General features: G+C 44.3%; 4 protein-coding genes across 8 annotated transcripts in view; 3 read left to right on the top strand and 1 right to left on the bottom strand.

The window, feature by feature from the left end:
• The window catches only part of RAB37 (RAB37, member RAS oncogene family), a 24106-nt gene extending 23663 nt beyond the window's left edge, over positions 1 to 443 (top strand). The window contains exon 8 of the mRNA XM_015410765.1: positions 22 to 443. Within this exon, the coding sequence (XP_015266251.1) occupies positions 22 to 127 (106 nt within the window). The 3' untranslated portion in view covers positions 128 to 443. The remainder of the gene's footprint in view (positions 1 to 21) is intronic.
• Positions 444 to 22114: 21671 nt separating this feature from the next.
• SLC9A3R1 (solute carrier family 9, subfamily A (NHE3, cation proton antiporter 3), member 3 regulator 1) lies at positions 22115 to 87357 on the top strand. Its single transcript, XM_015410730.1, has 6 exons — positions 22115 to 22806; positions 68176 to 68337; positions 72308 to 72461; positions 81117 to 81157; positions 83635 to 83733; positions 86064 to 87357. The coding sequence occupies exons 1-6, from the start codon at positions 22351 to 22353 to the stop codon at positions 86229 to 86231; spliced, it is 1080 nt and encodes a 359-aa protein (XP_015266216.1). The 5' UTR covers positions 22115 to 22350; the 3' UTR covers positions 86232 to 87357.
• Positions 87358 to 118224: 30867 nt separating this feature from the next.
• NAT9 (N-acetyltransferase 9 (GCN5-related, putative)) lies at positions 118225 to 133492 on the bottom strand. 5 transcript variants are annotated; one of them, XM_015410748.1, is made up of 8 exons: positions 132340 to 132359; positions 126981 to 127077; positions 126240 to 126326; positions 124451 to 124560; positions 123070 to 123210; positions 119636 to 119695; positions 118800 to 118894; positions 118225 to 118709 (listed from the first exon to the last, which is right to left on the bottom strand). In XM_015410748.1, exons 3-8 carry the CDS (start codon positions 126314 to 126316, stop codon positions 118563 to 118565), a joined length of 630 nt encoding a protein of 209 aa, XP_015266234.1. In that variant the 5' UTR covers positions 126317 to 126326; positions 126981 to 127077; positions 132340 to 132359; the 3' UTR covers positions 118225 to 118562. The 5 variants fall into 5 exon arrangements, with proteins under 5 accessions (XP_015266234.1, XP_015266237.1, XP_015266236.1 ...); XM_015410751.1 differs by lacking the exons at positions 126981 to 127077; positions 132340 to 132359 and adding an exon at positions 133486 to 133492; XM_015410750.1 differs by lacking the exons at positions 126981 to 127077; positions 132340 to 132359 and adding an exon at positions 133395 to 133453.
• Positions 133493 to 134982: 1490 nt separating this feature from the next.
• The window catches only part of TMEM104 (transmembrane protein 104), a 128154-nt gene continuing 126615 nt past the window's right edge, over positions 134983 to 136521 (top strand). Inside the window, exons 1-2 of the mRNA XM_015410733.1 lie at positions 134983 to 135061; positions 136126 to 136237. Coding sequence (XP_015266219.1) covers positions 136193 to 136237 — 45 coding nt within the window. The 5' untranslated portion in view covers positions 134983 to 135061; positions 136126 to 136192. The remainder of the gene's footprint in view (positions 135062 to 136125; positions 136238 to 136521) is intronic.

Raw genomic sequence — 136521 nt, 5'->3', positions numbered from 1 at the left:
TTTTCACCCCTGTGCTTCCAGAGAGCTCAAGCAGCGAGCTGTGCAGCAGCCAGAGGAGCCGAGGTTCCAGATCCACGACTACATAGAGTCACAGAAGAAGAGGACCAGTTGCTGTGCCTTCCTTTGAGGGAGCAGACTGCCAAGTCAGTCTACTCTAGAGAACCTATTGCCCAAAAAAGAGGTCACAAAACAGACTGGCACAGTGGGGGTGCAGAGAGGAAGCTGTGCTGGCGATCCTCTCCAAAGACACTGGGACTGGGCTAGGTTGGTTTCAGCCGCAGAAGAGAGGTCTACACAATCTCCTTTGGCAAAAACCCAGGGAAACTTTTTGCATAAGGTCTGAGCAGTCTGAAGGGTTAATTAAATAACATGACTGGGGTGGAAAAAAACAATAACCCTTTTGCTTGTTCTTAAAAGTAAAGTTTTATGTGATGAATGAAATTAGCAGGAATATTCAGTAAAGAAATAGAAGATGTATATCTTTTTGACCTCTGGCTCCTTCCTGCTTCCCACACCCAAAGATCCTGCAGTCAGAGCTGCCATCCTTCTCCTCCCTTCCTCCTCCTGCTCCAAAGAAAGGACAGGGGGACTCCCAAATATTATTCTGTATGCCTGTGCCATCAGGGGAATGCTGCTGACTGTATTTAGTTTGGAGAGAGATCACTGTATGTTTTTCTGACTGTAAAAAGAGAGAAGTTTTAGAAAAGTTGACTCTTAAAAAAAATGATGTCAGACCAAGTCCTTCTCAGAAAGGAAAGCCCAGAGTGAGCAAGCTAGGAAGAAAAGCTAGTCCTTGTTATTTCCTTATGAAAGCAGGGTGCCCCTCCTTCAGTCTTTCTTACAAACAGTATTGAAGGTTCTGGTGAAGAAGCCAGTGAGGCTGCATAAGTTAGCCACCACCCAAACAGCATGGCTGGAAAATAAGCATTTATTTGGACCGTTGGTGTATTTGCCCAAATAACAATTTCCTATGAATTTAAGGACATAAGAACATAAGAGACGCCAATGTTGGATCAGGCTAAAGGCCCATCCAGTCCAACACTCTGTCACACAGTGGCCAAAAATACCAGGTGCCATCAGGAGGTCCACCAGTGGGGCCAGGATATTAGAAGCCCTCCCACTGTTGACCCCCCCCCCAGCACCAAGAAGACAGGGCATCTTAGCATCAGATGGAGCTGTGGTGGCTCAGAGGTTAAGATGCTGAGCTGCAAACTGGAAGGTCTGTAATTTGGCAGTTCAAGACCCTAGTGCCGCATGATGGAGTGAGCTCCTGTCTTTGGCCCAACTCCTGCCAACATAGCCGTTCAAAAGCAAGAAATTGCAAGTAGATAAATAGGTACCGCTTCAGTGGGAAGGTAACAGCATTCTGTGTGCTTTGGCGTTTAGTCATGCCGGCCACATGACCACAGAACCATCTTTGGACAGTGCTGGCTCTTCAGCTTGGAAGCGGAGATGAGCACTGCCCCCTACAGTTGGATTTGACTAGCTTTTGAGCAAGGGAAACCTTTACCTTTTTAATGAATTTATATCTTACTGTGTAAGATGTATAGAGGCAAACTGGAGTGTTAGAGGTTTTTTCTGAGGGGCATGTGCAGGGAATCCCACCACAATAGGTCTTTTATATAACAACTAAGTTTGTTGATTCCAGTTCTGACTGGTAGAGATGGTGAATCCATTCAAAGCCATGAGTGCAGTCAGAGACAGTTCTGCACACTCGTGGTCTGTTTCCATACATGTTTAATCAGAACCAGCTCTTACTGAATTCAGTGAGATATACTCTCAGGCAAGTGGATTGTAGAACTGATTTCAAGAGGGCTTGCGTATGCTTAGCTTTCCCTGGATGGCACCTGGTGGCAGTTTTGCCATCAGCTATGCCACTGCATTCATCATGGTCTATTTTCCTGCCTTAGATTCCTGGAAACATATGGATGGCAGACTCTGATTGATGCATCACGACTTGTGCAGGCATGTGCTTGGATCCACTGGAAGCCTTCTGCATGCTCTAGGGTTCTTGTACAAGCAGAAGTGTAAATAACTAGCAGACGTGCTAGTCCCTTGTGATAGGTTAAACATAGTGTATCCTGAACTGTTTTTTTGTTTGTACAAGATGTTATGCAAGAAGTTTCTAGGCACTAAGATATATGGAGGGAAATTTTAGGGATTGAACATGGTCTTGCACAAGGGGAACTGTACCATCTATGTTTCTGCTTGCATATCGCTGGACCGAGGCCAGAGTCTATGCACACTCAGAACGATGCCTCCATTGCAATACCCACATCTCTCCTTATATATAATTGAATAGTGGGTGCCAAAGTTCTAATTCTAAAATGCACTCCCTTAGTGTATGGCTGATGACACTGCTCCTCAGCATATATCGCCACGAATCAGAAGGCAAAGCCCAGGTCCCACCCACACCACAACTGCTGCGACAACCTGGTCTTTTGCATTTGGAAGCTGATTGGACTTCACTCCATTCCACACCTCAAACTCTCCCCCCCCCCGCAAGGCAGTTGGAATGTCAGTTGCATATGGAATCTGCTGTATTCTGGTGGTGTGCAGGTCCCAGATTCATGTTTTAAAAGCAGACTGACACTGTTTGCCCAAAGCCAGAGCACTCTCCCAGAGCCTCTTTCTAGATCCCGTTGTATTTATTTCCACAACGGGCCTTATTTCTAGTAACTATATAAACCCTTTTTTCTGGCACTGATGTTTTTTTTAAAAAATGGGGTGCCACTTAGTTTGGTCCTGGATTTCCTTTATCAAGATCCTGTCTTCTTAAACTCAGAGTTCATTCTCACTGATGTTAAAGCATGGCTGTAGACAGGATGAAGCCAGTGGATTCATGGCCCCACCTGGAGCACTGATTCACACTAAAAATTATTTATTTTTTAAAAGCCCTTTAATTTGTGATGGGGACAACTTCCCCTCAAAACATATGACCCTTTGTTTAGAATAGGGGAATTTCTGATGGCTGATTGTCTTCCCCTTACCCCAAGTGGTAGCAGAAGACTGCTAGAAGGGCATTAAAAGGAGCTGATGATTTGGTGAAGGCGAAGGGTCATTTCACATAAAATGTTGATCCTTGAACTCCGGGTATTCCCCGGGGCAGGCAAGGATTGTCTCTAACCAGCCATGCTTGCTACCTACTGGTGGACATGGATGCAGTCAGCACTGTTGCGATGTATGAGAAAGCCTCTTCCCAGCAAATCACCCTTATTAATTGGCATGGTGTGAAGTACATCCCTCCCCAGCAGTACTACTAAGAACAACAGTTCCAGGATTCAGCCCCATTCCCTTGGGTTGTGTATCAACAGAGGCTTGTCCACACCCAATAGTTGTGCTCATTATCTTCAGTCACAGGAGATTCAAAGGGACCCTCAGTAGTCCCCTTCATCTGGAAGAGAGAGGGTCAAGCAGCTCTCTCACCCTGCCTCCCGATGCCTTGGTGCTGTGTGCAGATGGTGCTGTCGTTGGGGCAGTCAGCCATATGCCAGGCTTGCTGCCCTGTCCAATCTGGAAGCAACCTCCCTGCCCACTGGAGTGGGCCTTTAATCTACATCTGTGGGTGGCCAACTGGATTTTGGACTGAAATGCTTCCAAGTAGCAAAAATTATATATGTGCCAAAGACAAAGCACAACCTTCGCAATAAAGGCATTGTTTATCCATTTTAGGGCTGCTCGTCCATTACATTTTGTTCCATGCCAGAGATGACTCTCTATTCCTAATGTGAGTAAGACATTGTGAGCGTCTATTTAGCTCTGTGTACTCTGACCAGAGTGCAACAGATCCCTGGCCAGTGGATACTAGGCCAGCAGAATTTAAGAACCCAAATGCAGCCCACCAGCTCTCTTTTGTGGCTGCCAGGAGCTTGATAAGGCAGCAGGGGAAAAGCCCAGTAAATTTATCAAGCCCATGCTAGGCTGCATATGGCACCTGTTGTATTCACAGCCAAAAAAAGCACACCTCCATTGCAACGTGCCTGTTACAGTAGAAACCTGTTTTCCAACACAAATATCCCCCTGTCATTTTTAAACAATGAGTGATACCCCTTAGTTTGCTGCAGAATTTCCCTCCGTGGGCTTCTGCCCTTAGGATCTTCATTAAGAACATCTCGGCCATCCTTACTGGTCAGCCTAAAGGCACCACAGCCATGAGGAAAGCTGGGCAACTGCATAATCAGTGATGGGTGGGGAGGAGCAGCGAGCCTCTCTCCCTGCCTAGCCTGGATTTTTCCTGGATTATCCAGGAATGGAGAAAAGCCCCCTTTTAAAGCATGCTGTATCTTTTTAAAATGTCACATCATGTTGTTTCATAGAGGGTGAACCACACTGTACGGGACTGGGGAGACATCACCTCACAGCCCTTTCCTTTGTAGTTCAGTCCCAGTTTATCAGCGGAGGCTTGCCAATACCCAGTGAGTGTAACAGGTCTTATCTTTCTGCCTCAATCACAACCCTCCAAATGTAATATAGCTGCTTCCCTTTCTATCAGGGAAAGGGCCACAGTTCAATGGTAGAGTACATGCAGGAGGTCCCAGGTTCAAACCTCTTAACAGCTCCAGTTAAGAGGATCTTGGATATCAAGGCTTGGAAAATGTTTGCCAAATACCTCCGAGGAGTTCTGCCAAGTGGCATTTCCAGTGCTGGACTAAATTGACCAATGCTCTGACTTTAGCTTCAAATGTTCATAACAGCTTGGTCATTTATTTATTTAAAAAGACATGTTTCTGTTCTGGAATAACAGGCATTTTCCACTGCTTTGCATAAATGGAGAAAACTATGGCCTATTATAAACAGCTTTTCTGAGTAGTCAAGTCCTTGAGTTTGACTTTGGATTCTGTGCCTGCATTATGCACGATTCTTTATTCTGCAGTTACAAAAAAAAACAACAACACACTTTTCTTGATTGAAGCGGGAATGTCACTTGTGTGGTGTCGGGGGTGCTCAACATTTTTTTAAAAAAATTTACACAATTGTCCTACCGCAGCTGCACAGTAGTGTCAAAGTAAGGGCCTTCCATTTAAATCCCCCTGGTTCAGTGTTGTGCATGCCTTTTCGCATTAGTTCCTTGAATGAAAGGAAACACTAATTTAAAAAAACCCTATTGAAACTCACCAGACTATTCTGATATTGACAAGTGTAGCTGTGAAACCCCATTTTCCTCATTGCCAAGCAGAAGTGGATTCTCTGCTGTGCTATTGGCCACTGGGGAAAATGGGAAAGTCATACAGTCTCATAAAGCACAGTCACAACATCCCCAAGCAAGCATGGGGTGGTGGTGGTTTGGAAGCTCTGTTGGAGAAAATGGAAAAGGAACACAGGAACCCAAGCAAAGGGGGGGGGGGACCCTCTTGAAACTGACCAGAGTTTATAACAGACAGCACAGCAGCAAAGCCTTTTAAAAAGCCTGAAGGATTGGCTGTGGGGCCCGAGGGATCTTGGGGGGGGGGGTTGCTCTTCTGCTCCCAAGGTGTCATTGGTGTGTGTCCTAAAATAGCCTAGCACCTCCCCATCTTTGCAGAAGGAATGCACAATGCAGTATTTTTTTTAAATTACCATTGCACAGATATTATTTCCAGCAGAGAGCAATTGCCACTGACTGGTGATTTATTTCTAAAGGTTAAAAAAAAAAGGTCCCTACTTCAGAGCAATGTGAATGGTCCCTCACCATGATTTTTGTTATTGATGATGATGTCCAGCCAGGAAAGGGAGAGAAAGAAGTTGTTGGGGGGTTTTTTGGGTGATGATTAAGTGTGAAGGAGAAAGGGGAGGATTCTGAGTGAATGTTGCCCTTTGCTACTGGTCTCTGAGCATCTGAATGAGCCTGGAGGAGGTGGAGAAGGAGGGCAGCTGGAGCCAGCCTCTCTGTGCTGCAGCTTGCTGCTGGGAGAGAGGAAGAAATGAAAGGCACAGAGAGGACAGTCCTGGGAAGCCTGAGTTCCGATTGTTTCTGAAAAAATGCACACCCCTCAGAATGCAATCTGAGCAGCAGTGGGGGATAAACATATTTAAAATGGATCATCAGCCCTGGCCCCAAAAGCTCCTTGTATGGCTGGGCTTTTGGGAGGAAGGTTCCTTGTAGAAGAGATTGAAGAAAAGATTGGATTTATACCCACCCTTCACTACCCAAAGGAGTCTCAGAGCAGCTTACAATCCCTTTCTTTCCCCCTCCCCACAACAGACACCCTGTGAGGTAGGTGGGGTGAGAGAGCTCTCCCTAGAACTGCTCTTGGGAGAACAGCTCTGGAAGAACTTGTGACTGACTCAAGGTCACACCAGCAGCTACATGTGGAGGAGTAGGGAATCAAGCCCGGTTCTTCCAGATAGGTGTCTGTGCTCCTAACCACCACACCAAACTGGCTCTCTTGTGAAGACTTTTGGCCGGGGGGGGGGGGGGCCATTCGGCCTAGGAGATGCAGAGAGCACTGAACTCACCCCCTGGGGGGGGCAGATGAGAGAGGGCTATTACACTGGCATCCAATCCCTAATTTTTTATGGCAAAACAAAAACAAATGGGTACTGGAGATATATACTCTTGATTTAATGTTCAAGCGCTAGTCTCATGGGGCCAATTTTTTTTTAAAAAAAATAAAGAATGGTGGTTGTACAGCGATGAAGGAGGGGGGATGGCTGAAGGTGGGTGAGTGCATGGAACAACTTTGATGTGGGTGGGGAAGCAGGCATCAAGGGAGCAGGGAAATCTGATTACATCATTCTCCTCTAAAAATCACTTGGACTTGGAATTGAACTTTTTAAGAAGTTGCCACAATAGCGCTCTCAGAAAACATAGGGGGAAAGCAGATTGCTTTGAGTTTTGGTTGCATTACCGGTACCTATACCTTTAATGCAAATCCTTCTTCCTGCTCCATATCAAGTGTCACCTGCTTTCCAAAGAACTAAAGCTGTAAACAAAGGATATGTAAGAGAGAATTTGACTGTGCAATATGCTCAGTGCCATGGCCTGACCTTGTAAAGCGGATGAGCATTTTGATATCAGGGAATTTTCCTGATCATATAGATAATATATTTATGTAACTTCATTTGATTTGCACAATCCTATGTTGCAGAACTTAATTTTCGTACAGAAATTTAGACCAGGAATTTATCTCATATACATTCAGATGAGTAACATATTAAGTACATACTTAAGTGATTGACTTGATGAAGATAGTGTTCTGCACATGTGGCAGGTTCAAATTGTAACTGTTTATTGAAGTGTCTGTTACTTGATCACATTTCAGTGGAAATCTACAAAGGTTGTGCTGCTGGCTTGTATTCTCACTAGTGATGACAGTCCCCACAGTCCTTTTGGCTTAATGAAACATAGTTGTGTAACTGTGGCAGCAGTCCTAAGATTATTTTCCAAAGAGTAAGCTCCATTGAGTAAAATGGCTTTGCTTCCCATTAGACCCATTTAGGGGCTCGTTCCCTGCATCTAGGCTCGCCAACCTCCAGGTGGGGCCTGGATATGTCCTGCTTTTGTAATTGGTTGTCTGATGACCGAGATCAGTTCCCCTGGAGGAAATGGCTGCTTTGGAGGGTGGACCCAGCAGAGGTCCCTCCCTTCCCCTAACCCTGCCCTCCCTAGGCTCCACCCCTCAAATCTCCAGGTATTTCCCCACTCAGAGCTGGCAACCCTACCTGCTTCTCCATGCAGGTTTATTAAAACTCCACTACACAAATGCACACGTGAAACATTGCTACAGATAATTCACCTTCAGAAACTTTATGGTGACACATAAAAGTGTAGCAAGCTATAACCTGTCTATGGAGTGATAGCTTATTATCTTGACTCCAGTCAGAACCACAGTACTGGCTGAGTCAATCCACATTTCAGTGCTCTAAAAGGAATGTGTCAGTTGGCCTGTAGCTCTCTGCAAAGGCTTCACGTGTTAATCTAGGACTTCTAAAATGTTCCATCTAACCATAAGCCAAAATATTACATATGTTTCAATGCTACATTTATTGCTTTTATATTTAATTATAGCTTACTGCTATTGAAGCAATTGCTCAGCCTCCCATAATTCCTATAAGAGTTTCTATTTTACATGCAGCTGCACCAAATTTTCACCCACAAAAGGGGTGGGACATAAGGAGGGAGTTTCACAACCCCTCCTCCTTCTCTTCTTCCTTCTCCACCACCAATTAGCAGCTGCAGCACTATGCTTTTTAATATGGGGGTCTTTCTAAGGCAATCAGGTAGGCAATGTAACAACATCATGGAATCATGCAGCCAATCATATTTGCCTGCCAGATGATATCAAAGAGCCAAATCAGAGTAAGGACAATTTTCACCACAGCCAGAATGGGCAAACATTTTTGCTGTGTTTCACAGATCCCCTGAGCCTCAATATTGTGTATACAAAGGGGGTACATTTTATTACCTTTCCCTCCTCACCACTTTAGCTGTTCATTATTACTCATTGATTTGTGTTTTCCATTTTACAGCTGACTAATTAAAACTAAGACAATGACATTTCCTATGGCCACCCAATGACTCAGCCCATCCCTGCACATGCTTATTTGAAGGTAAATCCACTGAGTTTGCTGTGCACAGGATTGCAGCCTGTGGCCAAGATTAAACTGAACACACACACAACTCTCCCCCAACAGTTTGATATGCCATCTATTACACACTTCCGTATTTTTTCCTTTCCAGTTACATCTCTGGTCTCACTATTGTAGACAGTAGAACTTCTATCACCACATTAAATCAGGGCATCAGATCCTTGTGAGCAATCAAGACTGCTCTGCCCTCTCATGTTATCACAGTAAGCAGCAATAAGCAGCCAGAAAATGATCTCATGTGCTTTTGCTGATTAATTCCTTTCTTAAAGAGTTCCAGAATTGTTGCCAGCCTCTCATGGGCTGACTGTGCTCTCAGACCAGTTCTTCAGGTCTCTATACAGGGCTTACTCTTGCAGCAGTATTTGCCTCCGGAGTAGTTCTCATTCTTATGCATTTTAGTTGTGTCATAGAGTGGCATTTTTTTTTGGTCACCACTGCTGTTTGTGGGTTTCTGGTTGCAGGTTTAAAGAAATAAACCTTGGTATGCTAGAGAACAAGTCTGTCTGATTCTTCAGTGGAGCAGTGGGGAGCTTTTGGCTGCAATCCTAAACAAATTAACTGGGGATTAACAGCTTGATCCCATTGTGCGTTTACTCAGCAGTGTTCCATGAAGTTCTGTGGAGTTTACTTCTGTGTAAATGTACATAAGATTTCAGCCAAAGAGGTATATCACACTGAACTCAACAGGGCTTGTTTCCAAGTCACTATGTCAAGCAGTACGTCTCCCAAAACTCTGCGTACCAGCATAGCATAGCGGTTTGACTGTCGGGAGTAGGATCTGGGATCCTCACTCTGCCATGGAAGCTTGCTGGGTGCCCTTGGGCCACTGTCTCTCAGCCTGACCTATCTCACAGGACTGGAGGAGCAGAAAATGATGTTGTAAGCCCCTTTGGGCACCTACTGGGGGGTGGGGATGAGGCACATAAATATCTAAAAATAAAAAGGCTTACTTTCCAATCAGCACGTGTAGAATTGCACTGTTAAGGGAGAGGCTGCTCCTGAATGGAATTTATATTGCGGTATTCAGCAGACGTGGGAGAACTGGGTGCTCCAGGCATCTCCTAATAAGCACTCAGGGTAATTTTCAGGACATGGTTCACAGTCCAAAGGTGATGGGGGAAAGAGTAAACATGATCTGTTAAATTAAAACCCTCCTCTTCCTCCTCCTCCTGCTGTTCTTATGTTGTGGAGTTCAGCATTCTCCAAATACCTTTATCATCCCACCAACCGAATGGCTGCTGCCACTGGACTGCTGCTTGGGAGAGAAAATACATTGTGATTCTTTAAAAAAACCTATCATACATCTAAAGTATTGATCCTTCTTACAGCAGCTATACAAGGTTCCCAGTTCAGGAAACACCACAAAAAGTATAAATGTTACACTGGATGTATTACTGTGGATCTTTCCCCATTATTCCAGGGTTTTCTCAGCTGCTGGCAGAAACACATGAAATCTCACTCCTTTTTGCTGCATTGTTATTTGCTTGCGGAAAGTGGCAAGGGTTTCTAATCTGAACTAAAAACGTTCACTTTTTTTCAAGGGTTTGGGGTGCTACAAGCGATTAATTTTCACCCAGCACATATGCGTTTGCTGCACATGATGTAGGTAAATCAAGTACCCATTCAAAGTAATTCATTGAGAGAGGCACTGGGACTCAAGCCACATCCCCTGCCTAGAAACTTCGCCAGTTTGGTGTAGTGGTTAAGTGCGCTGACTCTAATCTGGGAGAACCGGGTTTGATTCCCCACTCCTCCACTTGCACCTGGCTGGATGACCTTGGGCAAGCCATAACTCTGGCACAGCTGTTCTTGAAAAAAGAGCAGTTTCTGTCAAGAGCTCTCTCAGCCTCACCATCCTCACAGGATGTCTGTTGTGGGGAGGGGAAGGGAAGGGAAAGGAGTTTGTAAGCCACTCTGAGACACCTTTGGGTAGTGAAGGGCGGGGTATAAATCCGATCTCCTCCTCTTCTTTAATTGCAGGTGATGGAGGCTGATTGTGCTTGCATAAGGATGAGTCAGCGCAGCATAGTGGGTCAGCATGTAGAGCCAGAACTAGAAAGCTGGCACAAATAATCTCCACTCAGCCAACATGCTTCCTGAGTGATCTGAGCCAGTCATTTTCTCTCAGTCTGCGCTACCTTCTGGGGTTGTTGTGAGGATAAATGAAGGGGGGTGGCATTCACATTGCCCAGAGCTCATTGGGGAAAGGGTGGAATGAATAGTCTCTTGCCTGGCCACTGGTGGGGGATGGGGGTTATTATAGGGTTGCCAGTTCCAGGTTGGGAAATGCCTGGAGATTTGGAGGTGGAGCCTGGGGAGGACAGGGACTTCAGTGGGGCACAATGCCATACACCCCACCCTCCAAAGCATCCGTTTTCTCCAGGAGAACTGATCTCTGTAGCTTGGAAATGAGCTGTAATTTCAGGGGATCCCCAGGCCCCACCTGGAGGCTGGCATTCCTATTTGCTGGAGTCCAGTTGCTGGTAAATCACTGGAAGAGATGGCAACCCTAGAAGTGTGTCTCCAATATTTATTTAGAAAATGAAAATATGCCTTTAAAGACCCATTTGCAACATTACAGTTTTATAGGTACACATAAAAATTATGTTTTGCATGTATTTCCAGCAAGAAATTCAAAGTGGTTTTGGGAAAAAAATCACAGAAACTTGTAGAAAGATGTTTCTTCACAGTACACATTTTATGTATGTATTTGTTTACATCATTTATAGTTTGCCTTTCTCTCTGAGACTCAAGGTGGATTACACATGCTAACTCAGAAGTAAATTCCTCCATGCCCAGCAGATGTTGCTTTTAGTGGAAATAATTTGAATGGTTGTGAGGGGAGGGGGTGACCCATTTCCCCTGAACTTTTAGACATACTACTAATTAACGTTTTAAAACAAGCAAAGGCCACAAGACAGATTCCATTAGAGGCTCATAATCGGCTCACCATACTTCTTGCCAGATGCTTTTTCCTCCACTACCCATACCTTTCAGCAGGTGCAGCCTTTCTCCCTGCTGTATGACCAGCCGCACCTGCCACAGCTTCCTTTCCTTCCACACATATGCAGATGTTCCAGAATATTTTCTATCTGGTTCTTGGTCAGACATGTTTCCTCTTGTGTGGCAGAGAAGGGGAAAAGGCCTTCTCTAAAGGAAGGGCTGCCCTTCCATGCTTTTGTATATACCTTCATTCAAACTGTTTTTAAAAACCTGCGGCTGATTTAATTGGGGCACCTTTTTGATCCATTATGAATCAGTGCTGATACAGGAGATCCAGCTTTGCCTCATTGCCCATCCCCATATGGAAAAGGTTGCCATCTGTGGGTTGGGAAAAACCTGGAGATTTGGGGTGTGGTGCCTGGGGCAGGCAGGTTTTTGGGAGTTCATTGGTATATAACACCATTGAGTCCACCCTCCAAAGCAGCGATTTTCTCCAAGGGAACTGATTTCGGTCACCTGGGGAATCAGCTGTAATATCAGAAGATCTCCAGGCAACATCTGGAGGTTGGCAACCCTACATGTGAGGGATGTCTGGTCTCACTTTACAATAGGGTTGCCAAACCCCCCAGTTTGCCAGTGGTCCCCCGTTTTGGGGGGGGGGGTTTCTACCCGCCCCCAACACCCACAGCCACCCCTCTCCCTTCTCTCTTGAGAGAGAGGGGTGGCTGCCTTTAAGTTCATGGAACCCTTGTTTCCTCCCAAGCCCGATCTCTGCTTGAGATCAGGCTTGCAGGGAAATGCCAGCTCCTGCACTTAAAAGGAAACACCGGCTCCTTTAAGTGCAGGAAACTGACGTTTCTGGAAATCGGGCGTGCGGGCGGGGGGGGGATGTCCCCAACATGATGTCATCATGTCAGTGATGCCCCGCCCCCTCCACGAATGCCCCCAAAGTCCCCCGCTGGGGGCGGAAGATGGACTTGGCAACCCTACTTTACAACATTAGAGTGTCCACGACACATGGTGCTGGGAGTTTTCTGAATGGAGGGCCCAGCAATTTCTCACCCTTGAAAAGTCAAGTCTGGGCAGCTTCAGGTTGGAAAAATAGCGCTGAGGGGAAATTTTACCCCTTCCCCTTGCCCTGCCATCCGAATCCAAACTGAAGCCCTCTGTGCTTGATTTTTCATGCCACTCCTAGTATCATACATAGCTGATCCTTTGGAAGACCCTGGTTCAAACCTGCGCAGCCATGTAACTGATTGCACTAGTCACACTCTCTGTCATTTTAACCTACCACACAGGGTTGTTGTGAGAATAAAATGGAGGGGAGAGCCATGCATGTTGCCTTGAGTTTCTCAGAAGAAGAGTGGGATAAAAATATGACACAGATCCTGTGGCATTCTCTGGAATGTCACCACTGCTAAAGACTTACATTTCCTTGTTTACAGTTTCCTTGGGCTGAGCTGCAAATTGCTGCAGGCATTTGTTCAGTCTCTCTCTTTTTCCCTGCCCCTCCCCCACTCCGTACAAACATACTTGCCTTTTGCGAATGCTTAGTCAGCTTAAAAATGCCATGTGCTGTTGCAAACACTCTTACCTTCTAGAAACTACCCTGCACTCCACAAGATAGCAAAGTGAGAGATTTACAAGGCTTATCAAGAGCACTGGCAGTTTCAAAACAAAATGCCTGGTGAAAACACAACTCTGGTTGAAAATATTAGCACCTGGTTGGCCAAGATGCTTCAAATGGAAGAAGGCAACCTTTCCATAATAAATTAAGCTCACAGAGTTGGAGCCTTAAACAAGCCAGATAGATGCTTTCCCAGAGACATCCTTGTGACTTTTGTGGATATTCAGACAAAGAGAAAAATCCAAGCTATAGCAAGAGAGCATGGCTCTCCAAGCTATAGAGAGCATGGCTATCTACAATACCAAGAAACGCAGATCTTGTTTTTTTCAGATTTACCCAGTGAAGCTTTGCAAATAAGTCAACAACTTAAACCTACCACAAAAAAAAAAAAAACTCCAAGAAGAAACTATCAACTATTGTTGGATCTCCCCAGGCAGAATGAGAATATCTCATCTAGGTAAAAACCATGTAGCTTATGACGAAAATAGTGGACACCAGCTACTCCAGACTTGACAAGGAAGACAGCCAAAAGAAAATTGGATTTGATGCTGACACCTCAAAAAGGGACAAAAAAGGGGACACTACACCTCTATGGTTTGAGAATACAGAAATAAAGATTCTCAAGGAAATTCCATGGAGAGTCAGAGAGAAAAGGAAGAAATACATGGAGCTGACATATATTTTGAGGAAAAATAAAATCACATACAGATGTCTGCTCCTGAAAGGCATTTTTTTTCAATTTTAAAGGGAAAAGGTTTAAAATCAATTTGATGTTTAAAGCAGAAGATTTCTTAAAAGTACATAGGATGGAGTTAGACCTCGAGGAAGAAAAAACAGAGTGAAGAAGATGAGGACCAAGATAAAGATAAAAATGTACCAGGAGCTTCGGTAAAAACTAAGAGACAAAAGAGAACTAAACAAAAGATTTTGGCATCTCAGATAGTCACAAGACTTAAAAGAGTAAAGATGATGCAACTACACAATCACAACCACAAAATGGACAGGAAGAAACTTAAAATTATTTTTATCAACGTCAATAAATTAAATGCACCACAAAAGAGAAGAAGGATATTTCAGCAATTGAAGAAGATGCAACTAGATGTGATTTGTCTACAACAAACACATATAAAACAGTCAGATCAAAAATATTTGGAATTTTAAAAAATTGGAAAAACCTTCATTTCCTCTGATAAAGAAAAGAAGAAAAGAGGGCTTGTCACATTCATAAAAGGAACAGTTACAACCTAAGATGATTTATAGTTTGAAAGATGGCAGAGTTCTTCTAACTCAAATTCAAAGACAAGGTAAGATAACCCTGATTGCCAACATATATGTGCCAAATCAAAATCATGAAAAATGTTATAGTCTTTTACATACACATATCCAAACAGAATTTTGATCAGATCTCTGTGTTGGGAGACTATAATGCAGTTTCTGATAGTCTTGTAGACTGAAAAACAGTAACTACAAAACAAAAGAGAAAAGGAAATGAATCTCCTAACTCCTTTCTACAGTTAGCAGAAGAATATAATTTGATTGATGCGTGAAGAGTAAGAAACCCAAACAAAAAAGACCTCATCTTTCATTCAACAAGACATTACTCATGGTCAAGGATTGACATGAATCGGATATCAACATCAATGATAAATGATATACTGGAAGTGGAAATATTACCAGTAACTTTTGCGGCCCACAACCCTGTGCTTCTCATGCTGCAAGATGTTAAAAAAAATAATAGATGCACTCTAAACACAATTTTATTGACAAAGATGGAAAAGGAGTTTCAGATGTTTTTTGAACAAAATATTCAACCAGATATGCCTACTAGTACTGTCTGGGATGCATTTAAGGCCTATGCTAGAGGTTGGGCCATCAGCGAAGGAAAAAAAGGGGGGGAAAAGATGAGAGATTTATACAAATTAAGAAACAAATTGAGACATGTGAACAAGGAATGAAAAAAGACTCATCAACTCAAAGTCTGAAACTGAAGTTGAAAATTCTACATCACCAAATGAACTGTTTGTTGACACAAGAAATAGCCCAAAAGATTACATTTGCGAAGCACAATTATTTTGAAAGTGTCAACAAACCAACAAGATGGCTGGCTTATAAACTAAGGAAAGAAAAATAAAAGAGAACTATTACAATTCTGAAAGATGACCATGGGAATGTGAAAAATGTGTCAGGAATTAAAAGACATTGTTGAAACCTATCAAAAATTATATCAAAAGAGAGAAGCCAGTCAAGAAGAGGTTAAAAAATTTCTACAAAAATATCATTTGAAAGCTTTTACAGAGGAACATAAGAAAAATTTAAAATGATCCAATAACCTTTTCAGAAATGACTAAGGCATTGAAAAAACAGAAAAAAGGGAAGACTCCAGGTTCAGATGGTTTTCTGGCAGAATTTTATCAAGCTTTTCAAGATCAACTGTTGTTACCTTTAAAATTGGTTATACAAGATATACTGACAGAAGGTAAAATACCAGACACTTGGAATGAAGCATTAATAACTTTGATACATAAACAGAAGATGGACCCGAAAGAAATTAAGTATTACAGGCCAATTTAATTACTTAATGTGGATTACAAAATATATGCCTCTATCCTGGATACAAGACTGAAAAGAGTTTTGATAAAAATAAGACATCAAGACCAAACAGGATTTTTACCCAAAAGGCAGTTAAGAAATAATGTAAGAACTATATACTAAATGTAATTGAATACTTCGAAGTGCATCCAGAAAAACAGATGGCTTTGTTCTTAGATCCTGAAAGAGCTTTTGATAATGTCAACTTGAACTTTATGGTTGAACAACTACTAAATTCACAATGTGGTAAAGAATTTTTCACAGTGGTAAAAGTGATTTATACCAGACAGCAAGCGAGAATTCTTGTCAATGGAGACTTAACAAGAAGTATTGAAATACAAAAAGGAGCCAGACAAAGTTGCCCACTATCACCATTATTATTTATATTTGCACTTGAAATATTAAACATGATTAGAAATGATATTAATATTAGAGGCCTTAAAGTTAGAGGAGAAGAATATAAATTGCACGCATTTGCCGATGATCTAGTTTTTATATTGGAGAATCCAATGGAATCCATTACGCAGCTTTTAAATTCTCTACAAAAGTATGGGCAAATCGCTGGACTGAGAATAAAATTTAATAAGACAAAAATGCTAACAAAAATATTACTAAAGAGCAAAGTTTACAGATTCAGCTACTTTCAGGCTTGGAAATTAAGAATAAATTGAAATATCTAGGAATAAATATAACAAACAGATTCAACTCTTTGATAGAAGACAATTATATGCAACTTATTCCAGAAATTAAGAAAGACCTTGAAAGATGGGAAAAACCTATAGATATCCTTGATGGGTAGAATTGCAACAATAAAAATGAACTCTCCCTAGGTTAATTTTTTTTTTATTTCAAACGATTCCTGTTCTTCAAAACCAGAAATACTTTGTGGAATTAGACAAACTGGTGAAACATTTTATATGGCAGGGAAAGAAACCAAGAGTAAAATGGAAAGCTCTACAAGACGCAAGAGAAAGAGCTGGTTTTGCATTACCAAACTGGTCTTTATATTTTAAAGCAGCAACATTGACATGGTTAAGATAATGGATTATGGTAGAAAACCCTAGAATTTTATCTCTGGAGGGACATGACATTGCTTGGATGGCATGTGTTTGTTTGGTATGAGAAAGCGGAGACCCATAAATATTTTAAACAACATATTATTACGAAAGCCTTATTAAAGGTATGGGAAGAAGTTAAAAATCCTTTTCATACTAAGATTCCAAAATGGGTCTCCCCATTGGAAGCCTTTACAAATCCAAACTTGGCTGTTAAGACTTTTATGCTAAAATCTGATGAACTTTTGAACAATAAAAATGAGCTAAAATTAGCGGAAAACATCAAAAATTTAAATCCCGATCTTAGCTGGTGGGAGGTTGTACAAATTCAATCAAGATATATTAAAGATAAACCAACAGGCTTTTGTTCCAAAGTAACTGAAAAAGATAAAATCTTGTTATATTCTGAGGAAAAACTGATGTTAAAAACTGTATGCATTAATGTTGGAACATAAAACATAAGGTGAAATAGTTAAAAACTGTATGATTAAATGGGCACAAAATCTTGGACATAATATACACCTAGATCAATGGTCTCAGGTATGGAAAATGAATGTAAAAATATCTATACAATGTTTTATAGAGGGTATATGACACCAGATATGTTAGCAAAATTTTATTCTGGTTTATCAAATGCTTGTTGGAAATGTAAAAAAGTTCCTGGGACCTTTTTCCATATGTGGTGGATGTGTGATAAGAGTTAAAAAATATTGGGCCTGGATTCATGAAATATTACAAAAAATGTTGAATTGTACCTTTTACCCCTGAATTATTTTTATTGACTGTAAGACCAGAAAATTGTAAAAAGGATGATTTTTATCTTATTATACATGTATTAACCACTGCGAGAATATTGTATGCCAAGTATTGGAGAAAAGATGAAATACCTTTAAAAGAAGAAATTATAAGTAAAATGTTACGTTCATGTGAAGGGGGAGCCTGCCAACTGCACATATCAGGAGCACACAGTCCCTACAATGCACCTGATAGATGAGCCTGCCTTATTGACCACCTCCATACTAGGAGAAATACATGAATGGGAAACTTATGCACTGCCCAGTTCACACAATATAGTGATCACACATATGGGGTGCATAGGAGGACCAATACTCATTGTTGGTGGGAGCCCAATGAACATGAAGTTTGCACAGACCTGCTCAGTATTCTGGTTCTTCACTAAGAGACTAACTAGGCCAAAGCACTTCTGCCATGGCACCTCTCACCTTTGTTGAAAACATTGGTAGATCTGGAGAGTGTAAACAAAACAAATCAGAGCTAGAGATCATGCTCAGCCAGACACACATCCACAGAGATACAGGATGTCTGGCATGGAGGCTGGGGGGGGGGGGGGTTTTTTTTTTAGGACAACCTTCTAACCAGTGTTCCCTCTAAGCTGAGTTAGTGTGAGTTAGCTCACAGTTTTTTAGCCTCCAGCTCACAGATTTTTGTCTTCGCTCAGGAAGGATGGCTCCAGAGCAAACTGATTTATGCAGTAGCCAAATCGCTCGCTCACAACTTTAATGCCAGTAGAATTTTTGCTCACAAGACTCCACAGCTTAGAGGGAACGTTGCTTCTAACAGTCAAAATTCTCAAAGTCCAGGTTATTCTGGGGACCTGGGAAACCAGGCAGCCCACCTATCTCCCTTTGCTCTCTTGAAAGCAATGCAAAAGCTGACATGATGCCATAAATATAAATATAAATAACTTCTTATTGGGGCTTCAGCAAGAGCCAGACGTTTCCATGTTGTTGTTGTTCAGTCGCACAGTCGAGTCCAACTCTTCACGACCCCATGGACCAGATCACACCAGGCCTTCCGGTCTTCCGCCGTCCTCTGAAGTTTGCTCAACTTCATGTTCGTTGCATCTATGACATAACCATCTCATCCTTTGCCGTCCCCGTCTTCTTTGACCTTCAATCTTTCCATTGGAATCTAAAATTGCTCACTGTAACCTATTGTGTGTGTGTGTGTGTGTGTGTAAAGTGCTGTGAACTCAGAGCCAACTTATGTCTCAGTGGGCAAGACTGGAAAAAAAAAACATGAAGAGGGCTTATGGCCAACTTAGGGCAACCCCATAGTGCTTTCAATGCAGCAGACTAACAAAGGTTGTTTGCCATTGCCTTCCTCTGCATAGAGACCCTGGACTTCTTGGTGGTCTCCCATTCAAGGAGTAACCACAGCCAACCCTACTTAGCTTCTCACGATCTGATAAGATCAAGCTAGCCTGGGCCATTGCTTGACCTGAAATCTTAACATAATATATACAGGGAACACGATGGTAAGTTCAAACAATAACAAAACCACATCATGTAAAAACTGGCTACATGTTTCGTAGAAAATCAATAACGTGCAAAACTAGTAACTTACAAAATCCTCAGTACAATCATTGCATATACATACCGTTGCCAAGCATCCGCTTTTTAAAGCATTTCTAAAGACTCTTAAATATGACTGCAAAGCTGGACTGTGAAATAAGTCAGTCAGGGCCATGGGCAGAAAGTAGCCGTGAGACTGTGCCATTGTACTGGACTGAAAACATGTGCCATAGCCAAGGGGAACCTTGCACTGGAGCAGTGTGCCTAACCAGATGTGGACCCATGGACTACAAAATGCCTCTCGCTCCTGCACCTCTACAGCAATACCAGCATTAGAAGGCAAGCCAGCTACCCTGACTTCTCCACACATGGAACCAGCAACAGATCATTGAAGGAAGCCATGCCATGTGCTTCCTCTGCAGACGCCATGTAGAGTTCCCTTCTTCATCACGCAGGCATCCCCCCCCCCTGCATGTTAACATCACCAGGTGAAGCACGTATTCCTCTTCAGCCTAAACAAAAGGATATACTCCATGATGGGATTGATGGGCCATCACGTCCTCCATCCACCCATCAAGATAGCACACCGTTGGGTCGTTAAGATCAACTACTGGCAATGTAGCAAGAACATTACTCTTTTCTCTCTTTTGTCTCTACCCATCCTCCTGAGAGGTGTCACTATTAGGCAAAGCATTATTTCAGTTGCCCAGTGATTAATCCCTTTTTCTGACCCATTTACAGTTTAAGTTTTTTCTACTATTTCTTGGGGACTATGTGACCAACAAGGCATCAGCCTCAAGTCACAAGTCAGGTATAAAAGAAGAGCATCACCCCACTACTCTCTCTCTTGCCTGCACTCTCTCCTAACCCCACCCTATCTTGCTGGTTCCATTCCTAGCGCTGTTTGGAACCTTCCATGCATGTTGCTGGCCAACACACGACCCCCTTTCCATAGTTTTTATCTCTTTTCACTGCCGAGTCGCTTCGTCTCATCAGACAGGTAAAGTATCACCCAGCCAACGATATTTCCTGCAACCGTCTCTGTACCTTTCTATCTGAACTCCCAGGTCTGTATTGCTTGTGTGTATGCTTGCTTTTATATTGTATGTGTGAGAATCTTTAGAAAAGAAATTACTGCCTTAGTACATCTAGCATCAGTGTCTGGGCTCTGGAAAAATCGGACTCCCATATACATAGGTCATTGGTCCCACAATGCTATTGCCCTTTAATACTCATAATTCCCCACATTTATTAAGAAATAAAGCAATTTGGCTAACAATACACAACTTGTTTAGGACCTTTAGTATTTCTCTACCATGCAAAATGTAAATTCATGAATTCGTTCCCCACTATTGCCTGGGGTTTTTTTTTACACCTCACTCTGTAAATGGAACTCCCACTCATGATTCTATGGATAGCTGAGTATCTATATCCGTACTGGAATGATTTGAAGCTTCACATGATATTTTGGAGATTTGCATTCTGTTGAACTGCCGATTTGAATCTTTGGCCCCGGTCACACGGAAAGTTTTGGCCCGGGAGAGGGACGGATCGGGGGCGCAGCAAACGGGCGCGATCTCACCACAACATCTGGGAAGTGGCACACACCCGTCCCCGATCCGTCCCCACAGTAAAAAAGAACCATCCCCAGAGGAGGACTTACCGGGACCGCCGCATCAAGCGCGGCCGTGGGATCGCCAGCGCGCACGTCGTCCGGAGCAATCTAGGCTCCCGGCCGAACTGCGCATGCGCACACATGCGCAGTTCAGCTGCCTCGCTCCCCTTTCAGTGGCTTCCCCCCGGCATCTGATCGTGCCGGGTAGGAAGTGCGCGGTGGCTCAGGGGAGCTATGTGATCCCGCCGCTGCATGTCTCTTTTGGTGCGGCTTTAAAAAGCTGCACTTTGCCCCTGCTTTTCCCCCCATGTGGCAGGGGCCTTTGTCTGCTGTAAAGTCGTGTTCTGACTAGAGACAGCCTAAGAAAAGCATTTTGTATGACTTGAAGACTAAAGAAGGGAAGAGCAATTCTTGAAAAAGAACTTTTGAAATGGATAGACAATAGGCTATCCTTGGAATCACAAGTATCTGAGGATTTTGTAAATTACTCGTTTTGTGTGTGATTGATTTTCTAAGATTTTCTACAATATATGTAGCCAGATTTTACACAGTGTGGTTTTGTTATTGTCTGAAATCCTAGAAACCACTGTTCTGCAGCAAGAAAGCACTTACTGTGTTTTCAAGTTAAAGGAATGGTTAAAATGAGAGAATTCCTTGAGAGGTTCCCCCCTCCCTTAAGCATTGGTGTGAACGCCTTTCTCTTCATTCATTTTTGTACTTTTCTCACTGTTTCTACACCTCCTTTTCCTTTTAAATTTTCATTTTTTAAAACATTGGGTGGTGGTGGTGGTAATCTTTGAATACCAGTAGTGACTGTCAGCAGCCTTGGCTAACTGGGCCTATCATAAGGAGGTGAGGATTTCTCTGTAAAATAAAACGTAGATTTTTAAACTACTGGAGGGAAAAGGATTTTGAAGAGGGGGAAAAACAAGCACAGCAGCAATAATAATCAATGCTGTGGTTATTGCCCCCCCTTGAAACTCTTGCTTGAAGTTAGAAATCTACATTTTTAAATCTTTTGGCTATGTGCCAATTACGATTTTCCTGGCAAATAGATTTTCTTCCTAACAAGCGAATTTGTGCCTTCTCAACGTAATGATCGCGGGGAAGAGGGGGGGAGGGAGACATACAAACTAGAAGGGAGCAGTTGAAGTTTCTCTTCACAGGGGTTTCACTTTTGATACTTCCTAAGATTGCGCGCTGCGCACGTGGGTGTGTGTAGGATCAAGACAACCAATGGAGGAGGAGGAGGAGGGGCTATACATCATCCCTTCCTCCGATTCAACTGTTGCTATTGTGGAGCACGTTCGGTGCCCCTCTCTACTCCTCCCTCCGTGCAACTTCCCTTTGCCCCATTGGTCTAAGTAGGTCCTCTGGGAATTGCGCCCGCCCCCTTGATAAGGTGTCGTTGACAGCCTCTGGAACGCTCAGACCCCGAGAAAAGCCGCGATAGGTGGAGTGGCGACTGCTTGTTGTATCTGCAAGCAGCGTCCTGTTGCTCTTGGATTAGTCTGGGCCGGGCCGGGCACACCTGCTGCTGCGAAGCCCGGTAGCCGGCGCTCTCCAGGCCGCGTCTCGGCATCCACTGAAGCCACTTCTAACTTCTCGAGCGACTTTTGGCCGGCTCCAAGGAGGGACATGAACAACGGGGTAGGGAGCGACTCCCAGCACTTGCCCCGGCTGTGCTGCCCGGAGAAGGGGCCGAACGGCTATGGCTTCCACCTGCACGGGGAAAAGGGCAAGGTGGGCCAATTCATCCGTTTGGTAGAGCCGGATTCCCCGGCGGAAAAGTCCGGGCTGCGGGCCGGCGACCGATTGGTGGAGGTGAACGGCGAGAACGTGGAGAAGGAGAGCCACCAGCAAGTCGTGACTCGCATCCGAAACTCGCCGGGCTTGGTGCGCTTGCTGGTGGTGGACGCCGCGACCGACGAGCGGCTGCAGAAGCTGGGCCTGGAGTGCAGCGAAGAGCTGGTCCACGCGCTGCCCGCCGAGAAGGCGGAGGGGCAGAGTGGCGACCAGCAGCCGCGGGAGGCTGCCTCACCGCAGGAACCGGAGCGAAGGGACGACAAGGAACAAGACCACGTTGTCCAGCGGGTAAAAATCTAGGTCACTCCCGGGGTGGGGGGTGGGGACGGAGGGCGCGCACCGCAGGGGGCTGAGGGGGGGGGTGTTGTGAGGAGGCGGAAGCCAGGAAGCCACGAGGACGATTAAAAAGAGAGTAATCTCTCGTAGGCCTACTTGGAGGCACGTCCCGTTTGAGCCAGTGGGGCTTACTCTCAGGAAGGCGTCCTTAGGCTTGCGGGCCGATCCTTGGAGGAGGCTTTGCAGCTCTAATGAAGGAGTGAGGGGCGGCAGTTCCACAGCGAAGATCTCCCCAAGTCTTCCATCCTCTTGTCGGTCAAGAAGTTACGCCGGACGCTTTTCTGCCAGACGGGGCCACCTGCCAGGGAAGTGGCCGGCAATCGCTGTGAGCTGATCGGCTGCCTGCCGCGCCACTCATGTCTTTGCAAGAGCTTGGATTTGAAGAAATCCTAATCCGCGAGGACCCGGGTGGGTTAGAAATATTGACGTGCCCCTTCGTCGCGCTGGGTTTGGGGCTCGAGGGTAACCCGGCGGAAAGTCAAGCAATGTGGCTGCTGCGTGCAGATCTAGCTAGGAGCAGTGGCGGATACTTGCTGCATATTTATAAGGAAGTATATCTTAATTAGGAGCGCTCTTCCCTCCCCTTAATCCTACAGTTTCCCGCGGCTTTTTCTGGAGCGAGTCAGTCAAAGAGGTTCTCCCCCTCCCCTTCTCTTTCTGGTGCGGATGAATAATCCAACTCCCCCCTCCCTCCCTCCCTCCCTCCCTCTCTGTCTCTCTCATTATGAAACCTAACCTCTTCTTGAAAAGCGGGTTGCTTCTGCTATGTGTAAACTGAATGCAGCCCCTCTGGCACCCACATGAGCGGGCAGGGATGCGGAGTCTCAGCTTGCAGAGAGAGCAAAATAGATAGCTGGGGGGAGATCAGGAGGGGCTCTTTGTGGCTCCCCCCCCAACTGCAGTCAGTTCCGTGCCAGGGCCTCCAGTGTGATTCTGGTATCCCAACTGGGTGCAGGAGCAAACTGGAAGGTAAAGATCAGGGTGTTCTTTAAGAGGCAGAGACAGGTTGGTGTTAGGTTTCATCTTGTTCTGTTCCAGCATTAGATCACCCAAGCGGAAAGAACCATTCAGTTATTTGGTGCTTCTTGACATGAATTGCTTTTTGGTACCTACCTGGTCTTGAAAGAAGACAGTAATTTGTGAAACTTCTGCTGTGCAGTAGGTGCCAAAAGCAGACAAAACAAACAGTTCATACTGTTAATCTAGTCCCACTAGGCTAAATATAGATGGAACAAAAAAATGTTCTTTTGCAAAATCTTCCTAGAGAAAATGAGATGGTGCCCTATCTTTAATTTAATCTACCTGCCCAATCTTTTATATTCCCTGTCTCCCTCCTCCAAGCTCTGAAAAAGGAATTTGATAGTTCTGGCCTCTTAAAAGATTTTTTTTGGTAGATTTTGTACATTATTGAACTATAAATGGCAATAGTGTGATACAGGCAACAAACTCATTACAGTTTGGTGTAGTGGTTAAGTGTGCGAACTCTAATCTGGGAGAACCAGGTTTGATTCCCCACTCCTCCACTTGCACCTGCTAGTGTGACCTTGGGCAAACCATAGTTCTGGCACAGCTGTTCTAGAAAAAGAGCAGTTTCTGTCAAGAGCTCTCTCAGCCCCACCTACCTCACAGGGTGTCTGTTGTGGGGAGGGGAAGGGAAAGGAGTTTGTAAGCCTCTCTGAGACTTCTTTGGGCAGTGAAGGGTGGGGTATAAATCCAATCTCTTCTTCTTCTTCTTCTGCAGTACCTCCCAAACCTTCAAGGTAGGATTGGATAAAAAGACAAGGGAAATAAACCCAATCAAGTGATAGATATCAATGCTATCTTCCCCAATGGCTCTAAAAAACTCTCTAAAATCTGTCTAAAATAGTGCACTTTATGTTACTTAGGAAATTTCTGTGCTGTGTCTCCAGGATACCTGTCGAGATGGCTTATGAAATAAAATTATTAAAATCCACCATTCAGATACAGCAGAAGGTAAAACAACATAAAACATGAAGCATCTTAAAACTGGTTTTAAATGTATCTCTGGCTAAAAACAGACTATAGATGTTTAAAAGGCCAGCCCCTTAGTTAAAAGCCTGGGGGGTAACCAGAGGCCGTTTGGCCTGGCACTTGAAAAGAGAGCATTGTAGGCTCCAGGTGGGCCTCCAGACAACAGGCATTCCCCAGGCAAGGTACCACCACTGAAAAAGCCCTGTCTCTGATTACTACTTGCCCCACCTCGGACGGTGGGAGCATGCAGAACAGGGCTTATGAGGAAGATCCTAGCTGGCAGGCTGACCAGCATGGGTGGAGGTAGCCCTTCAAGTACCCTGGGCCCAAGCAATTTGCCGTTTTAATGGTAGAAAGTGGAAAAAACATTGAGTCAATGAGGACAAAATTCTTTGGTTGTATTAGTGAACCAAACAATGTTGTGAGCCTCTAGTAAGATTTGATACAAGCTGAGAAAGAGAGGATCTCTGCTGAGTTTTCCAAGGTCTTTACCCCTTGTTCCTTCTTGGATGCTTGGCTTTTGTCTTTACATTTTGGATTACAATCCTTTGGAAATATAGCCCACTTTTCCTTAAATGCACATGAAGACTTTCACAGTTCTTTAATATCTAAATAGAGGTGCTAAGACTCTGACATGTGCATGTACCCTGCCATCTGTTGTAGAATTAAGGAAAGGACAATTTTCATGCTTTGAAGTATGCATTTATTTCCTACCTTTTACTATGTACTAGACCTTGCAAACTAGCCTGCGAAATCAAATAGCACCCACTAAAACAGGAATCCCCAATCTCATTGAGCCTGCAGGCACTTTGGGAATTTTGAGAGGGTACTGGGGACTGCCAGAAAATGAATGCTTGCCATTGAGTGTGTTCAGTCATGAAAAGCCTGGGAGGCTCCAAGCCAAGTGTTGACCTGCAACAGAGGTACCTACTTCTGTATGAAGTAAGAGCTAGCATGAGTTTCTCAAGAACAAGTCATGTCAGACTAACCTTATCTCTTTTTTTAAAAAAAAGTGACTACCTTGCTGGATCAGGGCAATGCTGTAAACATAGTTAATCTTGATTTCAGTAAGGCTTTTGATAAGGTTCCACATAATAATCTTGTTGACAAATTGGAAAAATATGGTTTGGATCCTGTGGCTGTTAGGTGGATCTGTAACTGGTTGACAGATCACACCCAAAGAGTACTTGTGAATGATTCCTCATCTTCTTGGAGAGTAGTGACAAGTGGAGTGCCTCAAGGATCTGTCCTGGGACCTGTTTTGTTCACCATCTTTATCAGTGATTTGGATGAAAGGATAGAGAGAATGCTTATTAAATTTGCAGATGATACTAAATTGGGTGGGGTAGCAAATATGGTAGAAGACGAAGTCAGGATACAGAATGATCTTGACAGGCTGGAAAACTGGGGATAAATGTAAAGTTCTTCATTTAGGCAGGAAAAATCAAATGCATAATTGTAGGTTGGGGGAGACTTGTCTTGGCAGTAGTATGTGCGAAAGGGATCTTGGGGTCTTAGTAGACCATATACCGAACATGAGTCAGCAGTGTGATGCAGTTGCTAAAAAGGCAAATGGGATTTTGGGCTGTATCAAAAGATGTATAGTGTCCAGATCACGCAAAGTGATGGTACCACTTTACTCTGCTCTGGTTAGACCTCACCTAGAGTATTGTGTTCAAGTTTTGGGCACCATAATTTAAGAAAGATATAGACACGCTGGAGCATGTCCAGAAGAGAGCAACAAAGATGGTGAGGGGTCTGGAGAGGAAAGGCTGAATGAGCTAGGTATGTTTAGCCTGGAGAGGAGATGACTGAGAGGTGATATTATAACCATCTTCAAGTACTTGAAGGGCTGTCATATAGCGGATGGTATGGAGTGGTTTTCTGTTGCCCCAGAAGGTCAGACCAGAACCAACAGGTTGAAATTAAATCAGAAGAGTTTTTGGCTAAACATTAGGAAAACTGCCTGACAGAGCGGTTAAGCGGTTCCTCAGTGGAACAGGCATCCTTGGGAGGTGGTGGGCTCTCCACCTTCTTTGGAGGTTTTCAAACAGAGGCTACATGGTCATCTGATAGCTATGTGGATTGTGTGAACTTAGGCCGATCATGGGAGGGAGGTCAGGAAGGGTTGCCTCAGTGCTTACTGCTTAGTTCATGTGCTTTCTTACACACCCAGGGAAATGCTGATCGCCACTTTGGAATCAGGAAGCAATTTTTCTCCAGGCCAATCTGGCCTGGGGTCCTGGAGGTTTTTTGTCATCTTCTGGGCATGGAACAGTGGTCACTGCGGGTGTGAAGGGGGAGGTATTTCTGAATTTCCTGCCTTGTTCAGAGGGTTGGACTAGATGACCCTGGAGGTCCCTTCCAACTCTGATTCTATGACTCTATGAATGAGTGTTCTCCCCAGATGCAAAGGAGATAACCTCCTGGTCTCTCTAAGCATCTCCTGCTCCAATGATATAGGGGGAAGCTGAAAGCAGCTCTTTGCTTTTGCAGAGAAATGCTGTTTGGTGTCAGTTTCCAGTCAAAGAGAAGGGTTTGCTCTCTTTATGGCCACTGAAAGGTTTCCAGGACTAGGGACATGAGAAAATTTTTGTCTGTAGCCTAACCAAGGACACACAGCTGTAACACATCTGCTCAGGACAAGCTCAGTACTTTGCAGGTTGTCCTGTAGTAGGGAATAGCCTGAAGCTCCCTGGGTTTTCTGTATTATTCAAGACCATCTGGAGGATTTCCCTCCTAGGTTCAAGAAGCAAGTGGGTGTCAAGAAACATATTATTGGTGCTGTGGCATCTTTATGTGCCATGCAGGGATCAATGCACTAAAACATCCCTCAATATAATAATGAATCTATACAAAACAACTATAAACGACTGGGCCTGCCAGGGCTACAATGGAGGGTTCTGCAAGCCCAAGGTTGCAAAAAAGGCCTGAGCTTTTTTTTATTTAAAGAAACTAATTTGGCCGTACAGTCCCACCAAGATAGCAAAATGTGCACCTGTGCAGATGTTCCCAGGGGGAAAATGGATTTGGATGGCAATGGATGAAACCAGGCAAGAGTAGGTGAAGAAGGTAAGATTGAACCAGTTGTTTGCTGTCTTTGCCTTGTTTGCCCACTTCTCTGCCTGTCGCTGCACTGGGGTGGGGAAAGAGAAGGCTAAGCAGCCATTTGGGAAGTGAGCCAGGTGGGGATGAGTGGCGGGTCATAGTAACTGATTACCTCTGTTAGAATGGACCTTGTAGTTTTGAATCTAAACTTACTATTTTGCTTAAACTCATTGCTCAAAGTCTTTGCTCTTTCTGCTTTCCCTAATCAGACTGAGCAATTACCCTGTCTCCTATTTTGCTGTCGCTTTTCCTTATAAGTGAGAATCTAGTGCTTTGTAGTAGTATGGTCCCCTAAAACAGGGGAGAAAAGATGTCAGGTGCTGAATGTAAATTTCGTGGGTTACCTCCATTTAGGGGCTGGATATGGTAGTCATACCGACTGTCCTCCATGAGGTTGGTTTTTTTTTAAAAAAATGCTGATGGCCATCATAATACCTAGTGGGGATGGGTTCCATGGGTACTTAATTTTGTTTGCCCTAACAAAATGACTCTGAGGGAAGAACTGTTTATTACCGCTGTCGATGGGTATTCTGGAATGAAGTTATATGAATGGAAAGATGGGGTGGTATTTGCAATAAGATCAAGTATCATGTGGGTGATTAACCCTTCATTATAAAAGCTCCCTCAATGCTTTTTATTCCAGGCAGGCTTATTTTTGGTTGAAGAGCCTATTGAGGAAAAAAGGGGTTAAGAACTATCATAGGGCATTCACAGGGCTGAGCAGATGGCTGAGGTTATTTGCCTCCCACTCATCAGTTGAGTCTCCCTGTAAATGTGCCCCCCCCCCCCAGCATGAGAGCTGAGGCAAATATAAGGTCAGGACACCTGTGTTCAGCTCATGAAAATGTTGGTCTGTCCTGAATTCCAGTAGGTTGAGAGAAGAGACCATAATTCTGTTACTTTTCCTTAGGTTCTTGACACTAAATACAGAATCTAAGGCAGAAGTGTTGAACTGATTTGTTACGAGGACCAGATCTGACATAAATGTCACTTTGTCAGGCCAGGCCATGTGTGTCATAAATGTAACACAAGCACCAGAGATACAAACTTTATAAAGATGATTTCAGATGCCGAATGGCAATAGCAGGTATGACTGTATTAGGTGTGATATGCAGAGGGGTGGGTATATCAGCATTGGTGTGATATACAGAGGCATGGAGATATCAGCATTGGTAATGAGACAGGAAACCTAGGTCTCAATTTGGTACAGGAGGGTTTAGTCTGGAGGAGGATGCAGAGAATAAATGGAAATAAGTCTGAAGAAGTGAGCAGTGACATACAAAAGCACATACCCTACCACAATTTTGTTAATCTTTAAAGGTGCTACTGGACTCTTACTCTTTCTACCATTATTAGAAACCACAAGATTCAAAAACCAGTGGGGGAACATTTTAACCTTCCAGGGCATTCAGTTGCTGACCTAAGAGTAGCAGTTCTCTTACAAAGGAATTTCAAAGGGAGATTAGAAAAAGAGACTGCTGAATTGCAGCACAAACTCCTGGACTGAATTGAGACCTAGGTTTCTTCTCTCATTTCCAATGCCTGCTATTGTCTTTTGGTATCTGAAATCACTTCATTCTCCAAGATATAAGGACAGATGGACTCACATTCGAGTTGTATGTGAAGAAGTGAGCAGTGACTCATGAAAGCTCATTCCCTGCCATTTTGTTAGTCGTTAAGGTGCTGCTGCACTCTTGCTCCCTTTCACTAATAAGGAATACAAGCTGTGTTGTTAGGTCTCTTCCAACCCCTCTGTTAGAAATGGAAAGAGAGATCTCTCCAAGGTCCATGGGATGGTCTCTCTCTCTCTCCCCCCCCCCCCCCCCCCCTCATATATATACCTGGAATCATTTTTGGGGTCTTAAACAAAGGGCCCCCCCCCCAATACCTAGAATAAAACAATTTGAGATCTTAAACAAAGGATTCTTCCCCCCCCCCAATACCTGGAATAAAAACGTTTTGGGGTTTTAAGCATAGGACTCTCCCCCCCATACCTGGAATAAAAACGTTTTGCGGTCTTAAACCAAGGACTCCCCCCCCCATACCTGGAATAAAAACATTTGGGGTCTTAAACAAAGGACTCTCTCTTTTTCTGGGGTGCTCCCTCCCTCCCTCTGAAGAAAAGGTGTGCTTCTACCTGGAATAAAGTATTGCTGGTCTTAGAAGTCCCACAAGATGCCATTTTCTCACCTCTCTCTGACTTTTCCTCCCCCTTCCTCCCTGGAGAGGGATGGGGGAAGAGCCCTCAGCCAATCAAGGGAAGGCTTTCTTTTTCTCTTATGAAGCAGGAACTAGGAGAACATGGCCAGAAGGAGCTGCGATGATAGATACAGGAAGTGGGAAGCAGCACAGAGTCAGCTGCTCTCGGGCCGATTTGCAGGCCTGCGTGGGCCTAGTCTGGCCCGCGGGCTGCACGTTTGACACCCTTGATCTAAGGTATATTCAACGTTGTGATTTGGAGTTATATGGAATGTTATTTACAGTGGTAGGCAAAATAGTGTTAATGACTGATCCTCTCTCCCACCTGCCTGTGTATTATTTGAGGATCCCAAACTGCTGTTCTAAATTCAACTCCCCCAAATGTTCTTAAATGACATCCTGTAAGTGCTACATTTTTTATCAGTACTGCGCTAATGATGTTGATATAACTGCTATGCTGGTTGTGTGTAAATATCTGTAACCCTTTGGCCCTATGTCTCACATGCTGCTTAAAGTTACCCTTTACCCATTGATTCCAATGCCAAGAAGTAATTGCTGTATTTACTTTGCTGAAACTGGAGTCCACCCCATTGGGTGAGGCAAGAGATAATTCATTAACGTTCAAGTGTAAACTACTAAGGGGTAAGAGCAGCATGCAGTTAACCTTTTCATAGAGATACAAGTGGAAGACTAAATTGGTGTAAACAGCTTGGAATAAGTAAACATGAGCCGTGGCTGGTGATGGTCTCCTTGGGCTAAGGTTCTACTGTAGTAGCCAGTATGGGTTGTCCAATATGTGGGATTGTTTTAAAATGCCTTGGTCAATGACATTCAGCTACCTTTGTAAGACAACGTGTATGGCCACGTTCATATGTCATGCTGAAGAAGCACACTCAGTGTTGGTGGCATATGCTAGCCATAAATTTCTAAATGTAATAACTAAATGAGGAAACTTGCTCTTTATCTTTTATAGTACTTTTATGATGGATGATGCCATCTCATTATCTTAAAAGGGTGGGGTGGTAACCTGCTATGAAAACTATATAGCTAGTTAATTATTCAGTACATTTATATGCCACCTCCAGGGACTTGCTTAAAGTGGCTTACAAATAAAAATAATACAGCCAAAAAGAGCAAGCCAAAAAGATCAATATAAAAATAAGCCATAGGCATAAAAACATTAAGCGGCCTAAGATGATTTCTGTGAACAGTTCTTAGGGTGGAGGGAGGCCACAAAACAGGGGGGGAAAGGTGGAATTGTGTTTGCGGCTAAAAATCTGGGATACTTTGTCAGGGCAGGCAAAGAAAACCTTGTCAGGAAGAGTGCTTGGCTCTTTGAAACTTGAAGACTTTATTGCACCATGACTGCATGGACACTTCCCTAAATAGCCCATTAGCTGAATCCAAGGTTCATTCAGGTCTTCTTTTGTAGATTAAAATACTTGTTAATATGTAGGAGAAAAGCAGTTCACAAATCCCCTTCCAGGAGTGGGTGACAACATGAGCCGTGATCTGGAAGGCCTCTGGTTCAAACTTTCCTTCTCTGCGGAGCGCACTAGGCAGCTTTAGGCAAGCTACCTTTTTACAGTCCTGCAGATACTAAAAGCTCTATAATAGTAACTGTAAGTAACTCCTTACAGTAACAATGCAGTCCTATGCAGAATTGATTCCAGTAGACTTAGTCTATAATGACTTTGCATAGGATTGTGCTGTCAAATTAAACTATATATAATGGAATGGTTAAAGCAGGGGTGTCAAAGCAGGGGGCCGGAACCGGCCCATCCAGGGCTCTTATGCAGCCCGCAAGCAACTGGTGCAAGCAAGGGAGTGATGGGGGGAGTGGGCGGAGCCACTCCATTGTGGCTTCAGCACAGCGGAACAACCTTATCTGCAGCAGTAAAGCATTGTGGGAGCATCTACCCATTGCTGCTTTGCTGCCTCTCCAGTCTGCCTATGTGGGTTCTCCTTTGCACCCCCAGCCCAGCCCAAGGAAACTTGCAGTGAGGATACACCAACTCGGAGCTTACCAGCTGCTGTCCTTTATACAGTTTGTATCTTTGGTACCTGGCATTATGTTTTATGTCACTCATGGCCCGGCCTGACAAAATGACATTTATGTCAGATCTGGCCCTCTAACAAATGAGTTTGACATCTCTAGGTTAAAAGGTAGACTTTGCTTTCCCCCCCAAACTGACTAATAATTGGTTGCCCTTATGATGTTCCATGCAAACCAGGTTTGCCTTTAAATTGCACCTTCTGTCAATGTGTGCACAGCGCTGGTACAATACCTGCCAGCACCATGGATCTCACAAGTGTAGCAGTTGAAGGACTGACATAAATGTAAAACGAGCCACATAGAAGACCATATGGGTAACAGTATCAGCCCCACCCAGGTTTGCCTTTAAGTAGCACCCCAGCAGTTTTGATGCTGAATGGTTTAGTGCTGATTTTAAACTGGCAGTTGTGAAACACTCTGTTAATCAGGAATAAACCAGGATTAATACAAGACCTAAAACACGCCTCCTAACTGGCTCTGAAATAGGGAAAGGAAATCCACCTTCACACTGTGTGCTTGGTAATAACTGTCTGACCTAGCTAAGTGACCTTGCAGCGAGCTTGTATTAATGTGAAATACTTTTTGTACTTGCCTTCCAAGTAAGCCATTGCATTGTGCCTTTGATGCTAATCTGATACCATAGTGGGGGTATATTCTTTCAGTCTAGCTGATTTCATAAAAGCGGAGAGTAACAAGTTCATTAATCCAAGAGCCTTGTATGACACCATTGTAAGATGGGGATCTTAAGCTATTCATGCCAGTCTAGCCAGCCTTCTCTGAGACTTCACCTTGCGTTACAGCATTGGAGACAAGCAAGTGGGAGTTGGGGGTCTGCCAGGACTTGTGGGGAGGAAACTTATTTGCCCCATTCCACTATTTTCTCTTTTCCCTTCTTTGAAGGTCCCCGTAGTCTGTCCCCTTTTCCAGATTCCTTCTCTCCTTCCCACCCACCAGCCAAACTGTCTTTATCTCCCCCCCCCACCTCTGAATGTGTATCTGGCCCAAAGTCAACCAGTGAACTTCTGTGGCAGAGTGGGGATTTGAACTTGGGCCCCCCATACCTTAGTTCAAAACTCTCATTAATTCTTCAGTTCCGCTGCTTACTCCCAATCCTATACTGCCTAAACATAATTCCATGTTGCTCCTCTCCTGACCTACTCACTGAGGAAAAGGATGTGTCCTGAGAAGGATACTCTTCAGATTCTAACCTCTCAGACTTTTATAACTGCTGAGGCTATAGGAAAGATTTATGATAAAATCAATGCCTTGTACCCCAAGCCCTTTCTATCAAGTTCGGGGGTCATACTTTATCTCAGGTTCTATCTGGAAACCCATTCCTGTACCCAAAACAATATACAAAGAAGTTATGAAATACCACCTAGGACACCTACAGGAACCTCTCTAATGCTAGAACCTTGTAAAATATCACTTTCCATATGCACCTTTCGAGGGAGAATTATTGATTGGACTGGGAAATGGCACATTAAGGAGCATTTGGCTTATCTCCTTGATTGCTCTCCCAGATATGTTGATCTGAAATGTTTTGTGGTTCTTCCTAGCTCTATTAGAGAAAACCAGCATACGCATATGTTCTATTCCGCTTGTGTTCCTGCATTGATTATAAACAAACAGTGGTGGTTCGCTTCACATGGAATTATCCCTAAACGATGTTTCCGTTCTTCTGTACCAACACCATCCTTCCTTCAAACCCTTCCTTCAAAAACCTGAGGCAAATCTCCTACAGCCAACAAACAGGAATAAATAATAATAAGCATTTGGTTTATTGCTCCCTCAGAGATGTTGATCTGAAATTTTTTTTAGATTCTTCATGTCCCTGTTAGAGAAAACAAGCTTACACTTAACGTACTATTCTCCTGGTGTTCCTGCTTTAATTATTAAGAAATAGCGGTGGTTCGTTTCACATGAATTATCCCTAAAAGATGTTTTCATTCTTCTGCTCCAACACCACTTTCCCCTATGAAACCCTACTTTCAAAAACCTGCGGGCTGTGGCAAAGCTCCTACAACCAACAAAGTGGAATAAAATCACCTCTAGGCATCATACACAACCTTTAATTGATCTTTCCCCAGTAAAAAAAAAATGATTCATGTCCAAGCTTCATCCCAACAACTCGGAATTCTGGCATGAATAATAAGAATCTGCCTGTGACCCTAAAAAACCCTTGCACATTTTCAAACTTATTAAAGGATGAGCCATGGGATAAGACACACTCCAGCCTAATGCAGTCTTTTTGTGTCTTGCCAAAAGTGGGGAGAGGGGATAGCAGGGAAGATTCAATCTGTGCACTAATGGGTCCTTGGATCCATTGGTTTTATGTGATTATGTTCTTGCTCTTTAAGTTACTTATTAAACTTTTTTTGCTTAAACAATTCCATGAGATGATACATTAGATGAGTGCCAAACCAGCTTGGTTTCAGGTTCAAAGGTTTTAGCTAGGAGTGCAGTCCTATGCATTTCACTGAATCAGGGGGATGTTTGAATAAGTATGTATAGGATCAGACTGTATGCTTCAAGAGATATATGCATAGAGTGATGGGATTAGTTCATTGCTACTAATATAGTGATGCAGCAGGATCCTCAGAAGAGACTGCCTGTTGCATCTCTGCATGAATCACAGTTCTGGATTGGCATTCTTCCATTGAGGGAACTCACTTGAAAAGACAGGAATGGGCTTTTCTGATGTCAAATAACTCTTATCCTACATAGTCTATATAGGTAAGAGTGAAATGTTTCCAGCTTTGAGTGTGGGGAGAGTTGGAGAAAAGAGAGGTAATGAGTCTGCTATTGGAAGTCTGTACTTGTGGCCAAAGCTTTCAAGTGTGGCTAGCAGTTGTCTTGTGATTTAATGCTAGGGCATTGTAGGGGAATAGGAAACTTTATACTTGAAGTTGGTGTAGTCTGCCTGCATGCCCCAGCTGTGTTGGATGTGATCAGGGAAGGAGTGGGAGGGTGTCTTTGAGGTTTGCTAGAAAGAAGTCAGACTTTGCTGTCAGTGCTGAGCCATCACTGGTTCTGCTCATGATTGTATATAGTTCTGTTAATAGTTCTCCTTGTTGTTCTTTAACCAAAGAATGTTAATGGCCCCTTACTTTTGGTCCTCTTGACTTAGGGTAGGTGTGACAGAAACAGTTTTCTTGGTGGGATTTGTCAGCTGTTGGTTAGTGGAAGATGCCCCTGGCAAAAGTTCATATTTAAAGGCTGGTGTGTGGAAGGGTGTTGCATCTAGCCTACTCATTCTAGACCATTTTCTTGAGTTCTGTCTGAGAACTCTCTTCTTCAGTAGTTGATTCCTAACTTTTTTTCTTTTTTTAAAAGGGAAGTTTTGTCTGAGCTGACACTCCTTCTGTTTGGAGCATGTCTAGTTTGAACAGCTATGCTATGTTGTGACAACAGAAATAAGAACATCATGGGGAGGTCGAATACTGGAGAACCAGCAGCAGATACTGCAGTACAGACTGTTGCCTGTCAAAGGTCATTAAAAGCTATCCTCAGAATAAAAGGAGAAACTGCAAATATTGTGCAGGAAAACACAAATGCTGTTGTTAGGGATGGGCACAAAACAAACCACGAAGCAAAATGGCATCATGAATTTTGCCCAGTTAATGCTTTGTGAACTGAAATTTGTGACAGGTCTACTGTCATGAAGGTCCATGAATTTTTGAAGCAGTTTGTAGCAGTTCAGAAAGCAAGGGTTTTAAAGGACTTGGAGTCCCTTTAAACCCCTGCTTTCTGTTCCCTGCAAAAGCTGCAAAAACAGCAGAGCAGCGGGAAGCATGTTGATCCCTGCTGCTCAGCTGTTTTTCAGGCTTTCTGCAAAACCCATTGAAAAGGACTGTGGTTTCTTTTAATGAAGTTTGCAGGGCCATGAACTAGTTAGTTTGTGAACAAACCTCTCTGTTTGATTCAGTTTGTAGTTTGGCCACTAACTGATACAAACTACATTTTTTCCAGTTCATGTCCATCGCTAGCTGTAGTCTAATCGTTAGAGACTGCCCTGCCACACATAGATCCTGGGGCCAGCTTCTCCTGCAGTACGGTATAAACCACACTGCAGGTGAAGTGAAGCCAGCCCCAGGGTTAGGCTGGCTTTAAAAAAGAACAGTATTCCCCCCCCCCCCTAAACCACACTGCAGGTGAAGTGAAGCCAGCCCCAGGGTTAGGCTGGCTTTAAAAAAGAACCCCCCCGATCTATTGGACCCAGAAAATTCAGGATTTCCTGAAAATCCTGGATTAGAATACCATACCAGTATTGGGATCCAGGATTTTTCGGAAATACTGGATTTTTTGGGGTCCAGTAGATCCAAATCGAAATATACTGGGAGTATTTTTGCACACCCCTAGTTGGCTCTGTGACCAACTGTTCCAGAGCAGTCATTTATGATACCTAGGAATCTTATTTCTACAGCGTTACTTGAGCATGTTTTTACCAAGTCAATGTGAAGGTAGTGGAAATCTCCCAGTGTAATACCATTATCTGCTTTAGTCACTTTATTTCCTTCTCCATTTCAAGAGCAGGCTCAAGGGTTTGATCAGGTGGGTGATAGTACACCCCCCACTTTTTAGTAACCCTTAGAGTCCAGTATTTCCACCTATCTTGCTTATGTTGGGAAGTTAATGCCCCTGATGTTTTCTAACTTATTTGATTCTATGTCCTCTTTGGTGTACAATGCAACACCTCCTCCAGCCTATCCCTCCCCATCCTGCCCATAGAGCAGATACCCAGGAATGACTGTATCCCACAGATTTTCCCCATTCCACCATGGTTCTGAGATACCTACTATATCTAAATTATCATTGAACACCAAGTACTCCAGCTCCCCCATCTTGACTCACAGACTTATAGCATTGGCATATAGGCACCTATAATGCAACTCCCTCTCTAGTAACCCTTGCCTCCATTGGCCCCTTAGTCGCCACACATGGCCATCAGTCACCATCATGCCCTCACTCCCAAGTTCTAGTACACTCCTATCAATATTACCCTGAGTTATTATGGAATTGTACCTTTGGACTGACTTCTCCTGAACTGGAGGCTTTCCCCCCAGAATTAGTTTTAAACCTGCTCTGACACTTTCTTGATATTAGTCACCAATAGCCTGGTTCCCTTTTGGTTCAAGTGAAGCCGGTCTCTTTTGTCCACGTTCAACTTGTCCCAGAAAGTTCTCCAGGGCCTAACTAATATGCGGATGACACCCAGTGCTATCTGCTCTTGGGCAGCTGGTCCGACTCTAGCCATGGCTAGTTGGCTTAGACTGAGTCAATTGAAATTGAATCCAATGAAGATGGAGGTTCTATACCTGAGTGGAAGCGGTCCAGGGGTAGGGATCCCACTCCTGACCTTTGATGGGGTGCTGTTGGTGCCAGTGCCAGAGGTTAGGAGCTTGGGAGTGCTCCTAGATGCCTCCTTAATGATGGAGGCCCAGGTAGCAGCCACTGTGAAGTCAGCCTTTTACCACCTTTGGATGATTAAGCAGTTGGTTCCCTTCCTCGAACGCAATGACCTGGCAACAGTGATCCACGCAATGGTCACCTTGAGACTGGATTACTGTATTGCTCTCTACATGGGGTTGCCCTTCTCCCAAATTCGGAAGCTGCAGTTGGTGCAGAATGCGGCGGCCGGGCTGTTGTTGGGTCTCCCTGTGCGGGACCACATCCAGCCTGCGCTAAAAGCACTGCACTGGCTGCCTATAGCATACTGAATTCGGTTCAAGGTGCTGGTTCTTACCTTTAAAGCCCTATATGGTCAGGGGCCTACATACCTAGGGGACCACCTTTCCCCACAATCGGGGTCCCAAAACCATCTGGCCCTTCCAGGCCCCAAGGACGAGGGCCAGGGCCTTCTCTGTGGTGACTCCATACTGGTGGAATAAGCTCCCAGAGGACATCAGGGCCCAGCGGGACCTTTTACAGTTCTGCAGGGCCTGCAAGATGGAGCTCTTTCACCAGGCCTTCGATTAGGGAGCCTTAGAGGGAGGCCCTGGCCCCAACACCAACATCAATAGTAACATCAGTATCAATATTATACCATCAACAGCCTGACACAACCCAGACTATCATGACTGCATACTGTGATTGCTGCAAATGTCGCCCATCATTATATTAGTTGTACTAGCACTTTATAATTTATTATATTTAGGATTGTATTGTTGCGATTTTATTAATCTTCTTGTTTTAGTGTTTTATACGGTTTTGTAAGCCACCCTGAGACTGCTTTGTAGGGAGGGCAGGATATAAGTCAAATAAACAAATAAATAATCTAAACCCTTCCTCCCAACACCACTTTCTCATCCATGCATTGAGACCCTGATCTGTGCCTGTCAAGCTGGCAATGTGCGTGGAACCAGCAGCACTTCTGAGAATGCCACCTCTGAGGTCCTGGCCTTTAACGTTCTGCCTAGTAATCTAAAATTTTCCTCCAGGGCCACACAACTACATTTCCTAATGTCATTGGTGCCAATGTGCATCATGACTGCTGACTTCTCCCCAGTGCTATCAATCTGTCTAGAGAGCACGTGATGGTTACAACAACCAGGCATGGAAGTCACCATGTGGTCAAAACACCTGTCACAGACCCCACTCTTTATATTTCTAATGATTGAATTACCCACTACCGGAAGCCCACCTCCTGCCAGCCCACCAGGGGTACCCTTAGTATGAGAGGATATTGGTATGTTGCCCAAGGAAGGGGTCCCTTCTGAGGGATCCCTTCTCCTGAGACTGATGCCCTCCAAACTAGAGACTCTCACTCTAGAGACTCTCACTCATCACGGCCGAAGAACTGTCTGCACAGGAGTTGGACTGTTCTGGTAAGTCCCTGAGGGTCTCTTCCCCAAACCTCTCTCTTTGCCTCTACTTCTCCTGGTCGGCAACCCTAGCCTCAAGGGAATATATCTGCTCCCTGAGAGCCACAAGCTCCATGCAGTGAGCCCACACCCATGATTTCTACCCAGTGGGCAGATAATTGTACATGTGGCACTCTCTGCAAAACACTGGATAGCCCCTGCTGGCTTTCTACCTTCTTAACTGCTTAGTGGTTTAAAGGTATATTGAATGATTCAGGGTCCCCAGGCCAAGAGCCACAAGCTAAGAGCCCTTTGACTTTTGCCCTTCGGCTTGTGCCTCTGCCTAGGTAGAAGCCTTACAGTTCAGAGGCCCACAGCCCCCACTTCCCGGCAGCAACAGCAGAGGGTAGGGCCTGCAATCAGCCCCAGGCAAACGGACCTTGCTCAATGAGCAACAGACCTGACAAAGACCCAAACAGACCCAGACAAAAACACCCCTCTCCAGAAGGCTATAAGCATCCACTCACCCTCAAACTCTGTCCTCTCACAAAGCAACATTAATTAATTATTCCCTGTAATTTAGCAGTTCAGGAAAGGCAAAAACATACCTTCCCAGCAGCTCTCTCCTGGGTTCTGTCTCCCAGCCCAGCTCGTTCAGTTTACAACTGAGATATAATTGTTAGGCACATAGAGGGACAAAGCTTGCTGAGGGAAGTCCTGCCTCACCAACATTTTCAAGTTCTTAGAGAAAGTGAGCAAGCCTGTAGACAATGGTGATCCAGTAGACATTATGGACTTTCCAAAGGCTTTTGACAAGGTACTTCACCAAGGACTCCTGAGCAAACTTAGCAGTCATGGGATAAGACGACAGGTTCTCTTATGGATTAAAAATGGGTTAAATGACAGAAAGCAAATAGTAGGAATCAGTGGGCAGTTCTCACAATGGAGCGAAATAAGCAGTGGGGTCCCATTAGGATTGGTATTGGGGGCGGGGCTGATTTATTCATTTAATTTATTCATAAATGATCTGAACTGGGGGTGAGTAGTGTAGTTACCAAGTTTGCAGATGTCACAAATTTATTCAAAATAGTAAAAACAAAGGCTGACTGAAAAGCTCCAAGAGGACCTCCATAAACTGGGTGTGTGGGTGATAATGTGGCAAATGAAGCTCAGTGTTGGTAAGGATATGGTGATCCATATTGGGGGTGGGGAAATCCCAGCTTCAGGTATAGGCTAATGAGGTCTGAACTTGCTGAGAATGATACGGAAAAGGATTTTGAGGTTGCAGTGGATAGCTCAATGAAACTATGTCAATCCATTGTGCTGCAGCAGTAAAAAGGGCAAGCTGTAAATTAGGGAATATTTGGAACGGGATTGAGAAAAAAAATGGCCATTGTAATGCCCCTGCAAAGGGAAGTCCTGCCTCACCAACCTTTTGGAGTTCTTTGGGAAAGTAAACAAATGTGGACATACTATGTACAGTTCTGGTCACCGTATCTCCAAAAGGACGTTGTAGAACTCGAGAAAGTACAGAGGAGGGCAACTAAGATGACTAGGTGGGGTGGAGCTCCTTCCCTATGAGGAAAGGCTGAAGAGTTCTGGGACTTTTCAGTTTAGAAAAGAGATGACTAAGGGAGGACATGATAGAGGTTTATAAAATTATTCATGGAGTGGAGAGAGTTGACGAAGAGAAATTATTTTCCCTCTTCCAAAATACTAGAACTTGAGGGCATCCAATGAAACTGATGAACAGTAGCTTCAGGGCAGACAAAAGGTAATCACACCAGAGAGTGTGATTAAAATGTGGAATTAAGTGCCAGAGGATGTAGTGATGGCCACAGGAATAAACATCTTTAAAAAGGGATTAGATAGATTAATGGAGGATAAGTCTATCAATGTCTACTAGTGATGGTGACTGAGGGGGAACCTCCACATTTAGAGGTGCTAAATCTCCGAATCCCAGAGCAAGGAGGCAACATCAGGGAAGGCTTCGGCCTCTATGCCTTGTTTTTGGCTGTCCAGAGGAACTGGCTGGCTGTCCAGTGTGAGACAGGTTGCTGGACTAGATGGACCATTGGTCTGATCCAGCAGGGCTCTTCTTATGTTCTAGACATGAATTGGGAGGGAGCCATGTCCCTTGAGTCATGATGATAATTCTAGGTGGTTGCAACAAAGATAAGCAGCCTGATTATAGCTTGCGTGTAATGGGCCCTTGCTAGGCAGACATAAATGTATGAGATTGCAAAGAGGAGAAAAAGTTGTAAATGGCAAGATCCAAGGGTTATGAAATGCATGGAAGTACTGGGTCAGATGTGATTATGCAAAATTCATATAATTAAGACAAGTACAGAGTGCATTCACAATAAAATCACTCTAGTTTTGCTAAGCTACTTAACTCTGGCAGTGGCTATAATGCAAGGACACGTGTGTTGGATCCTGCTTGTTATGCAGTTCTGTAGAAAGGAACTAAATCTAGGGTCCCATCTAAACAGGAAGAGAATGAGATGCTCATATGGGCTGGCTAAGGTGGAGTTCCTTGAAATGTTTAGGACTAGGAGCCAAGACCAGATGAGTTTATTGTCTTGTAATAGTGTTAAAGGGCCGGAAAATGCGGGGGGGAAGTGTGGCTGTTTGCCCCGGGGCAAAATAATGCACGGTTGCACGAGCAGATGTCCCATTGAGGCCCCGTGGTTAGGGGGGAGGTGCTGATCACAGGACAATCCTGCGGCGCTGCAAAGAAGTGGGGCTGCGAGGCAAATGGGGTTGTGGGGGTTTTTTATATAGACTAAAGTGTGCGCATGCTCCGTTGAGTGCTTGTGCGCATCCGTGGAGACTTAGGAAAAAACCCACCTTTTTGCGAGGGGACATGGGCGGGCGCCGGAACTACCACCGGAAACGCGGTCAGACGCCTGCCCATGCCCCGCGGTTTCCGGAAACTAGTACCTTGGAGGTACTAGTTTTTTACAGCGCATCTTCGGAGTGAAGCCTTGGGTGAGCCACGGGAGCTCTACGCTTCCCAGATGTGGCGGTGAGATCGCGCCTGGGAAATTCGCCTATCTTCCGTCTCTCTAGCGTGCCTAATGCTCCGTGTGACCGCAACCTATGCTTATCTTTATGTAAGCCATGCTGCATTTTTTTTTTTTTGCAATGGTTGCAAAGATGGTGTATAATTTTAAAAAGTAATACTGCCAAATAACCACACATAGGATTCCACACTGTGTAATGACCTGTGCTGAGGAGCAGGAGGCATAACTGAACACAGCATCCTCCCCTCCACCCAGCCAGCAGGTACCCCAACAAAATGGCTGTCATGGGGAGATCAATGTAGATGGTTCCTATATGGCCCAGGGTTTGTCACATATCACTGTGAGGTTCCACAAAATGTTAGGGGGTTCTAAGCTAAGCATCCTTCTGTGATGGAGTGTCGTGATCTTGGGCCTCTAGTAGTGTGGCCTACAGAATCTAAAGAGGCCTTGTGGCTCCAGGGAAGCCTGTATTAGGGGGTTTTACAGGGCCTACGTTTCCCAGGTCACCCTTTGGGCCTTGTGATTGGCTAACAGGGGATTTGGAGGGAAAACGTACCCCAGTGGAATAGTAGAGGGTGGTGCCTGGGAAGAAGGAATAAAAAGCCTTGCCCAAAGTGGGAGGTGGTTCACTCCCAGTGAGCAGAGCTGGAAAGGCTGCTGCAGAAGGAGGGGCCCCTCACCCAAAAGGGGTGAGTCGATCTGAGACCAAATACCTAGAGAAGGCTCGGGATGGTATAGTCAGATACATTAAGGTTTCTTATTTTGCTGGTTTACCTACCTTTATTGTGCTCATTTTCCCTACACATTATTGAATTATAGCTGTTAAAACTCTTTAATAAAAATAGTTTGTTACTCTGCCTGGGTCCTTACGCCTCATTCGGTCACTTATAAGGGGAATAGATGCTGTGAAGAGAAGTCGAGTGGGTACTAGGAAACACATTGGCAGGAGGCATTTATCTGCTTACTTTATACCCTGCCTTTCTCCCCAGTGGGGAGCAGTTTAAATCATTCTTTGTCTCTTCCATTTTATCCTCACAGTTACAACAACCCTGTTAAGTAGCGAGAGCGACTGGCCCAGGGACACTCAGCAAGCTTCTGAGTCTCCTTTTTCTTCTTCAGGTCCCTATCTGACTCCCTAACAACTACACCACACTGGCTCTCATGCCTACACTGGACCCATGGGCATCACATTGGGCATCAGTGCAGCAGAACATTGACTTGGGTGGAACTCTGGGAATATTTCTCCTTCTGCCTGATAGGGATGAATAATCATTGTTGTTTTAAGGTTGGCTAGTGGAAGGATGGTCTAGATTTTGCACTAATGTTGGTGTTCAGCTTTACCACTAGATAGCTCTCTACTAAGAAAAGCATCCTTTCTCCAGTGCTATTTTGTCCGTTCCAGGTACGTCTGCCCATTATTCGAATGTCTTGGTTTTATTTATTTTCAGTGAGCCTTTACAAACACTAATTGCCACCACCCACGATGTAGCTGTAAAGCAACTGCTTTCTTGAAACTGGAACTGTCAGTGTTAAGGCAGCCGAGTATGTGGTGCTAGTTCCTGTCCTTCCCACAAACAGGAAGGACATGCCTGAGGCAAGATATGCACTAGCCCACCACATCTCTCATTTGGTTTGTGGCTCTGGGTTCATGATACCAACTTTGCGACTGTCAAATGAGAGCCCTTTGTTTTGCAGGTTGCTATGTGAATTTCACTTCTGAGGACTTGAAACCAAGTGTGGTGAAAATTCAAAAGTATGGCAGCCTTTCAAATTTGACTACCATCTCAGAAGTGAAGTTTGAAAATCTATAAAATGCAGGCATAATGATAATATGATTTAATTTCTTTTATGTATGTGGCCTTATTGCTTCAAGTTATTGCTTGAATTCTTGTGAGCAAAAACCAAAATGAAACTTGATTTTTTTAATATGCAGAGTGCTTTTTAGTTCTGGTTGGATTTGTAGTGTGGGATCAAGTGAGGGATCTTCCTTGGGTTGGTGTCTCTTGATTTATCATCCTTTTTGTGTGGAGAGTGCCTCCTATAAGCACTCTGATGAAACCTCTGGGTGTAGAAGAAGACTGGTATGAATTTCACAATCATGTCTTGAGACTGATTTTACTTGTTAGTTTCAATTGTAGCAGGGAGGTTAGGAAAGCAGAGCAATCTGCCCTTAATTTTATATGCAGGGCAGAATTTGCCTTCCTAAAGCGTGTCTGCTCTAGACGTTATAAAAGCAAAACTAGCTTACATTTAGAAATGTCTGTGTAATGCGTCTTGTGGTCAGTAGGCTCATCCCTTGACTTTCTCCATGGCTCTTCATCATTTTATGACTTCTTCATAATCAGTGCTTCATATTAATGTATAACCTTACTCCTTGATCAAAAGATCTATATTCTACAGACAGCCTCCACTGTTAGAACCAAAATAGCTTATGGAAACATGGCAATATGGAAGGAGGGATTTAAGCATTGTTACAAGTTGGTGAGAGATATGAAACTGCTGTCAGTGATGGATGGTGCATTACCATGGTAGGTGTCTGTAATACTGATACCTGAAATGCTGTATAACTGATGTTCTTTATAGGTAACAGTGAAATTGTGAATCCATAATTCTCTCAGATACTGAATCTCCCTGGAAATACGTGGAGCTTCTCATGTACTTGCATATGGTTGGCATCTCCTGAAGAAGCTGAGTTGCCTGCTCAGATCCTCTGAGTTCATTTGTAGACTGTCTCCATATTAATGTACTGCATTCTCTGGTGGTCCAGGAGTGGGACAGTCCTTCCTCTTGGGATTAAGCTCCTCCTCCTAAAGCAGGGTTGGCCTCGATGATTGATCCACCTGGGGGAAGGGCCTATCCCCTGGGGCTGTCCCAGTCTTACTGGCCCTGCTGTGCAAGCAGGATGGAAGTCTGTGCTCTGAAAGCAAAATGATCCAACACAACAGAAGATTGAGAAGGACTTCTGGGAGGCCTTTTGGGCTGCAAACTGCAGCAAACAGCCAGCCGCTGGGAGACCCTTTGTATCGGGCCGCGATCGGCTGTGTACAGAGGCAGGCTGGCGGCACTGGGAGATCCCCAGTAGTTGTGGTTCTACCGCAGACTCCCACAGGACTCTTCCTCCTTTGGGCTGGAGAGTCCTTCTCCCCTCCACAACAGGACTCTGGGAGCGGGGAGCCTGCAGAGGTGCCCGGGGCCGAGCCAAGGATGCAGCACAGTCTCTGGGTGCAGAGAACCTGATGCTGCAAAGAGAAAACATGGCTGGGAACTTAACCCCACTGAACTGCGGTAGGCACCCGATGGTTACTGAAGGCAATGGGCAGCGTAGGCAGGGAGACCACCCCCTCCACCACATGGAAACCCTTTGGGAACTGTTAGCTGGGCCTATGGGATGGATGCCTCCTCTCCTGGACCAAGCAGAAGCGCCCTTGGCCTCCTCTGAACCCCTGGTGTCCGAGGCCCTGAAATCCCTATGGATAGTCCTTGGACAGTTTGGTGTAGTCATTGTGTACAGACTCTAATCTGGGAGAACTGGGTTTGATTCCCCACTCCTTCACTTGCAGCTGTTGGATGACTTTGGGCAAGCCATAGTTCTGTCAGAGCTGCTCTCTTTTTTTTTTGTATTTTATTTTTATTCATTTTGCAGTATCATACAATTACTGCTATATCATAACATAAATATAATATTATGTTATCATAAATATAATACAGTATGTTATATATCAACAATACGGTGAGTGACAAAGTCAAAACTAGTTTCGTAATACATAGCTTATCAACAAATAAGACCCTCTTATGGTGGCTAATATTGGGTGTAAAGGATATTGCTATTGAAGATAGCGGATTGGAGACTATTTGTGTGCTTTCTGTAGTTTGTGTCAGAAAAGAGCAGTTCTCTCAGAGCTCTCTGATAGAGACCTTCTCCCCTGAATTAAGCAATAATGTCCTGGGGTCCATCCAAGCAGAAACGGACAGAGGCAGATCACCCGTGGGTTTTTTCCTGAGGCCCTGCAATCCCCATTGCTGGTCCTGGGATGGCAACCCCGTAGTATAGGGCAGACAAAGCTACAAATGGAGAAAGAGATGGGGTGGGGGAATAATGGTAGCAGCCATTTTATTAGTTCCACTCCTCATAGCAAGTTTCTCTTTCACTTTACCCCAGATTACCAGTATCTCAAAATGGAAGATAGACCTGGCCCATCTAGCTCTCAGAGGCAGGGGTGCCAGGTCAGTGACTTTGTATTCCCAGACATTCAGTCTCTTTGTCCACCCAAGAGTCTTCAGACATGGACTTAATAGGGGGAGGATGCTAAATCCAACCTCCTGCCGTGGTTGAAACTGGAGATGAGGAAGGAATTTAGGGAGATGATACAGGAAGCTAAAGAGTCGGACTCTACAAGGCCAGCCCTAATCAGAGGCAGACAGCCTAAAAAATCTCATGCAAAAAAGAGAGAAGCATCTAGCAGTGCCTCTTGTTCACCTCCCAGATCAAAAAAGGATAAACCATTATTTGATGAGGGAATACAGTCCTCTACTGGGCATCCAGTGGGGAGACTCTGAATCCTCAATGATGTCATCTGACGAGGAGGGAGAACTGTCTGAGGAAGAAGTGGGTGACCACCGCACAAACTGGACTCTTCACACAAGAGCTTTATGCATGCCTTCTCCCTAAGGTTTTGAGAACCTTAAAACTAACTCTAAAGTCTAAGGAGAAGGATGACTCAGATCCAGAATTCCATTCAGAATCAGGAAAACTAATGCCCGAATTCTCAGTGGCACAATCCAGTCTCCCACTCCCTGCAGCTTTTTACTGCATCATGAAAACAGAATGGGAACACGCCATGAGACCCAAGGCTAATAACAAAGTTTTTTCCAAGTTTTACTCTATTATTCCAGAAGCCACCAAGAGAATCAAGCTACTGGTAGTGGATGATCCAGTCACTAGCTTGGCCTCTAATTCTGTTGTTCCCATGGAAGCAGACGATCTGCTCAAGGATCAATGTGATAGGCATATAGAACAGGTGCTGTGCAGGGACTTCAAAGCCTTCTCTTGCTCGCTGAGGGCATCCACAGCTGGTTCTATGTTTGCAAGGGCCGCTTATGCATGGGCATCTGACCTGGCTTCTGCAGAAAGTACTATTCCTAAGGATTTTAAAAATGAGCTGAAGAAGATAGCTCTAGTAACAGTATTTGCAGCGGATGCCACCCTCAGTGCCCTACAATATTCCGCAAGGGCCATGGCATGCAGTGTAGCAGCTAGAAGGCATAACTGGCTTAGAAACTGGGATGTGGACTCATCGGCTCAGACCAGGGTGGCAGCGGTCCCATTCAAAGGCATCAACCTCTTCAGAGAAGGTCTAGACAAATAGTAGACAAAACAAGGATAGAAAAGAAGGTCTTGCCTTCAAAAAAGTATTTTAAAACCCAAAAAAGGTTTCAGTCCTTTCGTGACCCCAAGAGAGCAAATCGTCCAAGCTATGCCAGATCATCTAAGGGGAGATGGCAGGGCAGAGCCCGTGACAGCAAACCCTCCTTGTCCCATAAAAGTGACCAAGGGACCAGAAACAACAAGAAGGGAACCACAGCATGATTATGCCAATGCAACACAATCCCAGGGGATAGGAGGCCGACTACAACTCTTTGCACAGCGTTGGCGGGAGACAGTGAGCAACCAGTGGGTATTGGAAACAATATCCAACAGATATTCCCTAGAATTCAGCAGCATTCCCCACAAGCATCTTCTACAGATTCTATGGAATCAGTCAGAGAAGAAACACTGCTGGGAGCCATTCGGCATCTCTTAGACCCAGGAGCGATAGAAAGGGTCCCAGAGACCCAAATAAACCAGGGAGTGTATTCAGTTTTCTTCATTGTGCTGAAGAAGAACAGGGAGGTCAGGGCCATCTTGAACAAGCACATCAGAACAAAAAAGTTTAGAATGGAGACTCGAAGATCCATACTATTGGCCATTCAGAAAAAGGAAAAGGATTTTCTGATGTCCATCAATTTATCAGAGGCCCATTTACACATACCCATAAAGGGCTCGCACCACAGATTCCTTTGCTTTGCTTATGACGGCCATCACTATCAATACAGAGCTCTACCGTTTGGTTTAAAATCTTCTCCCAGGGTGTTCAAGGTTCTGGTCAAACTAATAGCCCATCTTTGGCTACAGGGGGTATCTCTTTTTCCATACCAAGACGATATCTTGATCAAGGCACCGTCTTTTCAGAAGAGTGTGGAAGTGTCTAACCTGATGGTTCAGACCCTCAGAGAACACAGATTTGTGGTAAATATGGAGAAGAGCAATTTGAATCCAACCCAAGTTCTGGTACACCTGGGAGTGCAGGTGGACACCCAGAATGATAGAGTGTACATTTCATAAGAGAGGCAACAGAAAACCAGATCTCTGACCATCGAGGTGTTGAGCATACCCAAAGCAGAGGTGATCGTGTTGGCCAGACTTATAGGCATGATGATTTTCTGCCAGGAAATAGTCCAGTGGTCCAGATTCCATGCCCGACCTCTACAGAGGTTCCTTCTGCCCTTTCAGAAATTCATCACCAAGAGGCGACGTCAGCTCGTCTGCTTACCACAGTCTCTTCAACACCAGCTACAGTGGTGGCTGGAGCTCTCTCATTTTCTACAGGGTTCCCAGATCAGGGAATCAAAGCGTATAGTGATGACCACGGATGCCAGTCTTTTGGGTTGGGGAGCCAACTCACAGGGCAGGATGACGCAAGGACTGTGGTCCTAGGAGGAGACGTTGAGAAGCATAAACTTTCTGGAACTCAGGGCCATTAGATTGGGTCTTCTGAACTTCATGGAATTGTTTTTGGGACAACATGTGTTGGTTCAGATGAACAACACAACAGCAAAAGCCTATGAACAGGCAAGGAGGAACAAGAGTTTGGACTCTACATACAGAGGTGAGCGAACTGATGAGGTGGGCGAAGGCGCATCTTCAGTCAATAAAAGCAATACATGTAGCAGGCAAGGACAATGTCTTGGCAGACTGGCTAAGCAGAAGTCGATTGGACCAATCAGAATGGAGACTGTCCTGTGATCTTTCGTCAGATTGCCAACAGATTCGGAATGATGGAGGTGGACTTGTTTGCCACGTTTCAAAATTGGCAGGTTCAAAGGTTCATGTCAAGAACAAAAGAACATCAAGCAATAGGAGTAGACGCTCTAAATTGCGACTGGCCAAGGGGCATCCTGTTCACGTTTCCACTGATTCACCTGACACCTAGGGTGATCCAGAAGTTATGGGAAAAGCAGAACTAGTGATGGTTGCCCCTTTTTGGCCAAGGAGGGCATGATTCCAGGACCTTCAAGCTCTATTGATGGCTGAACCATGGTGTCTCCCTGTTCGGGACGACCTACTGACTCAAGAATCGACACTACATCCTTGACCGACTCTACTAAACTTCACTGCCTGGAGGTTGAGTGGCAGCAACTAGAGGGACTGGGGTATTCTGACAGGGTCATAGATACCATGCTAGCATCTAGGAAGGGGTCTATGAATATGACATATAATTCCACTTCGCAGGTTTTCCACTCATGGTACCTGTTGAAAAGTTTGGATCCCCTGAAAGCTTCAGTTAGGGCCATGCTGCTTTCCCTTCAGGTAGGTTTGGATAAGGGGCTTAGTGCAAGCACTTTGAAAAGGCAGATAGCTGCCATTGCAGCGATTAGGGGTTCTAAAAATGGGAGGTCACTGACAAAGCATCCTCATGTCAAGAGATTTTTAAAACCCCTCCATTTCACCAAGTCCCTGCCTGGAACCTTAATGTTGCTTTGAAAGCACTGTGTAAACCTCCCTTCGAACCCATGGCGTCATGCCCCTTGAAGGAGCTCTCACTTAAAATTGGTAGTGGTAATGTCAGCAAGAAGGGTGTCAGAGCTGAGGGCTCTATCAGTGGATAAGGAGCTTTGCACTTTTCACAATGATAGGGTGGTCCTGTGTCCAGATCCGGCGTTTATCCCCAAAGTAAATTTGGTCTTTTCATAGATCAGAACAAATCATATTACCAACCTTTTGTCTGAATCCAAAATGTGACAGGGAGAGGGAGTAGCATTGTTTGGATGTGCGCAGGGCGCTTAGCTATTATATAGATAGGACCAAGCAGTGCAGCCAGTCAGAGATGCTGTTTGTGTCTTTCAGGAGGGCAGCTATGGGACAACAGCTATGGGATAACATATACCCTCAGCAGGTGGATCAGGGATTGTATTGTGATAGCCTACAAGGCGAAGGGCCTGGTGCCTCCCGAGGGGATCACAGCACACTCGGTATGGGGGGCGGCCATTTCAGCAGCATGTAGGTCTTTTCCATCCCTGCAAGTGATCTGCAAGGCAGCCACCTGGAAGTCTGTGCACTCTTTCACAAGGCGCTATAGAATAGATAAGCTAGCCTTGGCTGAGGCAGCTTTCGGGCACAGAGTGCTGCAGTACACCCTGTAGACCTGGAAGCCAAGTGACCCTCCCTTGGGGCACACTACTTTTTTTATGTCCCAAGAGAAAGGAGTGTCCCACTCCTGGACCACCAAGAAAGGAAGCTTCACGGTAAGTGAATACAAATCTTTCATTCTCCGGTGGTCCAGGAGTGGGACAGTCCTGCCCACAGGCCCATAGCTAACAACATTTTGCTCAGGGGGCCAATGTTTTTCTTGGGGGACCAATGGGGCCTGCCATTATATGTCTGTGCAGTACTGCCTTGTGCCCTGGCCTGCCGCTGCTCACCTGCGCAGCGCCTCCCCATCCCAGCAGAGGCCGACGGTTCACACCTGCCCAAGCACACGGGACATGATTCATGTCCTTGACATCGACAACTAGTTTGCGGTTTCTTCTCCCCTCACCATTCGCTCCTTGGCAGAGAAGGATTCCTCCCCTCTGCCCCCGGATGGCATTGCCCTCAAAGCCTCACACACACATCCGAGCCAGTTCTGGGTCAGGCCCCCTCCCCTCCTCCTCCTCCTCCTCCGAAGGGCTTGCCTTGCTGGAGATGCCCCATTCACTGCCACAGAGGTGCTGTCCCTTTAAGGCACATGAGGGAGAGAGCGCATGCGCACGAGAACCCCCTGCTGGTGCATCACTAACAACTCCTCCATTAACCATCACCACCTCGCCTCCTCCTCTGTGGCTAAAGGGCACGCGGGTGGGCGTGCGCTAAGCCGAGCCGGGGGAGGGGAGTTAATGAGGGAAGCGGGCAAACCGAGCAACAGCCTGGAGCTCGCTGGCTGCCAAGAAGACGAGGAGAAAAGCTTCAAGCAGTGGCCGGTCCTCGCCGGCCCGGCTTCTTCCGCAGAGTCTGTGCATGTCCCAGGGCCAAACCCCGCTGCCTGCTCGCTTGCTTGCCTGGGCTGACTTCACCTTGAGCCTGGCTGTCTAGAGCCAGGGGGGGGAGTGATCAATTGGGGGAGGGTGCCTGCAAAAACCACGGGGGGGGGGGCAGACCCCACGTGCCCCACATTAGCTACGAGCCTGCCTGCCTACCCAGATTTTGGGAAAGGGCGGCTTCTAGGTATACAGGGGGAGGGATATTGTTCATAGCTTAATTTGAATGATGTATCAGACAGGATTCCAGTTCATCATGGTTTATGTTTCTCTTCATGCCTAGTTCAACTGTTCAGGTGGGGAAGGGGGTATTAATAGACTCACTTTGTTATGTGCAGTTTAATGTTGTTGGAAAAGTGTATTCTTTTTTAGTGATGAAGGGCTGTGGGGGAGTTCATGGCTTGGAGAGGACTGGGACAGCCTCAGGGGACAGGTCCCTCCTCCAGCTGGATCGATCAATGAAGCCAACCCTGCTTTAGGAGGAGGGGCCTAATCCCAAGAGGAAGGACTGTCCCACTCCTGGACCACCGAGAAAGGAAGCTTCACGGTAAGTGAATACAAATCTTCCATTTCTAGGCCTTACAGTATTAAAATAGGAAGAGACTGTCTAAATCAATAGGGGCAGTGGCTAGCTCTGTGGACTTCAGACAGATTAAGAAGCAGAAGAATGAACCTGCGCATTACCAGTGGATTAAATGCTTTTGTCAGCTGCTTATCTGGGGCCAAGGCTTTCCCTCCCAGGTTTATTAAAGTACATATCTTGTTGGGGTTAAAGATGAGGCTTCAGGTCCTGTTTACCAGTTGGGATATTTGCATGTGTCAGAGTCCTATTTGCTTTATTGGGTTGGACTTGGCCTTGTTTGCTTAACAAGCTTGAAGCATTTTTCTGCTGGTGTGTGATTGGTAGTGGCTGGTAATTTGGTCAGTTGGCTATTGAGGGGCTGAAGGAGGACAATGGAGGCTGCTGTATTGAGTTTTGGTGCATTATAGAGGTCTCTTCCTTGCTATTTTTCTGTCCTTGTCAGACTTTCCAGGCCTTATTGCAGTGTTTCCCAGACTTCTGAGAGTTAGGTGCCTTTTCTCTTTAATTTAAACCTAAAGGCACACTTCACTGTGGTGCACGCAGGTTTAATTTTTGAGTAACGGTAAGAACTGGCCAGTTCCAAACATATCCAAGCTGTTTCAGTACAAGTCACTGTTGGGGAGTCTCCTCTGGAGGCGTATAATGTTACACCTTCTCTGTGCAGGGAGTTATCATGTGATCTGATCCCACCTGATGCAAAGGGGAAGAACTGCTTGCTTTGATCAAGAACAGTAAACCGTGCAGACATAAAGAGTGCCTCCTTTCTTTCTCTTCAGCCCTTTATCAGGAGGAGGGGGCACAATAGCAAGATCCTCTTTCAGGGCTACGTTGGCCTCCCCATCTATGTTCTGCTTTGCTGGGATAATTTGGGGCCTAGATGAATCTGCAGTTAATGCCCCAGTCTGGTACCATGGAAGTTACTCGTAGCCTTCTGTTTTGGTCTTGGTGTTTGCCTGTGTGGGCTGCTAAAACTGAGACTGTAGGTGCATGGGTTGGGTGACTTTAGAACTTGTAATGTAGAATTATGTGCTCAATGTGCCAAGTTTCATGGGCAAGGGATGTATTGTATAGCAAATAAACATACAATTGTGTATTTTTATATTTTATGGTATTCTTAGTGTTGGCAGCCTCAGACACTTCTGGAAAGGCATGATATGAGTGTTTTGAGTGATTCTAGAATGGCTTCTCCAGAACTCCATGCAGCAACTCCAGGCTCTGTTCAAATACTAACTGTTTCTCAGTGATTGTAGAAAATGTATGTGCTCTAGTTATCCTAACTATCCCCCTGCTCATTTTTCTAGAGAATAATTTGGTCTTGTTTACTCTAAATGAAATTCCCTGAACTGGTGCTGTGGCATATTATCTTTTGGCCTAGAAATTTAAGTTTTCATCTGGATAAGTTAAAAATGAATCAAGAATGCTGTTGCTGATCTTGAAAAGCTTCCTAATCAAGAGCATCAAATGTTGTTAAGAAAAAGTACTCAGGAATGCTGTGTTAAATGCTTCCATATTGTCTTGCAGTAGATAACTTTCCCATTCCATCTTGGTTCGTCTGGTGGGGTTGCTTCAAGTTCCAGAGAAAAGTTTCATTTGAATGTACATATTTATCAAACAATGATATAGGCATTGTCCAGCTTTTAACACAGTTCTTTGGCAATATCCCCGTTGTGGGTTCAGATGTTGATATTGTATAGTCTATATCCAGTCCATCTGAAAAATGGCCCCCATTAATAAAGCATCTTTGGAGCTATTCATCTCAAAATACTGCTAAATGGAAAAATGAGTATTTCCCTGTTGTCTACATACATTGATCTCTCATATACCTGAGGTGCAAAACCAATATGTTATATTGCATCGAGTACTTAATATTTTGGCTGACAAGTTATGTTCTTTTATAATTTCTTCCATGCTCAATCTGATTCCAAAGTGACACCTATAATTATGCTCTCTCCAACTGTTGTGCTTATATTTTTAGATCACTTCAATTTTAGCATAATTGTTAGTCCATGTATTAATGTTCTGAATGTATTTTAATGGAATTTCCTCAATAAAACTTCAAAATTTTAAAAAAATATTCAGTCCATCTGAGCTGCAAATTGGTTAGAACTTTGATCTCACTTGCTTGGAAGCCAACCGCAGTAATGGAGGTTCCACTCTGTTTTATGTGCTGTGTAGGTTTATGTTGCCTCTTATGAAATGTTTTTAGTGTGTTCCCAGCATACATTGGCAACAGAATGGGTTTATTTTAAATCCAGATAAATGAATTCATTATTTAAATTCCTGTCCTAGAAACAAGAGAATATCATATTTCCTTTTTTGCAAATCATAGACTGCCTGAAACAAGCATACTCACTAATTGGCTGCTATAATTGGCTGCGGGAGCACATCCAGCCTGTACTGAAGGCACTGCACTGGCTGCCGATAGCATACCGGATTCGTTTCAAGGTGCTGGTTTTAACCTTTAAAACCCTATATGGTCACAGTCCGGCATACCTGAGGGACCACCTTTCCCCACATGTTCCCCAGAGAGCACTGCATTCAGGGATGCAAAACTGGTTGGCCCTTCCAGGCCCCAAGGAGGGGAGGGCAGGGTATAAATTGAATCAATCAATCAATAAAATAAATGAATAACAATACATGCTTGTTTGTAACTAAATAAAACTCCCTAGATTTTGAATTATGCACCTTTGTTCCTGCAGCACTATATGAAACAAAGTGCAATCACTTACTTTTGAATAAGGACCATGATCTAGCTTTGTTGGTTTGTAGGTTAAGTGCCTAAAAAGCAAAGCATGAAATCACTGGGTAAATTAGCATTTGGCCATAAAATGGGAAGTAAATGTCAACACTGTTTGCTTGATAGTCATAAAGTGGTATAGTAATAAATAAATTGTATGGCCTGTTGTGACATAACGTTTAACGTCAAAAGATCTTGGTGTTCCATTTTTTTTCTTTTATACAGAAAGGCAGGCTTCAGGTCATGAATAAAGTTATGTAAACAATTTTAAAAAATGAATAGAGTTATGAATAGAGTTAATATGTTCATATCAAGATTTCATTTTAAACTAACTTATGTTTTAAAAGATGGCATTTAGCGTAAGTGGCATTTTCAAGTCCTTAATGGAAACTGATATAAAATGAAATCCAGACTTTTGTAAAAAAATAAATAAAAATCATTTATCATTCCAGTGACCCATATCCAAAGTGTCTACTGTTTTGCTGATGTTGCTAACTTTTGTATTTTATCAGCTTCAAAGAAATGCTTCACTACTCAGTACAATACAACTTAGCTTCTCTTAAACAACACAATTTGTTATAATCCTACCTTAACTTTTATATCTAGACAGAACACTTCCCCCCCCTTGTATAGTCATGGTGGCAATTTTGCTCTGGAGAAGCTGCTCAGCAAGGTCAGTGTGTTCTGACATTGCCCAGTTCTTCAAAACTTTTGAATGCTTTAAGTTCTGGCTACCTGAGAACTGTGTGCATGCCTTGCCTCTGACAAATCAGGCACAGAAGGATTTGCTAAACAGCAAACCCTTAGAATTTGGAGGGAGCACACTTCACCTTGTTGCCCAGCCTGAAAGGTACACCTGCTTTTTTGCAGTCCATAGAAGCAAATAGTTAACTGCATTACAATATTTAACTCGATTCCAGGTGACTTGGCAAAACTGTAGCCCCATCAAAATGGGATGTTGTGGTGGTGTGGGGGGGAACCAGCAGCTTTGAGTGAAGCTTGGAACCCTTCTATGTATAGGGAGGTGAGCTGATTGTTGCCTTCTGTGGCTAGTTTCTGGCTTCTAGTACTTGAAGCAGGATGTGTGAGTTTCTTAAGCACATTTTTCTCAAACCACATGCTACTTTCTGAGTACGCACTTGGCCTCTCATCCGGCATCTTGACCCAGAAGCTTTGTCACCTGGCAGTGTAGCACAGCTCTACTAACCTTGTCACCCCTGCCAGCCAGCTTCCTGAGTCCCTTAATCTTTCATCCTTGTACTTAAGTTGCATCCTTGTCTGGTTTGTAGAGTTTCCACTGTGGGTGGAAGTAGCTGGGGATGGGTGGAGCTGGAGAATTAATTTGCTCCTGGCTTCCTCCTTGCCTTTGAAATATGGGAACAGAGAGAAGGGAGGAAGTTTCTGATCTTTACTTGGAACTTCTGGCTTCCTCCACCTGGGATTACAGAGTACAGATGTAGCACTGTAGAGCAGATGTGAATGATACAGTGGAATCTTGTATTGGCTTTGAATGATGCTGGTACAATACAAACACTTTGGTGTCCAATGGCTCCTTTGTATGCTTGTCACTCAAAGCTTTGGATAGATCTATCTTTGGACTCTGTCCGGGGACCTGGAGCTTGTTGTATTTGTGCTGTATTTAGTTCTGAAGACCGTGGAGGAAAGAACGGAGGAAAAATCCCCCCCCGCATTTTTAAAATTTTCCAAGGGAATAATTGGAAATATTGTGGAGCACTGGATAACTTGTATAAAATGTTTTCTCCTTTGCAGTGAGTAAGGTTAGCTTTTCCTCAGGGTTAATTTTTAAACAGCACTCACTGGTACTGAGTACTAGCACCCTTTTTCCTTCAGGGCCTTCCCGAGTCTGGATCCTCGTGCACTGGTCTACCCCACTCAACCAGGAAAAGAGAGGAGACAGTCATGAGCAGCATACTTAGGATCTGCCAAGAGAGGTGGAAATTTGCACAGCCTGATAAGAACACTAGCGCCTTTTTTAAAAAAAACCAACACTGGTTTTAGTCATTCAGTGTGTATAACAGAAAGTTTGTTTAACATAAAACTATTTTACATAAAAGTTTGCAGCATTAGATAATTATGATTCCTATGTACACTATTGCATATTTTCAAGGATAAGTGCATAATTTCAATGTGACCAATTTTATACGCAAAGAATATGCTAGAACATGCATTGTGGTGGAACATTAGTAAAGAATTCAGTGTTTTCTTTAATTTGATATTCAGCTATGTCGCTAGGCCTTTTGTGACTTATGAGACTGCTTCTGCCCAAACAGAGTCTCAGGATCACCGGAAAGGCTGTTCAGCTGCCTCACTGTAGAGTCTCAACTGTATTGGATGTATTTGCAATGTTCATTGTAGAAATGAAGCCTTTTATACTTCTATATACCGAATAGTAGGAGCTGCGGTGGTTCAAGTGGTTAAGACGCTGAACTGAAGGCTGTGGAAGCTCAGTAGTTCAGCAGTTTGAGACCCGAGTGCTGCATGACGGAGTGAGCTCCCGTCTCTAGTTCCAGCTCCTGCCAACCTAGCAGTTCAAAAGCAAGAAATTGCAAGCAGATAAATAGGTACCACTTCGGTGGGAAGGTAACAGCGTTCCGTGCGCCTTGGTGCTTAGTCATGCCGGCCACATGACCACGGAAACGTCTTTGGACAGCGCTGGCTCTTTGGCTTGGAAACGGAGATGAGCATCACAACCCTAGAGTCGGATTTGACTGGCTTTCGAGCAAGGGAACCTTTACCTATACCAATACCAAATAGTACCAAAATAGTACAGTTTAATATATCTAGGTTATAAATGATGTATTTACGTTTAAGTAGTAAAATAAGTTTAGGATAAAGTATTGCACATATTTAACTTTCCCCACAGACCTCTATTAAAAAAAAAAAAAGCAGGTGAGACTTTTCCCTGGCTTCCAAACTTCCAGAAATTTTACATCACTAGGTATACTTACAGTTGTCTCTACTCTGTCAAGTGATGCATATTTTGTCAACAAGAACAAATTGTGGAAAAAATCCGCATCTTGGGTAGCTTACATATTTTGTTTCCAGTACTAGCTCTGTTTTTTAGATCAAAGTATCACCCCAGTTATTGCCTAAATCATAGGTTCCCAAACTTAATTGGCCTACCACCCCCTTTTCAGAAAAAAAAAAATTACTTAGGGCCCCCTGACAAATCTACCTTCAAAAAGTGGACAGAAAGATGCAGTGACATATTTGCACCCAAGGCTCCTACCACCCACGTGGATCGTTCCAGCGCCCTTCAGGGGTTGGTATTGGCTACTTTGGGAACCAATGACCTAAAGAAAGAGTGCAGCTTTTTGGGTGGGTGGGATGACTTCAGATGTGGGGGAATTTCAGACAGCCGATATGTTCCATTTCAGGAACTGTTCACTAACGGTTTCTGTACTGACATTTCCGACAGATCCATTTTAGTAACGGTTCCCTAACAGAACATATTGACCCTTTCAGACACAAATTTTTCTTCAATTTTCTATACCATTCCTGAAGCACTACGGGGCGCTGTATAAAATACCCCCGTAGCGCTTCCTTCAATAATGAGGTTTTCTCGCCCTTTTTCACCCGCGCAGGCGATCTCCGTCTTTTTTTTTACATTCTTTTAAGTGCACTATAGCGCTATAACACAACACCAAAACAGCACAATAGCGACCCCATTGGAATGCCTGAACCACTGAGATACATGAGGTCACTACATCTGGGGAGAACATGGCATTGTACTCTATTGAAATCCCTGGAGTCCTCCTTCCACAGCATTTGCTATATGCCTGGAAACTGATATCTGTAGGCAGGAGATAAGCTGTAACTCTGCAATGCTTCCTCTAGGCTGTGGAGTCCTGTGAGCAAAAATTCCACTTTGTGAGCTACTGGCATTAGAATTGTGAGCAAGTTATTTGGCTACTGCATAAATTAGTTTGCTCTGGAGCTAAGACAAAAACGTGTGAGCTGGAGGCTAAAAAACTGTGAGCCAGCTCACACTAACTCAGCTTAGAGGGAACACTGGCTGAAAGTACAGGGGATCTGTCAGGTACTTCAATAACTCAGCATCAACAGCAGGTCCTTAAACAGGTTCAGCTTTATTGATCAGAGCAAGGTGAAATCATCTTGGACTCTGAGTCAGGAATGAGGCATACAAAATGGCAATAGTACTTATAGTGGGTTCATACAACACCCTGACACCTAGGAGCCAATAAGCAATTAATGTGGAGCGTGGGGAACTGGTTAACGGTTCAGAGGTGAGCAGGAGGTAACAGAGGCTTTGCGCCAAAGCGATGAGCACTCAAGGCCAACATGTAGATAAGAGGCCGAAGCGAGAAGCAGCTGCAGAGCATTACACATTCCAGAGTCAAGACAACACACCATGGTGGGGCTACCCGACAGAATTCCCATTTCCCCCCTGGAGGCATGGCATCCTGAAATGCTGGCCATCCAAAGGGGGATGCAAGCCGGGAAGGAGCTAGCATTAAAAAACAATTCTCTCAAACTGTGTGTTCCCAAGCTTCCACTTCCTATTTTTAAATCCCCCAATCTCATGTATCTCAATGGAGTCCAGGTATTCCAATGGGGTCGCTATTGTGCTGTTTTGGTGTTGTGTTATAGCGCTATAGCGCTCTTAAAAGAACGTTTAAAAAAGACGAAGATCGGCCACGCAGGTGAAAAAGGGCGGGAAAACAAAGTGGCGCAGTCTGAAATGCCAAACCACTTCAGAGATGGCTCCTTACCGGTAGGGGAGAGGCTTTGTGAAATGGCCGCCCCTGAACCGGTTTACTCCAAGACGGTACAATAACGGTTTAAAAAGGGTAATCTGAAGTTCTCAGCATAGGCAGGCCTCTCTCTTGGTTCCCTGTTACAGTGTATAGTTGATCCTCTGCATTATATAATGAAAGTGATACTACCACAGAAACACTTTCAGAGCTTGCTTACATGATAAGGAGTATCAGGGTCACTGGAGAGGCTGTTTAACTGCCTTATCGTAGATTCTCATCTCTCTCTGTTTATGGAAGACAAATTTTCCACAGCCTGTACTCTGAGATTAAGTCACTGATACTTTGTTTCCTAGAGTTATAGCCTCATGATAAAGCCAAGGGGCTGCCTTTTGCTCCAGTTCTGTGATGAGCTGCAACATCTACCCTTCTAGTGGGAATAACCATCTCTCTTTCCCCCCCATCAGCCTTTCATGCTCTTATCTCTTTTTCCCCTTCACTGTTATCAGTGTGAAGTCATGTAGTACATGTTAGCAATTCTCCTCTCATTAGTAAGAGGAATGATCTCCAGTCTGATGCTTGTGAAGGTTGGTGCTTATCCCAGTGTGTGTGGTTGAACAAACAACTTGAGGAAGATAGGTTCAGGTGGCTAGTCGTGTTGGTCTGAAGCAGCATAACAAAGTTTGAGTCCAGTGGCACTTTTAAGACCAACAAAGTTTAATTCTGGGTATAAGCTTTCGTGTGCATGTGTTAGCCAAATCGCTTTATTTCTTTAATAAAGATGAGGAATTATGAATATTAAATTGCAATTGGCTTTAAGGGAGCAATGACCTGTGTATACCAGAGTAGTTTATTCAGATCCGCAAAAATTGACCAGGAGACTAGGTCTTAAATATGATTTCTTTTATTGGATGATTCATAAACATATACAATTAAAATAAAACAATCACACACTTCAAGCAATACAGAACTAGAAAATTAGAATAATATAGCAACAGTTGCATGAGCAGGAAGCATACTGCATGAGCAGGAAGCATACTCTACCTGTCCAACACAACAAGGCGTTTCTGCAGTGAAAAATGGGGAAAATACTAGGGAAGGAATCGTGTGATGGCCAGCAGCACACGTAGTCGACTCCAGACAGCTACGAATGGAGTCAGCGAGATAAGGCGGGGTTAGGTAGGTGAGAGAAGAGAGCGCGAACAATGGGCAGATGCTCTCTTTATATACCCCAAGAGGGGCTTGGGGCATGAGCCGCCAAGGCACATAGTCCCCAGGAAGATACTAGCTTGAGGATGAGTACGTGCAGTAATGCTAGGAGAAGGTGGGGGGGGGGAAGGCTGCCTGCGTGCTGGAGAAGAAGTCTTTCAATGGAGTCCTTTGCAGGAACACTCAGACTTCTGGTGTAAAGCATGGCTTCTGCTTGCTGGCGACTGCTTATTTCTGGTATCAGGGAAGTTGATTTGTCTCCTGCAGGGAGGCAGGGGTGAGGAGCACCGTGGGTCCATGTCTGGCCGGCACACTGCTTCCGGGCAATGCTTCCCTCAGCTGGGCACGTGTCTACAGTCCAAGAGTTGACACCATCATGGGGCTACCGTACAGTTCAGTGCCTGGCATATTTGTCATACAGTTCAGCTTGCATCCATAGTCCATAGCCTTATAAATGCTGCACAAGGCGCTTGCAGGACAACATAAGCACACTGGACTCAAACTTTGTTAACTTAAGGAAGGTTAGGGCTTAATTTGTGACCAAGGAAGTAAGGGTGGCTTTCAAACACCTTTTAAAGGTTGGGTAATTCAGCATATTTGTTACATAATAAATGGCTTTTGCATGGGATCAACTCACAGGGTAAATGTATACAAGAAACAGTGACTTATAATTGCTACTTCATTTGCTCTCATACATGCTAGAGAGGCATACATGATAAGGAGTCCCAGAGTCACTGGAGAGGCCATTTACCTGCCTTATCATAGATACTCATCTCTCTGTTAAAGAAGACATGCTCATACATGCTAGAAAGTCCGTCTATATCTTTAATGTCCCCATGATGATACTTGATAATTGTACCTCCTGCATACCCAATCTCAGTACTCAGTCATTCATTTGTCTTTCTCCTCTACCTGCAGAATGCAGGGTTAGTTGGGCACAGCACAGCTGAAAGAAGGATGGTCCCCTCTAGGGGTATGCAAAAAGAAAATTGGTATTTTTGGGGTTTGGGTATACTGAACCTGAAAAATATCGGTGTTTCCTGATATTCCTGAAACCCAATATTGGTATGATCCTGGGCTGGGAGTCATGGCCAGAAAGGAAATAAATCAAGGTCCAGGGCCCCCTTCCTTTCTGCTGGCCATGGGGAGAGTTCTCCCTGTTAGGATCAGCTCCTAGGAGGGCTCTGTTGGGCAGTCTGGTTTCAGTTGGGCAGCCCAGCTGAGCCTGCAGTGAGAATTCTCCCTGCAGGATTAGCTCCTTAGCAAGCTCTGTTGGGCAGTCTGACTTGAACCAAACTGCCCAGCAGAGCCTGGGGGGCAAGGGAGGATCAGCTGGGGCAGCGCAGAGCTCTCAGCTCCCCCTGCCCCAGCAGATCCTGGGCTGGCTCCTCTCTTGCAGCTCAGAGCTGCTGAAGATGATCAACAGGGGCAGCGCAGAACTGACAGCTCCGTGCTGCTTCGGCTGGGGCTGGCTCACCCGAATGGTAGCTAAAAAATCGGCTTTTTAAATTCGGCTTAATAAAGACCCCCAAAATACTGATAAAACACCCCTAGTCCCTTCCCAACCAATGGTGGGAGACATTTTTTTTATAAAACTTTCCCTCATCCATAACTCTCAAACTGGGGGTGTAATTGGAAGGGTGGAGCTCATTGTTTGGTTGCTGGAGGTCCCAGGTTCAATCCCCCCATCTCTATTTAAATAATTTCAGGTAGCAATTATTGGGAGAGACTGTCTGAGACCTTAGAGAACAGCTGCCAGTAAGTGTGGGCAGTGCTGAACTAGATGGAAGAACTTAGTATAAGACAGCTTCCTATGTTCAGGCAGTCTCTTGGTATGAGTATGGCAACCCTAAAGGCAGGTGTTCACATTTCCTTTGAATAAATCAAGGTCCAGGGCCACCAGTGATGTGATCATGCGTCTGCTTCCCTTCATGTGTTGCTGAAAGTGACTCCTGATTTAAACAAATGCCAGGTGAGAGAAGGTACTTGAGGGTAAATGTGCTTTTCACATGATCACAGAATGCTGCATATTTGGTATTGCCCCAAAGAAATAGGCCACCTGGAGTGCTGTAGTAGTAGAATACAGAGATGAAAAATGCTCTTAACATTAATATTAACTTCCCCCTCCATTGAATCACTTTAAACCAGGGCTGTAGCCAGCGGTTAACGTTTATTTAACTTAACAAGCTTAAACTTGGTGAGGAAGACTGTACTTGGAAGGGGGAAAACACCCCCTCTTTATTAACAAATTAGTTTCTGGCTCTCTTGATTACAGTTGACGTCAAGTTCGTGAGGCTCAGCCTAAGTGGCTGATGTCTTGCATCTCTGGACAATTACTGGAACCATCATATGACTTTAGTTTTTTCAGAATGAGGGAAAGGAACTTGCACAGGAAGTGTTACTGGGCATCTAGGGCTTAAAAGGAACTGAAATTTAGAAAGAACTCGAGCTTGTGCAAGTCCTAATGATTCATTTGCCTCAAAATCCTGCAACATGTGCAGCATTGTCAACAAGATTTCTCCCAGAGAGCTGTAGCTTCCTCAAGGCAAAGTGACCTGTTATAAAATGTAACAATGAAATAGGAGCCACTGAAAAAGTGCATATTTTTTCTCTCCCCCCCAGAATTTCCACCATTACAGCAGCCACCAAGTAAAAAGAGCATGCTGGCTGTAGAGGGATGGTGGCAGCTTTACCACCCCTTCTCCACCCTCTGCTTGCTCTCCACCAGGAGCCTTGGCAGTCTTGTCCTGTAGCCTGCACTGCTGTGCTTTATGCCAAAGAAGGAGCAGGAAGGGAAGCCCTTCCCATCACTCCAAATACACAGGGGTGGGCTAAGGTTCACCTGTGATGGGGAAGAACAACTCTACCTGCCCAGAAGTTATCCAGTAATTAAAAACATTACTTTTTATATTAATAACTTGTATTATTGGGGGGGGGCTTGCAGTGGCACACAGGGCACACAGTAGTTGTACGTCCTTTTGGTTGATGGTAACTGCCTGCATGGCTCTCTGTGAGCCATGGAGTATCACTGGTGTAGAAAGTAACAGCCCCAAATGAAGATCAAGCTCCAAAGACTCCGCGGAGTTGCTTCCAGTTTAATGTTAGTAATAGCAGTGTAGACTCACTAGTGAGTGGTTTCTTGTACTTGCTGGCTCTTGTGGGGTTTTGGCTTGAATAGCACAGTTGTTGATGCAGCATGCAGGTGGAAGCTGGCAGCTCTCTGCCTTTTTATAAGACAAGGGATATGTAGCACTAAATGGGGATTAAATGCAGCCAGGTTGAAGTTACACATGTTCTTTCCCCATGTCTGTTTGTCATTCGATACTCCTCAGTGTCGTCATTATTTTTCAGTGTGCCATTGGGCCTTAGCTTTGGTCCTTCACTTTTCGTTCATATGAAGGCTGTAGGCACTATTGTACTTGGGCAATTTTACTGGCTGAAGGCTTATTTCTGTTAAGTATTCTACACTAGAGGCAAGATACATAGAGCAGAAGGAGCCGAGAAGGTGATAGAAATACTGTGCGACTGAACAACAACAACAATTTCTAAAGTAGGCTGTATCCTACAGAAGCATATGCCATAAAAGTAATTAGTCTTTAAAGTGCACTGAGGATCCTTTTTTTTTTTAAGCCACCTAGTGAGAGTGTGCCATTCAACAGCAATGGGCTACATTCAAACCTCGGCTCATATGGGCTTGCTGGGTGGCCTTAATTGGGTCACTCTGGCAAGCTCTCTCCTTGTTTCTTGGTAAAAGCAGAGGCATAGGGGCCTACTTCACATAGCTGAGCATGAATTGCCAGTGTTAAAAATTCTTGGCGCTGTTTAAAATGTATTGGATATGAAACACAGAGTTGCCTCAGCAAATGTTAAGAATGGGAGAGGGAGAGAGAACTTGCCTTCGAAATCCAGTTTCCTTCCTTTTTTCCGTCTGTGAAATCAACGGAGGTGCTGTACAATACAGGCCCAGGGAGGGGAGGATTAAACATTCACTAATATATAATTGGCACAACTCAGTACATTCCATAACACAAGGGAGAAAGTGTTGGGTGCCACCTCTTCCATCGTTTCTCTGCCCCACCCTTCAGTTGCTCTTTCTTAATTGTGTCCTTTTCATAAGGTCTGGTGTTCTTGTCTTTTGTATTTATTGTGAAAGAGAAGAGAACAGTAACAAATGCAAAAAGTTAATCAATCCATATATCCCAGAACATATGATGCCACATCAAGGATATTATTATATTAACAAAAATGAAGGTCATAGAGAATATAAAGCCACAGGAAAAAAAAATAAATTTCCAAATTAAAAAAACCTTCATTTTAACACAAACTAATCAGAATCTTTGTTCAATATGTTCAAACAACAATGAAAACTAACAATAGAGTAGGGCTTGGACATACCCTTTTCAGAGAACTGAGTATGCAGGCCATGTATTTTTTGTGCCCATATGAAATTAACAAGCATCTTCTGCTGTTTGGTCATGAATAACATAATAGCACTGTAATGATATCCAAAGATGAATAAAATTTGTAGTAATGCCTTCTAAATGACTGGGATAATAAGCCTACTATCAATATAGCCTTGGAATGAGACAAAGGGAGATACTTTTATCTTCAGAATATAAACCTAAATAAAAAGGGCCAGAAGAAACTGGGAGATGAGAGGAAAAAATAAATAAATTTTTAGAAAGAGAAATGCTCTCACACATTTTAAAACAGCTTTCAGTGTAATGATTGTTCAAAAATATATACACATCTATAGGGGTTTACTAGGTTATTTTTTTATATTATTTGAATTCTGAGTCAGTCACATACTTACTAAGAGAACCTCTCATCTTAGGCCAGGCTATTACTGTATACTTCTATATCTTTATATTCCCCAGGCCATTTCTGCTTTTGCTTAATCATTAATGAGTTCAAATCAACCGTCTTCAGATTACACTTCTTACAGTGCTTCCTCAGATGGGCTTTGATAGACCAATAAGTCCTGCTGCCTCTTCTCCTGCCATTTCTCCAGGATCCCCATCAGGATCCTCTTGGCTTTTTGATGTGCAAACCTATTGTGAATGGTGAGTTAATAAAGTATCCTGCTTTTTAGTGGCTCCAGTGTAGTGACTTTATTTAAGAATTCTTTGCTTTTCTATGGCTTTTCTATTCTATTACTGGTTCAAGCTTGGACTATTTTAGATAGGCTGGGGCTGCTCCTGTAAAAGGAAGGGGTAGCTTCTCTCAGCAGGTTGTGTGTTGAGTGGATGTACAGAGGCACATCTAGAGAGCCAATGGCATATCATGACCAATGTTCCCTCTAAGCTGTGGAGTCTTGTGAGCAGAAATTCTACTTTCTGAGCGACTGGCCTTAAAGTTGTGAGCGAGCGATTTGGCTACTGCATAAAATAGTTTGCTCTGGAGCCCTCCTTCCTGAGCTAAGACAAGAATGTGTGAGCTGGAGGCTAAAAAACTGTGAGCTAGCTCACACTAACTCAGCTTAGAGGGAACACTGATCATGACATGAAAGAGGGTGGTCTGGCTTTTATTACTGCAGGTTAGTACAGTGTGGAATTCTTTTTTATGCTTAAGGTTGCTGATGCTCTAAAGGAAAAAATGCCTTACCCCTTCAACAAGATGCTTGATCTCCTCCGCTTGTCTCAGTCAGATTGGCTTACACCTATAGGTCACCCATCAGCTGGACCATCAGGGCGCAGGGAAGACTTTATTCCACGGCTTCAAGCCGTCGAAGAGGCTAACCCTCAAAAGCCCTCTGGCTTGGAACCCACCGCAAGGGTTCCGTGGGAGTGCCACTTGAGGTGGCATCCCTCCAAGCCGAAGGTGTGCTAGTCGCCTCCTCGAGCTCCGAGGAGAGCGACCGCCATCGCCGATCCATCCACCAGAAGCTCCATTCTCTTATTTTCTTATTGGTAAATTGTAGGAAGACAAATATGTTTATTTGATGATAATATGATCCTTGCTTTATTCTGGTAGTTTCACATGTTAGTTTTGGTATTTCAATGCACTTCCTTCCCTTTTATAGTCTTTGTAGTAATAAATTAAATAAAAATTTCAAAAAAAGAAAAGAAAAAGGAATTCAGGGCATGGCTGTTCCACATGTCTGCCCTATCTCTGGGTTTTCACAGTAGTGGAGTCAGTTTATTTTCTTCTGTGTGTACCTTACATAACCAGGGTTTTCAAGGGAGGGTGCTGGCATTGTGGGTGGCTTCACAGCACACAAACACCCTTTATTTTTTGTGCATGTTTATATCAATATCATGGCTGCATTTTTTAAAGACACAACAATATCAATATATGCTGTGATTATAAGGTCAGGCAGGCTCTCTGAATTCCCAGCTTCCATTTTTTTAAAAAGTCCCAGGCCTCTTTCCTAGCAGAGATTTATTTATTTATTGGATTTTTATTCCCCCCCCCCCCAGCGGGCTCAGGGTGGATTACAACAAAACAGAGTTGGAGACATGTCACAATAAAATTAAACTTCAAGACAGCAGCAATTACATAAAAAACCTGTTAGGGCCATGTAGGTGGAATCAATGGGGACTTTTAGATTGGAAACTAGAGCAGGGAGGCCAACTGAGATGGACACCCACTGCCTTTCCCGAAGGCCTAGTTTTACAGGCCCTCCATTTTACAGGCCCTGCTTTTTTCCTTATATTTCTGCAATGAAAGGAGATAGAGACTTGAGCTTTTTAGAGACTTGAGCTTTTTTAAATGAAAGCTGGGAATTCAGGGAACCTGCCTGACATTTTACTTTGTACGGCTGACAGTTTGAGGGGGGAAGTTAATGTTTTTATTGGCATTTTGGTGCAGCTTTTTGCTGTCTCATGTCAAAACAAAATCCCCTAAAGACTGCACAAAATGTTAGAATCTGGGGTTCAGAGGCATTTACTGTCCTAGATTCTCCCAGACAGGCCTCTGATTCAGAAGCCTGGGTAACAGCGTGACAAGGTGTGCCTGGCATATGTAAAGCAAAGCTAACCTTCTGCTTTGCGCTCACTTCTATTTCCACATTAGGAAGCCTTGTAGGAGTTGAAGGAATCTTGGATAAGAACTTGCTGTAGAACTGGGTGTTGGTTGGCTTGCGTGAGAAGTGCTTGTATCATGAATATTTTTTCTTTTCACTGGAGCCTCTTCAGCAATTACATAAACATGGTGCTGATTTCTTCTTTTGGGGTGGAGAAAGTATCAACTTGTGCCGCTAGGGCAGTGGGAAAGCCCGCTTCCATTTATGCAGTCATCGGGTACTATTTCCCTTTGCCAGATTTCCCATTCTTTGAGTATTCAGCAGATATAGCAATATAAAGATTGCAGTTTTCACAGCTTTTGTTCTAAGTATTTTTGTGGACGTGCCCCAGGATATGAGGGCTAGCAGACCCAGATTCATTCTGTGTTAAGGCAGTATTTGCTTCTAAATAGATGTTGGCACTCTTGCCCAAGTTCACTATAGCTGAAATGAAACTGATGAGGAAGAGTGACTAGAAAGATGATGAAATAACCATTAACCATCTTCTGAATGCTGCTTGTGATTCTCTGTTTTAGGATGAATGGCGACCTCGGCTCTGCCAGATGAAGAAGGGCCCCAACGGGTATGGGTTCAACCTCCATAGTGACAAGACCAAGCCAGGCCAGTATGTCCGGGCTGTAGATCCAGACTCACCAGCTGAATCTTCAGGACTGCGCCCACAAGACCGTATTATTGAGGTAGAAATTGTGGAGTACTTCAAGGGGCTAAGTGTAAAGGTTTTCAGTTGGATATTGCCAACCCAACAGAATGCCCAGTATTTCATGGGTAGGATCGGCAGTATCCACTACTGCTTCTGCCTCCCTAGTCCCAGTAATACCAGAATTAGGTCTGGTCTTCCCACTGAAATTGGTGGCCTTTTAAATGCCATGAAGTAGCGGGGGAGGTCGGATGGGCCCTTCCTGATAGTTTTAATTAAATATTGGGAGGACTCTGTAACAATATGTCAGAATGTTACAATACTCATGATATTTAATACAATATTCACGATACTTAATAAAAACAATAATCATGCCCTTCCCAAAAAAGAATCAAAATGATAACCTTGCTAGTGCATACCCCAAGCTGAGTAAGTGGGCATGTCCATACAAAACAAAATCATTTTGTGGTATGAAAATAGAACGTGCAATGAAAAGAGATGGCGGAGTGAAGTTGCTGCAGCAGCAGAGACCACTTTCGTGGCATATGGCTCTTTATCTCATTTTGCATAAGTTACTACAATTGGACTCAAAGTCAACATGCTTTCATTTTATTTATTTATTTATTTATTTCCTCAATTTATATCCCACCCTCCCCGCCGAAGCAGGCTTTTGTATCATATCCAGTTATTTCTCAGAAAATTGAAGTATGACCAGGTAACCAGAATTCCATAGGGATTACTGGCAGGATAGGTCACTAAAATGTGACCGAGCAAAAATAAAGTAACCCAGTTACTTGTTAAGAGCTTCTCAAATGCAGCTTGTGAAGTTGAAAAAGTTAGTGCCAGCATGTCTTGCCAGTTTTTCAAAGTGCCTCCCCCTCCCCTGCCTTAAGGGAGACATACTGCCAGTGACCTTTGCTGTGGTTAAGTCCCATTTCCTGACTTGGGAGTAATTCTTGTTTTACAGCTTTTCCAAACACCTAGGTTAGCAGCCTGACGGACCATAAGTCTGTGCAATCCAGTGTTTCTCAATGATCTCAAACTCTGGCATTTGTTCTATGGGTAAATGCATGGAGACTGTTTTATGCAGTAGTAATGCAAATCATTGCTGATTTGGTTGAATGTCATTTCAGACAAAAGGAGGAGGAGATGAGATTGGATTTATACCCTGCCCATCAATCGGAGTCTTAAAGCACCTTACAAACTCTTTTCCCTTCCCCTCCCCACAGCAAACACCCTGTGAGGTAGGTGGAGCTGAGAGAGCTCTTTCCAGAACTGTCCTTGAGAGAACAGCTCTGACAGAACTATAGCTTGCCCAAGGTCATCCAGCTGGCTGCATGTGGTGGAGTGGGGAATCAAACCTGGTTCTCCCAGATTGGAGTCCACACACATAACCACTACACCAAACTTTAATCTGGAGTGCAAATGCAAGGGCTTCCCTGGCTCGAAAGCCAGTCAAATCCGACTCTAGGGATGCGGTGTTCATCTCTGTTTCCAAGCCGAAGAGCCAGCGCTTCTCCGTGGTCATGTGGCCAGCATGACTAGACGCCGAGGCGCACGGAATGCTGTTACCTTCCCGCCGAAGCGGTACCTATTTATCTACTTTCAATTTCTTGCTTTCAAACTGCTAGGGTGGCAGGAGCTAGGACCAGAGACAGGAGCTCACTCTGTGACGCGGCACTCGGGTCTCGAACTGCTGAACTACCGGCCTTCCAGTACTGGAGTACTGTCCCTCTATTTAGGGTTTGGTGTAGTGGTTAAATGTGCAGATTCTAATCTGGGAGAATCAGGTTTGATTCCCCACTCCTCCACTTGTAGCTGCTAGGTGACCTTGGACAAGCCATAGTTCTGTCACAGCTTTTCTCTCAGGAGCAGTCCTTGAAAAAGCTCTCTCAGCTCCACCTACCTCACAGGGTGTCTGTTGTGGGGAGGGGAAGGGAAAGGAGTTTGTAAGCCGCTCTGAAACTCCAAGTGAAGGGCAGGGTATAAATCCAATCTCTTCTTCTCTTCTTCTTCCATCACAGAGCTTCTGCTCTGTGGAATAGGCTCTCTTAAGAGGTGTTCAGGAGGCACTGCAAGGTTTGTTTGTTTAGGATTTTGATGGGATATGGAAGAAGGCATCTCTTAGGGGTGGGAAAGGTATTTTGTCTTAATTTAATTTGGTTTTAATCTATATTGTGTAAGATTATCTGTAAATTTCCTTGAGGGAAGAGGAAAGATGGGGTACAAATTTAGCACAAGTGAAATACATTGTTCCCATGCCCCCCATTCTCACTTTCATCTGGCAACAAGATACACTTGGTTGCTGTAGCATCTACTTGAAGACCAAAACTTTTCCATCTCCAGCTGCGGTGTGTTCAGGGGCCTCTGTGAGTGGATCCTTCTGAATGCTGCTTTTTATTATCACACCGTCAAAGTGCATGGCGTTTTACAGAGTAATAAACAGACTGGTACTAAAAGGCTTGAACTAGGGGAGGACAAATGTATTAGTTGTCCTGGCACCAGTTACAGCCAGATCTTTCATGCTGAAGCTGTTCAGGGATTAGCAGCGAAGCCAGCAAAACCTCATTAAAATCAGATTTTCCTGAAGCGATTAGCACAGGATTGCACAAACCAAGCTGCCAGGTGTGCATAACCAGAGATGCTCACAGCCTAGATTATAGGCCTGCACCCAGCACGTGATATTGTGGACAAACTGACTGAAAGGCTGGCAGGCAAGCTCAGATGTGTAGATTTAAAATGGCTGGAAGAAATGTCCCCTGTGTCTTATTTGCTGTGGGAGATCTTTCCCTGCCTTGCCACTCACGAGCCTTTTAACTGGCAATGCTGAAGCATAATCTGTGATCCAGGGTTGGCTGAGAAAAGCCATTTGATATGAATGACCATTTGGTTATCCCTACTTACAGCTGTTGGGTGTTGGCTATCTGGCAACAAACCTGTTGGAAAAGATTTCAGCACTAGCCACCTGCATTCTACAATCATTTCAGCAGTCATAGAATCCACATGCCCTGCATGGCTGTGTTTATTCATCTTGCACTCTGCCTTGAAGTTCATTAAATGAACTAGGAAACCACTCTATCTCTGAGGCTAACCTATTCACAGGCTCACTGTGAGGATATAATGGGGAGGCAAAGCACTGTATATACCTACCCAAGCTCCTTTGAGGAAGAGCAGGATCAAAACGCAACAAACAGTCATAGAGAACTAGCAGACCTCTATGTTCTTGCCATGACAGAAGAAAATTGGTGCATAAATGTAATAAGAAATAGTAATAATGTGATAAAATTTTAGGTATGACTGTGCACTGCTAGACAATCGAAGGAAATGAGCCATAAATGTGGATGTATTCCAGACTGCTTATCATAATGTGAAATGACAGCCAGATTACTATAACCCACGTTGTTGGTGAAAAGGATTCCTGAGAGTCATGGTACCTAATGTTTTTTGTTAAGTGAGGACGGCAGAATAGTTACAACCAGGGGTCATTTCATAGAAAAAGGGGTGCAGGAGCTCATTAGCACAACTCATTTGCATATGCCACACCCCCTGACATCACCGGAAGTGTGTCAGAAGGCAACACCCACCGTTTAGGCACCCCTGGACTGTTTTGGATTGCTTGTTTGGGGGGGGGGGGAACGTGCAGATCTGTCGTCGCAGAGGAGGGAGAGCTTGTACCTGAATAAAACCTGGTCTTAAAGGTGCCACTGACCGTTTTGGGCCGGGGGGGGCGGTCGGGGCTCCGCAACTTACCTGGCTGCTTCTTGCTCTGAGGGCTACTGGGAGCAGGGGGTGCGGCATGTTGCATGTGCCCGTCCCCTGGGCTCTTTACTGCTGGAGCTCCGCTCCTGTGTGCTCCTGCAGGAATTGACCCCTGGTTACAACAAAGTAGTGGCAGCCGCAGCATGATTTGAGTGGTCATGTGACTGCTTCCTCAGCCTAAGGCAGCCGCTTCTCTTGGAAACTGCCCAAGTCTCTTTCTGTGGTCTCAAAGCATGTTGTTGTCTTGGCAGGTGAATGGGGCGTCCATGGAAGGCAAACAGCACTCTGATGTAGTTGAAGCCATAAGAGCCGGCGGAGACGAGACAAAGCTGTTGGTGGTGGATAGCTTAGCAGATGAATTTTTTAAGAAGTGCAAAGTCCTTCCCTCAGAGGAGCATCTGACAGGTGAGGAAGCCTTGGTTGCCAGAGTGTGGTGGTACCAATTGTGTGGTACATAAAGAAATATCTTTCCAATTTCTGGAAGGTTTGTGGTAAGGTACTGTGAAAATGAGACTGGCTTGGAGGCTAATATTCAAGATAGTATTCTTTCTGGGTTAATGTATATACTCCAGTTAATCATTCAGTATATATTGTTGCAGTCATGAACTGAAATATTTGAAGTACCCACCAGTCTCATCCAGATGCAGTTCTGGTTTCTTGGAAACCTTGATTTGCAGTCTAGGAGCTGGCCTTTAGAATGCATACTCCTTCTATTCCCCTTCTTGACATGTTAACCAAAGTTCACATATGAATGAAATTATGGTTATGGGAGAATTTGGTTAGTGTAGAGGCCCATGTAAACTCTATTCCATGATGAATAAGGCGGTTAAGGGGGGCAGCATGTCCTCAAGGCTGGCTCCTGACTGGCAGACCAGCGTTCTCAGGGAGTCAGTGTTCCAGACCATAAATGTGCATTCAGAACAGATGGAAGGTGGCTTTCTTTTCTTCTCATTTTGGATCTTGAAGAGAGCTAATGAGGAAATGAGTTATCAGCCCTTCTAGCCAATTTATTTATGTGCTGTTGGATAGTAGTAGCTGCTCTTTAGGACAGGAGAGTTGCCATTCCCATTGTACAGCCTACTTAAAAGTGCCGGGAGGGCTTATTAACATAGTTCCACTAGTAAGCTAGTTTGTAATGTAGCCTTTACTTGCAGTGAAAATAGTCTGCAAACAATGGCATTTACCATTTCTTCGGGTGCATTAGCTGCAAGCATTTGAGTGGGTGACCTTGGGCCTGCTCTCCATAAAGCATTTGCAGGGGAGAAGCCAGGTGATCCTTATTACATGGAATGTACATCAAGTATACTGCCAGTGGTCCTTCTAAGAGCATCTGTTTAGGCCAATAATTGTGAATCAGCTTAGTTTCCACCAGATGTCCCTAACAAGGAATATTCTTGTCACGTGTGTGTGGCATATGATTATAATGTTAATACAGACTTTGACCATTGGATCATTTAGACAGTAGATTTTTATTATTGACTTCATTGATACCTCTTCTTGCTTCTCAATGGGGACCTAAAGCAGCTTAACATCATTCCCCTTTCCTCCATTTTACCCTAACAGCCACCCTGTGAGGTAGATTATGCCGAGGGTGTGTCTGAGCCAAAGTCACCCAGCAAGCTTCCATGGCATGTTGGGAGTTCAAACCTGGGTCTCTCAGGTCCTAATCCAATACTCCAGTCACTAAACCACACTGGCACACTCAGTACTGTCCACCCTGAGTGGAAAAAAGTTCTCCTAGGTCTTAGGCTGATACTTTCCATGCAGATCTAAAGCATCGTATTTGGACTGGAAAGGTATGTGTTAGTCCAAGGAGCGAAGACACCCCCCCCCCCCCCCCCCCCCGTGACTCCCTCCTGCTCCACGCCCAGAGGATGGCAAAAAACCTCCAGGCCATTTAGAGGCTTAGAGAAGGCCTTCTCCAGATCATATTTCTAAGCCATTAACCTGAGTTCTCTCTGTGTATGGTTAGTGACTCCCAGGCTCTTGTTCCTCACTATTTCCTAATTTGACAGGCAGGGCCTGGCACCCACTATTCATTAGCCATGCAAATACAGGCATGCAAATGTGATCGCCTCTCGTAGGCTGAAAATGAAGAATATGTTGCACACATCCCTGCTTTCTGCAGTGACTGGAAAGATTTGCACCTTTCCAGTTCTATCTTTTTGTTTCTTCTCTTGCCCCCACTGCCTTTGGGTGAAAGCTTGCAGTAAAACCTCATCAGCTGTTCCTTAGCTCTCCCGCTTCTAAACGTCTCAGCATTTGAACTGCCTTCAAATTTTTGCACTTAACCCCTCTTAGAGTGAATGTCTTAGGGTCTCATTACACAAGCTGTGAAACACAACTCACATTTCACATCTGACTGTGACTCACCTTCAAAATAGTGTGTGTGGGGGGGTACAAATCAGCTGTGGAGCCCTATGTAATAGCAGGAGGGGCTTCCGTCTTCCCTCCCTCCTGTCCTGCGGAGGTGCTTTCTCTCTCTGCCAGTTCCATGCGTCTCCCCAAGGGAAGATTGAAGCCCCTCCTGCTGCTGCTCCATGCTCCACAGCTGATTCCCCCCCCAACTATTCTTGCAGATGAGTCCAGATCAGACAGCAAATGCAAGCTGGCCTAATTCACATTCTGTGTCTCATGTAATGAGACCCTCAGGCTCTGTCAAAAGGCCTTGGAGCAGCTTTTCACGTGTCTAAAGAATGTATCTGCTAAGATTACTGATAGTTGCATTGTAGTGCAGAGTGTGTTGGGGTTTTGGCTCACTTTTTTAAAAACTTGCACCTAGTTTGTCTTATGGGCCAATCCTAAACAGAGTTACACCTTTCTAAGCCCATGAATTTAAAGGGCGTAACTCTTAGGATTGCATAGTTACTTTAATTCTTCCATTTGTTTCAGTGGGCAATGCAATTCTAGCTGCTCTGCTTCTTATCTAATTGTGATGCCATTTTCAGGGATTGTATGACCCTTTGACCCTTCCTTCCAGCAAAAGGTGGTAATTTCTCTTGTAGAACTGGTCCAAGGTGGCATGTTAAGTGCGTTTTTCCTGCTTTCCAGGATCCTCAACTTCACTCAATTGTTGGGGGAAGTCAAGTGTCAACTTTTAGACAAAAGCAGAGCATGCAGGCATGGAGAGTGAAACTGTTTCCCCTGCTTTACATTGCTGTACTTGATTATTTTAGCACTTTTCTCGCAGTCCACATTAGATACTGAAATTAGTCAGGCTGGGCAAAAAATAGTGGAATCAGAGTTCAGTGAGGTAACAATGGTAGAAGGCAGGTGTGTGTTTAAAAATAGGCTACCACTGCCTTTTTTGACATATAAATGGGTGGATATGTGCATAAATATTTGAGGATCACTCAATTTGGCATTGCATTACAAGTTACCTTGCTCTTCCCAGTTACTCTGTGCCATATTCCTCATCCAATTACTTCTCCTGTGGCTGCTTTTAAAATAAAATTAAATAGGTAGAGAGCTCTTTCCTCATCACCAATCTCTTGTGTCTGGTTTGTGCCCAGTCATCTTATATTTGCTGTTTTGGGTTTTTTTGTATGGGTGATGTTTGCCTTTATTTCCCTGTCCCAGTCTGCATCATTGTAGCGTGCCTACTTTCCAGACAGTACAACCAAAACTTTTCTCTGTCCACTGAAAGTGTGAGGAATGTAGCCGTGCTGTTAGCCAAATTGCTCTAAATTGTTATCAATATTGGGGAATTATGAATTATTATTAATAAGCAATTGGCAAAGGGAGCTTTCACCTGTATATACAGAGGTTGCCACTTATCCAGAGCACCAGTAACAGACAAGCAGGCTGATATTAGTTTAAATCAAAGTCTTTTACTGTATATTATACACATTCAAATATTACACAAACACACACACAATTATACAGGGCTAAGAAACTTAGAGAGACTGGGATAGCACATTCACTTTAGCAGGAGTTTTGTTGGTTTGGCAATACTTTTACCTGATCCTGAAGAGATGAAGTCTTCCAAATGGAAAAATAAGGAAACTCTAGAAAATGGGATTCATGCTAGGAAAAGGAAGCGTGCAGGCTGAACCAGCAGAAAGCACGTGGGACTATAGCTGCAGTTCCAGAGTCTTGAGGCAAGGGTTGTTTTTTTTTTGACCAAATGGCCATAAGTTTCAGAAGCAGAGATTATAGGGGTCCTGGGGGAGGGGAAGAGAGAGCAAGAGAGTGAGCACATGTCTGGGTGTCCCTTTTAAGGGGGGGCTTGGGGGGTAGTGCCAGGCTCGTTACATGTCTTGGCCTACCTCCTACTAGTCCATCCCAAAAACATGCTATTGGCTGGCAGGAAGAGGGGAGGGGAACTAAGGAGTGGTCAATATTGAGAGCTAGTAACTTGGACTGGAGCTGCGGTGGCTCAAGTGGTTAAGACACTGAACTGCAGGCTGTGGAAGGTCGGCAGTTCAGCAGTTCGAGACACGAGTGTGCCGCATGACGGAGTGAACTCCAGTCTCTAGTTCCAGCTCCTGCCAACCTAGCAGTTCGAAAGCAAGAAATTGCAAGTAGGTAAATAGGTACCACTTCAGTGGGAAGGTAACAACGTTCCGTGCGCCTTGGTGTTTAGTCATGCCGGCCACATGACCACGGAAATGTCTTCGGACAGTGCTGGTTCTTCGGCTTTGAAATGGAGATGAGCACCGCAACCCTAGAGTCGGATTCGACTGGCTTTCGAGCAAGGGAACCTTTACCTTTTAACTTGGACTTGAGGGTGGCACCTGGGTGAAGAGGGTATGAGTCACCGAGCTAGGGCTATTGTTTCTTGATGGGCTTAGCGGAGCCTGTTGATGGGCGAGAGATTAGTTTCCAAGCAACCATGTGTAGAACCTCTTAGTTACGTGCAATCTTGCAGGTAGATGGGGGGGGGGGGTTTGCCTGCGTGTGACAGAGGGAGCTCCTCATGGCGTTTGGAGCTCTTTGTCCTTGTGCCATGGCATGGTGTCTGAGGCTTTGTGCAGGCTTATGGAACTGCTTCATCTCACAGCAGGCAAGAGGGCAGATAACCTTGAAGAACCAACTGGAACAGCAAGGCAAAGGAAGACTTTCTTCTCTTAGGTGTGCATTCTCAACTGGCATCACATTGGGTCACCAAGCAATACAGTCCCTTAAGCAAAGGTTTGCACAGTCCATTTTATCACTTATGGGTTATAAAGTCCACAAGAGCACATTAAGTGCCTTGCAGGGCAACAGTGCCTCAACCACCCCCTTCACCTGTCTGCAGCACTGCCTGCATTCCAGATGGCACAAGCAGAATGCTTGCTCTGTGTGCGGGAAGTGGAAATGTTGGGGACAGAAATGTAAACTGAGATAATCTTCAGCGACATCTATGGAGAGTGTTCTGTTGGGAAGATGCCTTGGTGTGAGTTACTCTTGAGTCCTCACTGTTCTTCTGCCCTTACCTCCTGTGCGATGAAAAGATAGTAACACAACTCTTGTTGTGTTTTTAACAATCAGATTTGGTATTCAAAGAACAGGGAGAGTTCAACTATGCACTCCCCTCCTGCCGCACCCCCCCCCCCGAGGCTCAGAGCCTGGTATTCAGTTGCCATGCCCTCTGAGCTGCCCTAAAAGTGGCAGGGAGGGAGGGCCAGCGATGGGAGGCCGTTTTTATGAAGATACTACATGTGGACTGTGAGTCTCAAACTCCACTGAACACATCAGGTGAATGTGTGTTCAGTTCCTGTAATGATTACAGTATTCTCTTTTGATACCAACCCTCCATTTAAACAGAGAACTTTCTGTTGAGTGTTTGCATGACTGAGCCTTGATTAGAAGGGAGAGTAATCCAGTAATCTATATTTTGTTCACATTTCCTTATGGGGTTTATTGCTTTGTATTGAAGCTTGACTTTTCTGTAGTTTAAGGTATGATATGGAGGGTGCGAACAGCTTTTTGAATCATGGCTGAAAGTGAGGGGAAGCAACTGAGCAACCAGGGCAAATGTAGCACATTGCATGCACCAGTTTCCTAGCAACTTGGCCTTGGCAGTCTGTCTTTTTCTTCTCTGCATAGTTGAGCTGTACTAAGAAGTCCTGCGTGAGCAAACTTAATTAAACTTGCGGTTACAATTTCTCTGTGTATTGCTTCTCAATTTGGCCCTTTGGGACCACACACCTTTCTTATCCTTTCACAACAGATATATATCAACCTCTACCTTGCAGGTCCAGAGAATAGTTTTGTGGAACTAACATGTTTTGTATGGTCAAACACTTCTGGAGTGAATTTAATGAACAGGTTCATTGTTAGACTGACCAGCTTTTGCATTGGTATCCAAACTTGAGATCTGCCACCAGATATTTCACAAAATTTATTTTCTAGCTAAAGATACCCAACTCCCATTTATCTGCATCCATGGTCATCTACAATTACTGATCAGTATCCTGATTAGTAATATCCAGTGTAGAAACTAAGAGGTTCGAGGTTTATGTTAGATTGGGCTAGGGCTTCTGTACCTCCAAAGCAAAACTCAAGATTTACAATGGAAAAGGTTTCCCCCCCCCCACTCACCAAGAGTACATATGGAAGGAAATGCAATGCACAAACAGATTGCTGGGTAATCCTGTCCTAATTTAGATGATGGCTTCAGAACTTGGTGTGACATACTTGTCGCAATGTTGTTGGATTTATTTAGTATTAGGTTAATGTTGTTATTTCCCATTGCTCTGCCAAAGCAAGTTTGTGGACAAGGTTATATTCGTGATTTTATTGTTTTACTGGGTTTTATGTTGGGCTTGTGCCCCCTGTAAGCCGCCCTGAGCCCGCTTGCGGGGAGGGCGGGGTAAAAATGCTTTAAATAAATAAATAAATAAATATAAGGTGGGTACCCTCAAAAGAGATAGGTGTAGAACTGATGAAAGGGCCTTAAAATAAGTTGTACTTATTAGGAGGGGATCACAGAGTTCATTTGTCTCCTCTCGTAACATTTATTTCCTTCATTTGTAGTCACTTTTCTGTGTCCAAATGCATGTGAATAGGCTTTCTGCATACCAAATTAAGTTAATCTTTTTTTCTTTTCTTTTTTGCATTGGCAGGCTTGTTTTAGCAGGCATTCTAGTAACAGGAATACTAATGAAATAAGTACATTTCCAGCTCTGAGTATTTTTATATCTCTGCCATGTATGTTGAAGGCCTAGGGACACAAACTTGTACTTAAAGAAATAATATATACATAAATATATAATAATAACATGTTCATGTAACTGGTAATGCAAGGTCTGAAGCACAGTCCTGCAGAGTTTGTGGAAATACTTAGAAATAAATGTAGATGGTTGTCTTGGATGTTTATTACTGAGTTCACATCACTTCTCTTGCATTTTTTTTCAAATGGGGTATACAGCTTAAAAAGGTAAAGGTAAAGGTTCCCTTGTTCGAAAGCCAGTCGAATCTGACTCTAGCGTTGCGGTGCTCATCTCCGTTTCAAAGCCGAAGAGCCAGCGCTTTCCGAAGACATTTCCATGGTCATGTGGCTGGCATGACTAAGCACCAAGGCGCACGGAACGCTGTTACCTTCCCTCTGAAGTGGTACCTATTTATCTACTTGCAATTTCTTGCTTTCGAACTGCTAGGTTGGCAGGAGCTAGAACTAGAGACGGGAGCTCACTCCGTCATGCGGCATGGTCTGCACACGCTGACCCCCCGACCTTCCACAGCCTGCCGTTCAGTGTCTTAACCACTTGAGCGACCGCACCTCCTCACAGTTTAGGGACATGCTAAACTGGCTTTGTGACATTTAGGCTGAAATAGCTGACCATAAATGCATGCTCGTAGAAGATGCTTGAGATGGAACCAAAACGCCTGAAATGAAATTAGAAATCATGAAACAGAGAAAATAAAGAATGCAGATTTCTTAAATTCATTTGGTTTTAAGTAATGTGCCCATGTTGGGTTGGGCATTTGAACAACAAAAGTTATAGCATATGTATTTTTATAATGAACTTGTACCAAGAGTTTTCATACTTACAAATAACTGAAAGAATTCAGCTCTTAAAATGACATTACTATTGAAAGTGCCTACAATTATAGTGAGTGAGCTGTGGAAGAAAATTTGTTCAGGACTGCTGCAAGGCTGGGAAACAAGGAATCATAAGATGACCTGCAGCAAATTTTGCTATTTCATGCTTGCATTAACAACTATGCAGAACAGGCTGGCAGCACCTTTCAGAGTAAGATGGTGGTTTGATCATAGCCTTCCTGGGCACAGTTCCTGCAGACTGTATCAAGGGTTGAATATAGAATGGTCAAGCATGGAAATCAGCAGGGTTGCTAAACGACTGCATCTTCCTCTCCAGCCCGCTGATCAACCACTCCGTAGCGCCTTTTTACACCTGCAGCCATGTGCAAGCAGTTTCGCTGTGACGCTATTGCGGGGATCCACCACGCAGTGCCTGTAGGTACCGTGGCACCCACCAACACCTTTTCTGGCACCCACCAAGTGTTTTTAGGACGTGGATGGGGCCAGGATTCTGATGGAGGATTGGAGATTTGATTGGCTGTGCAGATTTAAAAAAAAATTGCTTTGGCAGCATGTGCCACCACAACACAATGACTTGTACTGTGTTACTAAAGTTAAGCTGTGGCAGTCATTTTGTGGCTGGGTCTGCCCCCCCTGTGGCAGTCATTTTGTGGAGGCCATTTTGTGGCTGCACCCACCATGCCATGTCAATTCCAAATGTGCCCACAGGGTCAAAAAGATTGAGGATCCCTGTGATATTGCATGTAGCTGGTGTGTGTGTGTATTAGTGGTCATGTAGGTGTGGCATGCAGATAAAGGAAGGGAACCCCCTCCCCCGTAGTCTTTATGACTGTTGAGCACAAATAGCAATTGCATGGTATATTGGTATTGAGAATCCGCTGTAAGTTTGCATGAAGTAGATATAATCAGTCCATTATTTTTAGGGTGGGCTTCCGTGGTAGAGCTGGCACAATCATGAAAGCAGCCTCACTTGTCCCGATTCTGCAAGGAATATGCTAACTAATAGAGAATTTAGAAAGGGATTTTTAAATGACTTTGCTAACTGCCTTGTTTGTTTGATTTCCGTTCAGGGCCCTTGCCAGAACCAGTTGCCAATGGTGATGTAGAAAAGGTAAAGATTATGCCAGAACATTCATGGTCTTATTTTGTACAATGGCTTCCTTTTACTTGTTGCTGACTTGCTATACAGAAAGCACTTCTGTGTAGGAAACTACCATGACAATAGGCCAGACTTGTTTGTGATGGGCCTACCTATTCATTTTATTATATGTATTTAAATTCGCATGTTTTTAATTTTTTTACAGCAATTGCTTTCTGGTCCATTTTGTATCCATGTTGTATAATTGTATTGTATTATGGTATAACCCAATTTGTTCCTCATTGTGTTTGACCTCTGAAGAAGGCCTACACAGGCCGAAATGTGTCAGGTCAAGTCCACTGGCCCTTGTGTGTATGACTTTGGTATTTTTATATGAGGTGTAATTGGGCCCGTATGTGTTTTTTAATTCTTTACTGGTAAATACATGTAGTTTTACATTATATACATTAAGTTTTAATTGTTGGCCCTCCTCTCTGTTTGACTTCCCACTTTAGATTCTTGATCCCACCTACTTGGGTGACCATGCACTGCTCACCTTTATGAATTCTCTGCACTGCCCCAATTGGTTCTCCTTATGTTTCACCCTGCAACTCCCCCAGTTAGATTTGATGTTGTGTTAATCCTACTCTGCCCATTGAGAATGGTCCTCATCCTCTCTGAACGGAATGATTTTGTTACTGTTTCAAGCGGGTCTGTCTTTTGTGACCTCTCCTCACTCCCACCTTTTCTGTTGCATGCAACCTGAGATATAAATGTATGCTGTGGCTGTACACGCCAGTGTATCTGATGAAGTGAGCTCTGACTCACAAAAGTTTATGCTGGAATAGCGCGATTTGAGTTCAGTAGCACCTTTACAGACCAACAATATTTCCAGGGTATAAGCTTTCCAGAGTCAAAGCTCCCTTTGTCAGGTATTTTTAAGGTATGACTAGACTCGAATCTTGCCCTTCTACTGCAGATAGGGTTGCCAGGTCCCTGATCTTCGGGGCTCCAATCTGCTGCCAGCCAACTGCAGCCTGTCGTGGGTCTACACGGTCGGCACGGTGATGTCATATGGAAGTGACAGCATCACACTGGGGATGTCACGCGTCAACGCTCTAGCCATTCATGCACGATGTCCCCGGTGTGATGACATCACTTCCATGTGACATCATCGCTCTGACCACGTCGCATGCAGCAGCATTGCCCCTCCCCCCCCACTCCCGGACGGCTCCTTCCCCCACCCCCTGCTGCCAGGACAGTCGGACCTGGCAACCCTAACTGCAGAGCAACACAGCTACCCCATCTGACACTATCTCATGCTGGAATGTACTTCTGTTAGCCTTTACGGTGCCTCTGGACGTGTGTGTAACTTGGCAATGTATGTTTAAGTATGTCAGCTGCTCGTGGTGAACTCTTCTCCTGTAGAGGTCCTTCTATGTAAGAAATGCACAATGTTTAAAGCGGCTCTGACCACCCACTGCCCCAAGCTAGGGGGGTGGGAGCGGGTGAGCATCTTGCTGGGGTTTTTTTATCGTTTGTGCTGTAGAGCAAAGCTGACCTCTTGGGGAGGGGAAGGGGGAGCCCTCCAAGGCATGTCACTCATGGCCAGGCCTGCCTCTTATCTTGGAACAGAGTAGCTCATTCTTCAGTCTGTGGGTGGAAACCCACAGTCAGGGCTGCTGTTCCAAAAGGCCACGTTACTTCCAGTCTGCTTTGAAAACACAAAACCTAATTAAACAAAGACCAGAAAGGAAGCCTCATTAGAAGCTCAAAAGAAGGGCAGGGTACCAATTATAATATCCATTAGGGGACAGAACAAGGACGTTTCCAGACTAGATAAACTCAGTGAATATAGTGAACTCCTTTCTTCGAAATCTCTCTACTTTTTGCATGGCAAGCTGATGGATCTCACATCCACAGCACAATCCCATCAGAATTGGAAATAAGGCTCTAGCACTACTTGCCAGATGGTTAATTATCATGTGACATTGTATGTATAATAGCCAGGAGAGCTTAAGATTGTCTGGCAGCCAGAAGTTCTAGCTGTTTAGCATTATTAGGTGGCAAGCTGGACTTTAAGGCAAGAGACATTTCTGAGGTGGTTTGCCATTGCCCGCCTCTGCATCACAAGACTGGTATTCCCTGGAGGTCGCCCTTCCAAATACTAGCCAAGGCTGACCCTGAGCTTACAGGATCAGGCTCGCCTGGGCTATCTAGGTCAGGGCAAATAGGCCACAAATGGGCCTGAATGTCTAGTTGTCTAGTTGTCGGGGGGGGGGGGAGCAGTGTTTTTTCCTTGACCAGAGCTGATTACTCTTAACAAGCTAAGAGCTCCTGTCTTACAGACAAAAACATTTCTTTTGGCTGCATTCAGACATCATAAACATTGTAGGAGTGTGTCTCTTCACCAAATGCATGAGCCGGCCAATTAGAAAAATTGCTCTACCTCCATTTCTGCTAAGTATCTGTATGGCTCTTAAGTTCCAGAATTTGGTCTCTCTTTTCAGGAGAACAGCAAAGATGAGCAGCCAGAGCCTGTCTGTGAAAGTCCTCCTAGTCCTGACCACTTGCCTGCTTCCCCCACTGTGAATGAAACTCACTATGAGGTATGAAAAACAACCTGGGTACCAAACAGGTGGTGCGGGGAGGCCAAGTGCACTGCATAAGTGTTACTTAGAGTGGTAAGAGGATTTTGCCTAAGAAAGGCCAAGTATATCCTGTTGCTCAGTGGTGGGAAACTTGCCTGTCAGGAGCACTTTCCCCTTTTCGACAATGTAAAGCGATCAAAGCTTTGCCAACCCTTTTGCTGCCCTGCAGAGGGGAAGACGTAAAGGAGATCTGATGCGGAGTGCCTAGAATAAATAAAGCTGGGCATAGTTCCTGAGATGCTGAATACCTGGACCTGGTTCCAGAGATACTGAATGCTTATTACTTCCCTTGGCTGGAACTGCAAACAGCCCAGCCCATTTGAAAATGCTTCCACTTAAGACCTGAACTTCTGAGGCCTGCTGTTTTCCTGGAGTTGTCTACAAGACTTTTGTGGTACAAGGCAACTGGTGATCCTCATCGGATTCTATAAATGTTCTGGAAAATGTGGTGCATATGTAGCCCAGATCCATGGCTCTTCTGGGCAAGGCCAAAAGCAAATAGGATTAAGTGCAAGAGTCTGTGTTGGAAGTCAGTGTGTTGCACAGATCTTGTGCATTGTGGGAGTTTTTTTCTGGATGGTGTCATACTGTAACAGGTCAAAACATGCACACTGCAGCTGTTGTGGGGCAGAGATGAGCAGAGTACAAGGGAGTAGCAACATTTAATACACACAGTGTTGCATTTCTGTCTCTGGGGAATGTCCTCTCTTTAGAAGAAGAGAAGAGATTGGATTTATACCCCGCCTTTCACTACCCAAAGGTATCTCAGAGCGGCTTACAAACTCCTTTCCCTTCCCCTCCCCACAACAGACACCCTGTGAGGTGGGTGGGGCTGAGAGAACTCTGACACAAACTGCTCTTTTTCAAGGACAGCTGTGCCAGAGCTTGTGACTGACCCAAGGTCACATCAGCAGGTGCAAGTGGAGGAGTGGGGAGTCAAACCCGGTTCTCCCAGATTAGAGTCCGCACACTTAACCATTACACCAAACTGGCTCTCTTTACACTTGTTCTAGGCTCTCTTTACACTTGTGCACCATTAAGGCCAATAAACTAAACATGCCACAGGATACCAGTTAACAGGAGAAAATAGTGCTTCAGGTCTTTGTGGGTATCTGTAGGATCAGACTTTGTTACCCCTTCTGTGACCTCAACATCTTGTCAGGATTAATGAGAATATAAGGAAAATGAACGAAAACACTATCCTGAGCATTCAGTCAAAGTTGCACAAACTGGTAAACGTTTAGTGTGCCTAAAAGTCCACTGACCATAAAAGTGCTCACAGATCTTTCCACGTTCTCCCTTCCCCCAGGAATTTCCTTGCACCCACACGAAGGAAAAAACAATCCAGCCACAGAAGTTGCAGTGAAGAGAGGAAGCTAGGCAAAATGACCCCCATCTTTCTCTTCCACCATTGGAGGTTCTGTTGGCACAAGAGTGAAATGGGGGTGATCTTGTTCATTCCTCTGGCTGCGTGGGTTCCACAGCCTTCACCATTAACTTTATGGGGTCTTGAGGAAAGCACAGCGAAGGGGTAGGCAGGAAAGATCCATGTCCATGAGCACATTCTCTATGTGTTTCATAGGATCCAACTCTGCATTTTTGTATTTACTTGTTTTGTAAGCTCCCTTGAGAGTTCTTGGGCTGAAAGGTGAGAGATAGACATTTTTAATGTCTTTCTACTTGCTTGACTCATCCCCCCCGCATCAGTGTCTTGCCTGTTTTTTATCAGTGACTGAGGGGCCTCGTGCATTCTGGGAAATAGAACTCGTAGGATGCCAGGCACTTGTGCTAGGAGTCTCAGTCACTGGTACAGGAGAGGCAGCGGGGAGGAGGGCAGTCCTGCCTACTGGCAGGCCTGTTAGGTCCACTGCTACAACAGAAGCATGCATCTTGGTTTGAGATGAGAGGCTGAAGGCTTTAGGAACGCTGTGGTGGTCCCAGTGACATCAGGCATACCATAGGGTTCTGAGAGGCATGAGTGTACAGAATCAGGCTTGAGATAATCATAGCTGCTCTGCTCCTATGCATAGATTTGCCTTAGTCATTTTTAATGATAAGACAAGAATTCCAGTAAGAACAAATTATGCAAAAGACATTCCTGGTCTGTCAAATTACATTAATATAGATATTTGTCTTTGCCCATACAAATCCTCTGCCCAGAATATGTCCAGCCCTGGACTGGAGCCTTGGGCTATGCATAGCGGCAGAAGAGATGGAGATTGGGTAGGACAGCAGTGACCTCATGTTTGCAGTGAGCTCTAGTTTTATTTGCTGTCCTGTTCTTGCAGGTCAACTCTCAGGAGAAGGTAGAGAACCGCAGCTCTGTATCTGACCCTGTACTTGATTTGGACATCCCCCTGGCAGTGGCCAAGGAGCGGGCCCACCAGAAGCGCACCAGCAAAAGGGCACCTCAGATGGACTGGAGCAAGAAGAATGAACTTTTCAGCAACCTTTGAAGTGTTTCATCCCCAAGCCAGGAGGAGAAGTGGGGGCAGTACCATAAAATCTGGCCTGATCTTCCTTGACTTTCGTTACCAGCCTCCAGTTTCTTGGGGAGAGCTTCTTCCCACTCCTTCCCTACCCTTTCCCCTCTCTTAGCCCGGGGAAGCACAATCTTTTCTATCTTGTGTAATCTGACAAAAAACAAATGGTATGATGACTGCTCCTGTACAGTTCTAGGGAAGTAAATGCATTTTTAAAAAATGATGAGATTTTTATACACTGTCTATAAATACTTCAGTGGGTTTCATATGAGTGTGTGGCAAGGGGTTGGTTCATCTAAGAATCAGAAACTAGTATGGGGCCCATGCAGAGTGCTGTCCACATCACTGCATTGAGGAGGAACATGCTGATATTCTTTTCCCCCAAATGCAGCAATAATATTCTTAGTGGAAACTTGTGTTCAGGACAAGGTTTGAAGGTACCAAGCTTAAGACCCCTAATGTGGTATTAATGCGCTTAGTACGTTTTAAAGAGCAACAGTGTCAAAAAGATCTAAACCTGGACACCTAAAATAATCTTAAATTGTTGCTCTTAGCTGACTTGTGTCAGAAAAATCTGATTGGATCCTGATAGGAATACATGTGATTGTTTGGGGGACTATAGCATTAGGATGATATGGAGGATTTAAAAAACAATGTTTCCTTGATCTCCTTTTTGGAAGGCAATAAACTTCCGTTTCCACAAGGTTGCATTTTCCTCTGACTAGAAATTCCATCCCTAACACTCCAGTCTTTTTATCACTTTTCTGAATAATCGTTCATTAGAAAAGATTGGAAGCAATAGTAAGGCTGTCATTCATGGGACAACAAGACTTTTGTTGTGTTGCCTCACCTAGGCTTCAAATAGTTCGATCACACTCAAATTCTGAGGTGAGAAGGAAACTTCAGAAATGGTCTTGGCTATAGGTAGGTGGGCGTTTGTTCTTGTTCAGGCCTAACATAGCTACTGAAAAGATCCAAGTGTGTTACCACAGAGCTTGAGCTCATCAGGGTTTTCAGTAATAATGCTTAATTAACAGTTTATATAAAAACTGTTTCACTTTCTGAAATGTGATATTTTCTAATTGCATTCCTGCTCCCCTGACCCTTTTGTCTACATATGTTGTGGAAATTATTCTTTTCCTTGAATGTTTTATTTTCTTGATTTAATGTTTGTACTGTCAAATGCAAGAAGAAGAAAAAATCTGTTTACTAGAAGGAAAAAATCACCTTGACTGTGTGTGTATTCATTTTATGTCTGTTAGCAAATCTTGGAGCTTGTGACTAGGCAGTCTTCCTGACCTTACAGCTTTTTAGGTATGCTATGAGGAGAATTATCATGTTGCTAGAATCTGATTAACATAAACAGAATAGGCTGCAAATGTAGTTTCACCCTGCCCCCTTCTCAGAAACCCAAATCCTTTCTGGTATGACTGTGTGTTAACTCATTGGTGTCTGTGTTTAGGGTAAAGAGAGACCATGGTAGGGATGTATGAAATGTTTTCTCCTTCAGGCATTTTTTCCCACTAGGAAACTGTGGTACTCCATCTGCAAATGAATGTTCCATTTTTGTAGTGATGCTTGAACTTTAAGTTTATAGTGTTCAGCTGAAAGCTGGCAACTTGAACTGAAGTCAGTAAGTAACCTTTTTTGCTAATGGCCGCAGTGATGGCTCCAACCTCCAAGCAGGCTACCAGACAAAAGCCTGAAGCAGAGGAAGAAAACCATTTAATGGGCTAAACGTTGACGAAACTTCCAGTGCAAATGTGAATCTCTCCACTGAAGTAATCCAGTGAATATAGTTAATATTGGGCTAAGCTGCTACTCCTCCATCTGGGGTTATATTTTTATTGACAAGGTTTGATGTTTTGGAGGGGGAAAAGGGATCCAGTGATTTCTGACACTGAAGTGCTGATCACTCGGTGCTGCTATCACTCAGTGTTGATATTACCCCTTCCGTCTGTGGCCTGCACCCACTACCCCCTTGGGAAAGGGTGAGATAAAAATGTATTTAATCATTCCCATTCCCCACTCCCATCTTGCAGCAGAAGGCACTGCTGCTCTGGCCAAACCAAGAGCTAGAGGAGGTGAGTACGGGCTCTACTGGTAGCAGGAGCTCCTTTGCATATTAGGCCACACACCCCTAGTGTAGCCAATCCTCCAAGAGCTTCTTACTGGGGCTACTGTAAGCTCTTGGAGGATTGGCTACACTAGGGGTGTGTGGCCTAATATGCAAAGGAGCTCCTGCTACCAGTAGAGCCCAAGATCTTATTCTAAGTGATCCCCCAAATCAAGCACCTGGGGTCCCTGGTTCTGACTTTCCTTGCCACGTGATCCTGGACAGGAAACAGAACCTAGTTAGCCATGTTTCTTTGAATAACGTAGGGTAGACAAAAAGTGACAAGCAAGTGATCCTTAAAATACCTCAAAGGAGAGGAAAGCAAAGGCACCGAGCTGGACATCAAGCTGCCCTCTATCACACCAGAAAGTGGCCTTGTATTGGAAAAAGCAGTAGGGGAATGTTCTTCCAGTATTGCCTCTTGGTTAATCTGTAACTTGGGTAAATGATGATTATACGGTAGAATATTAGAAGTGGAAAGCTCAATAGCACAAACAGTCTTTTTGTTAGATGGCAAGGAAGGGAAATAACAGGGTACTGCAGTATCATGCAGAGGTACTGGAAGAGAATTCAGCTACTGATAAGCAAAGGAATGAGAATGCCCAAGATCTTTGTTGATTCTCACTAAAGGCATATCTAGTTTTAAGAAGGTATTGGTAAGCGAACTAGTATTGTTTTCCTTCTGTCCTATAAAGTATTTAATGCGTCCAGTTGTGAGAATCTTAGACTTGTTGGTGAAGTGTGGCTCAGTACGACAGCGTCTGCTTTGTATTCAGAAGCTCGCAGCTTCAGTCCCTGGCATCTCCATTTATAAAGGAGTGGGTAGCAGGGGATATGGAGTACTCCTACTTGCCTGAGACCCTGGAGAGCCAATGTCATTCAGAACAGATAATACCGGATTTCTTAGACTAATGGTCTGTCTTGTCATTTTTCTGTTCTTGGAGAGGCAGATGGTGTTTGATACAGGGGAGTCTGACATGCAGCTATTTCTGATTACATATATTGGTTTCTCGCCCCCCTCCCCCCCAAATTAGCTAAAGGAATGGAATGTAGATAGCAGGTCCAGAAATATGGGTTTGTTTTGTTTAAGGAAGCAGCAGAACAGGCCTCTGTATGTGAAGCTGTGAGGAAAACAGGTTCGTATTGCAATGAATCCGGGATGCAGAAGGATATTAATGTAACTGATGAATCAACTTTATATTTGAGCACAGAGCACAAAGCAACTGTGGTGTTTTAGGTCCCAGGAAGAATGCATCATTAACTTACAAAGGAAGTGATTATGAGTTAATAGTCCTCTCAAACCTTCCCAGTTCTGGGAGCAAAGGTAACAGAATGACTTTTAAAAGCCCCTCAGTAATAAAACAAATCCTTGTTCAGCACTCATTGAAGAAATCATAGAATCATAGAGTTGGAATGAACCTCCAGGGTCATCTAGTCCCATCCCCTGTACAATGCAGGAAATTCACAAATACCTTCCCCCCACATCCCCAGAGTATGCTGTTCTACGCCCAGAAGATGACAGAAAACCTCCAGGATCTCCAGCCAAACTGGTCTGGAGGAAAATTGCTTCCTGACCCCAAAGTGGTGATCAGCAATTCCCTGGGCATATAAGAAAGGGCCACAAGAACTAAGCACTGATGCAACTCTTCCTGCCGTCCCTCTCATGATCTGCCTAAGTTCACACAATCAGCATTGCTGTCAGATGACCATCTAGCCTCTGTTTGAAAACCTCCAAAGAAGGAGAGCCCACCACCTCCCAAGGTGGCCTGTTCCACTGAGGAACTGCTCTATTAGTTGTGTGGGACAATCTACCCTCCTTTCATCTGATTTTTGTTCACTAAATACAAAATCCGAAGTGCAAAGTGATTAATTTGTGTCTCCAAAACAGGAAGGCGGAGAGGTCTCAGCCTATCTATCCATAGGATAATAGTGGCTTTGGATTATTAAACTACTCTTAATTCCCATGGATAGTACAGGGAAGGAGAGAAAAGAATAAGACCGCTGCATGTATCAGCTCTATAACCTCTCCTTGGCTGGAAAGTCTCCCCAGGAAATAGTTCCCACAAACTCCGCTGATCATTTTGGTGTTTACTGACCTGATTTAGAAGGCAGCAGCCCCTGAGCACTTGCTCTTTTGCAGAAGCACAGCAGGATTTCTCAACTGTGGATAAATTCTTCTAAGGCATGTGTAAGCCTTGGTCTGACCCACGCTAGAAAATCCTTCTGGCATCACAGATAAGATGATATACTGCAAAGGACTCAGCATTTGGCATGCTGTTACAGTCTGTGGAAGATATTGTGGTCAGAGTTATGACTTCATATGGTGCTGCTTACTGTGAAAAGTGCTTGACAGTCTCCAGCCTCTGAAGAGCTGTCAACCACCCAAGGTTCCGGGGGGGGGGGGGGAATGCCGTGGGTTGGTGGTAGATAAGAATTACCAGGCCAAAATGAGTCAGTCATAACTATGACATCCTTAAAGACAAGACTTTATTTCAAATATAAGTTTCTATGGATGAGTCCCCTTTGCCAAGCTGATGTAGTGGTTCCTCACGGGGAAGACAATGCTAGGACCCACTATGTGGATCTGATGAATTAAACTATAGTCCTCGAAAGCTTATGCTGAAATAAAATCTTGTTAGTTTTTAAACTGCCACTACTAAACATCTCTTGCCTTGAAAACGCTATGGGGCTGCCATAAGTCAGTTTTGACTTGATGGCAATTTCCACCACCACTGTCCTGCTTATTTTTAGTCCAACAGAGTAATCCTGCTGCCCCTCTGCAATTATGAAATCTTTGCAATGCTGAAGTATAAATTTACTATGCTCTCCTCTCATGTAGAAAGGATGCAGTGCTATTTTGTCAGTGTAAATGTAGTAGACAGTGCATTGTTATGCTACATCTGCCAGTACCAGAAGGTTTGCTATATTAGTTCCTTGTAGCAAAAACAATGCCGTATGGTAGCTTAAAGACTTACCACATTTATTGTTGGATCAGTTTTGATGGGTTACAACCAAGTTTGACAAATACATGAAATAGTATGTTCAATAGACAGGTGCAAAGGAAACAGGTGTAAAAAGGCATAAAATGCAAAGTGTAGCAGCGGGTCTGACATTCTTGTATTGTTTACAAGATAAGAACAGGTTTTTCAGTATGAACAACCATCCAAAGTATGTCCATGTTTTGTTAGTGGTAGGTACTGCTGACTCTGAAACTCTGCTGTTGTCTTTAGGCAGTCTTGGCCCATGGATTCTTGAAACCACTAGGAACAGCAGCAGTGACCACAGACTTGGTCTAGATGATAAATATTATCTGGCCCTGGCAGTCCTACCAAGTTTTAACCAACATATAGTAAAAAGATTGCTCACGGTCTTAAGAAATAATTACATACATTGCGGGGTGGTGGTGGAGTATTTTAAAAATGCATTAATACTTCACACTTTCCTACATGTAGAATAAAAAAGAAGTGTAAAATGTATGATCTTCTTTGTGGTCTCTATGCATCATACGTCTGGGATATAGTGCGCCTGCGCCGACCCCAATCGGTATAATGGAAAGCAAAAGGAATTTTTGCACCCGCTCCCCAGTCACGTGCCAGGCTCCACTGTGCATGACTAAGGGGAGGGCATGAGGATCCCGCCAGTTCTTTTCTGACCGCCGTGCTGGTAGGACCTCTACGCTTCGGTCAGTAAAGTTCATTGGCTTTAGGCCTTCTTTCTCTTCTTACTTCAATTAGTTAGTTAAGGAAAGTTATTTAGTTAGTTAGTTTTTCAGTTGGGACTATCTCCGCCTCCGCGGAGACACTCTCTCCCCCTTCCTCCGGCCTAGGGCCATGAGGTGTGGTTTCTTTAAACGGTGCTGGACTTGTGGCAGAAAAATTGCCCCCTCTGACGGACACTCTCTTTGTCTCCTGTGCCTCGGGGAATCGCACTGTATTGACTTTTGCTTCCACTGTTCCAAGTTCTCCAAACAGACCAGGAAGAATCGGGCAGCGAGACTCTGTGTGGCACTGATGGAAGCAGCGCTGTCTCCGGTGGTGTCTTCGTCACAAAACACGTCCGAGCACGCTTCGATGTGGACGCCCGCATCAGAATTGGTGGCCACTCTGTCTTCGACATCGGCCCCGATCGATGCCAAAAAATTGGTGCCCAAGCACCCAATTCAGGCACAACAGTCCAAAGTCCATAACTCTTCCAAGATGGGACTATCTCCGCCTCCGCGGAGACACTCTCTCCCCCTTCCTCCGGCCTAGGGCCATGAGGTGTGGTTTCTTTAAACGGTGCTGGACTTGTGGCAGAAAAATTGCCCCCTCTGACGGACACTCTCTTTGTCTCCTGTGCCTCGGGGAATCGCACTGTATTGACTTTTGCTTCCACTGTTCCAAGTTCTCCAAACAGACCAGGAAGAATCGGGCAGCGAGACTCTGTGTGGCACTGATGGAAGCAGCGCTGTCTCCGGTGGTGTCTTCGTCACAAAACACGTCCGAGCACGCTTCGATGTGGACGCCCGCATCAGAATTGGTGGCCACTCTGTCTTCGACATCGGCCCCGATCGATGCCAAAAAATTGGTGCCCAAGCACCCAATTCAGGCACAACAGTCCAAAGTCCATAACTCTTCCAAGATCCGGAAGGAGGACAAGGACATTCGACTCAGCAAGCATAAGAAGCACAAGAAAGGCTCTCTCGATAAAGCACCGAGTCCTCACTGAACTGAGACTGCCACTCAGTCTAGAGCCGCTTCGCTTGCCTCATTGAGTCGAGGGCAGACACAAGGTTCATTTCAGTCACCTTCGTTTCGCCCCAACCAATCCATCGACTCTAATCATGAGCTGGATTTGACTCAGATACCATGATCTCCCGGTATCGAGAGCCATCATGGGATCAGCGCCAATGGCAATATCTGTACAGGGCTTATCCCTTCCCAGGATCGATGCCATGGCTTCCCCCATGCCCCCCTGTCGAGTGGGATCGCCAATCCGCACCCTCACGGATTTCCCAGTACCAAGACCCTTCCTTGGCATCGGAATTCGTTAAACCACTGCAATCGAGACCAATGGCTAAAGGTTCCAGCCTCCAGTCGTCGGCACTGAAACAATTCCTGGAACTGATGGAGCTACTGCCTTCAACGCCGATCCTCCAGATGTCGTTTTCTGAGCCTTTTTCCGATTCCCAATCGGGTGAGGAGAGTCCACACCCACCATTGCAACCGTCCCCATTGCAACAGGTCGAGGACGATCTACCCATTTCCCCATCAGAGGATGTCAAATCTTATGGGGACTTTGTCAAACGTATGGCTGATAAATTGGCTTTGTCCACCATCCAGCCACTGATTGTTATGGACTCCGTCTTCGACATCGTCCAGATGGACACCTCAGCATCGGTCACCCCCCCCCCCATGACCTAAGTCCCCCTAAAAACAGCCAAGGATCCCTGGTCTCATCCTTTTTCCATCCTGATTTCCAATAAAAGACTGGATCACATGTACAAGATCCAGGAGTCGGGAGCTGAATTCCTCTTCACCCATCCGAAGCCGAATTCGTTAGTCGTGACCTCTTCTGCTAAAGGCAAGAGCAGCCACTCTACCCCTTCAAACAAAGAAGGAAGGAAACTGGACACTTTCAGAAGAAAGTTTTACACCACAGGAGCTATGGGGATTAAGGCTGCTAATTATGCTGCCTGCATGGGGAGCTATCAGTTTGCCCTATGGGAACAAATGTCAGAACTTCTCTCTACTCTCCCAAATGACAGCAGTCATCAGGCTAAACGGATCCAGAAGGAAGGTATGCTTTTGGCTAAGCACCAACTTAATGTCTCCAAACACTTGCTGGACTCCGCAGCTAAGAGCCTCATGTCGTCGGTCGCTTTATGTCGGCATGCATGGCTACACTCTTCGGCATTACAGCCAGATACCAAAACCATTGTTGAAGATCTTCCCTTTGAAGGTGACGGCCTCTTCAGCTCCACCACAGACACTGTGCTTCAAGAGCTGGAGTGACTCCATGGTGGCCCCGGCAACATTGGTTCCCCCTTCTGCTCCATCTCTCCAAGGGCTCCTTCATACATTTTCTTCCAATCGCAGATCTCCTCCTTGCGAGGAAGGGGCAGATTCTGCATCACAACATGCAGCTTCTCAAGCTCACGGTTTGGAGGATCCTCTTCTGAAGTTCAAAGACAGGATAGACCATGTCATACTGAACTGTCAGAAGCTGTCCACTCGAGCTTCCTACAAAGGGAAGTGGAGAAAATTCTTGTCCCACCTTACGTTGTTGGGATTGCCACCACCTCCATCCGATCTGGTGGCAATTTTTGGCTTTCTATTGGCCTGTTTGGACTTGGGCCTTAGTTGTACCTCATTGAAGGTCTATTTGGCTGCAATTTCGGCCAATCACCCAGTGATTGATGGTTACTACATTTTTTCTCACCTGCAGGCCAAAAAGTTTCTTAAGGGCCTGACCCACCTTTTTCATCTGTTGCATGGCCCTACACTGGCATGGGACCCGCCCATGGTGCTTACAAGACTTGCAGATAAGCTGTTCGAGCCGATAGCTACTTGTAGCTTGCAGCTCCTGTCGTGGAAGACAGCCTTTTTAATTGCAGTCACCTCCAGGAGGATGAGCGAACTGTTGGTGCTCCGTTGTGACCCCCCATATTTGAGTTTCTGTCATAATGGGGTCACGTTGGCTCCAGATGTTTCTTTCTTACAGAAAGTTGTTTCTGAGTTTCACTTACAAGCAGACATTGTCCTCCCAGCGTTCTTCCTGACCCCATTGAACGAGGAAGAATGTCGGTTTCACTTGCAGGATGTCAAAAGAGTGCTCCTCTTTTACCTGAGTCACCGGCCTTGTTTGTCTCTTATGCTTTACCCTCCCAAAGGAAGAAGCTGTCGTCCCAACGCCTATCCAAATGGATTGTGGAGACTATTAAACTGTGCTACACGTTAGCAAAGAAGTAACTTCTGGGGTTGCTAAGGGCACATTCCACCCAGGCAGTGGCCGCATCCACATCCTTCCTGCAAGGTGCATCGCTAGAAGATATCTGCAATGCAGCTACCTGGGCCACTCCTCACACGTTTGTGAAGCACTACACCCTTGATATGCGCATTCACCAGCATTCAGCAGTAGGTCGGGCAGTGTTGCAAGTGGCGCAGAATTAGGACCTCAGCTCCCTTCTCCAGGTAGGCGTGTACTACTTGCTAGTCACCCAGAGGTGTGATGCACAGAGACCATGAAGAAGATAAACAGGTTGCTTACTTGTAACTGATGATCTTCGAGTGGTCATCTGTGCATTCACACCACCTGCCCTCCTTCCCCTCTGCTTTCGGTCCTGCCCTTTCTTTGGAGACTGAGGGCAGCGGTCAGAAGGAACTGGCGGGATCCTCATGCCCTCCCCCTAATCATGCACAGTGGAGCCCGGCACGTGACCAGGGAGCGGGCGCGAAAATCCCTTTTGCTTTCCATTATACCGATCGGGGTTGGCGCAGGCGCACTATATCCCAGAGGTGTGAATGCACAGATGACCACTCGAAGATCATCAGTTACAGGTAAGCAACCTGTTTTGACATGTTGATGTGCATGCCCCTATACGATGGTATGGCTGAGTACATGTGCTCTGTAACTGCACCCCTGACTGCCAGGTAGCATCATCATCTTTTTAATGGAATCTTTCAACACATCAAACACTCCGATTTGTGCAGCAAAATACTCTCCTGGCTCCTGTGACAATCATGGGGGGTGGGGAGAATTATGCAATGGTACTTGGGATGATTTATTATCCCAAGTCGAATTCCAGTCTCTTTGGGTAGTCAAAATACCCATAGAGTGGTGGCGGCAGATTGTTTCATAACTACCCAGGCTGTTTCAAAAACTCAAAGCCTTGACAACGCTTTCACCTGAGGTGCAGCGTTTCTTTTGTTTAGATTTTTTGCATATTCAATAGCTGATGGCAGTTCTATATAATGTTATCAGGTCACCATTCTGTGAAAAGAGAGAAGGGTTGTATCTCTCCAGAGCATTTAACAATGCTTTCTTGGATCAGAGTTTCTGGGGGGAAATCACAGGATAGTTCAATTATCTACCATAAAAACAAAACCATATAAACAGGAAATCATAAGCCACCTGTTTCTGTTTTTGTTAGTGACTAGCTATGAACTATTTGTGAAAGAGTGGCAGGAAATGTAGCTTTGCTTGTCCTGCCACCTTGTGGTACATCTGTCGCATAAGTGGCCATAGCATATTTATAGACAGGGAGTCCTGTTACTGTGTACACAATGCTGCCCCTGTAGTTTAAGTGGGTCATCCAGCTAAATTCTTCTCTTGCAGAGCATTCTGTAGGAAGGTGTGGATAAGGACAGTCAGTGCCCAGCAAGCTGTACTAACTTCCTTAGGCATACCTGTACTAGTTGTAGAGGAGGAGGGGAACAGCCTTCCAGTTTGAAAGATTCAAGGTGGGTTCGCATAATCCAGTTGCCAGCTCTGGGTTGGGAAATTCCTGGAGACTTGGGCAGGAGCCTGGAATGGTGGAGTTTGGGGAGTGGAGGGACCGCAGCAGGATATAGTTCCTAGAGTTGTCAACACTTCATAAGTAGCTATGCAGTGAGTTGCTTACTCTGACATGTTGATAACAAAACTGAGGTGGTATGAGTTTTAATTGGTGGTCTGCCTGGCTGCTAACTCTGGTATCTAGGGACAATATAAAGGACTGGGTGGAGGGGTAGGTTCACCTCTGAGTTGGGAGATGGAACCAACAAGTGGATCCAAATGAGAAAATTCCACTGGAGGATTATATTACAGAAAAAGACTGAGAACAACTCCCTGGTATTGCATTGAGTCTTTGTATGTTTGACTGGTTTGATATATTTTGAGTACTGGGTTTGAACCTCATACACTCCCAGTCTGATGATAGCCATTCTAGGAAAAAGAGAAGGCTGAACTTTACTGGAAATCTAGAGCTTGTGGCTGCTGGTTCTTGGTGAATGTGTATCTTTAACTTTGCTCACTAATGTAAATACTCCCCACCTGCTTTGCAGTGGTTCAGCACTGTTCTTTATACAACTTGGCAAATCAGTAGCATGCATTTCTGCAACTTGTTGTTTCATAGGTTAGGAATCTACAACTGGGCATTTCTCCATGAGATTAAAAAGAAATATAACCTGGAAAGAAAGGGTATGAGCTAATACTTTAGGCTTTTATCCTGGGAAGGTTTTCTCTTATCGCAGATCAGTGGGAATGCTGAGGAGGGACATGCCCCAATATCTGTCTGGGGGCAAAAGTCCTGAAAAATGGGCAACAAATCTTAAAAAAAAATTATTTATGGTAAATACATTTCCAGGCCGAAAGGGACTAAGACTTTCCATTTCCTACATGAGACAGAGAAGCCTTTGCTAACTCTTAGCATGTGCAAACAACAACTGAAGGCCCGGTTTAGGTCAGTAATGTACCCAAAGCTCGGAGATTAATTAACCATCTGGCCTGCACATACCATGAGAAGTTGTATTCAGTTCTTTGGGTTCAAGATGTATCCCGGTGAAGTTATTTTATTAAAAAATACCCCCAAATGCCTCCACAAAATCAATAAATAGTGAACAGATAGCAGTAAAAATAGATCTGTAACTAAAACCAGCATACATGGTAAAGGGGGAAATATCCAAAGGTTTTCATGAGAAGTCTTGATCTGGCACCTAAAATGAAGACTTGGCACAAGGCTCTGTCACTGGAGGGAGAGAGTTCCATGACTGAACTGTCACTGCACAAAAGGCTCTGTTTGCTACCTAAGAGACTACTAGTACTCAGGGTGCAATTAGTAATAGAAGTATTCTTCACAGAGGCCCGCCAGGCTATATCACTCACTCTTTACTCCCTGATGCAGGGGTCATTTCCTGCAGGAGTGCACAGGAGCGGAGCTCCGGCAGTAAAGAGACCAGGGGGTGGGCACATGCAACAAGCCCTGCCCCCTGCTTCCAGCAGCCCGGAGCCACAAGGAGCAAAAAGCAGCCAGGTAAGTTGCAGTGGGTGTTGCCTTCTGACACACTTCCGGTGATGTCAGGGGGTGTGGCATATGCAAATAAGTTATGCTAATGAGCTCCTGCACCTCTTTTTTCTACAAAATGACCCCTGCCCTGATGAATAGTTAAAATGTTGTGGGTTTTTAGCCTGAAAAGTATTGCTGACTGCCAAAGTTCACCTTACTTTACTTCACCTAGAGTTTGAGCAGAAAGATGACTAAAAATTATTTAAGCAAAAAAGATGGTAATTAACCCACATGAAGCCTCCCTATTTGAGGCACAGCATCAGACCATTTAGCTCAGTATTGTTGATCTGGCTGGCAGTAGCTCTCCAGGATTTCACCCATGAGAAGTTTGTCTCAACACCTATTCCTTGTCACAAATTCAACTATAGGTGCCAGCAGAGATACACTGGGAGGAAAATGTTGCCCTACCCCATCAAGGGAGGGAGAAAGAGCCTTGCGTGCCTTGCATGTTGCCCAGATGGGGTAACACTGTTCTTAGCTCAGTTGTTGGCTCAGTTGAGGAGGGGCAAGTCATCGTCCCATCAGTAGAAGTCCCAATAGATGTAATGGCCAATCTACCCCTGGATGCCACGGATTGAGCATGGGTTCATCTTCCGTCTTCAGTGCAGCCCCACATTGGGACTGCACTTACACAGGCCAGCCACAGATTTTTTTTACCAGCTAAAACTCTCTAAGGAGGCTGCCCCTCTCCCTCTGGAACCGATGTGAGTGGCTTTCCCCAGCTAAACCATCACATGCTCTGGAGGCAGGGCATCCCCTTCCCCTCAGTTCCTTTTTTGCCATTGTGTTGATAGGAGCTTCCTAGCTTAGCTGATCAGTTCAACTATTTCTTGTTCTTTTTTGCAAAAAAACCCTTCTTGTTCCTTTGTTTCTGAAGTATTTTCTTTTTCTCTTGAAGAGAGATCATCTTGACCGGGTGAGGTGACTCTTGTTGGCCTACCCTTGGTCTTCTTTTGTTGTCACTTGTGGTCCTATAATGGTGTCCAAGGCCCTCTTCAAAAAATGTATGAAATGTGCCACAAAGATGACCCACGGTCTGTCAGCTTTGCTTCATCCGTTTGGGTGAGTCGCATAATGTCAGTGTTTGCAAGATTTGCCAGGGCTTCACCCCTATGGCCTGCTCAGGTAGAGCGTCCCATGTAAAGGCAGCTCTGTGGGATAAGGCACTATCACCCTCAGGTCTGTCTATGTTGATTCCAGTATTGGAACCTTCAAAGTAGCCACCTTTGATCCCGTCTACCTCTTCAGTTCTGGCACCAGAGTCTCACTCCAGACCACCCTCATTTCAGATGGTACTGACACCTAAACAAACTCTGTGCCTGGTTAAGAGAGCCTCATTGGTCACCCCTGTGTCAGAGTTGAGGCATCACTGGCCCCCATCTCCATTGGAACCTCCTGTTAAAAAACAAAATAATATGACACATAAGGAGAAATGGTTCAACCAAACAACAAAGACACCCATCACTGAGACAGCCCCTAGATGAGCAGAATGTGATCTTGATACCTCCCTGCACTCTGTCACATTACTTCGTTTCCCCAGCTGGTTCTTTGTCAGGATCCAAGGAGGAGTGCCATAGCATCCCTGCAGAGCAACAAGATAGAGCTGAACCACCCATGCTCCCATCGTGGCTGGGAGAATTAAAGCTGCTAACATACCATTATTTTGTTGAAGCCTAACCCATAGACCTCATGGCCTTGCTTTTTACCTATAACCAGAACATATTTCTGGTATCAGCTAGCCTAGCTAAATGGTGAACAAAGACACCCTGTCTTAAAGTCAATAGATACTGTTAGAACTTCACAGTCTGGGGGAGAGAAGCACCCATTGCCTATTAAAGGGTAAAAGGTAGAATGAACTGTACTTGGGAAAGCCTGGCCCAAAAGGCTTTCCGCCAATCAGAGACCTGTGAGGTCAGAGTGCTGATGTTTGATGGAACCAATAACATGTTTTGCTGGCTTATGTCACACTGAGTATAAAATGTTATGTCACCCTTTGTAACACTCAAAGAGTCTGTTGGGTATTCAGGGGTCATCAATACAAAGTGAAATGCTGCATAAGTTTACACAAAGAAATTAATGCTGAAATCCAATTTCCATGTTGTTTATAATTCTTGTATTTCAACAGGTGGACATCATCCAGACACCAGAGTGTCGACAAGATGTACAGAACGGGACGAACTTCTCGAGTTTTGCTGTTCGTTTCGAGAACAATCTTTATCAAACTTCAATTCCCAGTGGTCCTTTCACAGTCTAATTCACCACTAAGGTATCCAAACATTCAGGAAGGCTTCTAACAGCTCTTATCACCAACCATTATTATTTCACTATGGACTGTGAAAGGACCACTGGAAATTGAAGTTTGATAAAGATTGTTCTCGAAACGAACAGCAAAACTCGAGAAGTTCGTCCCGTTCTGTACATCTTGTCGACACTCTGGTGTCTGGATGATGTCCACCTGTTGAAATACAAGAATTATAAACAACATGGAAATTGGATTTCAGCATTAATTTCTTTGTGTGAACTTATGCAGCATTTCACTTTGTATTGATGTTATATGTATTGCTGTGCCCTTAGTTTCTGTTCTTATCTGTATTGGGTATTCAGGGGTTCCAGACCTTGATATCTGTACTCTTTCTTTATTAATTAATAAATATTTTAGTGTTTTCCTCTCTACAGAACTGCTGCGTGTGTTTCTCTCAAATTGGGTTGGGAAAACACAACTAGAGACAGAGTTCCTGTCACACAAAAGGAACACTGGCATCTATTATGCCAATGAGAGAGCAAGATCTAAGTAAAAAAGGGGAAAGGGTGATTTATCAATCTAAGAGTAAGGATGGGGAGGATGGGATGAATGACATAAGAAAATGATACTGGGGGGAACCCTGTATCAGATCTGGATCCCCTTGCTCACTCTTTGATCCTTGATAGTAACAAAATAGTACTGATGAGCTGGATGAATAAATGGGCAATTAAAGAACATCTGTCTTATCTGCTACATAAACACCCATCTTCCATTGGCTTAAAATTTGTGGAAAGAATTCAAGGTTTCCTGAGAGGGAATAGAGTTAGACTTCATTTTTATTCCCCACAGATACCAACATTAATACTCTCAGTGCAGGAGTATTTACTAAAATATCAGGTCTTCCTGGTACAGTCATTCCATCAAAAAGGGAAGGGCCCCCCCCCCCCTTAAGGAATTTGGAGGTTTCATCTCAGCTCAGGAGAAATAGAAAAGAACAAGCCCCCAAGCCCAGTCAAACAGAAGATGATCGTGAACTTCTTATCAACCTCAGCTCCCTGGAGCCAGCATCTAAAGGGTGCACTGATTTCATGAACAATCCAAAGTACCCTTGGAAACCTGAAGAACCACCACTTCAAAATGACCCTTTATTAACATCTACCTCCCCATAGCCGAACATGGCTACTATAGCAAATAATGGTACTAACATGGGTGAATCTGAGGGCACTGAAGAGAGCTTATTTAGCGTCCTTAGGTGCCCTCCCACTCAGAGATCAGGACATCATGATGCAGAGATTACAAAGGTTGACTAGTACTCTATATGACATTAAAACACAAGCTGACCATAAACCAGATGAACAGTCCTGCTCAGTCGAGATGCCTTTAAACAGGCCCTCATGGAATGAGAAACCAGCTCTGCCCTTGTGTCCTTTCGGTCACAGGTTTCTGGATGGTTCATCTGGGGAACCAATCTCTAAAGAAAAAGACTGACTGACCGAATATTATCCTGGAACATGACTGGGTGGGCTGCTAGAATGAGGTCAAGCAATGTTAAAGAATTCCTTAGCAAATTTGACCTAATACTACTGCAGGAAACGGGTAAAGAGTAACGTTTATCTCTCTGACATCACCCCATAGCTGATACTGGAGAAAGTGGAAGGTGCTCTGGAGGGTTGATTTGCCTGATCTCAGTAATCCTCAAAGTCAAGGTTACTGAGTTACGTAATAGTCCTCCTTATGCACTGGCATTATTTCTGGATTTTGTGGAGTTTTCTATAATTCTGGTGAACATCTTTCTCCCACCATATATCCATAAATTTAAGATATTCCAGTGCTGGACCCAGTTAGAGGACTACTTGGAATCTTTGGCCAGGATTCATCCTACAACCACAATACTTATGGCTGGAGATTTTAATGCTAGAGTTGGGGAGACAAACAAGGACCTTTGAAAAGCTATTAAACTCAGATAAAGGACTTTCCAATTATGAGTTACAGAAGATCTAAAGACAAGAAAATTAATGGACTGGGCAGACTTTTTGCATCCTTATTACTAAAGAATGATCTGATAATATTAAATGGATGCATACAGTTTGATGGAAAAGGAGCTTATACTTGTATAAATCATTTAGGGGCAAGTGCAGTAGACTATTTTGTTGCTTTTGCTGACATACAGAAGAGTGGAATCCCTGGAAATGAAGGATTATTTGGGGTGTGATAATTATCCTGTACAATTATTATTATGTCTAGAAGTTTACCATCACTCATCTAAGGTAAAGAACTTAGCACTAATCCAGACACTTAACACCTTAAGATCACTGAGGTGGTGTAAAGCTGTTGAAGCAAAAGCGAAAACACAAATGGACCTGATAAAAACCAGATATACAGGTTCCCAAATAATTGAGAACATGGGTAATACAGAATTTTTAATGGATTTAATTGACTTTTTAAAGTTTTCCTTGGTGACAGCAAAGCGCAGGGGACAGGGTTCAACCGACAGAAATAATTGGTATGATTCCAACTGTAAGGCTCTCAAAAGATCAATCAAGTGCCTATATAGACAGTTTAAGAACTTAAATGGAGTTAAGATTTTGCCGAGTCTTTTGAAATTGAAAAACAATAAACAACTATTAAAATTTAAGAAGTCTGAGGCCCGGAAAAGAGATTGGGAAAGTCTGCTCTGGGCCATAAAAACAAAAATGAAGAAATGTTCTGGATCACAATTGCAAAAGGATTCAACACATGGCTCCTTGTACCCTGTCATATTCAAGCTACTGTTTGGGAAGCCTTTTTTACCTCTATTTTCGAAAATGGAAACAGAAATACCCTGAAAGATAGGTCGATATTGCTATCAGGTGTGAAGGAATGGCCCCCGGTAACAGCAAGTGAGATGAGGGCTTTAATTAAACAACAACAAAAAAAAGGAAAGCACCCGGGCCTGATTTAATACCAGCAGAATTATTCAAAATTGAACCAGACTGCTAGGCACAGATTTTGGCTGCTTTTTTCACTGAAATAAAGAAGATGGAAAATAGGCCTGAAGTCTGGTGTAGTGCAATAATTGTTGCAATTTATAAAAAGGGGGACCTGACAGACCTGATGAATTACCGTCCAGTAAGCTTGCTATCCACTATAGGCAAACTTAACACTTCAATGCTTCTTGAAAAGTTGGAATCTGGGGTTGAAGGAAATAACATTTTGGGAAACAAACAGGCTGGTTTTAGAAAAGGAGCAAGTACCATCAACCATTGCCATACTCTCCTGTTCTTGGTTGATAAATACATGAGTTCTGGAGAAGGCATGTTGGCAACTGCCTTCATGGACCTAAAATCAGCATTTCATACAATCTCTAGACCCCGGCTATTGGAAAAGCTGAAGAAATATGGCATTGAACCATGTCTCCTTTACTTAATTCAACAGCTGTACAACCATCCCTCCGCCCAGATTAGAGTTAGAACAGCTATTGGAGCCTTTCATCCTACACAAAGGAGTAAAGCAGGGATGTTTACTTGCACCCCTGTTGTTCAGTTTATATATAAATGAACTCAGAACCTGTCTCCTGAAGGAAGCATGTCATCTAGGGTTGACAGCCTCCAGGTGGGGCCTGGAGATCTCCCGCTTTTACAATTGACCTCCAGCTGACAGAGATCAGCTCCCCTGGAGAAAATGGCTGCTTTGGAGGGTGGACTCCATGGCATTGTACCATGCTGAGGCCCCTCCCCAAACACCACCCTCACTGGATCCTAATGTCGTCTTCCACATTTATCTAAGCACGAAGTTCCAATCCTTCTATATGCTGATGATGCAGTGATAAAACCTAGATCAACAGTGGGCCTCTGCAAGCTGATAAAAAAATTCGAGCTTTACTGTTATCGTGAGGGCTTGTCCATCAAGTTGGCAAAATCCAAAGTTATAGTATTCACCAAAAGGAAAAAGGGGAAAATCTTCAAATAGGACACAGCAGGCCAACCTATGGAACAGGTCAATCAATTTAAATATCTGGGAATCCACTTTGAAGCATCTCTTACATGGAAAATACACTTGGATCTAGCAAGGAACACAGCCTTGAGAGTAGGGAGGACAACTGTAAAATACTTCTACTCATCGGGAGGTGAATTTGTCCCCTCGGTCTTAAAGGTACTTAATGCTATGGTTCTAAACCAATTCCTGTATGATGCAGAGATTTGGATTCAGGCCGCTTCTGAAAAAATGGATTCCATCCAGTATGACTTTTTCCGATGCTTATTGACTACTCCTAGATGTGAGAGTGGAACGAGGCGAATTATCGATGGAAGCTAGGGCTTGGATTAAAATGTTTCTCTTCAAAGTAAAGATTTTTAAAATTTGAGGGAGGGTCAACTCTACTTGGGCTTATCCAGGGATCAATGGGATCAGCTATTGGAAAAGAAAATGAAATGCCTAGGGATAACAAATGATATGATTAAGAATACAGAAACTAAAGATATTATAAGACAAATTTTAAAATGTATAAAGAAGTTGAATGTTACAAGTATGCATATTAGGGCGAACAGGATATGTTCAATACTCCGTTTGGGAATTTCCCTCCTGATAACAACTGCTGCCCCCTCATGGATCACTGCCTTGTCGTGGCGAGGGGGCTTGCGCAGTTCAATGAAGCTGTGGGCTATGCCGTGAAGGGCCACCCAAGACGGACAGGCCACAGCAGAGAACTCAGACCAAGCGTGATCCACCTGGAGAAGGAAATGGCAACCCACTCCAGTATGTTTGCCAAGAAAACCCCATGGACAGTATCAAAAGGCTAAAAGATATGACGCCGGAAGATGAGCCCCTCAGGTCGGAAGGTGTCCAATATGCTACTGAGGAAGAGCAGAGGACAAGTACAAGTAACCCCAGAAAGAGTGAAGCGGCTGGGCCAAAGCCGAAAGGACGCTCAGTTGTGGATGTGTCTGATGGTGAAAGGAAAGTCCGATGCTGCAAAGAACAATACTGCATAGGAACCTGGAATGTAAGATCTATGAATCAAGGTAAGCTTGACGTGGTCAAAAATGAGATGGCAAGACTGAACATCGATATCCTAGGAATCAGTGAACTAAAGTGGACAGGAATGGGCGAATTTAACTCAGAAGACCATTATATCTACTACTGTGGCCAGGAATCTCGTAGAAAAAATGGTGTGGCCTTTATAGTCAACAAGAGAGTGCAAAAGGCAGTACTGGGATACAATCTCAAAAATGACAGAATGATTTCTGTCCGATTCCAAGGCAAACCATTCAACATCACAGTAATCCAAGTCTATGCCCCAACCACTGATGCAGAAGAGGCTGAAGTGGACCGGTTCTATGAAGACCTACAACACCTCCTAGAACTAACACCAAAAAATGATGTCCTCATCATCATAGGGGACTGGAATGCTAAAGTAGGAAGTCAAAAGGTAACTGGAATAACAGACAAGTTTGGCCTTGGAAAGCAAAATGAAGCAGGGCAAAGGTTAACAGAGTTTTGTCAAGAGAACACACTGGTCATAGCGAACACCCTTTTCCAACAACCTAAGAGGCGACTCTACACATGGACATCACCAGATGGGCAACACCGAAATCAGATTGACTATATAATTTGCAGTCAAAGATGGAGAAGCTCTATCCAGTCAGTAAAAACAAGACCTGGAGCTGACTGTGGTTCAGATCATGAGCTACTCATTGCAAAATTCAGACTTAAACTGAAGAAAATTGGGAAAACCACGAGGCCATTCAGGTTTGACCTAGATCGCATCCCTGATGAATATACAGTAGAGGTGAAGAATAGATTCAAGGGTCTGGATTTGATAGATAGAGTGCCTGAAGAACTATGGACAGAGGTTCGTGACATCGTACAGGAGGCAGCAATCACCACCATCCCAAAGAAAAAGAAATGTAAGAAAGCAAAGTGGCTTTCTGATGAGGCTTTACAAATAGCAGAGGAAAGAAGGAAAGCGAAAGGCAAAGGCGAAAAGGAAAGATTTACCCAACTGAACGCAGATTTCCAGAGAACAGCAAGGAGAGATAAGGAGGCCTTCCTGAATGAACAGTGCAAAGTAATAGAAGAAAACAATAGAATGGGAAGGACTAGAGATCTCTTCAAGAAAATTGGAGAAATCAAGGGAGCGTTCCATGCAAAGCTGGCCATGATAAAGGACAAAAACGGTAGGGACCTAACAGAAGCAGAAGAGATTAGGAAAAGATGGCAAGAATACACAGAAGAACTATACAAGAAAGACCTCAATGTCCTTGACAAACACGACGGTATAATCACTGACCTTGAGCCAGACATCCTGGAATGTGAAGTTAAATGGGCCTTAGAAAGCATTACTAACAACAAAGCTAGTGGAGGTGATGGTATTCCAGCTGAGCTATTCAAAGTCTTAGAAGATGATGCTGTTAAAGTTCTGCACTCCATTTGCCAGCAAATTTGGAAAACGCAACAGTGGCCACAGGATTGGAAAAGATCAGTATACATTCCAATCCCAAAGAAGGGCAATGCCAAGGAATGTTCAAACTATCGCACAATTGCACTCATATCACACGCTAGCAAGGTCATGCTCAAGATCCTACAAGCTAGGCTTCAACAGTACGTGGATAGAGAACTACCAGAAGTACAAGCTGGGTTTCGAAGAGGTAGAGGAACGAGAGATCATATTGCCAACATTCGCTGGATTATGGAGAAAGCAAGAGAGTACCAGAAAAATATCTACTTCTGCTTCATTGACTATGCTAAAGCCTTTGACTGTGTGGATCACAACAAACTATGGCAGGTCCTTAAAGAGATGGGAGTACCAGACCACCTCACATGTCTCTTGAGAAACCTGTATAAGGGCCAAGAAGCGACAGTTAGAACCGGATACGGAACAACTGATTGGTTCAGCATAGGAAAAGGAGTACGACAAGGATGTATACTGTCACCTTGCTTATTTAATATATATGCAGAGTACATCATGCGAAATGCTGGCCTGGATGAATCACAAGCGGGAATTAAGATTGCTGGGGAAAAGATCAACAACCTCAGATATGCAGATGATACCACTCTAATGGCTGAAAGTGAAGAGGATCTAAAGAACCTCTTGCTCAGAGTAAAAGAGGAGAGCGCAAAAGTGGGCTTGAAGCTCAACATCAAAAAAACTAAGATCATGGCATCCGGCCCCATCACTCCTTGGCAAATAGAAGGGGAAGCTGTGGAAGTAGTGACAGACTTCACGTTCCTGGGATCCCAGATCACCGCAGACTGTGACTGCAGCCATGAAATTAAAAGACGCCTGCTCCTTGGGAGGAAAGTGATGGCGAACCTAAACAGCATGATAAAAAGTAGAGACATCACCCTGCCAACAAAAGTCCGCATGGTCAAAGCAATGGTATTCCCAGTAGTCATGTATGGCTGCGAGAGCTGGACTATAAGGAAGGCCGAGCGCCGAAGAATAGATTCTTTTGAACTATGGTGCTGGAGGAGACTCTTGAGAGTCCCTTGGACTGCAAGAAGAACAAATCAGTCAATCCTCAAAGAAATCAACCCTGACTGTTCCCTGGAAGGCCAGATAATGAAACTGAAGCTCAAATACTTTGGCCACCAAATGAGAAGGGAGCACTCACTGGAGAAGACCCTGATGTTTGGAAAGATTGAAGGTCAAAGAAGACGGGGACGGCAAAGGATGAGATGGTTAGACAGTGTCATCGATGCAACGAACATGAAGTTGAGCCAACTTCAGAGGACGGCAGAAGACCGGAAGGCCTGGAGAGAGCTCGTCCATGGGGTCGCGAAGAGTCGGACTCGACTGTGCGACTGAACAACAACAAACAACTGCTGAAATCAATTGACAGTCCCAAAACTAAGAAGAGCTTTTACTTTGGCAAGACTGAACGTTCTTCCCCCAGTGGTTTTGGAGGGCAGATGTAATAGAGTGTCATACTCTAATAGAACATGCAGATGCTCATGTGATAAAATCGAAACCATCAAACATATGGTTATGGAGTGCCCTATATTCAACAATTTGAGGGCTAATTTAGTCACCCCTTTACTTAAAGATATGGAATTAGTAAATGTGTGGGCCCAGGTGTCATGGCTACTATTGGATACCAATGATTGTGTCACCCTCTCAGTGGCAAAATTCATAGGCACAATAATCATATATTTAAGATGTGGGAAAATAATACTGAGTAAGATCTTCTTACATTTTTTTTGTGTTCTAATTTCTGCTTAAGGTGATGTGGGAAAAGTTAGCAGAATATGTGACTCAGTTTGTAATGAGATTAATATGATTAAGACTAGATGTGTATTCAAGCTGATCAGAAGATCTCCTCTCTTGGGTTTTTAGTCAGTAGTGGGTATCTTTTCTTTATCCCCTAAATGTAGTCCCCTCCCTTATTTCTGTTATAGTTTGTAGTTTTAATAAAAATGCAATAAAAAATTCCCCATTGGGGAACCAAAAAACAACAACATACAAAACATACAAACATGAAATATGAACTACTAGCTGTATTACAAGTCATACTTATATTTGCTTTTAATATTTCATTTGACTATCACATACATTAGTTTTTTGTACTACCATAACCTTGCAAAAAGCTCAAATGCATTCTTTTAGAACATATTTTAGGAATGATTTAAACAGAATCCACCAACCAGCATTACAAGGAAGAGATACATCAGTAATATCTTTGACTATTTCTTCCACTACTGACACATCAGAAGAACCAAGAGAGCCTCCAAATTCTACCTCTGTCCTTGGACTACATAGATTCAATGCCTCAAAGTAGCTTCCTTTAAAGTTAGCCCTCATTGAATAACCAACAAAAACTGTAGCAGCTTAAACCAGAGCAAGTTTGGAGCTGTAAGAATAAAATACAGTACACAGACCAACCCTTTTGTTTTCAGAAAGTACTCAAACTCAGCCTCTCTCCCTATAATTGGCAAAGCATCCATTTTCTCCAGGGGAACTGATCTCTATAGTCTGGAGATGAGGTATTCCAGGGGATCCCCAGGTCCCACCTGGAGGCTGGCATCCCTACCCCATAATAACCCTCCATGCAGGAAGTGCCATGGGTGGTTTTGGTCCTTGCTGCACAGCTTTCAGCAGCTTGGTTTTTTGAAAATTCCTCAAGCCAACTGAGAAACTGAGGTTTGGAGGTGGAGCATGGGGAAGACAGGGACCTCGGTGGGGTAGAATGCCGGTGTCCATCCTCCAAAGCATCCATTTTCTCCTGGGGAACCCTACCAGCTTTGGGACCAGGCTGCACGCTTCCCTTCTCTTACCCCCCTCCCAGCCTGCTGGAGGATCTTAGAATGGCGAGTGCAGGCTGGGCACTCCTTCCCGCCTCCCCCCCCCCACTTGCCGGGTCCAGGCTGCAGAGAGGCAGCTGAGTTTGGTGAGCTGGCAACTCAGCTGGGCAGCGACAACTTGCCCCCCCACCATGAGTCAGAGAGTTCCGCCACCGATTTCCCCCTCCTCCAACCTCCTCATCCCTGCCTTGGATGCCACCTTGGCGGACTTCTCTAGCAGCCCCAAGGGAGACGTTGTGCAGCCCGTACACAGGGGCCCCACCCAGAAGTGCAGGGGGGGGGGGGGGGAGTGAGGAAAGGGTAGGCAGCCTTGTTCCAAAGGATTTTTTTTTTTTGCAGCAGAGTTCTCAGCTTCTTCCACTGCTCTTTCCCGGTGCTATTCTTGCAGGAGCCCAAGGGTGCACCCCCCCCGGACTGGTCCGTACTGCCTGCCGGAGGGGTCTGCAGCCACAGCCCGAGGAACAGGGTGAAAGCATAACACTTGGGGTTCTGACTCCGCAGCCGCTGTTTCTGCTGCCGCCGTCGTTCCTGCAGGCCATGGGAACTGGGAAAGCCGAGGCTGCATCGTGACCCAGCCATGGGTCGGAGGGAGGAAGGGAAGGAGGTGGGGACAGGCACAGTGGAGGTGAAAGAAGTGGCTGGAGAGGTGCAAAGGGGTTTGGCTGCAATGGAGGCTGCCCGCTGTGGCTCTGTAAGAGAGCCAGACTCTTCAATATATTTTTTTTTAAGTCGGGAGGCCCAAGAGGTAAGTCGGGGGGCCTGGACCCAAAATGCCCCACTGTAGCTACAGGCCTGCTACATGCTCTCCTCTCCCCATTGAGCCTGCTGCCTCCATCTCTCCCCCCCCACTGAACTCGCTGGGGCCATCCCCCATTGAGCCTGCTGGAGGACGAATGCAGGCTGGGTGCTTCCTCCCGCCTTCCCCCTCCAGGGGCTCGCCGGGGCCAGGCTTCACGCTTTCTCTCCCCATTGAGGCAGCTGCCTCAGCCTTCCCCCCCATGGGCTTGCCGAGGCCAGGCTGCACGCTCCCCTCCTCCCCCATCATCGAGCTTGTTGGAGGCCCTTGGGTCATGACTTGGGAGCGCAGGCCACGTGTCCCCTCCCCCCTCCACAGGCTCGCTGGAGGTCCCTGCCAGCTCCCAGGGCCAGGCTGCACACACAGCCCTCCCCTGGCAGCCCGAGCCTATCTGCTCCTTACCCCAGCTGCAGCGTGGTAGAAGCAACCCTGGGGACAGCTCCTATTTCACACCAGCAGGCATGGGAGCAACTAAGTTGGAGGAAGGGAGGGAGGGGCGCCCCAGTGGAATCTCATGCACAGAAAAGGAGAAGCTGTGCGTCCACTGGGGGAAAATCCCTGTGAGGTTGCGCACAAACGCATGCTACAGGGAACTGTAGTCAGTACACCAGCCAAATCTCCAGACTCTCCCTGCTTCCCATATCAGGACAGCACACTCTATGCATGCGATCCTTGGAGGCGGGAGCGTCCCGAAGGAGTAAGCCTCCCGAATGAATAGGGCCTCTCCTCCCCCCCCGCCCCCAGTCTGTGATTGATGAAGGACAGAGAACCCGGGAGGAGCCAGTTGGGAAAGAGCTACCATCTCCCCTTCTTGCACCCAGGTCTTGGTCATGCACGCCAGGTCTACACTCTGCTCCAGCAGATAGTACCAAAGGACCATGGTCTTGTTGTTGATAGACCTGGCATTACACAACATCAGTGTCAGAGGGGGTTATTTATAAATTAACTGTTGCTCCCACTTCTGACCGGGAACAGATAATCATAAAGAGGGCAATCCTTTTTGCCTTAGGTTTATGAATTTATGCCCACAGCTACTGTGGAAATCAACACAGTATTGTAACCAGGCCTCTCATCCTGCCGGAGCGGCCCGGTACTTCGCTCCAGGAGAGACACTCTGGGGGGGCAGTCACATGGTGAAGCCCCGCCCCCTTCTTCAGGCCGCCCTCTGCCTTCCTTTCCCCTGCGCCAAGGCGCGGCCCAAGGCTGCCCGCTGCCCCCTGCCTTTGTAGCTAGACGCCCACAGCAGCGCGCCGGCATCGGGGACGGAGGGGGCGCCACTGCTGCTCAGCCGAGCCCACCCGGGAGAAGCCGCGCTGCCAGGTTAGTGCAGCCCCTGCGTCCTTCCTTCCTTCCTTTCTTCTTTCCCTCCCTGGGGCTCTAGCGGCAGCTTCTGGGTTTTGCTGGTGGCCGCTGTGGCTGCTCTGCTGTCAGGTCCGCCGCCGGGGAGGCGAGGCCAGCCGAGGCTGGGCAGCCGGGTGTGCCGGAGCCGAGCAGCAGACAGGTGGTTTCTTTCCTCCCCTTGCCCGAACGCGGGAAGTTTTCGCCGGAGTTCTTTGCCTGGGAGAGGCGCCGTGCGTTTTGAAGCATGCCCGGCAAAGGTGGCTCCGCCCGCCCCGCCGCCTTTTGTTTCGGTGACAACAAGCAACGGGGCCGCCTCGCCGGCGCTCTGGCTGGAGCCGTGCAGGTCAGTCATCTGCCGGGCTCGGACACTTAATTTGGAAAAAAAGGGAAAAACTAAGAATTGGTGTTTTCCGCCGACTGGTGGAGCAGATGGGTCATGCGTTCTGGTCTCCTTAAATTCCGCTTTCTCAAGCGTGGGTTGGGTTGGATTCAGATGGTGGATTAGTGTTGGTGAGCTGACCTCGTCGCGCTCTGCTCTCGGCATGGTTGTAGTGTTGGGCTAGGGGCTCCGGGAGACGGGGGTTTGAATCCCTGCTCTGCCATGGAAACTCACTGGAAGTCCTTGGGGCAGTAACACAACTCTCTGCCTGGTCTACCTCACAGGGTTGTTGGGAGGAGAAACCTACTCTGCCATGGAGGCTCAATGGGCTGACCTTAGATCAGTCATAGGCTGTCAGCCTAGTCTACCTCACAGGGTTGTTGTGAGGGTAGACCCACTCTGCCATGGAAACTTGTTGGGTGACCTTAGGTCAGTCACATGCTCTCTGCCTAGTCTACCTCACAGGGTTGTTGTGAGGCTAGACCCACTCTGCCACGGTGTGTTTAGTGAAGGAATTTGAGTACTGGACAGAGTATCACTGCTTCTAGAAACCAAAAGAGCCAAATATGCTCAAGAAAGTATACTGGAGTGTTTGAGAAACACTGAAACAAAAGCCCCCCATCTTAAAGATTCTAAGTCACTGTGAAAAGCTTAAGAAACTCTCAATTGCTTGAAACATATGAATTGTGCCTATATTGATTTACCTCAGAAATCTTACCCCTGATTTCACTTGACCTTTCCCCTCTACATTGAATAAAATATTTTATTTTTGAACTTTTAAAAAGCCTCGAGCGCCATTTCAGTGGTGTAAGTTAAAGGGGGATCTCGACCCTTCTCTTAGGTTCCTGGGCTGAGCCAGCAGCAAAATTTCATATTGTAACAGGGTGAGACAGCCACAGTTCTTCAGAAAAGAAGAAAAATGGTAAATAGGGCTGCTCAGTCAAAAAATAAGAAAAAAATGGAGGGAAAATCTGGCCTCTGAGGGAGGGAAGTGGGCTAGGTTGTTAGCAACAATCCACCAAGTCCATCCCATAATAGGTGTACCCTTTGCTGTAACAGAATATGAGGCAAGGGTATGGATACCAGTAGTAAGATAGGAGTTCTGTGGAATGGCATCACTCATTGTCAGGGTATCCTTCACAGAGAAAATAAAACCAGGTGCTGGAAAAGGAGTAAGAGAAAACTCTTGGAAAACACTGAGCTGATATTTAAAGGCGTCAGCTTGTGTTACCCTTAATTTCTGCACAATTCTTCTTATTTATGGTGAGCCTTGCAATCTAATTCTGTGCCATTCCTGCAGAATAGGCAAGAAAACTATTACAATTTTTTTTCAGATAGAACACAAAGAGCGTGGAAGTTTTCTAGCATGCTTCTCATTTGCTTCCAAGAACTACTAATAGGTGGGGTTTCAAAATCATACATGTTATAATTATAAATAAAACTGAAAGGCTGGAAATCATCCAAATATCATCCAGCTACATCCTCTGCACTCGACACTACCAGGATTAGCCCACACCATTCACAATGGAATGTGCTCCAAGCAAGGGTGCGGGAGTAAAGCCATAAATCACCAAGGTCATCAACCAGTCGAAGCTGAAGGAAAAATCCCTTCTCAATTCTATGCATAAAAGGGAACCACTGTATGGAGCCTTTCAGCTTTGATCTTCCTTCCACTCCCTCTTATGCCCTATCTTTAGTTTTATATAAGCAAAAAAAAAAATTAAAAATTAAAAATCCAAAATGTAGAAAAGATTGGCACGGGGTGTTCATATAGGGCCTGTTACCAAACATAGATCTCCAATACCCCGATTTTACTGTAATTTCCTCATCGCAAGGAACCCTGAGAATTTTAATTCCATAAAACACAAGGGGAGGCTAAAAATCTCTAACAGAATTCTCAGAAACTGTTACCTAAACTAAACTACAATGCCCAGGATTTTATTTTATTTTGTGTGTGTGTGTGTGTGTGTGACTAAAAGCACTAAACAGTTGTAGATGTGTGACACAGATAGGACAACTAGCAACACCAGCATGAATAAGATATTGCAAACCATTAACATGGCTATTTTATTAGTAGCTATGTTTTCCTTCAGTTTAGGAAGGGCAGGTGTATATCTAATATACATATACATCTAATCCACAGCACAATCAGAAAGTTTAACAGTAATGTTGAAGGAACTCACTAACCTGGAAACTTGTGCTGATCTGCAAACACATCCTGACACCACAGAGTGAAAATTATGAGTGTATCTATTAAATATGACAGGGATATGAAGATTGCTCGAAATACACAAGTCACAACAACCTCCTTTAATGGAAATACCCCATTACATTCATGATAATGCACTCTGAAGATTCTCCATAGAGCTTTCACATGTGGGTAGTACTGGGTTGAAAGGACAAGGCACATGCTTTGAGAGCTGTCAAAACCAAGAGACTCTCCAACCTCTGAGACCAAACATCTATCTCAAAGGTATTTCACTCACTGCAGGTTAGTGACAAGAGATCTAGGTTTGGTAGCTTGATGCTGGCAGAGGCAGCTGGTGGGGTGCATTGGAGCATTTCTATGTTGCTCATGAGAATTCTCTCTTGCGCCCAAACTATCAGCCTTCGCAAGGAACAGACACATTTGAAGCTGTTGGGAATGAGGTTGCTGTGGAGGGAAGGGGAGGAAGTCAGGCAAGAAAATCATGTAGCTCCCTCAGCGTATGCCAACAACCTGTTTCTCCAGCATGAAACAAATTAAAATGTGGAAAATTAACTGTGCTCCTTTGGTCTCAGTACCATTTCAGTACATAACTGTCAGATCCCCAGTTAAGACACTCTCCACAACACTTTTGGCAGTGATGCTTTATTAGAGATATGCTTACTACAGGAACTGGATCTTTGTCAGATCTGAAGAAAGTGTGCGAAATTCAGAGGTTATAGGTAAAATTCAATGCACCCTACACCCCATTCATATGTCAGCACTCGGCCCCTACTGTTACTATGACAACCCTGACAGATATATGGTGTCTTTATTCTAGCCTGGCAAAAGAGTCTCCAAGGCCAAATCCATGAGAACAGGCCGAAGGGCGCAACTTGAGAAATGATTATGGCTACTACGGGCAAGCACTCAACCTACACACACTCCCCTCAGGAATTCCCTCCCCCCAATATATGGCAAGGTAAGCAGTGAAGGAAAACGAAGAGAAGTGAAACTGAAACCTTGACAGTTTCAACCTAATCATCCGAAATAACTAGAGGTGCATCAGGCCCAGATCATATGAGGCATTGTGGATTCTTAACTCTCTCCAGCCTCTCTGAACCACATCCCCATTTTGAATATACTAGTGATAAGCTGAAGTCATTGGCACAACCCAAAGTGATGTCAGTGCAATGTTCTAACATTCTGACTGATTGCTAGAGCATTGAAACAACACACTGACATCACTTCCAATTGTGCTGAAAGTAACATCAGTGTGTAGAAATGCTGGCAAACACCTCCATTTCACTCCCATTCTTCTTCTGCTGCCCAGCTGAATAGCAGCAGGAAGGGCCCACTGGGAGCTGAAGGAAAATGGCAACCTTAGTTTCTCTGATCTCTCTGGCCTAACACTTTTAGCTGCACTTAGTAAGCAGTGTGATCTAGGCCCAGCTGTCTCTAAGTAGTACTTAGCCTCTGGCTATACTTGTACCCCCATCTTTTGGTCTTCAATAAATTTAGCTGAAACCTCATTTTATTTTTCTTGAAGTCAATACTAAAAGTTATTCAAGAATATATGATAGTGTTTCGATTGAGGGTTGGGAGGCCATCATCAAAAACCCTAGAACTTTTACAGCAAAGAAAACTTCTGGCAGCCAGCTGCTTTCCCCCTCCAAGATGACTATTCCCCACAGAAAGGTGGTGGTGGAGAAATTAATCTTATCACTCTAAAGGCTTTTCCACATGGGTTTTTATCATTGGATCCGTCCCCATACTGCTTCAGTGTATCTTCTGACTTTTGCACACATTTTTGTGCCTTTTCCAGTTCTTTTGAGAACACTTTTACCTCAATGTTTTTTTCTGGAAGCTGAAAAGATACAAAAATGCCCTTTTCCTTGTGCATAATGTTTCTGTCAGTTTTCTTTGTCCCTCCCACTCCCACCCACCCACCTCTCTTACACTTTTCAAAGATTGGACTGCCAATCCACTGTTGTCAAACCACTCCCTCCCCCCTCTCCCCCAAAGATGAGTGACTGCTTTTTCCTTTTTAGAACAATGGCACTAAAATACTGATATATTGCTGGAGCTTTGTAACAATGGACTTAGCAGGTTCTCTGAGTTTGTGGCTTTCATTAAAAACAAAAAACTAACTTCTTCCCTCATGGAGATATAAGGAAAATGAAATATCTCTGCAAGAGAAAGGGTTAGAGACTTACTAAAAAAAAAAAAAAGCTGGGAATCCAGAGAACTTGTTAAGCCTATTGTTACAGTGCTCCAGTGATATATCAATGTTTTAGTGCTGCCTTTTTTAAAATGAGGGGTTGCTGTGATGCCATCAATGACACCACTGGTGATGACAGCACCTTCCCTTGAAAATCCACACTATAGGGGCGGGGTTTCGGCGAGCTGATGGCGGCCCGTTGGAGGGGAGCCCCGTTGCCAGAGTGATGCGTTGGAGCCCCGTTGCCAGAGCGACGCGTAGCATCACATCCTGGGGACAGCAGATGCAACGCATCTCGCCGTCCCTGCGGCACGGATTCTGTGAAGGCATACAATCCCCCGCCGCGACTTGGCAACCCTAAATAGACCCAAGAAGAAAAATACTGGATTTGTAAAAAGGCCAGCCTGATCCTGGGCCTGACTTGGCTTCTCTTGCAGCCTGGTTGAAACCACGCTGCAGGAGAAGCCAGACCCAGGATCTGCATGCCTCGGGGAGATCACTCCCCAAGGCATGCTGATCCTGGTTGGGACAGTTTCTCCTGCAGCCTCGTTTAAACTGAGCTGCACGAGAAGCCAGCCCCAAGCTGAGCTGGTGGGAACAGTCTACTCACCCTGGCACAGCCAATCTTGCTCCTCGGGCTGCCTTCTACAGTAGAAGCCTGACAAACCGCTGAGAGGTGGGAACAGTCTGCTCCAGCCTCTCCTCTGTTTTCAGATTTACTGGTAATCCCCAAATATATTTGGGATATTTTCAGGATTCTTTCTCCAGTTTTCCCGAGCAAACCTGGATAATTTGGGATGCCGAAATATACCCGAAAAATACCAATAAGGTGTTTTCCAGGTATATTTTCAACTTGGGTAGACCCGAATGAACAGCCCTACTGACCAAGGACTGCCAAATGAGTATTAGTCACACATTCTATTCCCAAATCCCCTTGAGAACTGGGTTTTCTGTAACAACATTAATAAGATTTCACACTGTGGAAACTTCTGAACAAGAAAAGAGAGAGGCTTTGATTCACTGAAGATTTCCACTGATGGAACATCAGTGCTCTTACCTTGGCCCCCAATGGCTCTGAAATGCTGTTCCTGAGGGGACAGCCCTTGCCCTGAACAGTACTGAAAGGCAGTCAAGGTCTACTACAGAGGGAGAGAATTGTCAAAAAATCCAGTTCCCTGCCAAGAAACCTTCCACTGGCTCCAACCCCTTGTCTCAGAGTCTTCTGTGCTTTCTCTGTCTCCCATTTAGTTCCTCAGGAGTTCATTGAAGCATCACTGCTGGAGAGCTGGGAATATAAAGCAGTACATTATTTCCCCAAGCTCCTGTTTTCAGGACTATTTCTTGACTCTCGGAATGAAAGAATTGCTCAGATGGTGGGGTGTTTTTTGTTTTGATTAGGTGCGTGTACAAACACAAACTGATGTACTTTAAGCATAGTTTTCATGCATGGCGAGAGGGTTGAAGCCTAAGGGAGCCACATAATACAATGTAATATGGTGTTCACACTGTAAACAAATGTTGAATGTATTCAGTTTTATTTATTAACTATGAACTAAGAAGTAATTCATTGCAATGAAATTGGACTTTGGGGGTATGGACAGTAGAAGAAGAACAGTTTAAATTCTGATCCAGTACAGTCTCATAGTGTTTTCGGTTGTCACTGATGCTTTGAAATCCAGTCTTGGGGGAGAGTTAGGAAGCCCATGCATCCAGAAATGCTGTCAGCTATTACAAGCCCAATTCTGCAGTTTCATGTCATTGTAATTTTTTTCATCCACATGGCTGGTTTCCTCAAGCAACCATTCTCTCTCTTGTTCATCCACCCTTAGTCTGAGAGTAACTTCTTGGAAGACACTGTTTACTCCCACCTACACAATACAGAACAGAATCCAAATTAACTCATTTTCTGGAACAAATACTATTTTGCATGCAGCTGACAAGACAATTATCTGTCGCACCTCCTTAAAATGAAGCTTTTCAAACATCCTGATACTGGCTTTGTTTTCTAATCCTATTTTAGCCTCAAAGGTGATGAGTCCCAGCCGTGTCATTCCTATAAGACAAAAAGATTAGAAATAAGCACATCCCTCATCTACAAAAAACACACTGTGAATAATGTTCACAGGCAAATGAGATTCCACAACTTCTTATACCAGTAGTATTAATGAGGCTTCTAAAAAAAAAAAAGACAGAATCATGCAGATCTGTGCATAGATATTCTTTGTTCAAGGTCTTGCTTGTAACTGCTGTTTCTATTACCATTTCCACACAGGTTATTCACTCCTTTGTCCAATGCTGATGGAAACGGTTTATTTTCCATGCTTTCCCATAGCATTGTGGTGCATTTGTGCATTCCCCAGGGTTTCCCTGGCTTCCAGATCACAGTGGGGATTCAAAGCTGGCTGTTCCAGACAGCAGTCTGACATATTTTAAAATGCAACATTTAGAAAATTTACTCCCAATTTTGCACAAGGGAAGGAAGAGACTTGAAACATGGCAGAAGATAATTGTCACTGGAATTACAGTAAAGAAAGATTAACGGATTTAGAAGACAGCCTAAATTAATAACTGGAATCTTCATGCAAACATACCCCTCCCCTTGATTTGTAAAACGTTTAAAGAAGTTGTCTATACAATCTGCGACTTGAAAAACAAGCAAGACTTTTGTAGAATTTCCTACATTCTGCCATTAGTGATTCTCTGCTGATTCCCTCCTTCACAAATATACAGCAGCCAAGGGATGAACATGCTTCTGTTACTCCCTATTTAGATCCACCAGCACCCCCATCCTTACCATAGGACATCATGATCTGAGTGGCTTCCTTACCAAAACCTCTGCCACGGTAGCTGACCTCTGAAAAAGAGAACAAATAATAATAATAATAATAAAAGCTTCATTAACTGGCACCTGGTGAACTAGTTTGCTGCCTGAGTCACTCATACTAGCCAAGTGACTTGCTTGGGTAGTGCCCAGCTCACTCAGCTGGAAACTGGCCGAGTGATGGCAGCCAAGAGACTCAGACAGATGCTGCAAGACGCTATCAGCTGCTAGCTAGTTAAGTGATTTGGGCAAGAGCCACTCAATTCGCTGGACTGCAGCCAGGTAAAAGCTTTGTTAACAGCAACCCTCGTTCCCCGTGGATGCTAGTTAACAAAGCTTTTGACAGTTTCTAGGTCTGTCCAGAACAGGAATCTCTCATTCTCATAGACAATTTTGTTTAGACTAGGAGAAGGCACATTATCTCTCTGTTACAATTTTATCTCTCTCTTACAAGATTTTTGCAAAAGTTATCGCAGAGAGGGTGAAAAACTATTTACAAACAGTGATTTCAGAAGACCAAGCTGTTTTTTTACCAAAGAGACAGATCAGAGACAATGTAAGAATAGTAATGGACGCAATTGAATATTATGAGAAACACCCTGAACAAGAAGTAGCTTTTTTATTTGTCGATGCCGAAAAGGCATTTGACAATCTCAACTGGAAGTTTATGCTGCAAATGATGGAAAAAATAGAAGTGGGACAACACTTTAGAAACTGCATTGAAGCTATCTATTCTGAACAAAGAGCTAAACTGAATGTAAACAAAGAACTGACTGATAGCTTCAAGGTACAGAAAGGCACCAGACAGGGTTGTCCCCTATCACCGTTATTATTTATCTGGGTGTTGGAGATACTTCTACAAAAAATACAGCAAGATCAAGAGATAACGGGACTGACACACAAAAGACTTAAATACAAATATCGAGCATTTGCTGATGATGTAATGTTCATTGTGCAAAACCCGACAGACAAATTACCGTTACTATTCCAAAAAATAAAGGACTTTGGAGAATTGGCCGGATTTTATGTCAATAAGAATAAGACGAAGCTTATTTGTAAAAGGAAGGCCTGGCGTGATCTGGTCCATGGGGTCGCAAAGAGTCGGACTCGACTGTGCGACTGAACAACAACAACAAAAAATGTTCTTATAAAGGTTCTTAACAAATAAGGAGTATCCAGCCAGGTGCTTGTGGCCGGGGGAGTGAGGTAGACTGAAAATAGAGAACGTAAGAACATATGAAGGGCAATGCTCCCTCTAAGCTGTGGAGTCTTATGAGCAAGAATTCTACTTTGTGAGCTTCTGGCATTCAAGTTGTGAGTGAGTGCTTTGGCTACTGCATAAATTAGTTTGCTCTGGAGCCATCCCTTCTGAGCTAAGACAAAAATATGTGATCTGGAGGCTAAAAAACCTGTGAGCTAGCTCACACTAACTCAGCTTAGAGGGAACACTGTTGAAGAGCCCTGCTGGATCAGACCAGAAGTCCAATAGTCCATCCAGTCTAATATCCTGTCTCACACTGTGGCCAACCAGTTCCTCTGGATACCCAACGACCGGGCATAGAGGCCGCTGCCTTCCTCTGATGTCCATACTGGTTCTGTGAGAATAGTGGGTACAGTGAGGGGACAGTTGCCCCGAGCAGTTGTCTGTGTTGCAGAAAATGGACATAGTGTCAGTTTAACTGTGGATAAAAAGACAGGGCAGGGGAAGGGTCCTACCCAATCATTCATGTGTTGCGTGATTCCCATTGTTAGCACATGGGACTCGGCAAACAAACAGGCCGAGTTCCCTGTCCTGTACATGATTAAGAACTCAGCCTGCGGTATCTCCAGCATATAAATATGTTCTAGTCCCACGAAGGTGGAATTTATCGGCAAGCCCAGGCACTGCCGTATTCCTCCACCCTCGCAATGATTTACGGTAAAGGAGAGCTGGCTCTCGAGGGGAAGCTGGCGTTTGACCTTTGTGTGTTCCTGTTCCGTCTAGCCAGAAGGTGCTGCGGCAGTTTTGCGCTTACCAAGCTGGAGACTGGGCGGCTGGGGTTAAAAATTAACCGCTTCTTGTGCACCTTTTTACAGAATGGAAATGTTTTGAGGCACAGACCTATTTAAGAGACTGGATACATAAAGTTCTGTTCATGGCAGAGATGGAAAAAATTACAAAGAAGTTGAATAACAAAGAAGACGACGTGTTTTTTCAAGAATGGAGTGACTTTAAAATATATCTGGAAAAGAACTGGGATGTGAAACAAAACTTAATATGTTTAGATCAATATTAAGTCAAATGATGTTATCTTTAGATTGTAATGATAAGAAACTGATATTGTTGATGATATGAAGTAATTTGGTGCAGGGGTGGAAGCATTGTGGGAAGCCATTGGAGGGAGGGGAGGAACTGGGAATGGGGTAGACAATTGATAGAATGAAATGATTTAATCTTACATGTTGTATTCCTGAGAAAAATAAAATTTGTTTACCAAAAAAAAAAAACAATTTTATCTCTCTCTTCTTTCAGGGAACTCAAGGGTATACATTGTCCTCTGCCCCCTCCCATTGTATCCTCAGCAGCCCTCTGAGGTAGGCTAGGTAGAGTGTGAGTGACTGAGCTTTACAGCTCAGGAAAGGTTTGATCTCAGCCCTCTAATGATCGTGAGATAGTACATCAGCTGCTCATGCTCTATGCTTAGCTTTTGAAAACTTAAGGAAGACGAATATAAAATCTGATAACTGCTGGACACTGGGAAGAAGTCTGCACTAAGCACCTAAGGATGGTTTGTATGTGTCAAACTCAGCATCAAACTCTGCATCATTTGCCATAGTTATGGGGGAAAGGGGAATTCCTGAGGGTGTGTGTGCGTGCGTGCGGGTATGAGTGTGGCACCTTTGTAGTAGCTATTGTAACTTTTCCCAAGACATGCCTCTCCACGGAGATGACCTTGAAGCAAACTCTGTGCAAACCTTGCTATCTTAGATAACACAACTGGAACTTATGGGTGGGTGTAGATGCTAACGGCTTAGGCGGGATGGCTGTGTGAAACGACTGGATAAGCCCGGGGGGGGGGGGGAACACACACCCTATATTCGAATTGCCTATATCTGTAGAGGTTACTGCCAAAAACCTCAGTTCTGACACAGTACTGCTCTAATCTGGATCATGCTGAGATCTCAATAAACAAATCACTGCCAAAGAGAGTGTTGTTGGGAGTCTCATGACCAGGAGTTTAACAGTATGCCATGTTGAAACTGCAGTGCCACAAACATGCCTGCACACAACCCACTTGTATTTTGGCTGGCTTCAGCCATACCTGCCTGTTCCTGATGATTAAAACAGGTGATTTTTGAAACCCTTTTCTGAACGCCTTAGCATTAGATGGCAGAAGGAGGAACAAATCACTGAAGTACTAGTTTACCTCCAATCATGACTTCAATCTCTCCCAGTGTTGGATCTTCAGAATCAGTGAGGAACAAATTTACATCTCCCACCATACAGTCTTCCTCTGTGGCTGACTGCCTGGACCACTTCTCTGTATCAAGTATTATAAATGTGCATTCTGGGAAAATAAAACAGCAGATCCAACTATGTGATACGAGAGACCTCACACTTCCTCAGAATCCTTTTTTGGAGGGGAAAGAATTTTGGATGGGTTGGGTCTCATCTTGCTTAGAGCAGGGCTTCAAAAAGAGGCAGAGAACTGACTTACTCACTTCAGATTCAAGCATGGAGACAAACCTCTACCCCAAGTTTTCTAGGACATGCAAGGAATGGGGTGAGTGGCAATCACAAATAAACAGGCTAATAAGCCAAACCAGAATTGTAGATCCGTGAATACAACTGGTACCAAGCAACCAGCTGCACCTGCTATCAGCCAAAGGAACCAAATCTTTTAAGATTACAAGGGGAACTCATGCCCACATAGACTACTACGGGCTAGCAGGAATACTATGAAGATGCAGGCCTGAATGCAGAGCCATAAAATAAAATCATCTAATACTCACTGGATTCCCCCCCCCAAAAAATCTATACCTTAAACACAGTAGCATAGGGATGCAGAAGCTAAGAATCAATTGCGTCTCTCTGCTACAACTATACGCAAAAAGGATTTTACACTGTGGAGCAAAACGTCTAGATCACCCAAAAGTGATTGTGAGAAAGTTATCTTATTGCAGATTGAGGTTGGGCATTTTAGTACAGTATTTCTAAAACAACAACAATGAAAACAATATTTCAGTAATCAGTAAGTCTCATCGTTATGTTACTTACAACAGCAAATAGTTAACTTCTATTTTGAAATGAGTAACTTTTAAATAACTCTGGTCCCATTCACAGTTGTCTGTGGTTACAGAAGGAAATAAGTAGAGGGTTTGCTGGGCTGCTAGGGCTGTACTTAACCACTGCAGGAAAAAAGAAAGAAGCTGCTACAGACTGGGTAGCGTTCTTGGCTTTTTGGAATTCTTCTGTGGTTAGATGATAGGCAGTCAACCTAATACTTGACCAATCAACTGACCAGTGTTTGACATGTCTGGGTGTTCTGGGTGCATAGTTTTGTCCATAGTCAATTCCTAAGGGTAAAGCAATGTTCACACAATCCAAACAGGAAAACTGGGTATCACCACATTGTGCTGAGAAGCTGCTAAACTTTCACATGAAAATATCAGTTACAATCACTTGGTGGCACCCTGATCACATACATTTGTTATGTATGGTTCTCAGATACAACCTAAGTAGCACTTAACAATGTAGATGGCTCAATACTCCATTCTCAAGCCCTGGCAAATATTCAGAAGCCTCACTGTCTGTATCTTCTTGCCAGTTGCACTGCATCTCGTATTCCTGTTCCAGGCTTAGTGGCTCAGATGCAGTCAGGCGCTGTAGCTCTTCTGATTTCATCCACTCATGGTATCTAGTGAGAAAAGCAAGAAAGGAAACATACCCTCTTCAGATCATCACACTATATATCCTGGCAGTAAGCTGGAGAACTCACCTATCTTCAACTCATGTATGAAGACATATAAATATCAGTCTGTAAGGATCAGACAATGACTATAAACCTTGCTCCATTTCCCAAATAAGTAAGCCAGGATTCACTTTATCTAGAAATATTACAGAGGCATGAAACAAATGATAGAAGCATACTGATACCTTGCAATGTACATATCTATCTTTGTATAAAAGTCAGCTCCCAGCATTTTATGTTATGTTTTTATCTCACTTTTTAGCCAAAATTGCTGTTTCCAAAGGATCAAAAATCAATACAAATGACACTGAAATAGGGACAGAGAGTAAGAAGCAGTCAGGCACTGCTTTATCATGCTTCAGCAGAAGGTGCCTGTGATGACGACCTCTTATTTGGGGAGGTCTAGTTTTACTTTAAAATGTTCTTTCAGTTTTACTCTGTAGGGTTTTCTGGCTGCCACCAGGGAAATCTAGGTTTTCCCAAACCTTTTCCGATAATATTTTCCACAGGGTAGGTGTACCATGGGTCTTAGGCATTCATGAAGGTCTATGTGGTCTGAGGAAGGATTATTTGCTGCTGGTATACTTGAAGGAATTAGGATTTATTTAAAGAAAACATAAATACGAGGGTAAACAATGTAAACCGTACTGGGAAGGATTTGAACAAATGCTTGGTGTCTCTCACCAGCTTCTCCTTTACTGACAGGGAGGTTAAAGCAACTTTGTAACACTTTTCACTGTACTTTTTCTTAGATTCTCAGCTTTCAATTGTAACTCTTATAACACAGAACTTAACCGTCTGCTTAACACAGAGACTTTACTCTTATATTTCACACAGGAAAACTTCTCACACAGAGTCCTCAGGACAAAACTCATATCAACTGCTTTTACACAGCACACTCTGCTCTGACTAACTGTTTTACTCAACTGGCATGCCTAACAGACACACCAGATAGACATTCCAATCATCCACACAGCATCCATTCCAAAAACCCCTCCCCCTCTCTGTCACTCACCAATCATATCCCTTGCTTGTCCAGCACTCTAGATTCCTCACACAGCTATGCCAACCAAACTTTTAAACACACACACAGTAAAACATGGAATCGTTACAGTACCCTTCCCATTCCAGTTTCCGACAGCCATTAACAAGGCTGTAGGGCACTTCTCCATCATTGCCAGAACCCTCTGCTTTACTGCTTATGAGTAATCAAATATATTATGAGTAATCTAATATATTTTCCCTTCTCTCTTATACTGTGATGTTGTCTATCTCTGAAGGTTTCAGAGCTGGACATATTATGGAGTTATTCACTCATTTTAATACGGAGAATTAACTGGAAACAATACCTACTTTCTATATACTATATGTGGAAAACTATTATTTCAAATTCTACAACTATATACATATCCCATTAATTCAATGAAGTAGCTCAATCTGGGCAGCTGCAGGTACCCTGAGCCTGGCGGGTAAGAACATGTCCCTATATGTTCTTTTCTCAATAGAAATGAAATATTATAAATATTTCTTTCCCCCCCGAACGTTTAAAATTGAGAAAGAACATTTAACCTGCTAAGTCACACGACTATTTTTTTTGTGATGGGGAGAGAAAATCTGTTTCCTACCTTGGTACATGAGCAGACGTGTACGGTACCAAAGCCACTCTCTTCCCCCGTAATACAGTATTTTGGTTAATCCTCATAGCCGCAAGCCTGAAACAACAGGATACATTAGTGGAAAACATTATTTGACAACATAAACATAGATCACATCTGAAGGCAGTAGAACTAATGCAAAACTTTTTTAAAAAACCCTTCAGATATGTATTGTACACTTTTCCTTTGCTCTTTATTTCTCTAGAGCACAGATACAGAGAATGAACAAATACAGTGTTAGAGTCATGAAACTACAAGTGAGGACAGGCTATGAGCCATACAGTTTGGTATTCCACATTCACTTTGGTTAAACACTGGCTACTTCAAATAGTAACTGCAGGAGTACATCTTTAACACGTATTCAGACTAAGGGTATTACTTTCTAAGCTGTCTGTTTTCAACGCAACTACATTGTCAGTCACAATATCCCGAGGAAGTAAGTTCTGCACAAAAGTGAACTCTCATTTTTAAAAATGTCTATTAAATTTCATCTGGCATCCTCTAGCTTATGATTTTTCAAAGAAACAAAGCAACACATTTTCATACTCTATTCCAGTGATACTCAGTGGCTCAAAAGCCACATGTGGCTCTTTGACATAAAATCTGTGATTTTTCTGAGCACTATTCCCCAATGTGGCACCCACAACATGTTTCAGGAAAGTGGGCAAAGCCCTTGACCAGTGAGGCTTGTTGCTGACAGGTGGTTCCCACCTTGAAACATCCAGCACAAGAGTGATTGATTGATTAAATTTCTACCCCGCTTTTCTGGCTGATTGGAGGATGGGTGTGCAGGTAGAGATGTGAAGGCCTGGAAAAAAAATGGAAAAATTCAGGAAAAAACTGTTTTTTCCCTGAAGCCTTTTTTGGTTTTTTTTCTGAAAAATTGGAATAATTGAAAAAAGAAAAGAAAGAAATTATTATGGAACGTTTTATTTTTACATGATGAATAAAATATTCTAAGACAAGGTGTTCAAATATTTTCCAAATCATTTCTAAAAAATATTTATGGTATCAGATTAATCTAATTTCTGCACACTGAGGACAAGCAAGTCCTCGGTTACAAACTGAACTCTCCAATGCAAGACCAAGATGCATTTCTTCCTTTAGGAGGTGCTATCGTCACAAGAAAAGAAAAAGTTTTCAGTTTTGTTTTTGCACGTGGGTGGGTATACTGGCACTCAGGTTTTACTAGGCCTCAAAGCATTGGAAGAAACTACAGAGCAACAAAAAGGACCTGAAAGTATATTTAAAAAGGTAAGAGTTTTCATTTATCTGATTCCAGAAAACTGAATCATTTAGCTACATTAGTTTATCTTTATAACCTTTGTGTAAATAATTTAATATAAGAACATAAGAACATAAGAACATAAGAGACGCCAATGTTGGATCAGGCCAAAGGCCCATCCAGTCCAACACTCTGTGTCACACAGTGGCCAGAAATACCAGTGCCATCAGGAGGTCCAGCAGTGGGGCCAGGACATTAGAAGCCCTCCCACTGTTGACGCCCCCCCAAGCACCAAGAAGACAGAGCATCACTTGCCCCAGAGCCCCTAGCTATACCTTGTGGCTAATAGCCACTGATGGACCTCTGCTCCATATGCTTATCTAATTCCCTTTTGAAGCCGTCCATGCTTGTAGCACCCACCACTTCCTGTGGCAGTGAATTCCAAGTGTTAATCACTCTTTGGGTGAAGAAGTACTTCCTTTTATCCGTTCTAACCCGACCGCTCTGCAGTTTCATGGAGTGCCCACGAGTTCTTGTATTGTGAGAAAGGGAGAAAAGTACCTCTTTCTCTACCTGCTCTTTCCCATGCATAATCTTATAAACCTCGATCATGTCACCCCTCAGTCGTCTTTTCTCCAAGCTAAAGAGCCCTAAGCGCTTTAACCTTTCCTCATAGGGAAAGTGTTCCAACCCTTTTATCATTCGAGTTGCCCTTTTCTGCACTTTTTCCAAAGCTATAATATCCTTTTTAAGGTGTGGTGACCAGAACTGCACACAGTATTCCAAATGAGGTCTCACCATTGATTTATATAGGGGCATTATTATATTGGCTGATCTGTTTTCAATACCCTTCCTAATAATCCCCAGCATAGCATTGGCCTTCTTTATTGCAGTCACACACTGTCTCGACATTTTCAGTGAGTTATCCACTACAACTCCAAGATCTCTCTCTTGCTCAGTCTCTGCCAGTTCAGACCCCATCAATGTGTATTTATATTTAGGATTTTTGGCTCCAATGTGCATCACCTTGCACTTGGCCACATTGAACCCCATTTGCCATGTTGACGCCCACTCGCCCATCCTTGACAGATCCCCTTGGAGTGCCTCACAATCCTCACTGGTTTTCACCACCCTGAACAACTTTGTATCATCCGCAAATTTAGCCACTTCACTGCTTACTCCCATCTCCAAATCATTAATGAACAAGTTAAAAAGCAGTGGACCAAGTACTGATCCCTGCGGTACCCCACTGCTTACCACCCTCCACTGAGAAAATTGCCCACCTACACTCACTCTCTGTTTTCTATGAACTAGCCAGTTTTTGATCCATAAAAGGACTTGTCCTTCTATCCCATGATTTTTGAGCTTACTTAGGAGCCTTTGATGAGGAACTTTATCAAAAGCTTTCTGGAAGTCAAGGTAAATAATATCTATTGGATCCCCCTTGTCCACATGTTTGTTCACCCCCTCAAAGAACACTAACAGGTTAGTGAGACAAGATCTTCCCTTACAGAAACCGTGCTGAGTCTGCCTCAATAGGTTTTGTTCATCTATGTGCCTACTAATTCTTTCCTTAATAATGGTTTCCACCAATTTACCCGGTATCGACGTCAGACTGACTGGCCTGTAATTTCCCGGATCTCCTCTGGAACCCTTTTTAAAGATGGGAGTGACATTAGCTACCTTCCAATCCTCAGGAATGGAGGCAGATTTTAAGGAAAGATTACATATCTTTGTCAGGAGATCTACAAGTTCACATTTGAGTTCTTTCAGAACTCTCGGATGTATGCCATCTGGGCCTGGTGATTTTTCAGTTTTTAAGTTGTCTATCAGTTTTAGGACCTCCTCTCTCATCACCTCAATCTGACTCAGGTCTTCCAACACCCCTCCTGAAATCAGTGGTTCTGGAGTGGGCAAGCACTTCTCATCTTCCACAGTGAAGACGGAGGCAAAAAATGCATTTAGCTTCTCAGCCATTTCCCTATCATCCTTCAATACTCCTTTTACCCCTTGGTCGTCCAAGGGCCCCACTGCCTCCCTGGCTGGTTTCCTGTTTCTAATGTATTTGAAGAAAGTTTTATTGTTGGTTTTTACGTTTTTTGCTATATGCTCCTCATATTCCCTTTTTGCCTGCCTGACCTCAGACTTGCATTTTATTTGCCATAGCCTGTGTTCCGTTTTATCAGCCTCACTGTGACTAGCTTTCCACTGCTTAAAGGAATTCTTTTTACTTTTTACAGCCTCCATTACTCTGTTTGTTAACCATGCAGGCTTTTTCCTATACCTGTTTGTGCCTTTCCTAACCTGCGGAATATATATTTTTTGAGCTTCTAGGATCGTAGTTTTAAATAGATCCCAAGCTTCCCCAATTGTTTTGACCCTTTCTACTTTTCCTTTCAGTTTCCTCCCCACGTGTCCCCTCATATCAGAGAAATTACCCCTTTTAAAGTTAAAAATGGTTGTGTGAGTCTTTTTGGCCAATTCTCTATTTGTACAAATGATGAACTCAACAACATTATGATCACTGTTTCCAAGCGGTGCAATCACTTTTACATCTCTCACCAGGTCTTGAGTGTTACTTAGGACCAAATCAAGGATCGCCTCTCCCCTGGTAGGTTCCGTGACCATCTGCTCCATAGCACAGTCATTTAGAGTGTCTAGAAACTCAATCTCTTTTTCCCGACTAGAACACATATTGACCCAATCAATGTGTGGGTAGTTAAAATCACCTATTATTACACAGTGTTTTTGTCTAGTTGCTATCTTTAAGGCATTCATCATTTTATAATCCTCCTCTATCTTTTGATCTGGTGGGCGATAACAAACTCCCAGTGTTAAGTTTCCTTTTGGCCCCCCTATTTCAACCCATAGAACTTCCAGAAGCGAATCCAATTCACTTAGCCTCTCAATCTTTCTAGACTTTATACCCTCTCTGACATACAGAGCTACCCCACCTCCAACCCTTCCCCCCCTATCCTTCCGATATAATATATAACCGGGAATCACTGTGTCCCACTGATTTTCCTCATCCCACCAAGTTTCAGAAATACCCACAATGTCTATTTTTCCCTCCGACACCAAGCACTCCAACTCCCCGATTTTACCTCGGACACTTCTAGCATTTGTATAGAAACAGCTGTAATTTCCCTTACAAGTTAAGCCTGCATCCTTCCTCTTGCTATCTCGAGTCGTTGTCCGGCAGTCCATGTCACCAGCCATGGCCTCTGTGGACAATTTCAATCCACCTCCCTGTAGAAAAGCAACCGGTACCCCCTCACCTCTCTCAGATGAGCCAACCCGAACCAGAGACTTTTCATCTCCTGTCGGCTTTCCCCCAATATTCAGTTTAAAAGCTGCTCTGCCACCTTTTTGATTTTAAGTGCCAGCAGCCTGGTTCCTTCTCGGGACAAGTGGAGACCGTCTCGCCTGTACAGCTCCCTCTTGTTCCAAAAAGTATCCCAGTGCCTAACAAACCTGAACCCTTCCCCCCTACACCATCGTCTCATCCACGCATTGAGACTCCTGATCTCTGCCTGTCTCTCCGGCCCTGCGCGTGGAACAGGTAACACTTCTGAGAAGGCTACCTTGGAGGTCCTGGACCTAAGTTTCCTGCCCAGCAGCCTAAATTTCTCCTCCAGGACCTCACGACTGCATTTCCCCACATCGTTGGTGCCGACATGCACCACGACCACTGGCTCCTCCCCAGCACTATCTACCAGCCTATCTAAAACACGCGTAATGTCCGCTACCTTCGCACCAGGCAGGCAAGTCACCATACGGTCAGTACGCGGGTTCGCCACCCAGCTGTCTACCTGCCTAAGGATCGAATCACCCACTACCAAGAGCCCCCCTCCCACCCTGCTCAGGGATGGTTCCTTGGTGCAAAAGGAGAGCCGCTCACCAGCTGGGGAAGAGGTCCCTTCTGAGGGCACATTCCCCTTATCCTCAGCATGGTGCCCTGTTTCCCCTAGACCCTCATGCTCCCTGACAGCAGCGGGGCTGCCAGATCCAGAGTGGGACGAAGCTAACAAGTCCCCGAGAGTCTTTTCTGTGTGCCTAGCTGACTGTCTCTGCTTCTCCAGGTCAGCCACCTTGGCCTCAAGGGAGCACACACGTTCCCTGAGAACCAGGAGCTCCTTGCACCGAGGACACACCCAAGACTTCTGCCCAGTGGGCAGATAGTCATACATGTGACACTCCGTGCAAAACACTGGATAGCCCCCAACCCCCTGCTGGCATTCTGGCTTCATAATTCTTTTAAAATAAATAAATATAATCCCCCTTTTAAACCCTTGGTATTTATGTGGGTTTTGTTATCAAGTCAAATTATTTTACGGGAAAGACAAAGAGCCTAGGGCCTTGTCTTTCTGGCTCTTTTTGGGCTTCTTACAGCGCCCCTAGTCTAAGAGTCCCTAGGCTAAGAGCCACAGGCAAAGAGCCCTTTAGCTCACCCTTCGGCTCGTGCCAGAGGCTCGTGCCTCTGCCAAGGTGTTTCCTTAAATAGAGGCCTCCCCCAGCAGAGGTCAGGCAGCAGCTATTCAAATTCAAATTCACCCAGGCACTCAATCACAGGCAAAACAATGCCCCTTCCACTTCCTCTCAATTACAGGCAATCCCAGTCAAACAGTGCCCGTTCCTCTCCCACACTCAATCAGCCAGGACTCTGCAAGAACTCTAAGTGCTTCCACACACTGCTAAACACAGTTTTCCCACAAAATATCCTTAGCTGAATTCTCTCAGCTGAAAGCAAGTAAAAGAAACCACACACTGCTAAACACAGTTTTCCCACAAAATATCCTTAGCTGAATTCTCTCAGCTGAAAGCAAGTAAAAGAAACCCACTCACCTCTCTCACAGCTCTCTCTCCTGCTCCTGCTCAGAGCTCAGCTGGTCTCCTCTGCCTCTGGCAAGGTGCTTCCTCTCTCACAGCTCTCTCTCCTGCTCCTGCTCAGAGCTCAGAGCTCAGAGCTCAGCTAGTTGTGATAATTTCATACCAAGTAAAATTGTCCATAGTCATATTTTATGTTCCTAAAGTAACAGAATGACTTTCAGCCTGAAAAAGAAAAAAGAAGTGCTAATGTAGCATTTTTTTCAATTTTTCTGAAAATTTCCGTTTCCCCGCGGCCTGAAAAAAACTGGGTTTTTTTCCATGCTTCAAAATTTTCTGGAAATTTTACATCTTTATTTGCTGGCCCCATGCTAGGGACAGAAATATAGGGCCTGGGCAATCCTGTGGCTGAAATCATAGTTAAAGTCATATGTTTAATAGTTTTAGCTTATATTATGGTATGGTATGTATGTGTTTGGTTGGGTCACATACAAGACAAGCAGTACTCTACTTACAGTATAGTTCTAAAGAGTTACACCTATCTAATCCCATTGACTTAAATTAATTTAGAAGGGTGTGACCCTGTTTAGGATTGTACTGCTGCTATTCAGAGCCCAAGGTTAAAAATGCAAACCCTTTCTTACTTTTCCTCATGAATTAAGCAGATCCCCCCCTCACAACAGAGAGCATAAACCCGCTTCGAAATCTAAAGACGGACTGAGAGCTTTATAATTCGTCTAAAGATTAAGACAGTGAAAAGGCACACAGCTCCTTGAAGGCAAGCAAGACGGTTACTGCATAACAGATCTACGATTTACACCCGAAGAAAGGGTGTAACCACACGTTGGTGCATTGAGAAGTGGAGATGCAGGAGGGGAAGTAATATAGCCGCCCTGAGAGGATGGACAGGAGAAAAATAGCTTCGCTTCAACCCAATCTTAAACGGGTTAAACCCAATATTAAACTTCAGTAAGTCCTACTTCCTAATAACCATACTTAGGTTTAAAGGCTCAGCATTACTGAGGGGTGCCGGACAGAAGCCACAAAGCGTCTTTTCCCTGCGGAAGGCACACCTCTTGTCTCTCACTCCCTCCAGCACCGACTGCTGTCCCAAACAGCCTCCAACACAGCAGTTCACTCATGCGCAGTTCGCAAGCTCCTCACCGCACCCATTCCGCTACGGCGGCCGCCGTGTGTCAAACCTGTCGCATTTCTCACTTCCCCTCTGTCGTGCGCCCGTAGAGAAAAACCAATCGGCGTAGAAAGCGGCTTGACAGTTCTAGTCACGCATACGGAAGGCGGCTGCGGTCTTTGGTAGGGGTTTGATGACTACGGTTGTACGCATGCGCTCTGGGAGTGTTTCTTTCTCAGCTTCCTCAGCGCGGTATGAGAGGAGCCGGTTTAGAGTTGGGCGAGTCGTTGCTGGAAAGTGAGGTGGCAGCTGCTGCTAAAAGCTTTGTGTGGTGAGGCCACAGGGCTGGGTGCCGTGAGTGGCTTGGGAGATCAGCGTGGTGGTGAGCGGAGGAAAGCTGTAGGCGAGGGAGCTTCGTGGAAATCTAGGGAGGCAGACGAACAGACGCCCCCAGGAATGAGCCCAGATGGTACAGGTATCGTTAAGATAATTTCTAACCTTAGCAGTGGGACGCTCACCACAAGGCAGAGGGCAATTGTAGGGTTTCTAAGCTGATCTAAGCAGAAATGTAATCTAAGCGGAGAAGTGAGAAATTGTGCATGGCTTAACTATGAAGAGCTTGATAAGTCCAGTGCACAACATAGTGCACAACATGATCAATCAGTGCACAACATAGAACACGTGCACACCACCATTGTAGCAGAGAAGAGCAAGAGTCCAGTAGCACCTTACAGACTAACAAAATTTGTGGCAGGGTATGAGCTTTCGTGAGTCACTGCTCACTTCTTTTTGGTAGCCTTTAAGGTGCTACTGGACTCTCGCTTTTTTCTACTGCTACAGACAGACTAACACGGCTACCCATCTTGATCTAAAACCACCATTGTGGTGTAGTGGATGAGAACATAAGAAAATCCCTGTTGGATCAGACTAGTGGTCCATCTAGCCTAGCATCCTGTCTCACACAGTGGCCAACCAGTTCCTTTGGAGGGTCAACAACAGGGTATGGAGGCCGAGACCTTCTCCTGATGTTGCATGCTAGCTCTGGGATTTAGAGGTTTAGTGCCTCTGAATGTGCAAGTTCTTCTTAGGCACCATGACTAGTAGCCACTGTTAGCCACTGTTAGCCCTCCATGAATTTATCTAGTCCTCTTTGTGGCCATCACTACATCCTCTGGCAGAGAATTCCACATTTTAATAACTGTAAAAAAGTATAGATAGAGTGGCAAACTAGGATCCTGGGCCACCCGGGTTTGAATCTCCACTTCTATCATGGAAGCTCACTGGGTGACCTTGGGCCTGTCACAAACTCTCAGCCTGGCCTACTTCACAGGGCTGTTGTGAAAAAAATGGAGGTGAGAACAATGATGATCTAGAAACCACTTTGAGTCTCAGCTGGGGAGAAAAGCAGGATCTAAACAATAAATATATGCAAATGGTTACTTATAACTTTATGTGATTTATATTTATTATTTTAAAAAAAATTATTTTATTTTTCAGGGTAAACATTGGCTCATGGTGAAACGTTATTTTGCTCAGTAACAACCAACCCTTCCTTTTGGAAAGTTCTGAACACTTAACAGTCTGATCCTTGTGCATGTTTACTCTGAAGTAAGTTCTATTTTGTTCAGTTGCACTTCCAAATAAGTACATAGGGTTGCTGCCTTAGCCTTCAAATATGTGATTTTGTTTAGTGCTCTTGCATGTGTTTGTGGAATTGAAAGTACAGCCTATACTATGCTGTGTTTGTTTGCATTATTCTCCAGTCTTGTCATCCTGGTTTAGTGCAGTGTTCTGCCACTTTGTTGGTTGTTAGTTTTACACTATGTTTATAATCCAGTCTCAAGTAAAGTACCACCCTTCTAAGGCCAGTGACTTTAACAGGCTTAGAAAGGTGTAACTCTGTTTAGGATTGTATTGTTAAGGCATTGTTTTTACTTGTAATTTCCTGTGATCATTCATCAGCAAGAAAGGTGGTCTATAAATTAAGTAAATAAATACAGAGGGAGCCAAGCAAAGTTGGCATTATGAAAGGCTTGTGGTCTCCATGTCTAAAGGTTATTCTTCTGGTTTATATAAAGGCAATATTAGTTGCAGGAAAACATATTTTTAACTATATTAGCAACTTGTGTACTTCATTCGTACCCCACCTTTCTCTCCAGTGGAGGTCCAAAGTGGCTTACATCCTCCTCCTCTCTGTTTTATCTTCACAACAGTCCTGTGGGGTAGGGTTAGGCCCAAGGCCACCCAGCAAACTTTCATGGCAGAGTGGGGATTTGAACCTGGGCCTCTTAAATTCTATTCTGATGCTCTAACCGCTACATCATGCTGGTGTACACACTTGTGTGGCACTGAGAATGTGAATTTTATATTTTATATAAACTATTTCAAGCATGTACTTTGATTGAGTTGTCTGCTTAGATCTTGCATTTCTGGAGTGATGGAAAAAATTAGTATTGTTTCGTCTTTTGCCATGATTATGTTCTCTAGAAAGGGCTGTGGTGTTTAGTGGGAATTGTATAAGTTGTCATATGTGTGAAAATTTTTAGGTTAAAGTGCAAATACTAGGTGAGATCAAAGTCTCTCTTTACTTTTCATCCCAAAGAAGGCTGATGCAACATTATACTGCTATACTGCTTTACTTCACCAATAGACACATGTGATGTTTCTTCCAGGATAGCCGTGGCAAAAAAAAGAGAAAAGGGCTGACTTTCCCTCTGAGGTCCGTCTGTCCCTTTCAACATGGCTGGAGGCATTACTGATACAGGGGAGCTCTATTCTCCTTATGTGAGTATTTAACATTAATATATTTACTTGCTGTAGGTACATATTTAGCCATTATTTTGCATGGAATATTTTTGTATGGAACAGTTCCATTAGTGTATGCCCAGAAAACAAAATAACTGATGTAGTAAAAATTAATTTAAGTGGGGTTTTGGAGCATATTTCTCTTTATCTGGGTTCTTGTTTTTTTTCTGAATCGTGTGGTTAATTTTTTAATTATGTTCAAATAGGTCTGAAAGTGATGTGCTTGCATTCTTTGAGTCTTTTATTCAGTATATAACTCAAGG

This window comes from Gekko japonicus, unplaced genomic scaffold, assembly GCF_001447785.1.
Source record: "Gekko japonicus isolate JY-2015 unplaced genomic scaffold, Gekko_japonicus_V1.1 scaffold15, whole genome shotgun sequence".
In the NCBI taxonomy this organism is placed as follows: Eukaryota; Metazoa; Chordata; class Lepidosauria; order Squamata; family Gekkonidae; genus Gekko; species Gekko japonicus.
Note: the sequence above shows the minus strand (reverse complement) of the source record. Positions and strands in the feature narration are given on the sequence as shown.

Bases quoted from the DNA above. Each gene is read 5' to 3' on its own strand.
- SLC9A3R1 (XM_015410730.1), top strand. From the start codon at position 22,351: ATGAACAACGGGGTAGGGAGCGACTCCCAGCACTTGCCCCGGCTGTGC. The intron at 68,338-72,307 runs GTAGAAATTGTG...TTGTCTTGGCAG, and splicing joins CACAAGACCGTATTATTGAG to GTGAATGGGGCGTCCATGGA. The intron at 83,734-86,063 runs GTATGAAAAACA...CTGTTCTTGCAG, and splicing joins TGAATGAAACTCACTATGAG to GTCAACTCTCAGGAGAAGGT.
- NAT9 (XM_015410751.1), bottom strand. From the start codon at position 126,316: ATGAGGATTAACCAAAATACTGTATTACGGGGGAAGAGAGTGGCTTTG. The intron at 123,211-124,450 runs GTGAGGCTTCTG...TTATTTTCCCAG, and splicing joins CTGGCAAGAAGATACAGACA to AATGCACATTTATAATACTT. The intron at 118,710-118,799 runs GTGCGACAGATA...TGTATTGTGTAG, and splicing joins AAAAGCTTCATTTTAAGGAG to GTGGGAGTAAACAGTGTCTT.